The sequence below is a fragment of the Lontra canadensis genome, unplaced genomic scaffold (assembly GCF_010015895.1).
Source record: "Lontra canadensis isolate GAN:19392208 unplaced genomic scaffold, GSC_riverotter_1.0 scaffold188, whole genome shotgun sequence".
Lineage (NCBI taxonomy): Eukaryota > Metazoa > Chordata > Mammalia > Carnivora > Mustelidae > Lontra > Lontra canadensis.
In genome coordinates this window covers 266,966-411,144 of record NW_022631182.1, presented here as the reverse complement: position 1 = coordinate 411,144, position 144,179 = coordinate 266,966, and the positions used below count along the sequence as shown (strand labels likewise).

Below are 144,179 nucleotides of genomic sequence, written 5' to 3'. Positions count from 1 at the left end.
AGTTCTGGTGGAGGATCACTTAACAAATACTTACTGGCTATCAGGTATGTGCCTGGAACTATTACAGACCCTGGGAAGGGAGTGAAAAACCAGGCAAACCAAATGCCCGTCCCTGTGAAGCTAGTGATCTCAGGGAGGAGACAACATCTAGTCGGGGGCGGTGAGCTCTCGAGGACAGGAGAGTAGGGAAGGGCTGGAGACGGCTGGACGGGCTGCTTGCAACCACGGAATCTGGGAAGACCTTGCAGAGGTGATGTTCTGGGAGGGAGAGACCTGAGTGGAGTAAAGGAGCCACAAGGAGAGCTGGTGGCAGCAAGACCCAAGACGAGGAGGCGTGGAGCATCACCACCCTCACCCTTGGTGGGGAGGGCATGGCTGGAGGCTGGACTGGCGCTGGGATAGGGAGGGGGAATAGGAAATGAACCTGGAGAGACCTCGAAGGGCTCCCGCTCTCCCCGTGCCGGCAGAAAGCTTAGAAAGACTGACTGTGAGTCCGGCATCTGTCTTACTCTGTCCTCAGAACCACCCTCTGGGGGCGCCTGGGTGGCTCAGTGGGTTAAGCCTCTGCTTTCAGCTCAGGTCATGATCTCAGGGTCCTGGGATCGAGTCCCACATCGGGCTCTCTGCTCAGCAGGGAGCCTGCTTCCTCCTCTCTTTCTCTCTCTCTCTCTCTCTCTCTCTCTCTGCCTGCCTCTCTGCCTACTTGTGATCTCTCTCTGTCAAATAAATAAAATCTTTAAAAAAAAGAAGAAGAAGAAGAACCACCCTCTGTGCACACACAGAAGTCACCAGATCACAGATTGTTAATGGTGAAACTGGGATTTGAACCCAGGGCCATATGATTTCACACCCCATTCTGTCTCCACTATGACTTGTTGCCTTCTGCAAAACAGGCTTTTTCCTTTTCAAGAACGGAAGCCCTTTCATCTAAGCAGTGACTGAATGGGACCCGATGGCCTATGGTCTGGGCATTGGACAAACCATGGCAAATGCTTGCCCTTTGGGATCAGCCCTGACCAGTGCAGACAACAGAGACCCGCTCTTACCTGTGCACTGATCCCTTGCCTCCGCCGCCTTCTCCCCCAGGCTCCAGAAGGGCTGTGGTGTGAGTAACCATGAGGTACCCAGAGGCTGGAACAGAGAGAAATAGGACTCCTCGACAGGCCTGAACCTCCCTCCTCCAGATTTCTGGGCCCTAGAATCCCCTCTTTTGGAGCCAAAGGAGGACTGAGGAGGCAAATGAAGAGCCTCACAGGGGCAGCGTCAGAGAAACAGAGAGCATGCCGCCATGTTTAGAAGTGCAGAGAGCTCTGCATCTGTTCTGTGGTAATGCTCCGAAAATGTTTGTTTTCTGTACTGAAGATCCTAGAGAATCAAGGTCAGGGAACCACAGAGTACCTGAGATGGGATTAGTCAACCATATCCTTCCTTGTGTCCCCAGGGAAGCCCAGAGGATGGTCAGGCAGAGCCCAGGCCTTGACCTATTCAGTCAGAAAGTTCCAGCGTCATGGGCAGAGAGCACTGGCTAAAGCCAAGTTGCTTTAACTCAGCCAAAATCCCAAAGCACCAGGCCTTATCTTCATCCCATTGGGATGTGGAAAAGGATTTGAAGAGGGTTGTCACTTAATACAAAAATTGTTTTCCCTTCCAATTCTAAAGAGTCAAGGTATATTTTTCTGTTCACTTCATAGGGAAAACCTTTCACCAAGCTTCCATCCAACCTTCTTCATCCCTCCTGTTCTTCCTTCGCTTGTTTTCTTCATCCTCATCAGTGTTTGAGCGCTTGCACTATCTCTTCCTCTCTCTCCCTCACCCCCTCACCTTTTTCTCTCTCCCTCTCTCTTTCTCCCCCCCCCCCCCCCCTCACTCTCTCCCTCTCTCCATCTCCCCCCCATCCCTCTCCCTCTCTCATTTCTTCACAATCTAATTCATTCAATGCAATACTTTTCTTTGGGGCTCAGGGGGGAATTTCTGACATCTAGCGATGTGGCCAAGGTGTATGTCTTTGTCTGAGCTCTATCTCAAGAATGTTTCACGACCCCGTTCCTCCACTGATACCCTAATCCCATGCAAGTGTGGGAGCACCTTCTACTGGGACACTAGCCTTGAGAGAGACAACTAGCAGCTATCAGAGCTTCCTGCCTGGGTGTTCAGTTAGAGGCCACATCACACATCCCCAGGCCCATTTCTGGCCAAGCAAAAATTTTAGAAGAATCATGTTCTGGAAAAATAAAGAGGACACTTTTAAAGACATTGATCATAAAACACGCTCTTAGCCTCTTTGGAAAAAATAAGCACTGGGGTAGATTGATCCGGGGCTCAAGTTTTCAGGTGGGGAAGAAAAGAAACACAGGTAGAATGTTCAGCACTAGCGATGATTTTAAACATGCCTCAGCTTCCGGTGTCCCACTGTTTTTCTGATTCAGTGCATTTATGGGAGCCCTCTGCCCCACCTTAGGATAAACACAGGGAGTCGTGAAAAATGCTTTGTTATCAAGCAACCCCGGTTTCAAACCCTGACTCAGCCACTCACCAGCTGTAGATGTCAAAACACTGTAGAGCTTTGGGTTTATCTACAAAACACAGACAAAAAATATCCAGCTCTTAGGGTTGAAAGGATTCAATGAGATAATGTCTTAAAGCCTTTGCTAAATGCTAATTTCCCTCACTCCCACATCCTTGCTTTGGGTGCAGCAGAGAGATCATTCAAACAGGTATCCCCACATCCTTACAATCAAGATTACAACCCTGTTGAGAAGAGCACACTTAGTAATGTATAATAAACTGCCAAATTGGTGGGAGACTGGAGATAATCAACACGTAATATGTCAGGTCATAAAGGGGCTGGCCCCATTAGGACCGCCTGCCAGAGAAGATGGGCCTCCAAGAATTGGGGGTTGGGAGCAAAGCTAAGGCTGGTGATCAGGCCCAGCTGTGGAGGGAGGAAGAGGGCAGGAAGACAGGACGAGACTGACCAGGGAGGAGAAGCCACGGAGGGGAGCCACACAAAATCCTCCCACAGGGAAGGTGCAGGGCGAGGGGTGGAGACATTGAGAAGCCGGGCAAGGCAGGTGGTCATGAGTTCATCAGAAATGAGCTTAATTGCAGAGTCTGCTATCATGAGATCAGAGTTTTATGGAATGGAATGCTGAAGGCCTCCTCCCTCCCCAGACGTGAGGCTCCGCAGGAGGAGAGAGCAAGCGGATGATCACAAACAAGGGAGGGAAGGGTGAGGTTCTCCAGGGCCTCGGATGTGGGGGACACAAGGGGAGAGGAATCGCGGGTGAGCCCTGGTTTTAGTCAGGATAGAAAGGGATGTTTGCTGCCGATCCAGAGATGGAGATGTCCTCGGACAAGGGGATTGACTGAAGAAGAAAGCCACGTGGTCAGCGTGGGGCAGGTTTGCGGTGAGGTGGGTGGTCTGGTCCCAGGGACTGCACAACCACTGGAGGGTGGGGCCTGCTTCCTTCCAGCATCTACTTCACTCTACCCCTCCTCGCACTTTATTCCAGCATTTTGTTCCCTAAAACTTCAACAGACTTCCTAAGTGGGTCTACCTGGACAAAGGACATTATGCAAGTGTCCAGAGGAAGCCAGAGCGTGTTTCACACCTGTGTTTCCCGAGTCTTAGTTGAGTCCCTGAAATAGTCTGCTAGTGGGCCCATAAAGTGCTCAGACTCCCTCCCTTTTGCAGCAGAAACATAAGAGTTTCTGGAGACTCCACATCAGGGCAAGTCTCATGTCTTATGGAGAGTCAAATGCTATAGAGAATCTTAGAATCCAAAAGTAACTTGGAGATGTTCTTTTCCATGTTCTTGATAATATCCTTCATCAGTTACGTGTACTCCTGATCTCTCCACCCAGCAGGGACTCTGTCATTTCTCTTTCTGTAAGATACCCTTTGATGAGTGATCAGAAGTCCCTGGGAGGCATCCTCTTGCCCGGGCCTTCTCCCCCGGGGTAACCCACCCTTATCTGCTGCTCGACTAGCGATGCTCTGTGGGATTCTGGGCACTGGAACAGCGAGCAGGCCTAGATGCAGCTAGCATTGAGAATCAAGGAAGAGAGTTCCAGATGGAAGCAGCAGAGTGTGAAGATGCTTGACTGCAGGCCAGCCCTGGGGCGGGGGGAGAGGGGCGGGGGCTTGGAATGCCCTAAAAGGTTCCAGACCAGTGGAGAAAGGATGCTAGGAATGGCTGAGAGCATCGACACGCAGACCCAAAGGAACGTCTGGTATTCAGTCCCTATATTAATAAGATCTGAGGAATTATAGGCTCCCCAGGATGGAAATCACCTTCACCCTAAAATTCTCATGTCCACACTCCAGCCTCCTGCCAAGATCACCAAAGCCGTGTCCCACGATCAGAGATGGAAATCTGCCACAACTCTTCCAGGTCATTCATTCAAGACCCCCTCATATTTCCATGACTTTCTAGGCGATGTCAAGAAGAACCCAAAAAAATCAAACTTCAGGCTTTTCTGAAATAGAAGGAAACAGATAAATGCAGGGGAAGTAATGCACATTGATGAAATGAGTAAAAATTAGAGAATAGAAAGCACTTCTCAGGAGTCTGACAAGGTATGACGTATAGACCCTACCCTCCAAAGGGAATCTTGATGTTCTTTCTTTGAAAAGACAATCACACTAGCCTCCTCCCCATCTGTAATATGGGGAAAGCCATTCTCCACCTTGCATTATTGCTATCACAAAGAGTAAAATCCAGTTTAGATGCTAAAGACCTTGACATGTCAAAAGGACCCTTCACCCCTAGGTCATCTTCCAGAAGCCCTAGGTGAGTAAATGGGGCCAGCGCCATCTATAATGCTCGCAGACTGTCCTTATCCTTCCAGCAGCCAACACCCTTACTGCTTTCAGATGATAGCTTATTTCCTTCACCAAAGGAACCATGACTTGACCACTCCCAGAACTGGGTGATCCCAAGTCCTCCAAGACCACTTCCCACCAGCATCCATCAGAGCTCCCAGGTAGCAGGTGCAGACTCCCCAGGAGGCAGGACCAGCCCCATGCTCAAATGGAAGTGAAGAGAGAAAATGGAGGGCCGTATTAGAGCCAGAAAAGCCTGGAACATCATCTTAACTCATGTGTTAGTTTTAACTGCAGCCTAGGGAACTCTGGAGTCCCGATAAGGTATTTTGATGGAGAACAAAGGTAGATCAGGATTAGTTTTGGGTTCCCTACCCTTGCCTCAACCACAGCAGTTCTGATATCACCCGTCTTATCTCCTAGGGTTCCATGTATGATTTTGTTTACAAAAGGGATCCTGGGCTTCTCAAAATGTTTCTAAAACATCTGCCTGGCAATAATATATTTATAGATAAAGAAACCAGAGTTTAGAGAGGAAAAATGAATTGTACTCAAGGCTTCCTTAGAATCAAATGCCAAACCCAGTGGAGGAATTCTGTTGAGAAAAGGGACTATGCTGTTGACCCCAAACTAATGTGATGTGCACTTAAATCCTATGTATCCTTATATTTTTGCTGAGCTCTTCCGCCTTCCAATTCCTAAGCCCTGCTAGGACAGATAGAGGTGCTATTTAGAAATGTCCTCTGTGTATCCTCACTCTGGGGCACTGTAAAGCCTACCTTCAGCTCTGTTTTGTTCACCCTCCATCATTAACACTCTGTGTCACTGGTTGATCTGGACCGTGAACACCTTGAGGGCAGGTACCAGGTCTAATTCCATACATCTGTTCTGTCTCCACATTAAGCACAGTGCCAGTAACTCAGGAGAAGCTTAACAGATGGTTCCCGAATGAACGAATGAAGGAACGAATGAATGAATACTTACCCTGCACAGACATAACTACCCTGGCTTCTCTTCTCTAAGTTAACCTCCTCCATGTTTTTTTTTTTTCCCCCTCATTCTGGGTTACAGAGGGCTAATGCTGTAAATTCTCTCTAAGAGAAAACTGGGCAGATGTACTTGGGAACATTTAAAAAACTAGGCTGGCATTGGAGAGGAAACAGCCAATATATTTAGCTACCCATGACATGCCAAGGCCTTATTGAGACAGAAATAAGCACTGTAGGAGGAATCTCAATTAAATATTTTTCTAAGCCGTCAGTTCTGGGCTTTGCTTGAACATGGCTGTGGAGCTGGGGTGAAGCAGAGGACAGAAATCCAAGAGGACTCTGAGTGGGGTTTCTGAATTATCTTGGAGCTCAGTTGCCCACAACAGAAAGCTGGTGACTCCAGGCGTAGGGGACTGGCCCACCTTCCATAGTCCAAGAACCAGGACACCCTATTCTCAGGTACTTTCTAGCATCTCTTACATTAGAAGGACATATCCTCTCCTCTACACCACTTCGAAGAGGTCCCATAGATCTGAAGTATTCTTCCTGTGAGCTCCACTCAACCATCTCCAATGGTCAACACTCCCGGGGATCCTGCCTCATCGAGAAAGTATTCCAGGAGTGATCTGAGGGGAAACGATGACATTGGGGGCATCGAACTCTGCCACGCATCCCTCTTACCTTTGTTAAAATACATAGCGCTCCAATCCAGAGGCATGAGGATGACACCGCCAAGTGACTGGGGCGTGGGTCCGGGCTCTTGGGCCAGGCAGGGTGGGTGAAGGAGGGCACCTGGTGGGGGCACAGGCCAGATCCGTCTGTCATGTACACACATGTGAGTAATAACAAACATCTTCCTTTCTTCAACTTTGAGATCATACTGTTTTGAAAACAGCTTTTCTCACTTAAAAATGTATCATCAACCTTTTTCCCATGTCACTGAGTGTTCTTTTACAACATGATTTTTAACATCTATATAGCATCGTGCTCTCATTTGGAAATCAGACTTTATTTAGCCAACCTCCAGCTGTTAAGCAGTTAGTGTTTCCTGTTATTATAATACTAAGTGGAACACGCTCAGGGGTGCAATGCGGTGCTCATTCCTCATCTTCTCAAGAAGTAGGATGGCCTGGTGGTTAAGATCAAGGGCTTGCAGCTGTTCACCCCAGACCTCGATCCCTTAGCTCAAATGACATAACCTCTCTTGGCCTCCTTTCCTTTGTTTGTAAAATGACGATTCATCCAAGAAAAGTATGAATAACTACTTACCTTACAGGGTTGTCCTGATCACTAAATTAGTTATTAAATATAAAGGTCTGAAAACAATCCCCTCCTTGACACGGTGTCATGGGTTGAGAAGGTACTCAAGCTTTAATCGTTATGCCTTTGGGGTTATATTCCTTGAAGAAGAATTTCTGGATCAGCAATTTTATACATTTTTAAGGTCCTGGAAACATGTGCCTAATGGGCCTTCTGAAGGATTCTACCAATTTATATCCCCACCAGCAGCTTGTAAAGATGTTGGATTGTCCACGGCCTTCCAAATCTCTTCTTTGGATTTACCTAAGTTGTTTGCTCTCACCAACCTGGACTTCTCTGTAGCTCTAGGATTGAGCACTACTGACCACTCTTTCCTGAAGCCCTCTAGTGCCCAGTTCTGTCTCCAGGCTTGCTGGGTCTTCCTTCAAGGCCTCTGATCTGCCTCCATGTTTGTTGTTATGTGCAGTGCTGGGACCAGGCAGTGCTGGGGGTTTCCTCAGGTCCAGGCCCCCAATCCACTCTCCACATGCTCTTCCTTGGAGGTCTCGTTCCCTCCACCCACGCCCTCAGCGTGATAACTGACACGTCTTGTTCTCACTCATCATGAATGTCCCAATCCCACATCACCATGTGTGTGTCCATCATCTCAAAATCTTCAAGCCCAACACCAAATCCGCCCCATCCTGCTGCCTGTCGTCCCCCTCTGCCAGGCAAGTTCTTGGTTTCCTTCTTCCTGCCTCCAAAGCTTGAAGCTTCAAAGATACCTTGGATTCCTCCTCCTCAAACACCTAACCAGCCATCAGATCAAACCAACGTTTAGTGCTCCTAGAATGTCTCTCCCTCGCCATTTCCAACACTTTCTCTCTCATTCAAACTTTTGTTATAAGGCAGGTCCTCTTGTCAACCAACTCTCTCCTCTCCACACTCCTTCCTTTGCTTTGCCTTGGAATGGATCTCTCTAGATGCCCAGCTACACCCCTGCTCAAACATCCCCTGCAGTCCTCACAGTCTGAATAAAGCCCACACTCCTCCACTTGGCGTTCAAGGACTTCAAAGACCTGACCCTACTGTATACTTCCAGCTGTGTGCTCTACACATTTTCTTTTGCAATTCTCTTTGCCTGAAATGTCCATTTGCTTTAAATCCTATCCATCCTTAAATCATTTTCGGCTTTTCCGTTCAAGCCTACAACGGTAACTCATCTTAGTCAGGACAGCTGAGCTACAGGTAATGGTTTGAGAAACACTCAAACTAGTTTCAACCACAAGGATATTTGCTGGCTCCTGTCAAAGGAAACCTATAGGAAAAGTAGCCAACAGGGTCAACGGTAGCAAACACTCTTGCTAACCAACATCTGTCTCTCCCTCTTTCTCAACAGAACTTAAATTTTGTTCAAATCCCACCTCTGCTTCACACAACCATGTGCTCCAGGGAAGCTGCCCACATTCTCAACTTGAGTAAGTAGTGGTTAGGGACACAAGTGCTGCTCCCTGAGTTCAAAACTTAGCTCTGCTACTTCCTAGCTATGTGGTCCCTGGGGAAATTATCTGAACTCTTTACTTCCATTTCTTCCTATCTAAAATAAGAATATTAATAGTATCTCTTCTAGGGCATTTTGATACAGCACTTAGGAGCGTGCCTGGTACACAGTAAAAGTTATATTGTGGAGAGCTTGCTATTTTTACCCCAACTCATAAGACAGTCATGCCATTCCCAGGGCACTTGTCAAAAAGTCATGAGGGCAGTCTTCTAGGGACCTTCTGGGAGATTATGCTAACCCTTCAGAAGGAAACAAAAAGTTTCTGGACTCTGATTTTCTCCAGTGTGCCATATCCAAAGTCTGATATCTGGGATGTGCAGCCCGAGGCCAGTGGGCCTCAGTGTTGACTGAATGATGTTATCAAGGACCCAGGCTCTCTCCTCTCTTTGCTCATTCCTCTTCCATGTGCTGGCTGCTTCCAAGCAGCAAGTTGGTCCCAGCTATCATGTTACAAGGCATAACAGCAACCAGAGGAATAGAGAGGCTGCCCCTTCCCGTTGTTTGCAGGAGCAAGAGAAGTTTTCCCATAGGTTCCTGGCAGACTCCCATTCCTGCCTCATGAGCTAGAGTCGTGTCACATGACCATCCTTGAAGCCACTAACGGCAAAAGAAAGAGGATTTTCTGTAGCTTGATCAGGGCAAGCATAGAGCTGGGAGTGGAGTCATCGTCCCCTGAGACACCAGCGCAGCTTCCAGAGGTATCTCTACTGGCTCCTTTGTCCACCAGAAGTGGTCCCAAAATAAAGCATTTCCATGTAGTGTTCAAAAGACCCGGGTTCTGGTCTGTGCACTGCTGTTAGCTAGCTGGTGATTCTGAGCAAGTCACTGAACTTCTCTGGGCCAGTGTGTTCATCTTTAAATTGGAAATAGTTACCCTGCCTTGTTGTAAGAATCCAGTGAGAATCTGTGAGAGCGAGCACTTCACGAGCTTGAAGTTCCTCTAGCAATGGGAAGTGAGTGAATTCCAGGGGGCTGTTGTCCTCTTTGACGAATCCACACTCTGAGGCGTGGATTCAGCAGCCAACTCGGGAAGTGAGTCAGGAATCGGTCTCCATCCACACAGCTGCTCTGTTGGGCTCCCTGTCTCATTCCCCCCTCTTGCTCCTGGATCAGTAGCCCCACTGGGGACCCTCCGTCCATTTCTACCTCCGTAGTGGCAGGGCTCTTTGAGGAGTCTTTGTTTTAGTTCTCTTTCTTTTTGAAAGACATGTTTGAGTATCGTTGACACATGGTGACACAATAGTTTTGGGGTACAACAATGTGATTCAGCAAGCCTGTATGTTATGCTGCACTCATGTGTCACCACACAGCACTCTTAATTTTTAATTTTTTTAAATTTTTTAAAAGATTTTATTTATTTATTTGACAGAGATCACAAGTAGGCAGAGAGGCAGGCAGAGAGAGAGAGAGGAGGAAGCAGGCTCCCTGTTGAGCAGAGAGCCCGATGTGGGGCTCAATCCCAGGACACTTGGATCATGACCTGAGCTGAAAGCAGAGGCTTTAACCCACTGAGCCACCCAGGCACCCCACACAGCACTCTTAGACCATTGACTGTGCTCCCCATGCTCAACCTTGTATTCCCATGACTCGTTCATTCCATAACTGGAAGCCTGGGTCTCCCACTCCTCTTCACCCATTTTGCCCATCCCCGACTCCCTTCCCCCTCTAGCAACCATCCATTTTCCTTCTGTATTATAGGTCTGATGTAGCTTTTTATCTGTTGATTTGTTTATTCATTTGTTTTGTTTTTTAAACTCCACATGTAAGTGAACTCATATGAAATCTGTCTTTTCTGACTTATATCACTTAGCATGATACCCTCTAGATCCATCCATGTTGTTGCAAATGGCAAGGTCTCATCCTCTTTATGGCTGCATAATATTCCATTTGGACTGGGGTGTCTTTAGGAAAGACTCTTTCAGATGCCCACGTCTATCCACCTCAAATATCACTGTCAGGAGGGCTGTGATGTTGCATTTTCATCTAGAAGATCTAGGCTAGCTTTCCTTTGACCCAGTCTCTTGGGATCTCTCAGAGTTGGGCGGGGAAGGTTTTAGAGAGTAGCTGTTAAAAGCACACCCTCCAGAATCAAGCAGTCTCTGGGTTAAAACCTGGACTTCGATGCTCAGTAGCTGGTTAATCTAGGCAAATCCCTTGGCCTCTACACCTAGTTTCCCCATCTTTAAAATGGAGCTAATGAATGTCTGTCAGGCTGCTCTGATCAAACATGGTACCCAATTAGGACGATGCCTGGCAGGTAACAAGAGCTCACCAGGCAGAATCGAGGCTTTCTAGTCTATATGTAACAATTATTAGGGGAAACCTGAAGAACCTAATTCCAACTCCTCACCAGCCCTTGAGCAGGTGGGAGTCTTGGAAAGAGAAGGAGGAGATCTGGGTCCCAGTCCTAGCGCTTCTACCCTAAACTGTGTACTCTCGGTCATCCCATTCCTTTCTGAGCTTCCATTTCCTGATCCATATGGCAATGGGGCTGTGCTCTGAGGCCCCTTCTCATGCAGATGTTCGTGAGCTTCTTTGGGGGGGCTCCCAAGTTCTTCCATGAGAAGACTTTCCGTCTCCTCCTATCTATCTGATTTTCAAAATAGGCTCCTGGGACAGTTTGGGCGTCCACACATTTGCTCCAGGGGGGTCCTCCCTGTTTCGGGGCATGGACACTCCATCTCCAGATGGGTGCTGCTGCCACCCCTTCCTTCACTCCCATCTAGGGCTCTCCCTGGGTTTCCTGGAATGCTGTCCCTCCCTTGCCCCCCCCCCCAGATCTCTGTGTCCTCTTACTTTTTATCTCCTGCCAAAATTCCTGGCTCCTTCAGTCAGGTAGAAAAGCGGTTTAGTTCGACCCTATCTGGCACTTTCTTAGAACCTCCCCTGTCTCTGGCACATTCCTTGTGTTTGGGCAGGACCCAGAGAGCTGGAGAATTCCTCTCCCTCCTTAGCGTGGGTCCTCGTGTTGGCATGCCAACAGCCCCAAATATTTAAAGCAATCATGAAAATGAGCTCAGAGTCCCATGCCAGCTCCTTGAAAGGAATTAGGCTAAAAACAGGACAAAGGAAGAGGTGAGGCCAAACAGAAAATGCCATGAAAGGCCCTGCCCAGCGCTGCCAGGGTTCAGAACCCTCCTCACAGGCTCCATTCATCTGCATCCAGGCACCGTGCGGGACACTGGGGCTGCAGAGTCCAATAAATTGTCATGCCTGCCCTCGTGGAGCCGCCGGTCCAGCTGAGGAAGCTGCACAAACAGCCCATCCCAGTACAGGATGGCAAGTATGGCCAAGAAGCCACAAGAGGTCCAGTGGAGCCACCTGGAATGGGGCCTCTGCTCTGCTGGGGAAGGTCAGCGATGCATCTCCAAAGCCTTGGCCTGGGCCTGACTGAAGACAGGCAGCCACCAGGGTACAAGGCAGAGGACGTGCTTCCAGGCAGAGGGGAACCAGCAGAAACTAAAGCACAGGAGCCAGAAGCAGGGTGGAGAGAGGAACAAGTGCTCACGCGTGACTGCTCTGTAAACTGGGGAGACCCTGCCTCCCTAACCAGCATGTCCATGCATGCATGATACCTTGGACAGAGAACGAAATGAGACCCAGCCCTACAATTCAAGATTTAAAAAAAAACATTGAGAGAGATGGACGCTTGGAGGCATGTAAACAGAAAGTCTTGAGCAGAAAGCCTTTCTGAGCAGGGGCTGGGAGTGCAAGCCAAGCCTCGAGTGTGTAGGAGCACCTTTCCTGGGATTGCTCTTGCTGGATTGCTGGAGGGGAGCTGGGATTTCCCAGGTCACTTGAGTGATGGAAGAGAGTCAGCTTGTCAGGCTGGGAGAGCTGGCAGGCCCCCAGGCACCTGGCACAGCTCAGGGGAAGGTGCCAAGGTCAAAAACAGACGCCGGAGTGAGTTGTGGTGCAGGGAACCCCAGGGCCTCCAGGTTACCAGGAAGAGATGGGAGAGCTGGGGCAGGCCTGGTGCCTTCTCCTGCTGGAACACTTCAAGGTCCTCGCAGTAGGAGTGCAGAGTGCCTTGGACCTGAACTTGGGGAGCGGGCAGCCACCGGGCAGCCTCTTTTGGAAAGAAATGAGCAAAATAGGGGCCCCTGGGTGGCTCGGTTGGCTAATCAACTGACTCTTGGTTTCGGCTCAGGTTGGGATCTCAAGGTCATGAGATTGAGCCCCAAGTAGGGCTCCGTGCTCGGGAGGGAGTCTGCTTCTCTCCCTCTCCCTCTGCCTCTCCTCCTGCTTGAGTGTTCTCTCTCTCTCTCAAACAAATAAATAAATCTTTAAAAAAAGAAAAGAAAAGAAAAAAGAAAAAGAAATGAGCGAAATGAGAGTGACCCCTGCCCCCCCCCCCCAGCAAAAATGATTGTAAGGTGCTATAAGAAAGGAAATCTGTTCCAATCAAGACATCCACTAACAATAGTGGCGGTATTAGCATCACCATCACACCCTCGTTTCTAAGCACCTACTGTCTTCCAGCCTCCGGTAAGCCTCCTAGGCACCTAATCTTCACAAGAACTTCAAGATATCAGTATCCTTACTGATCTTTACAGAGGAGAAAATGTTTTTTCAGGAGCCTAAATGAAGGTCCAAGAGGCCCTAAAACCAGGCAGTGGGTATTTAAAAATGGAAAGTGTTAGGGGCTGAATTATGTCCCCCAGATTCGTAAGCTGAAGTTCTAACCCCGGATAGCTCGGAATACGGCCGTATTTGGAGACAGAGTCTGTAAAGAGGGGATTAAGTTACAATGAGGTCATTCGGGTGGGCTTAATCCAACATTCCTGGGTCCTAATAAGAGAAAAATTGGTTGCAGACAGGTGCAGAAGAAGAACCATAGAAAGACTCAGGGAGAAACCCAGGCAAGAATCTTCTAAAGAAGCCAACACTTTAAACTTGGGGTTCCAGCTTCTGGAACTGAAAGCCAAAGATTTCTGTTGCTTGAGCCCCCAGAGCCATGGCACTATTATGATGGCCCGGAGGGACTGACTCGGGGAGCAGTGGCCCAGAAGCGCCTCCGAGAAGCTAGGAGAAGCAAGTCGGGGACAGACATGTGGTGTGTTCACACAGAGGAGCTCACCACTGTTGCCTCATCCTTGGCTGTGGGGAACCTGAGGATCCTTCAGCCTCCCCGGCTCTGGGGGTGACACGGCCCAGATGGTTTGGAGCTGTGCAGAGCAGGGCAGTTGATGGCTTCTCCCTTCCCAAGATGAGGGCTTGGCGTCAATAGGACCCAAAACGGGGATTTAAAGAGATTAAAATAAAACATGAAACCTATAACAAAGCAAAGCCATCATAATCTTTCCACTCTAGAGGCCTTTAAACAGCAAACCTCTGTGAGATGTGGGGTCAAGGAGGCAGATCAGTACTTCGACTGGGGTTGAGAAGGAAAACTGGTGCCCAAAACATGAAATACGCTGGAGCCTGAAGGATGGACCTCATGAGAGACATCTTTAGGATGGGTCAGTAACTAGGTCAGTCGTCAATACATCCGGGCTCCTGGGTTCCTCAAAGCAAGTTCATCATTAAAGGAAAAGGTAGTGGGGCACCTGGCAGGCTCAGTCAGTGGAGCATGTGACCCTTGATCTCAGGGTTGTGGGTTTGAGCCTCATGTTGAGGGTAGAAATTCCTTTTAAAAAAATCTTTAGGGACGCCTGGGTGGCTCAGTTGGTTAAGCAGCTACCTTCGGTTCAGGTTATGGTCCCAGCGTCCTGGGATGGAATCCCACATCGGGCTCCTTGCTCGGCAGGGAGCCTGCTTCTCCCTCTGCCTCAGCCTGCCACTCTGTCTGCCTGTGCTTGCTTTCGCTCGCTCTCTCTCTCTCTGACAAATGAATAAATAAAAGCTTTAAAAAAAAAAATCTTTAGGGTGCCTGGGTGGCTCAGTGGGTTAAGCCTCTGTCTTCAGCTCAGGTCATGATCTCAGGGTCCTGGGATCAAGTCCCACATCGGGTTCTCTGCTCAGCAGGGAGTCTTCTTCCCCCTCTTTCTCTGCCTGCCTCTCTGCCTACTGGTGATCTCTCTCTGTGTGTCAAGTAAATAAATAAAATCTTTTAAAAAGTCTTTAAAGGAAAAGGCAAAAATGGAGTCTGAAGTTGTGGGCAATCAAAACTGGTCTCATCAGAGATTGGAGGGGAAAGAGGGTTTCGAGAGTTCTGGTCAGCCCCTGATGTGGGTCCTATGGAGACCCAAGTCACCCCTAGAATCTGCAGTCCACATGGAAATCACCAGAAGCACAGAGGAGTGTGGGCTCCAGGTTGCCAACAGTGGGGTCTGGAAACGGGGGCACGCAGAGGAGGCATCCTAAAACTTTAAGAAAGTTGGACTTCTGTGTGGAGAGTAGACTTTGAAAAAGGTTCAGTCAACAGGAACAAAGAGAAGGCTAGCCAAAGGCCAAAGACAGGGGTCTGAGACTCTCTGAAGGAGGTGCTGCATAAGCTGGGCCCTGAAGGGGGAAGGAGATGGACCCCAAAGGAGTGAGGAAGCTGCTTTTCCCCATGAAAAGTGTAAGAAAGAAACTCCAGAAGGTTCAGTGGACAGCAGGCAGGAAGTCTTCAATGAAAAGTTTAAAGCTGGGAGGGGAGCCCTAGTGGCAGAAGTGGGGTGTGTGTTCGTATGCACACCTGCGGGCATCATGGGACTTGCATGAGGGGGTTACCTCACCAGATTATCTGTGAGGAGTAGGGCTAATGAATCCAGAGCTAACAACAGCGGGCTTTGGGGAGATCTGGGGCTGGGGGTGTCCCCTGCAAGCACTGGCCATGGGAAGGGGGAGCAGGGACAAAGGGTCAGGAGAGAGGCCTCCTGGATTTTCGATCAGACCTATAGTGTCAAGTTTCAGTTCCAGCGACATCCACATGTCTCGTGTTGCTATTTTTATCATTTCCACACTTAGTTCCAGTAAGGGAGAACACCACCTGCCCAGCATCGGACCAGAGAAAGAAGACCTGAGAGGAAGTTGTTCTGTGGCGCAGCAGGATCGGTCTGATGTGCCTGGGATAAGAGCTGAGACGTGTGTCTTCACTCACCTAAGTATTAACATCCTGACCAGTCCCAGGCTGGAGGTTTCCCGTTTGCTCTGGCCGAGAGGCAGCTCCAATGTGAACCAATCTCCTGGAGCCTCTCCCCCTCTCCCCTTCTCCCCCACCCCCGGCCCCCTCCGGCTCCTAAATCACATTTACCCCCCAGTCACTGCAAATGATTCTCAGGTGTTGACAGGTTGTACAGTTCAAGACAAGACAGCAGCAGGAGTCCAGGTCTGAGCAAAGAACCACACCGTGTAGAGGGAGGCACCCTGAGATGGGTGTTCAGGGAGAGGGGCAGGAGGTGACCTGCCCGCCCTTCCCTGCCGTCTCTTTCTCAGCCCTGCTGACGTGTCCTCTGCTGCCCTGGGGGGCAGAAGCCCATCTTGGGCAAGTCACGTCCTCTTTAGACCTTGGTTCCTTCCTAGGGAAAGTAGACTCAGTAATGCCTCCCTTGTAGGGCTGTAGGGAAGGTGAACATGTCACAGAGGAAAAGCTCCTAACACCCTGCCTGGCACACAATATCCACTCAAGAGATGGTTTAAATAATAATACGAAGAGTAGTGTCACCTGGCCGGCTCCGACGATGGAGCACGCAATGCTCCATCTCAGGGTTGTGAGTTCAAGCCCCATATTGGGCGTAGCGCTTAGTTAAAATAATAATGATCGTGAACACGTAAAGGTTGCCAGGATGATTTTCAGCACCTCGTATGGATGACTAATTTAATCCTTCGCCGCCCCGTAAGGCAAATTCCACAATTATCTTCACAGAGGAGGACACTAAGGCACAGGGAGGTTTTGTAACGCACCCCCTGGTCCGGGAGCTGGCAGATCTGGGATTCCAACTCTGGCTCCAGAGGCTAGTTGTGAATAAATGAACTAATTAAAAAGCTGATGTACTGGTGGACAGATGGATGAAGGACAGGGATATGGAAACCTCCAGAAGTCCAGAAGGAGTGACATGAATTCAGTAGGGGTGGGTTAACTAAGCATCACAGGGACAACACAAAGGCTAGGAGTGCTCCCTGTTGCCCAGGGAGCAGCTGCTGTCAGTCATCTCACGTTGCCCCCCAAAACCCCACCTACACCACCCCAACCCCCAAAGCTACCTCCCTTACTGGTGCAGGGATACTGTGCTGTAATGTGGAAGGTTAGAACTGGAAAGGACCTAGAGATCACCTAACCCCTAATGTCATGTTTGAAGGAATTGAGACAGGAGCAGGCTTGTGACCACCCCCCCAGGGTCACATGGCATCCGCTGAGACACCTGTGTCCAGGCCAGCGCTGGCGTCCCTATGCCCTGTGGCCTCTTCTTCACCCCAGAATAGTTATGTCTGGATGGGGGCAGGGGAACGATGGGTGAAAAAGCAAGTGTGAAGAACTGAATACATTGCATGGCAGATGTTTTACCGTGAGAAGGTCTTCCTTTGTTGCAAGGAAGTTCCTATTTCCCTGAACCCAGGGCAGTCCGCGGACCTTGCCCCTCCCCCAGCACCACTTGAAGGCACAGAGAGATCCATGAGGGGACAGGACCCTTGTACGGAATGCTCTCCCCAGGTTCAACAGGCCACTTGCTGTTCCCCAAACATGCCTAGAGCATTCCACAGTCCCGGCAATGGACATTTGCTCTGTTGTTCTCTCTGCCTGAATCCTTCCCCATCCCCGCCCTTGCTCCCCAGTCAACACCTGGAGAAACCTTCCCAGCTTCTCTCTGTGAAGCCACCTGACCATCACAGCCAGAATGGCTGTCTGGGCTCCCACAGATAAGCCCCGGCTCCCACACCAGTCAGCCTGGCTATAAATCTCCACAGGAGTACCTTAATGGTCTCCCTGTCACCATTCTCCCACTTATCGAATGAGGTTCATCATCACCCTCTCCTTTTGGGGTCATATAAATGAGATTAACATATGGACATTAAGAATTTAGCATAGTACCTGGCACTCCATAAATGGGAGCCCTGATCGATTCCCTGGGAAGGCTTCTTCTGCATGCTGTTTCGATTTGTGGTTATTTGGGTTTGTATCTTACCGCCCCTCCAAAGGAGGTACCTATCTTGTTGGCAGGAACTGGGCCATGTTCATCTTTCCACATCCCTGCACCCCAAGCCCCGCACGAAGTAGGCGCCTCGTGAGCGTGTGTTCAGTTGAAGCAAACTGGACACAAACGGGATTTTGATGCAAGCAGGAGAAGAGGGTTACAGCCTTTGTAAAAGGCCTGTGGTGACTGCCTTTCCCAGTAGATCTCAGAGGCTCGGAGTAGAAATAGAGCGCAAGGAATCACTGTCAGCCCCATTGCAAGTTCTCCCACCGCTAACCAAAACAGCACGAGCCACCTCCATCTCTCAAGGACTTCACATCGCACACGTCAGGTTCTTCCTCTCGCAGTCTCATTTGATGCCTACGAAAACCCTATAAGGTAGACACTGCTATCCCTATTTACAAATGGGGGCACTGAGGCTCAGAGAGCCTGTCTCCCGGCAGAGAGCGGATGTCAAGCGTGCCACTGAGCTGGGCTTCAGACCTCAGGCTGACTGACTCCCAAGTCCGCAGACTCTGAAAACTCCCTCACCGTTTGCCCAGGTGCCTGTTTCTGTACGGGCCATCAAGCTAAGAAGGGTTTTTACACTCTTAAATAGTTGGGGGAAAAACATCAAAGGGAAACTAAGAGTTTGTGACGTGCAAAAATTAGACGAAACTCAAATTTCAGCGTCTATAAATAAAGCTTTACTGGAAGGCAGCTACGTCTGTTTATGTGTGTCTTGTCCAGCTGCGTTTGCACTGTAACAGAAGAGTTGCAATATTTGCAGGAGGGATTGTGTGGCCCTCAAAGCCTAAGATATTTACTACCTGGCTCTTTACAGAAGAAGTTTGCCGAGCCCTGCTCAATGCCATGCTGCCTCTTACAGATAAACTTCCTGCAAAGGAAATGCCCCTTTCGTAAGAGTTGTGCTCCAGAAAGGCACCCATCCCTGCAACAGTCCAGCTTGGTCTCGGATTCTGACTTCCCCTGTGCACGCTGAGCCAGCCGTGGGGTCTCATAGCCATCGCCTGGCTTGGCGTGTGATTTGCAAGGCAGCACTGAGGACAGCCTCCAGACTCCACCAGGCAGGGACAGGTCAGAGCAAGCTTGAAGGAAAGGGAAAGGGATTTAGACCCAGAAGTCAGCTCGACGTCATTAATGCCTTCACACACACCCCCTCCCCTTGATTCATGGTTTCCTGCCACATCTTGTTTGGCGATGAACATGCCTGGGCCCCAAGCAGGGACAGGCAGACTGGAACGCATGAAAGCAAAAGGGCCCCATTCCCCACGATGCTTCATCAGGCTTCCCGCCTGGCCAGCCGTCAGATGCCCATCGGCAGAGCCCTCCCGGGGGGCCTCAGGCAATTCCCTCCTGCCCTGGACCTCAGCCTCCACACCTGTAAGATGACCAGGTATCTGGGCTGCTCTCTTTCCCACCTGCCCCACACACCTGCAGGAAGCAGGCCCTCCCCTTCAGAATGCATAAACAATCCAGAAAATTCTGCGACACCATTTGTCCTTTCGTTTTCCCCTGAGGGATGAGTTCCAAAGAGCAGATTTTGCTATGACATTCCTTCATTCAGCAAGAATTTCTGAGCATCGTGTGTCCAGTTCTGTAGGGCAGAGAGGAAGTAAAGGTAACAGAGAAGCTTTCCATTTGTTTCAGGATACAAAAAGTATTAGATGGGAAGGTACAGAAGAGTCCAGCAAATTCAGACGCCTTGGGCAAATGCTGAGTGCCCGTTATCTCTCTGGCATGTTCCAGGTGCTTTGGTACCCATGCTTTTACTTACACACTCCTGTGGACCAAGCATCCTTAGACGCATTTTCCAGTTAAGGAAACCGAGAGTCTAAGAGGAGGCCTGAGATTAAGCAGCTGTTAAGAGGTGAGGTCAGGCTTTCAGCGCAGGTCTTACTGGTTGTGAAACCTGAGTAGCTTCAAAGGACAGGGCTGCCCCCCTCCACCAGAGGGCAGTTGGCGGTCTCAATGGATGCAGGATGGGGATGTTAGGATGTTAGGACATATTTCTTAGAGAACAAAAATCTTCTCTAGGGGGAAAAGGAAAGGGAAAGCGGGGGGGGGGGGGGATGGGGGGGTAGGGATACAGAACCAGAGACAGCTTCCATGCCCAGCACAGAGCCTGACACAGGACTCGATCTCATGACCCTGAGATCATGACCTGAGCTGAAATCAAGAGTCAGAAGCTTTACCAACTGAGCCACCCAGCCACCCCATGAAGAAAAATCTTGACTGAGCCCATATGCAACAACAGGAAGGTCATTGGACCAGTGATCAAAAATTCTTCTAGACACAGCTCTGCCTTTTAATGAGCTTTATAGCCCTGGGTGAGATTTTTTTCCTCCCTGAGTCTGTTTCCCTGTCTTCCCTGGAGAAGCTGGGGGAAGTGATCTCGAAGCCCCGCTTACCTTCACTGCTTTGGCACCAGTGCTGCACTAGGCATGCGATTCACGGCTCAGCTCAGCCTCTGAATCACAAAATTCAACCCTGATGCCTGTATCAGAACCTCAGAAAGGCAGAGAAACCCAAATAAAGCACAGACAGCTGAGCTATATGGGTACAAACCACAAAACTAAGTTAAACCTGCCTGGGTTCCATGGAATTTGCTTTCCAAGAGTAATTTGGGCTTCTGTTGAATTTGTTTTCTCCAAGCCTCCTGCAACAGGAAACAAGACAGGCATGTCAGAAAGGAAGCTGGGGTGGCCAAGGGAGGACTAAGGCATGAAGGATGGTAAGGATTTAGGCAAAGCATGGGTCACAATTCAAATGAAGAAAGAGGTCCTCCTGGCGGGCTCAGTTAGTAGAGCGTGTGATTCTCGATCTTGGGCTGGTGAGCTTGAGCCACACGTTGGGTGTAGAGATTACTTAAAAATAAATGCTTGGGGTACCTGGGTGGCTCAGTGGGTTAAGCCTCTGCCTTCAGCTCAGGTCATGATCTCAGGGTCCTGGGATCAAGTCCTGCATTGGGCTCTCTGCTCGGCAGGGAGCCTGCTTCCTCCTCTCTCTCTCTCTGCTTGCCTCTCTGCCTACTTGTGATCTCTCTCTGTAAAATAAATAAAATCTTTAAAGAAAAAAATTCTTTAAAAATAAATAAATGAAGAAAGAAAGGGAGGAAAGGAGGAAGGAAAAGAGGGAAGGAAGAGGGAGGAGGAGTCCCCAAGATCTTTCGAGGAAACTGTGAGGTCACCAGTTGTCTTTGATGGGCATTATCAGGGGTTAAGAGGAAGAGAATGAAAATATAGGTGTCCTGAATGCTTTCAGTGAATTAAAAGTGCTTCTTGACACACTAGTGGCCACAAGCACACCTAACACCCAGATCTTGATTTCTAATATCATTCTCCAACACAAGGATCCAGGGCTCCTTGGATAACTGGCTAATTCTAGGACTGCAGCAATACACACACACACACACACACACACACACACACATTATGAACCTGAAACATCTTATAAGGCCAAAAAGTAAGGAAGTATTAAAAATATATTTCTAAAATATTTTTTAACACCTGCATTAATAGGGGTATGTCAAAGGGACACAGGAACCAACTAAAAGAGCTCCCAATGGACAAAGCTGGAAAAATCTGAGCCATGAAGTAAAGCAGTAAGGATTTTTACTCCAAAATGTAAAATCGCCATGAATCCACACAGATATAAATATATATGATATAAATATATGAATAAATACATAAATGGGGAAGAAGAGAAAAATCTCTCTTAAAGAAGAATTCCAAGTGATTTATAGAGACAATCCTCTCTCAAGAAGAGTGGAACATAACCACCCCCCCCACTCTCTAAGTATGGGCTATGCATAGTGACTTCCTTCCAAAGAGCGCAGCAACACAAATAGGGGAAAAGAGTAACTTGACAGGGGCGCCTGGGTGGCTCAATGGGTTAAAGCCTCTGCCTTCAGCTCAGGTCATGATCTCAGGGTCCTGGCATAGAGCCCCCTATCCGGCTTTCTGCTCAGCGGGGAGCCTGCTTCCTCCTCTCTCTGTCTCTGCCTGCCTCTCTGCCTACTTATCTGTCAAATAAATAAATAAAATCTTAAAAAAAAGACTACATTAAAGAAAAAAAAGAGTAACTTGATAGTGGAGAAGCTGACGAAGATGGTGGCCTCATCCCCATGTCCTCGCACGCCTCTTCCTCTTCTTCTAAGGGCAATTGCTCTGCGGGATCAGGATACCATCTCAGTTAACCTCTGTCACCTCTTCACAGGCCCTGTCTCCAACATTTGAACTCTGAGGCCACACAAGCATCCAGTCCGTAACACTTCCGTACAAATCCAACAACATATGTTCAATCTTGTGGGATGAAAGTAAAGTGATACCGGAAGAAAAAACAGCAAGATATGCACAGATTTTTAGTTAGAAATATATTCACGAGGACACTATTGTGATAGCAAAGGATTGGAATAAAACCAAAGATTTATCAATAGGATGTTTAGTTTAAATAAATTCTGGTAAATGCCTACAGTGAAAATTCTTTGCAGCTGTTACCAAGCAGGAATGAGGATGCTCTCTGTGTATTGCTGGGGAAATACCGCCACAGAATATGGCTAAGTAAAACGAGTAGGTGTGTATCTATTTAACTTGCAAAACTTTTGTTTAAAAAACATGGGGGGAGTAAGTATATTTGCATGTTGTCAAATGCGCACAAAATATCTTGGGAAGGTTATACAAGAAACCAACTGGTTGTGGGCAACGAGAAGTGAGTGGAAATGGGGTGATGGGAGCAGTGCAGGGGGAGGAATTCTGTTTTCTGCTTCTGTTGCTTTACTTGTGAAACATGTGAATGTTGTACTTATTCAAAAAATAAATTGGAGAAAAAAACAGAATGGGATGATTTGTGGGAAATTATTGACTTGAATAATAGCAAGGTGCTATGTGACTATGATAAAAGTCATAAAGGTCCTGGACAAATAATTAGTGTAGGAAAACATTGCCAGCCTCATCCAACTGCCTCCCCGCAGTGGAGCCCTAGTCGGGTTCCTATTGTTGATTGATTATTCATCACCCTTTAAATCTTATGGGCTGAAAAATAAACTAATAAGAGAGGAAAAAACAGTAGAACTATTCACAGATTTTTTACATCTAGAAGACACTGAGGGAGCTTCTCACTGGGGGACCTCACCAAGCAAAAAGAAAGAGTCAGGGACGAAAAGTGACTGGTCCAGGCTTGTTGGCAGAGTGGCCTGAGAGCTCGTAGGCCCTGGGCATCTGGACTTTGGGGGGCTCTCCATCACATCTGGCAGGTCCAAATGCACCTGCACTGCAGAAACTTTGTCCACACAATCTCTAAAGCATATTTCTAATTTTGCTTTTGAGATGGTTTGACTACTCAGAACTTACTAAATTTATGGTTGCTTGTGATCCCAGGGTATTTTGATAGTTGTGTTTCCTGGGATTCCTGCAAAGTCCAAAAACCTCAACTAAAAAAATGTTTTCACAGGAAATTTGTAAATGTTATATTTAATAGCTAATGAAGGTGACATAAGGAGAAGTTTTCATTGAACATGTATTAATTTTGATCTTGCAGTTTCATTTTGCTATCTTTTCTTTCCCAAGACTTAGAAGTTTCCTAACTCCCGCAAAGCTCATAAGCAACAGGCATGGCGAGCTAGTGCACAGGAGGTAGAAACCCACACTCTCCTCCTCCCAAATCAATGCATCCCATGACCACGGGTCTCCCCTACTCCAACACCCCCCCACCCTCCCAAGCAGTGCTGCTGTCAGACAGAGGGGTGGTCTCCTGCCCACGTCCACCCAACACAGATGCTGCTCATTGGTGGAGGTGATGGGAGCCCAGAGAGTCCAGCACCCCCCTCCACCCAGCCCCACCCCAGCCAGCATCCTTGAAATAATCTGCCTCTTTCAGTGCCTCCCATCAAGCCTCCCATTGACTCTGTAAATCACTAAGACCCCACAAGTCCCCCTTCCAAGGTTTCCCAGAAAGAATCACTGTTAAGTGAAACCAATGGGCAAGGGTGGTGCTCCCGAGGGGCCGATCCAGGCACAAGTAGAAGGAAATTGAGACTGCGAGCTAGGGACGAGGGCGGCTGCCAGCCAGGCCTTTGTTTTCAGTAACAGCACCACCAGCTCTCCTGCAGCCTCATTTTCATTTCCACTTGAGGCTGGGGTTTGAAGGGGGAGCGCTTTGGAGGGGGTTCAGTGCTGCAGTATACTTGCAGATGAAGGTGCGGGCGTGGCCAGAAGATGAAAAGGATCCCAGACACAGTGTCACAACTTCTTTTTCCCTTTAGGGACCCACGAGAAGACTACAAGGCAAGACAAAGGGTCGGATTCTGTGTCTTACACAGGGTGGGGCAGTGCAGGGACTGCCATGTGACCACTTTTTATCCGGGAGCACATAGGAGACAGAGCACCCAAGCAGATAGACACTGACCCGGTCCTTGGTACGAACAAGTGCCGATGCATTATTCATTTACTGCATCCGGTGTCCACTTAGTTAATTCCTGCACTTGCTCGTTCCTTAGCCCACAGCTCTCAGAAAGCGCTGGTCTTAGCTCACCCCCTGGTCAAATGTAACAGAAATGTTACCAGCTAACACTTTTGTTTTCTCTCTTGTGCTGGGTACTTTGCTAAGCATTCCACTCTTGTCTCATTTAAATTTCTGAGCAACACACTGAGGTGGGGATCATTATTCTATCCATTTCACACACTGGGAAACTGAGGTCAGAGAAGTTAAATATTTCCCCAGCATCACACAGCTGGGAGAGCCAGAACCATTAAAAACCCAGGTAGTGGGGCTGAAGACCATCCTCTGAACCAGTCCCATCTACTGCCTTTTAACAGACTTCTAATTGTTTCCACAGGTTAGCTAATGACCTGTGTTCCTGACCTTTATAGGATAAGAGAAGAATCCTCCAGTGGACTCAGAGTGGTCATTCATAAACACTTGTCCTCAGGGATGCCCCATCTCCATTCTCACTCGACCCCACTACCCTGTGCAGCTGGCATTAACTTATTTTGTACATCCTCTCCTTCGAGTCTCGTGGCCACCCTGTAAGGACAGCAGGGCAGGCCTTTCCATCCTCACTCGACACACAGGGGAGTTGAGCATAACAGGGGATAAGAGACTAGCCAAAGGTCACTTTGAGCATTGGTGGCTTTGGAATTCTAGCCCAGTTTTCTAAAGCCAAAGCCATTAGCTCTTGCTGCTATGTTGAGGTCGTAATGAGGTGGGGAAGGAGACCCTCCAGGGTCCTGGGTTCTATGGCTGGTCCTTCTCTTACCAGAGGTCAGAAAAACAGTTCTCTGGGATTCTCCATAATGACCGAGGGCAGCCATTCCTTCCCAGCTGAGACTCTCGTTAATCATCTGCTCCTTCCGGTCTTGCAGTTCCCACTGTTGGCCTAAGGCTCAAAGCACAAACATGCCCCTGGGGAGAGTCACATCTCAGCCCCCTAATTCTTCCATCTGGAGAAAGTTCACAGTCTCTTTGGGACAGAAAGTGGACCACTGACAGGGGTTAGGGAGACAGCTGAGGGGAGAGGAGGGGTCAACAGGCCATATAAAACTTCTTTATAGTTTTGCCAAGCTTGGTCCAGCATGCTATAGACAGGGTCCTGAATTCAGGCAGTGGGAGAAGGGGGCCTCCATCTTCTGACATTTTCTTTGATCTTCTCTTCTGCTTTCTGTCCCTCACACTAACCTGGGCTACCTCATTCTCGTTGATCTAGCAGTGTGAGAGGATGCCAGGACTCAAGAGGGGGAATCACATGGTCAGGATGGGCTACATGTGGCTTTCTTGATGGAGCGAGCTCTCTGTTAGCGGCAGTCCGGCGGCAAATGAGCCAAACTCTTCACCCAGATCCTTAGAGTCAAAGGAATAATCCCCGAGGCTAAAATCTCAAAGAAGTCCATCAAATTTCGACACAGCTACCTAATGTGAGCTCGGGCAAGTTATCTATCCTCTTCAAATTCAGTATCTTCAACTATGAGAGACCTACATCCACAGTATTGGGTGGAGATCCAATGAGAAGATCTAAGTTCTTTGTGAACTCCAAGCCAACAGAGAGATGTCATTGTTTTTCAGTCATTTATCGCCTGCACCCCTGATCGGCTGTTATGCACAAAATGAATATCAGATTCTGCCATTAAATTGTTTTACTGGAAGAGAGAGAAAGGCAATGCAAACTTAAAAAACAAAACCAAACATTAGCATAGGAGAGCTGCCTTGGAGAGCCAGTGGGTGCACTGAAGCCAGGAGCTGTCTTGACAAAGAAATGCCAAAATCCCTAACCTTTGCACCCCACTTCAAAGGGCATTGGCCCCTGAACCAAGGGTAACACAAATATTTTTTACTTCAAGGTATTTCTTAGTTCAATACTCTCATCCCATTTTCCCCGGGTCCTCTCCACATTTATCAATATTATGGCTGCCTTTTCAGCAGCAGCCCTCAAAGTTGGGGTGTGATCAAAATATCATAGGAATTTGTTTAAAATGCCAGTTTCTCGGATCTATGCCTAGAGACTCTGGCATGGGCCCCACAACTCTGCACCTGTGGGTGACCCTGACCTATTCCTTCAGAACCCCACCTTCGGGTTCGTTGAGTCTCCAAGAGCACAGCCTGTGTCACTTAACTGCCCTCTGTATGCCCACCAATGGCCAACACGCAGAAGATAGTTGCTAATAAATGAGAAATACCGGTAAGGCTGAACAATTACTTCTTGAAGGACAGAATATGTTGTCCCCAATATCATTGCACAAGTTCAACCTGTTGCAATACCTCTGCCCTTGCTTAAGAATAAAATTCCCGGGGCGCCTGGGTGGCTCAGTGGGTTAAGCCTCTGCCTTCGGCTCAGGTCATGATCTCAGGGTCCTGGGATCGAGTCCCACATCGGGCTCTCTGCTCAGCAGGGAGCCTGCTTCCTCCTCTCTCCCTGTCTGCCTCTCTGCCTACTTGTGATCTCTGTCAAATAAATAAATAAAATCTTTAAAAAAAAAAAAAAGAATAAAATTCCCGCAATATCAACCTTCCCATATTAAGTTTTTCTGACACCCCCAGGCTAGGGTAAGTGACCTCTCTTTATGGTTCGACAACTCACAGACCATACAAGCCCTTATCTTCTATTTGTTGGCTTTACTGCTAGTCTTTACCGATTTGGAGGAAGTTGGTCCCTTTTCTGAGGACAAGGGCTGTGTCCTCCCCTCATTTTTGTTTCCATCATCTGGATCAGTGATCCTCACTAAATCAGTGGTGGTTAATGAATGAACCACAAAGGGTATGCAGTGGGATGGGGTGGGTGGCAAACAATTTGTGGCAGGAGAGGACGTGAACCCTCTGTGATACCCTATTACAAGCTCCCTCTCATTCTAGGATGAGCTACATCACCATGTGTGGTTGGTTTTCCAAGGAATGGAGACTTTTTAAAAAGACATTTATTTATTTATTTATAAAGCGCATTTATTTATTTATTTATTTATTTTAGATGGGGGGAAGGGGTAGAGGGAGAGAGAGAATCTCAAGTAGACGCCCTCCCGAGCACAGAGAGTTCCACATGGGGCTCGATCTCAAGACCCTGAGATCATGACCTGAGCCAAAACCACGAGTTGGATGCTTAACTGACTGAGCCACCCAGGTACCCCAAGGAATGGAGATTTTTATCTTGGCCATGGTTTGGGGGTTTTGAGAAATGATTTCAAGGATTAGGCATCAACAGATGTTCCTTTTAATGCTATGTAAAGGGTCTTTTCATTTTTCGTAACAATTTTGACATCTTAGGGCAGGTGTTTCAATGGGCTCATGTCAGATGATCACTTACACTAAGATTATATTTGTTTATGTAGCAGATCATCATAAATTGTATTATTCTACCCCATATCTAGTTACCTCCTATAAGAGGATCATGCTTCCCCACATTGCTGAACTGCCATATGGCTTGCATTGGCCAGAAAAAAACTATGGGCAGAAATGATCAGAGTCACTTCCAGATGGATGCCGTAAGAGTAGGCTTGTGCTCCCAATGCCCAGGCCCAGAACAAGGATGATGATAGGAGCAGAGCCTCCAGCCAACCCACAGTGGACAAAATGTCTGAGCAGGAAGTGAACATTTCTACTGTAAAGCCAGAATTTGGGATTTGTTACTGCATATAACCTGGCCTTGCTTGGCTCAAGTCCAGATGCCCACGTGTCCCCCTTTTTTAAAATCAATGAAAATGTACACAGACCACTAAGCTGGTTTTGTGATTTTTAAGACAAGAAAATGTATTTCTTAAAATATGCTTCTGTGGACCGCAGTTTCTATAAAGTGAGGGGAGGAAATGACATAATATAACAATATAAAAGGTTAATTGAATGCTTATCATGTGTCAGGCTGAGCACTTTAGGAAAAGTATCTCATTTTATCCTACAACAAACCTAAGACGAAGGTATTGGAATGATTATTGTCCTCATTTATGGGCAAGGAAACAGAGCTCTGGAGAGGTTAGGAAGCTGCCCAGGGGAGTAAGGATACTAAGAATAATTAGTGATGTCATACAGATGGTCTAACACAACAGCCCAGTCTCTTGACCTCTGTGCCACATCTGTGGGGTCATTTCTAAGATCCTGTCCATCTGGACCTGCTAAGAGTCTGTGACATCGCCTTATGGGAACAACTGTTCCCCACCCAGGTCTTTGATTTTGAAACCAAGACCCAGTTTCACTACTGCCCAAATCTTGTAGGGTTAAGAAAATCATCTGTGCTGTGCTCTGAACATCTTAGAGGCACTGGAAAAATGGAGCGGGTGTCCCCGTCCATAGAGGAAGATGAACCTCCCCCTAGAAGCAGAAGGTCCATTTCAGACACCCTCCTGTCTGACGCCGCTGCCTAGCTGTGGGAGAAGAGTTCCACCAAAGCACAAAGTATAGAGATGAAAATCAGAGAAGTGGTGGCTGTGGGCGGGGTCTCTCTTGGGGAGGCCGGAGTGGGGTGGGCTGGCCTCACCATGTGACTCTGGACTTGGGTTTGCAGCCTCTCATCCTAGGGAATTTTCCAGATGGATTCGTTCTACCCTACTAATCCTCACAACAGGCACTGCTCAGCCCCCTAGCAAGGGTGCAAGGGATAAGAATTTTCCAAAGAATAGAAACCCTACTATTTTCGGGGTACCTGGGTGGCTCAGTGGGTTAAAGCCTCTGCCTTCGGCTCAGGTCATGCTCTCAGGGTCCTGGGATGGAGCCCTGCATTGGGCTCTCTGCTCAGTGGGGAGCCTGCTCCCCCCTCCCCCGCCTGCCTCTCTGCCTACTTGTGAGCTCTCTCAGTCAAATAAATAAATAAAATCTTAAAAACAAAACAAAACAAAATAAAAAGAAACCCTACTATTTTCATAGAATGGCATTGGTAGAACACATACGGACTTCCCATATCTTGTGCCCAGACCCTCTTCCTGTATGATCTCCCTTCTTGTGTTAGGAAAAAAAGAGACTCTTTTGAGAAGACATTTTTTACTCTTCATGGTGCCTTCTCCTGATGACCTTGCTTTTGAGAATGAAAAAATTTCAAGAGCCCAAGCAACCATTCAGATTGGTCTGCTCAAGACACTAGCTCCTTCAGAGGAACAGAAATGTCAAACGAAGGGCCTCTAGAGTCTCTCAGCCCCTGAGCAGTAATCAATCTCTCATCCACAAATCTGTGTCCAAGGCAATGCTGAACTCCGCCAAGGCCTATTACAGATCTGATCCTGGGTTCTTGTCATGGAAAGAGCTTGGAATTAGGCTTTTAGCATTGTTATTGTCATCTGGCTATATGACTGGCTATATCACTTCCCTTCTCTGGATCTGCATCTCCTACTCTTTAAAGTGATGGGGTTGGAGGAGATGGCCTCTAAGTTCGCGCCCAGGAATGTGATTCCAGGCTACCCTGGAATCTGTGGTTCTGGGGACATTGGTGTAACTGTCATGCCTGAACAAGCAAGAATAGCATCATTGGTTCACCTCTTCCCCTCCACTTGCTCCTCCCTAGGTGTTATTGGAAGACTGATGTCTCTTTAATTTCTGTCCCTCTACTTAGCCACATCCAACTATCCTCCCACCCCCACTACCAGTGTATGGGACCTATCTATGGAAGAGGCAGTACGCAAGGGTGCCACCAAATGTCATCAGCCACTCTGTGTTGACCCTCAGCAGCCCTGACAATAACAAATGGCTGAATTGCCACTGCAGTGTATCTGAGAATTTCACTTGTCTGCTTTTTCCTCATCTTCCATTGGCTGAGAGTTTGGTTCCATTCTGGCATCTCTAAAAGAGTAAAAAAGCAAGAGTGACAAGACTGGGAATTTTTAGGGGCCTAAGCACTATGATTTCGGTGACCTGTGTTTTTCTACGAGAAAGCGATCTGCCAACAGCTGATTGGCATCAGTGACATCAACAGGTCAGCTCCCTGCCCAGGCTCCTCTGACCACAACCCCAGTGGCCTCCATTCACATGCTCCTTGTGATGCCTTCCTTTGGGCCACTAAATTCGTATTCCCTTCCCAGTGTCCTGCAGTGCTCCCTAGTACCCCCAGCTGATCTTGGCCCTGACTCATTGGTGCTGACTCAACAAAGAAAAGCAGACCCCTCAGGCAGCTGGATGGTGGCCCTGGGCCAGAGCCTGCAGGAGTGGGCGGGAGGGCAAGCAGAGGCGGGAAACCCATCCATCAGCCTGTCACCAAGTCTTTGCTGAGTCCCCCCACCCACCCCAGGACTTGGTCCCATGCCGACCTGCACCGTGGGGTCCCAGAAGAGGAAGGGGAGAAGACAGGAGTCTTTATTCTGTTGCAACTGAAGATGCAAAGTTGGAGCTCTTTCCTTTTGGGGGTACCCAAGTAGGCAACCCACCATTGCTCCCAGGAGCAGGGTTTGAGGACAGCCAGCAGAGGCTGCCACAGTGGAGTGTTGGGGAAGGCTGGAAGGGAGCAGCCGGGGTAGGGCTTTGAAGCTGTGTTTGCAAAGCTTTGGATGTAAGCTTAAGATAATGTCAGTTGTTGAGGAGAGAGAGAGAGAAAGTAAATGGAAATAATGGGGGGATTTTAAAGCCTCCAAACCCACACCCTTGGAAAGGCTGTCGCCACCTGCCCACATTTCTCTCCTGTTGGGTGTGGGGCAACTCGAGTTAAAACATTGTTTGTAAACTGTCCCTGCTAAATTGAACCGACTCTGCTATTCTGAGGGACTCTTGAACTCCATTTGTGCCCCAGATGGCATTTACGGAGTGGGGACACAGGCCCATGAGGGAATGAGGGGCACGGAAGAACAACCGTGGAGGAGGAGGCTGCACTTTTGAGTCCCAGAGCCCTATGACCTGGAATCCTGCCTCAACAGCTTACCAGTTGTGTAACTGAACTGGGAGCAGTGATTCAATCCCTCTGGGGCTGGTCTCCCCCTCTAGCCGAGAGGGATAAGGCGGCCCCTCCCCAGGCCTTGCTAGCACTTTACAGGTACTTCCATTAGGGAAATGCTATGTGGCCATTGAGTGGAGACTAGAAAGGGAAGAAACAAGTTCCTGAGGACACTTTCTCATTCTCCTGTCCCCAGACTGGAGCAAAACACTTCAAGGGCTCCCTCTGCTGTCTGTTCTCTACACTCGCCATCCTATAGAAAACAAGACGTGCCCAGACGTCTACCCAGACGTCTCTCAGTCCGGGGTGCAGAATGTGCACGAGCCCTGACTTCATCAACAACATCGTCTCTTTAAAACATTCTTTCCTCTCCTTTCTGTTTTACTTCCCCAAATTGTATGCCTTTGTCTCATGCCTAGGTTGGCCCTCCCATCACCAAAATCCTTTACAGTATGCTACTCTCAAGAAAACCTGTCTCTTTATCTGAAAAAAAAGAATAAACATTCTCTGAAGTTCAAGCCAGTAAAAAACAAAGGGAAAATTGGATAACATAACTTCTGGGTCCAAAGCTCATCCTTCTTCCACATTATCATCCCTCTCTGAAGTGTGTGAACTTAGACATAATATTTAACTTCCCTAAGCTTCTTTTCCCCCATCTATAGGATGGGAGAAACAATCGCTATTGATCCCATGAGTTTGGTGTGAGAAGGGGAGACCAGGCAAGAGGAAAGGAGAATAGAAAGAGCCTGGTCAACACTAACTAGGGTCTTAAAGTGCAGTGTATTCAAGTAACTAGAAGAAGTTCAGCATGGCTGGTGCTGAGAGAGGAAAAGGACCTCACTATCTAGATGGTTGGAAAGGTAACGAGGAGTCAAGTCATGAGGAGCCTCGTAAAAGATGGTCCCACAGTTCTCCAGTGCAGGGCTACTGAGAGGGCTGAGCTTACATGGGTCAAGCCCTTAGAACACAGCCAGGCTCCCGGCAAGGTCTATGATTAGGTATTCCTAATGAAACCTAAATGTTGATGAATAAATGAATAAAACCACTGTTAATCATGACTTAGAAACTAAAGCAGGGAAATTTATGTGCACAACAGCCTTGAGTTGATGAGTTAAAAAACAGGTGCTTGTGGAAAAGGAGTATCAGGAGAGAGAAAATCTTCATGTCACCCATATAATACTGGCCTTTGCATCTCGGCAAATTACACCATCTCTTGTGTATGCATGCACACGTGCACACGTGCGTGCACATACACAAACACACACATCTCCCCCTCCAGAGGAAGTCCCTCTCCTACTGGCTCCCTTCCAAGTCATACTTCTACCGAGCATCCTATTGGCTCTGCCCAGTGGTGGCGCCATTAGGGTGTCTCCCTGCATCAGTGTAACCTTCTGACCCACTTTTTGGGGGGCCGCGCTCTCACTTAGCTTTCCCCATTGGTTCATGTCTTCATTGCTCTGGTTACTCAATTACAAAGCCCAGTGTTTTGTGACAGTGTATTTCATACTTTCCTCCTTTAAAAAGTACTGAACTTTTTAAAGGAAAAAAAATTCTTGAAGACTTTGAAAATGTAGTTAGAGACCTGTACACCCCAGATTGAGAGGTGCTTGATAAATAAAATCCTATTCAATTAAACATATTTCAACGATGCATTACCAATGAAGAAATCTTGTTTTTACAACTTGTAAAAAATAATTTTTAGTATTATTAGCAAAATGAAAATACTAAAATTTTCTCTGCAAACTAACAGGCCCTAGAAAATATTCCCAAGTCCATCTTAATTATGTATTAGTGGGCTGTTTGTCCCAAACAACCTGTAATTATTAACTTCTTTTGGTCTCTCTTTTTTCTTACTTTTCTTTTTAACTTTAGCTGGCTTGGTCACATTATGGCATCCTGGAAATTGAAAAGGTACTTGGTACTTACTAAACTGAAACTTTACACAAGCTCTTAACCATTTTATACATGCCCTCAAGTTCAATCTTCCAAACTTTGCTTACTTGTCAGGGTATGTTCCTTTCTTCTCTACATCGCATCGCCCCCTAGTGTTATATTTGATGCTTTGCAACCCACACGAGTTGACCAAATGCTCTGGGTCTGCTTCTTTGAGGGAAAATATGTTACCTGTAGATGAGTACTTTCCTGATTTATAGATTAGGTTCCCAAAGAATATATGTAAATCCACTGGCTTCTAATGCCCAAGTCCACTATGTAAACTTTCAAAAATACCTAAAGAACTATACCTGACACCTTATGAAGTCTGTTTTCCAGTCAAGACACAAAACACATAGTGAATACAGTGATACACACACCAAATGATTACTGGTTTCCCCCTGTTGACATTTGTAGGGATATATCAGTGTTTAATACCAAACCAGAAAACAAATAGAGCGGCTAAGCTTTTAGTAACAGAACAAACCACAGAGCAAGTGGGTGGCTCTAGTTCAGACTGCTATTTTTTCTGATGATTACCACCTATTATACTTAGAGCAGCTGAAACATTTTTTAAGTTTTCACTTCATAGAAATATCTATTATTTAGAAGTTAGCTAATTCATATGCTTTCTAGCTTATATTGATTCCCACTTGAGGGGTCTCCTTGGTCAACTGGCATTGACTTTATAGAATTTATCAGTTCTCCTTAATTTTCTCTAGTCGGTGTTTCTCTAAGTTCTTCCATTAATTCTTCCATTTGTTCCTCAAGAAATTCAGAGCATCATCACCTAATTATGTAGTGTTTTTTTGTCTTCCTCAATGGCCCAGAAATGCTGAAAAATGCACACATACGTTTCCACATGTGTAACGATACAGTAGTCTCCCCTTACCGGAAGTTTGGCTTCCTAGTTACCCACAGTCCACGGCGGTCTGGAAAAAGATGAGTCTCCTACTGCTATAGGGTCAGAAGGTCAGTAGAAGCCTAATGCTACATCACAACGCCTCCATCCTTCCCCTCACTTTCTCTCGTCAGGTAGACATTGCAGCATCTCACAAGAAGGATGAGTACAGTCACCGCATTCATCTCATTTTTATTACAGTATACTGTTGCAATTGTTCTATTATTGTTGTTAATCTCTTACTGTGTATAATTTAGAAATTAAACTGAATCACAGGTACATATGTGTATGGGAAGCTTACCTAGGGTCGAGGACTATCCACGGTTTCAGGTACCCACTGGGGGTCTCGTAAAGTATCCCTGCGGGTAAAGGAGGACCACTGTATACATGTTCCTCTTTGTCCCTAACAATGCTTTCCTGTCTTAAGGTCCACTTTGTTAAATATTCAAACAGCTTTCAGCTCATGGATTAGTGTTTGTAGGGTATATCTTTTCTCATCCTTTTACTTTAAACCCTTCTGTATCTTTAGGTTGTGTCTGCAACCTTGTATTATGATCTCTTATTCTTTAGATGTCTTTTCCTTAATCTTGGTACTTTATGTATGTAATCCAACTTGACTAACTTTATCTTTCAAGCGGAGCATTTAGTCTATTTGTAAGTAATGCTATTAATGATATATATACAATGTAAACAAATATATGTTGTATATGTGTAAACACTTAAATCTATCCCCTTACTGTGCACTATTTGTCCTACTAGTTCTTTCTTATCCCGAATGCTTTTTAATTGTGTCCACAGTGCTGTTATACATTCTTTTCTATTCTTTTAATGATTACCAGAGGTTACAACATGTATTTGATTTGTAGTTGACCCCTTCCCAAACAATACAAGAGCCTTATGTTTTTAACGCCATTTACCCTCTGTCTTGGCCTATATGCTGTTGCTTTAATACTGTTATACTTTAATACTATTACTCCCTAATTATTGTTATTATATATACACCCTACAGTCACTTGTATTTAAGGTGTTCCTTTTTGTTCACTTTCATTCCTTCCCACATCTTCAAGTCTCCTCCGTATTTATTTTCTGTCCAGTGGGTGGGTCTGCAGTAATAAAAGCTCTGGTTTTTTTGTTTGTTTGACATTTTATCTTCATATTTTAAGGATGTGGATGCTGGATACAGAATCTGACGAACTTTAAAGATATAAATTGTCTTGTAGAGTTTATTGATAAGAAGTCAACTGTCTTAGGGGCACCTGGCTAGCCCAGTTGGTGAGGCACCCAACTCTTGATCTCCGGGTTGTGGGTTCAAGTCCTATGTTGAGTGCAGAGATTTCCTTAAAAAAAAGTTGACAGCCTTAGTGCTTTTTCTCTCCTAGCTTAAGATATTCCTTTTGTCCTTGGTATTCTTAATACTGTGATATCCTTAGGTATGATTTTCTTTGTATTTATCTTGCTTAAGGCTTCTAGGAATTCTTACATCTGTGACTTTCTAATTTTTGGGGGGGTTCTGGAAATTTCTTTGCCATGATCATCTCTCCTTTCTCCTTCTGGGACTCCAGTTACACATGTATTACAACTCTTCATTGTGTCTCCTGTCTCTTATTCTTACTTGTTCCTTTCCTATGTTTTTTGTGCTCCTTTCTGGATATTTTCTTTTGATTTATCTTTCTAGTCACTGATTATCTCTTAAACTGCATCTCATCTGCTGCTAAATCCATCCATGGAGTTCTAATTTTAGTTATTAAATCTTTAAGTACAAGAATAGTCTTTTTTTGTGATGAAATTCTTAGTCTTGTCTTTTACTTCCTTGTCTATTATTAAGCATTTATTTTTAAGTCAGTGTCTAACAGCTCCATTATTTGGATACCCTGTGTATCTTTCTCAGTTTTCTACTGTGTCTCTTGGTTTATTTTCTTTTTCTTTCTTTTTCTTTTTTAAAATCTCTACAGCCAGCATGGGGCTTGAACTCCCAACTGAGATCAAGAGCCACATGCTCTCCCGACTCAGCCAAGCCAGGCGCCTCTTTTGGTTTGTTAAATGAAACTGTCTTGTCTCCTTGGTTATTTTTACTTGGGTGCCAGACATCATATACAAAAACGTATAGAGATAACTTGAAGTTTAGGGTACCTTTCTTCTCCCAGAGAGGATTTACATTTGCTTCTTGTAGGCAGCTAGGGCACTAGTTAATTCTAATTAACTAAATCCAATCATTAAGATGATTTGGAACTCATCTTCAATCCCCAAAAAGTGAGGGCCTGTTTATTTCTTGTTTATTTGCCTGAGAGTGTAGGCTGCTGGGAGTCTTACTCCACAGTGGGATCTCATCAAATCAAAGGAAGAGCCAATACCAAGGCAAGAACCAGGGCAACTTTAGGAAATCTTAGAGGTAGCAATTCATGGTCTGTTTCTTTGGATACTTCCACTAGAAGACACAATTCCAACTAGCCACCTCTGTGTTATGCTGCACAATCTATAAATTCTCAGAAGAAATAATCTGATCAGTTATACCAGTTTGTATCATGTGACCATCCCTTTGTGGCCAAAGGAAAGGATCCTGTTATTGGTAATTCCACTCTAAACAACTGGAATGGAGGAGGTAGTTGCTCAAAAAAAGAGATTTGGGGAAACAAGAACGTGTCTTATTATAGAACGTAAGGGGAAGAAATAATAGATGACACAGGATAGGGAACAAATTTGGGGGAGAGTATGATCTCAGCTCCAGAAATGTCCAAATAGTTTATTGTGAAACATCTGATTTGGTCAGGGTCCTGGCACAAAACAGATGAGATACTCAAATGGGGTAATTGAGGGGAGTTGAATAATGGGACTAAGGTCAACAATGTGGGCAGGGTTAAGGGAAATCAATAATGGATGAAGCCCTCCAGGACCAATAACAATGGGGACCCATTACCACCTTAGGTCTGCAGGAGTAAGGGGAAAAAAGTGGGTACTAAATCTCAGAAAGAGTAGCTAAAGAGAGGAAAGAGCCACCTAACAGAGGTGTATTCTTTATTCTTTTAAGATTGAGAGAGAGATAGAGAGTACAAGCAGGGGTGGGGTGCGTAGAGGGAGAGGGAACAGCAGATTCCCCATTGAACAGGGAGCCTGACACAGGGCTCAATCCCAGCACCCTGGAATCATGATCTGAGCTGAAGGTAGATACTTAATGGATTGAACCACCCAGGCACCCCAAGCTGTAAATGTTAGACCATTACATTTGAAGCAACTCTGCAAGGAGCAGGGGAAATAATATCATGACTCCACTTCTTATCTGCCAAGGCTTCTGCTGGTGCCTCCTGTTTACTGAACCTAACCAGAAGTCAGAAAACAAGGGAACCATTGCTACAGCCCACACAGAGTACAGAATCTCCTGGAGCACAGAGCTGGGTGGTAAAGGTGATATATCAGGAGAGATTCCTTTCTAGCTTATTGGTTCAGTGGCATAAAGAGCCCAAGATGATCAGAAATCAGGTCACAAGATTTCAACTTAAATAGAATTAAGGTTGTGTTCCCTGTAAGAAATATTACCTCCTTAGGCACTAAGCCCTCCAAACTCAAGGTCACAAGCAAAAGAAACAAAAATGCCTTCAGTGCGTCAACTGGCATTAATTCTCAATGGTGGGAGTCCCTCTCCCATCCCTTCATTTCTTGATCCATGCATCCTGATTAGGGGGGAAAGCACCATATACTGTGTCCTTTAGGACAGTATCTAGCTTCATAATGAGTTAACTCACAGACTGTTCTACGGCTAAGCTTTTGGCAAACATAAGTCTATTAAGCAAGCCCTTTCTGGATAATGGGGCACGTGGTAAAAATTATTTCCATAAGTGTGAGCCAGGTGATGTATTTTCTTCACTTCCTTCACTGTCAAGAGACTATACTATATGGGATACAGTGATGGAGAAGGCATTCTGCCAAGTCCACACATCCATCCCTAAGAAGACAAACTGCTTACTTTTGCATAATGAAAGGTATCTAATGTAATCACTTGGCTAAATGGTGCCCCTAAGGAATGGGGCCCAATGAGGGCTGACCACTCGCCTTCCTCGTTGCAGTCTGCCACTCCAGCTGAGGCAATAGCCAAGTCTCCCTTGGAAAGGGGAGGTCCAGCTTTCTGAGCTCAGACACAGGATTGATCTCTGTTACTATGATCTTGTTTCTGTGCTTCATGAACAAGCACCAAGGTAGTGGCTGGGGAAAATAAATGACAGACCTCCAAAGAATGGGTTCTCTTACTTATCTGGCCTAGTGGGAGCAACATCCATAGTGGTTATTTTCCAGTTTTTACATGGGGTGCAAATACTATCAACTCTATTTATTCTAAGAATTCTATCCACCTTAACATCTTGTCACCAATCCTTGATTCTTGTTCTTCCCAACTTTCTAACTAGCTGACCATTGTCCAAGAAAGAAAAGGCTCTGGTTAAGTTGTGGTCCAAGTTGTTCTGCTACTTAGTCTCTATGATCTAGCAAATCTGAAAATTCCATTTTAGAATAGAATGCTGCTGCATGCATCTGATTGCATTACTTTATAAATCAGGTGACATCAAGTTTATAATGGGTAACTTCAGTTGCACAGAAGATCTATGATCTATATCCATGCATTCCACCAGGGTCCAGTAGCAAACAAGGGATACTTTTCAAAAGGTTAACAGATGTTAACAGAAGTCATTATCCCTGAACCTCTAGTCTACTGATTCTTCTTTTGGAGCATCAGAGAACATCTGTCTGCCACTAACCTTTCCAGTATGTTCGAATTTGGCTAAGTCATAGACTAAATAACAAAGTGACTTGGACCACTCCAAAGTCCTTGCTTTCTCCAGTCTCCCCTCAAAATTGATAGCCTGACCCAGTAAATGGGAGAGAGAAGCACATCCAAATGTGCTGTTTTGCTTCCAAAATCCAAACTGATCCAATTTTAGGTCTCTTTCTTAACTGAGGGGTATCTAAGGTGATGAAACTTGTCTATCATTTCATAAAGGATATCCCAAAGATGACCTAAACTACGGTATGCCTGTCTATTAAGGCATATATAAGGTTCACAAGACATCCTAACCTCTCAGTCCAATTATGTCCTCAGGGTAATGACAGAGAATATGTGACCTGACAGCCCTGAAGTGAAACAATTAAAGTATACTGCTGTCCCAGGGCGCCTGCATGGCTCAGTCAGTTAAGCATCTGCCTTGGGCTCAGGTCACAATCCCAGGGTCCTGGGAACAAGCCCCATGTTGGGCTCTCTGCTCAGTGGGGAGCCTACTTCTTCTCCCTCTGCCCCTCCCCCTGCTTGTGCATTCTCTCTCAAATAAAATCTTTAAAAAAATGGCTTTTTAAAAGATTTTGAGAGAGATCACAAGTAGACAAGAGAGGAAAGGCAGAGGGAGAGGGAGAAGCAGGCTCCCTGCCAAGCAGACAGCCCGATGCCAGGCTCAATCCCAGGACCCTGAGATCATGACCTGAGCCAAAGGCAGAGGCTTATTAACCCACTGAGCCACCCAGGTGCACCCCCAATTTTTTTTTTTTTCCAAGATTTTATTTATTCATTTGACAGAGAGAGAGATCACAAGTAGGCAGAGAGGCAGGCAGAGAGAGAGGAGGAAGCAGGCCCTCTGCGGAGCAGAGAGCCCGATGCGGGGCTCAATCACAGGACCCTGGGATCATGACCCGAGCCGAAGGCAGAGGCTTTAAGCCACTGAGCCACCCAGGCACCACCAAATTTTTTTAAAAATATACTACTATCCCTGTAATGTGAAGGCAAGCGAATTTTGATTACATTGCAAATAGGGATGATGGGAAAACATTAGCTAGGTGAACAGCAGTATGTCAGGCAGGGCCAGATGTGTTGATTTCCTCTAATACAGAACTATATTCAGAACCATAACTGGGGCGCCTGGATGGCTCAGTTGGCTAAGCATCTGCCTTAAGATCAGGTCATGATCCCAGAGTCCAGGGAATTGAGCCCTGGATCAGGCTCCCTGCTCAGCAAAGGGTCTGCTTCTCCCTCTGCCCCTCACCCCACTTGTGTTCTCACTCTTTCAAATAAGTCAGTAAAATCCTTAAAAAAAAAATCATAACTGAGATTGGTTACGATCATGAGACCATTGCTCATGACAATTCAGGTGGTACCATTCATCTGTGATTCTCCAAGGATTCCTTCTGTTCTACTATCTTGCTGTATGTGTTGGGAGGCAGAGAGAGAGCATCATTTTTAGAGGTTTGCAGCATTTGATATTTCCAATCTAACAGCCCTCCCTCCAATGGCCAAAGGACAACTGAAGGTACCCCACAGATTACTAAGTCTATCTATCCCACACTATTTCCTGAAGAGGGGGCTAAAAATCACAGGATGGGAGCTGTCATTCTGTACCCCACAGAGACCTGATACATCACACTATCACCTGACTTCCATATATTCCTACTCTGACCATGGTCAGTGGCCTCAGGTTTCCATGGGGAAGAACTGGAGAACAACTTACAGGGTATACCGTGGCCATGTTGTAGTGTTCTTCCATGAGCTACAATTTGCCAGATGGTGAGACAAAACTCCAATGTTACTTTTAAATTAGATGGTTTAGGGTGCCTGGGCCTCTGCCTTCGGCTCAGGTCATGATCTCAGGGTCCTGAGATTGAGTCCTGCATGGGCCCTCTGCTTGGCAGGGAGCCTGCTTCCTCCTCTCTCTCTCTGCCTACTTATGATCTCTCTCTGTTAAATAAATAAAAAAACTCTTTAAAAATAAATAAATAAATAAAATTAGATGGTTTAGTAAGAGCACAATCCAAATGATAATTCAAGTTTTATGTTAAAGACATTTTCCTTCCTCAAATTACTGCCAATCTGATTTCCTTCTGGAGATTTTTCCTCTTGTGTGCAGTCTTGGTGAGACTGTCTACACAGGTGCTAGGGGATGGAAAGGTAGCCCTCATTAGGCCAGTGAGATACTTTCTTCAGCTTTTTCACTCCTAAACAGTGTCAAAGACAAAACATTGATCTGATCCTCCTTCCCCCAGTGGGGATTGTGGGGGGGCAGGGGAACGACTCTAAGCATCTACCAGTGATAACTAGAAAAGCCCTCCCTGGTTTATCCCCCTTACAAACTTGGGTCTTTTTCTTCCAGCCTGTGAAACACTCTATTACCTTCCAGTAAGATCTCTTCTGCTTTAATTAGCCTGAGTTGGCCTGTATTGCACACGACCAAAGAACTCTAGCTGAAATAAGCTAAGAATTGGGGCAGTCCTGTGATCCAACCAGGAGAAACCCATGAGCTTTTCCTGAAGCCTAGCACCCCGCCTTTGTGTAACTCCGCTCCTTTATCATTTGACTGAAATTCTCTGAAGAGAGTTGACTGGTTCCATTTACGCTTTATCAGATGTCCATCCCTTTTTCCACAGTGCTTGGGGCAATCCTTTTAGGGTTCCTGTGCAAATGTAGTTAAACCTGAACTTACTTTCCCTACAGCCTGGAGTAAAATGAAGAGAGATTAATTAAACTAAAATACCTATGTAAAGCACCTGGAAAAGTTATTGCTTGAAACAGCACATACGTGCTTCAACCTGACCCATGATGTACAGGTCTATGTGACAAGTTTGCAGACATCAACAGCACAAGCAGACTGAAGACAAGAGAGCAGAATAATAATACCCCTACAGGGAGTATCACAAGAGCCTTCAAAAATGAGATCCTAACAGTGCTCCACATTGTTAGCACATCACGTGGCCATATACACACATGTGCACGCATGCATACACACACACACACACACACACACAGTGTGACACTGGCTTCCTATTTTCAAAGGTCTTCCTTAACCCTCCTTTCTTTTCGACACAACTGTACTTTTTTTTAGTAATTTTTTAAAAAGATTTTTATTTATTTGCCAGAAAGCACAAGCAGGGGGAGTGGCAGACAGGAGAAGCAGACTCCCTGCAGAGGGAGCCTGATGTGGGACTCCATCCCAGGACCACATGATCAAGACCCCAGACAAAGGAGATGCTCAACCGACCGAGCCACCGAGGCATCCCCCAAAATTGTACTTTATGCGACTCTTCAGCCTGAACCTCAAATCTTTTTTCTTCCTCAACATTACTTCTCCTTCTACCACAGGCAGTCTCCCTTCTATCAGCTGAGACCTAACACCCCCACTGAAATAGTACCAGAATCTTTATTACTTCTCCCCTCCATGATCCAGGGTTCCACTTATCCCGGGTTCCTGTAGCATACTATTAATGAGTGTTCTGGAACCAAAATTATCTAATCTGTTGTTTGAAAGAAACACCATTATATCCATTTTACAGAGGAGGAAACTTAACATCAAAAAACGGGTAAACTTGTCCAAGGTCACTTACTAGAAATCTAAACTACTTCCGACCCTAGTCCATGTTCTTAAATCACTAAGCTACACTGACTTTCTTCTGATCCTTTCTACTTGTTTCCAAATAAATTTTAGAAACATTCTGATGGGCTCTGAAAATTAACATATTGACCAGAATTGCCACACATGTAAGGAGGCACCCACATGTACAAATTATAGATTACTTTTTTTTAAGATTTTGACAGAAAGACAGGGAAAGAGAGACAGAAAGACACAAGCCTCGTGCTGAGCAGAGAGCCTGGGATCCTGACTTGAGCCAAAGGCAGACACTTAACAACAGAGCCACCCAGGCACCCCACATCATGTTCCTTTGAAACACTTACCATACAGTTTTCCAAACCAGGAATTTGTTAAGTGTAATGAAGCATGTTATTTTGCCCCACTACTGAGCTAAGACTGTCAATCTTATCTTGTCCCTATTTCAGGGAGTGGTCAATGTACGCTGATCAAATGAGATCTCTACCCTCTAACCCCTTTCATAGCTAAACCACAAAAATACCTGTGGGTCTTTGCTGTCAGCCATACCACTCACTGTCCTCAAACTACTCTCAAAGGCTCTGGCCTACAGGTTGACCATGGCACGATATCTACTTGACCCTTGACTCATTTTGCTAACTTACCCCAAAACACATAATCCATTTCCCTGTTCTGTTGTTCCATTTTGGCCCAAAGTGCTAACAACAATAAAATGGCTTTTGGTTTTCCTGAGGAAGACAATGAAAGTAAAAAAAATGTTTAATTTCATACAGACTGCTTGGTTCTGGGTGCTACATTTCAAAACTGTTGCTGCGGATATATTATTTCCAATCTTAGCTAGGCCCCTGTAAAATCCCTTCTCAGCCCCAGATCTTTGGTTCCAGGATTTGAACTCTCGTATCTCTAAGCAGTCCCCACCCCTCATCTCCAAGCCCAAAATAAACTTGCAGTTAGGTATGTTTTGGCTTTCTGGCTACCTGTGCATTTATTACAGCACAGACAAAAACACTTAAGATACAATGAGATAGCCTGTCTAATGAGGAACATGTGCCTTATTCACCTTTGTATCCTGACAGTCAGTTAAATGGCTTAAAAACCAAACCAAAAACCTGAAAACAAGCCAGGGGTTGCTTCGTAAAAGTAGGGGATCTTTAGTCTATAAAGAGGCAAATTAAGAAGAAACATACTCTTGAGCTCATAATAAGGCAGCCTAGCAAAGTGGGGAAATCATGGACTAAGGAGTCAGGAACCTACTTTTTAGCCCTACCCTCACCACCTACCATAACCTTGAGAAAGTCATTTCCTATCCACAAAATATTTACTATTTCAACATCCTTCAAAACAGCCTCTATGTTCCCCATCTGTTCTTTAGCTATCATGAAAAACTTGTTAAAAGTAAAAAAAAATTTCTAGTATTATCAATCCTGTAGCCAACAACGTAGAGGTTCAAATCTCAGCTCCATCGTTTACAAGTTGTGTAACTTTCTCATTTGTGTAAATGGGGATATAATCTGCATTTCATAAAGTTGTTTTGGGATTAAATGATACTCTGCGCTTAGACTACTCAGGCTCAAAAATGTTAAATACTACGTCACTGCTTACAAAATTCTAATGGTTCTCTATTACCCACACAATCACATCCAAATTCCTTAACAAAGTAACACAAAAGGCTTTCAAACAAGATTCTCAATTAGTAAACCCTAGCTCCCATTATATACTCCATTCTACCACCAGGCATTGTTCCGGAAACTGAAGCACAGGCTAAGTAACCTGGACCACTTAACTGTGGAGGCAGTTTGGCTAAGCTGGTACCTGCTAGCCCCAAGTTCCTAATGTTTAGTAAACTCCCTATGCTAATGCAAAATCTGGGGATTCTTAAGACCTGTGTCAAACATTTCCAGGAAGTCTGAAAATCCTGACTTGTCAATCCTGACTTACTCCTACTGACTCACAGAACTTACTGGTTTCACAGTACAAAATCTACAGGTACCATTTTGCCACAAAATGAAAGCCACACATTTACTCATCAAATACTTAAGGCTACTATGTGCAAGGAATTATATTACGTACTGGGGATGCATTAATGAACAAAACTGTTGGGGGTAACAATTAACACAAATGTAGAATTATAGCTACGGGTCTAATAAGGGCTTGACACAGAGCATTACCCTGAGGCAATGTTTGTGCCAGAGCCAATATGGAAATAAAGGTAAAAAAATCTGTAAATAGATGTTATAGAGAACTTAAGAGAGCTAATAATGGGCCAAAGAGTTCCGAAAGAGAAGCACAGCCCGTGAAGAGCCACAAAGGTTTTTACTCTATCCTAAGGGCAAAGGAAATCCATGTTTTCATCTTATCAGATTTACATTCCTAAGGAATTAATGTTTTTGGAGTACTGACAGACATACCTGTTAGGAGGTTCCTAAGGACTCCTTACCACAGAGGGTAGCTTAGACAAGGTTGAGAAAAGGCAAACCAGGACAACAGGCAGAGAATTAAGTGACAGACTGAATAAAGGTGAAAAAAGTTAATCATCATCATTAACTATTCATAACTCAAATTCCTCCCTCGATCTTCATGTTTATTAGTATAACTGACCACCTGTATCAGGCTGAGTAATTCAGTCCTGTCCATCATTCTTTGCAAACTGAAAAATGGGAGAATGGCATAGGTATTTGCAAAATTTGTCCTAAAATTCGAATTGTTTCATACTGTTTTCTCAAGATGCTAATAAAACATGTGGTCAGACAAAACACCCATTAAGTTAAGAAGCAGTATATGTCATCCTACCTTTAGAAACAAAAAAATTAACGATGACCTAAAAACAAAAGTCCTCAAAATTTGAACTACTATATCCCATAGAAGTTGAAATGGCAAGGATACACCTACAGAAAGTGAAGACACATACCAAACCTCTAAGACTTATATTCTTATGTCATCTAACATTCGACTACAGGGGGAAAAAAAAGCTCTATTAGGATAACCCAATCTCAGTACGCTTTTCCAACAAAAATTAGAAGGATTTTTAATTTCCAAGTTCTCTGAGAATGCAAAATTAATGCAACATAAATTGAAAGATCTAATCAATAAATTTAACAAGCCAAAATAATTTTGTTACATAAATTAACCCATTTATTATAGGCTAGCAATGTTTCAAACGGTGGCGCTTCTACTGGTCTTTCAACTCCTTCAGTCTTCTGATGGCAGACTTTACTGTGACAGCAGAAGTGGTGCTGGAAAGAAAAAGTTGGATCCAACATAATTAGCTACACTAACATGTGAAATGGCAAATGAGTAAATCCTGCCTCTTTTTTTACATTACAATCTTAATGATGGTATCTTTTAGCAAGTAAGAGTTATGTCTTCAGGGTTTTGCAGAATTAGACAATCTCGTGCATTTAATCATGCAGCATTAAAAAAAAAAATAACAGGGAGGAATGAATGGTTTCAGCAGGCTGACCTAAACTCATAGAAAAGAATGGACAGAACGTCAGAAGAAACTAGTAAATTCTAAGATGGTATCATAAATGAGAGATATCAAGAAAACAGTATCTAAAGAACAGACTCGAGTATAATTTGGGAAGAAAGCTATGAAAAGGACTATAAAAAGTTACACCAAAAGATTCTGGAACTGTACCTGGAAAACCCATAACCATCACATAGGGTGGGTACAGGAATGCTAGTTCATTTTATCATCACGACCAAGAGAAAGCTAGGTTTCATTTGCCTTTTTGACCTCATAAACCCACACAAGACACACATATATAAAAATGATCATTTCAACACTTCCCAATATTTTACACTGCTGCAGTTTTAAATCAACTAAAATTAAAATTTCAACTCAACCACACTAGTCTTATTTTATACATGGGAGGCTAGTGTACCACACACGTCTAGATACTGGCTAAAGGAAGAACACTTCAGCCTTTAAGATCAGCGATGAATTCCAAAACTAGAGATCTTCAAGGTGGCTTTCATTTCCAAAAATGGATTAACTCAAGAGTCCACTCAATCAATAACTAACACAGGTACATTTATCTCAGCACCATCATCTGGCACTTGTCAGGGTCACAAAGCTGCTGAGGTCCAGCCAGTACTGTTTAGAACAGCAAAAGTATAACGGTCCAGGTGGCCTCAAGTTTCCATATACAGTAACAAGCTAATCGACCTCATTTTTATAAAATCAGCTTGCAATACAAATCGAAGTTCAGTACAGATTCAGTCCCACTAAAGGGCATGTACGGTATCATTGTGCTCACAGTGGTGACCCTTTCAATTCTATGAAATTCTCAAGTCCTGTCACACTTTTCTATTTCAGTGGTTTTCTTCTCTTTGAACACTGAACATAAACCATACTCTCAATGAGTCATGAAAAAAAACTAAAGCATTCTTGTTGTCTCAGTCTTGTTGAGTTAAAACTAGCCCGTCCAGCATCAAACCTGGAATTCTGAGGTGATCCACACAATTCAAAGGTCACAAAGAAAAGGGACTCACTTGTAGGTCCAGGCGCCACCAGCGACGGTTTTCATGCAGGAGCCACAATGCCAGATCCCCACAGCCTGTCTTTTCATCTTGGTCTGCAAAAGACAATCAATTTTCCCTATGAATCAATAAAAGCCTTTACCTCAGCAACATCCAGTAGTCTAAACTGCACTAGAAAATGGGTGTATTTTGGGGGCACTTGGGTGGCTCAGGTCATGACCCTAGGGTCCTGGGATGGAGGCTCAGGATCCGGCTCAGCAGGGGGCCTGCGTCTCCCTCTCCCCCTGCTGCTGCTCTAATAAAAAAAAAAAAATCTTAAAAAAAGAAAGAAAATAAATGGGTGTGTTTTATGAGGTTCTAGGTGTTCCTAGTACCCTACGTTTTCTCATGCAAAACCGGCATTCGCCACAATGCTACACTGCCAGCAATGTCAAAGACACCCTCTCCAACCGTATTCCAGCACACCACAGACATACAAACGCTACACGGAACTCTCTAGCAACACCAGGAGACAAAACTGACAAGAGTCATCGCCCACAAAGCGGGCTTGGCTTAGGCTGGGGCTCCTTGTCCAACGTGTGACCCTTCAGTCCCCGAGTGTAAACGGGAAGCAATCCACCAAATCGAGCTACCAACAACCCAGCACACTATCCACAAACTTCCCTCAGGAGCCGGCTCACGGGCCGGAAAGCCTCCCCTCCCTCTGCCCGCCCCCGCCCCCGCCCCCATCTTACTTTGCCACAGAAGGAGCAAGTGTACTTGGCGTGCTGGCTTATCTCAATCTTCTTCACCATCTTCCTGAGGGAGGCACCATAACGGGTCCCGTATTTGCCCACGATTCCGACCTTCTTGGTGCGTTTAGCCTGTTAAGAGCCAAGAGAGAAACCAGCGATACTGGGACCCGCTGACAGAGCCTCTGCCACCCACTCCCCGCCCCAAACGCCATTCCTCCAATCACCCCAGCCGCTGCCGGGTCCTAGGTCCCCCTCATTCCATCCTGGCAAAATGTGAGGCCAGAGCGGGCCCCGGGCTCCGACAGCACCGTTTCACCCGCTCGGATCGGCCGGGCGCCATCAAGCCGCCTCCGTCCTTCCGCCCCGGTCTGTGCCCGAGAGGGGCGGTCACGGCAAGAAGGCTGAGGACGGCGCAAGACAGGGCTGGCGAGCAGACGCCGGGTGGGTGCAAAGATAGCAAGAAAATGTCAGATGCCGGCGGATAGACCTCTAGGCCTCACCGATAGCAACACTCACCATGTCGCCTCAAACTAGGTCTGAGTCCCGAGAGGAAGACACTCAGTGCGCAAGCGCAGTTTTAGGAAAACGGACGGAAGTGGCGAATGGGAAGCCCAGCTAGGAACTGAACTCTATGCTCCGGAGGTCTCTTCCTCCCTGCCGCCTTCCGTGGGGAATGAGGTTGTTTTCTGTGTTGAAAATGTTTATTGTTTAAGCAGGCTAAATAGAAATAAAATGATTTATCACAGGCTTATTGCTAGGTATGGAAGGAGATTAGTTTGTTACTTAATTAACTGGCTTCTGGTAATATTAGACCGGTATTTCTCAAACTCCAGTCCCTCGAACATTGCATTTTCAGTTTTTGCCATACCGGGATTGACTGTTTCATCATTTATTTAAAAACTGAGTCACTTTTTAGAAAATTTAACGAAACGAAGCTTCGTCCTAAGCCAACACTATCTATGGAATCCAGGGCGTATGTCCTATGTGAGTGTTTTTCTGAGTACACATTAAAATTGACACATAAATACTCAAATGAAAAACGTCCAGTGATTAAGCTGTTGATATTAATCCCCACAATACATTTTAAAAACATTACAGAAAATTTCAAATACAGACAAAAGCAGAAAAAGTAGTATAATAAACAAAGGCACATCTTTTAAAACATAACTACATCCCTTCTTTAAAAAATGCTTCATGCACTGACAGGGAGATTATTTTTATGTTCTAATTAAATAAATACACAATTAAATTATATATTGTATTCCTTGGCATTAGCATTCTTGCCTGTACATACTGAAAACATTAACCTTTCGGTAAAATCTACATCAAGAAGAATGATGCCTGGAGACACAGCAAGCACCTTGTTTTACACACCAACTGTGCAAACACATCTACCCGCTGGGGAAACAAGATGTGCTCAAAATCTCCCAGTTCCACCACAGCCTCCAAGTACCCTCTGCTCCTATAGGGTGAAGAATGGCAAGGGGCAGAGGGAGTAAGTATCTCCTCCCTCAGGAGAGAAATACACTGCATATTGGGGATGATTTCTGGACGCCTCGCCAACCAAATTATGTCCTGCTTCTAGAAAACTACAAATAAAAGCAAAATATATTCCTACCGGTGCAAACAAATGGGATTGGTGGAAGAAGAGTTGAGAAACAAGCACTCCAATGGTCCTCCTGTTCCAGTCTGCACGTGCAGGTTGAGCAGAAGTGGGGTTCACCTGCCCTGAGTGAGTGCGTAAGCATGGCCAGCTTGCACTCTCTAAGGTGAGCCCTCCTGGGCTGGCTGCGAGCCCAGTTCAGATCATCATTTAGGAAACTGACCACCTCCTCCCCCTCCCATCTCCTGTGTAGCCTCCTACATCTCTTCCCTCCAGGGGGTCTGAGAGAGAGCAAGAGAAGGTAGAATGCCTGAGTAAGAATGCAGTAGAGTGCCTGAAAATGAGACACTCCATAATAGGAGGAAATTGTTCATGCTCAGAGCAATTTTCTCAAAACTGAACAATTTTCTTTAAATAGCGAGCTTGAGGATGTGCAAATAGCACTCTCATGAAATCAGCTCTAAGTGGCTTCAGAGAACTGTGGACAAAGTCTCAATTTGTCTTATCTGTGGGCTAATAAATCCCCAACCCCATTAGAGGACCATCAGGTGTACAGATGAACTGTAATATGTACCCATAAAATCTTAGTAAAAATCTCTGCTGAGTCACAAAATTCACTTTTGCCCTTAAAAAGATAAGTTACAAGTTGTCTCTAGAGGTGAGTTCTTTTACCTGTTGAGCCAACCAGTTGTCTTTGGGGCATATGGAACATTTGATTCTTGAAGGAAATCTGAGGGGCAAACGTCATCCACAATTGATCTCATGCTGGAAACCAAAAGGGTTTATCCGGGAGCCCCAAGCTCCATGCTGTTCCTTCGCTTTGTGCCCAAAGAATTCTTGCTTGTCCTTCACCCAAGGGCCTGGTGGCCAAGGGCAAGAGTGAAGTCTGCGCACAATGTTAAGAGCACTGTAGGCTACCTCCACAAGGGCAGTAGACTCAGCTAGGGGAGGGAGAGCCCTGCTGAGGCCAACTCCTAAACACCTAGAAATAATCAGGTGTCTGAAAAGAATTCAGTATGTGGATTCATTCCTTCTTCTCTTCTCTCCACAAATTTACTTTAAATTCATCATTCTCTTTGTTTGCTTTTTGTTTTAATGGACATTTCACAGGTAAGGTACCCATCAGAATGGGTGTTACTTGGTAACTCTTAAAAGAGATAAGGTAAATCAATATGAAACAATGACCAAATATATTATGTGAAATGAGCCATTTCTAATATGAAGAGTTTCATTCCATTTTCGAAGAAATAATTCTATGTATATGTATGTATTTATATGCATTGGGAATAAATTACCAATGGCTCCGTCCTAAATTATTTATATTAGCTATTACCTGTAAGAAGCAGGGCTAGGAGTACAAGGGATGAGAATGCAGGGCTTTCATTTTTTTACTTATACATTTTAATTTTTAATTTTTTCATTTTTATTATTTTATTTTATTTATTATTTCATTTATTATTTCATTTCCCATTTTTATTATTGTTTTAAGATTTATTTATTTATATATTTGAGAGAGAGCATGAGCGGGAGGAGGGGCAAAGGGAGAGGGAGCAGGACAAAGGACTCCACCCTGAGCACAGCCTGATGCGGGGCTCCATCCCATGACACTGAGATCATAACCTGAGCCAAAATCAAGAGTCAGACGCTTAACCGCTTAATGGACTCTGCCACCCAGATGTACCAATTAGTTAAATTTTACATCAAATTTATAATAGTGAAAAGAAAGCACTGCAGAGCCCTAGATGAAGGGACAGTTTTTTCAATAAGTGATGCTGAGAAATGGCATATTCACATGGGGAAAAATTAACCTTGACCTTACCTCCATGTACAAAAATAAACTGCAATTGGATTGTAGTTCTAAACATGAAGAGCAAAACAATAAAGCTTCTAGAATCTATATTCACAACTTTGGGGGTTATGATTTACATGACTATTCATTCTGTAATATTTTGTTAAGCTGTAAATTTGTTTTATGAATTATTTTATGTATGATATTTCATCCTAGAAAAGGGGAGTTAAAAACAAAGAGGAGGAGAGCCTGGCACTCCATAAGTCAGATGAATGGGTTGAGGTGGGCGGGGGGCGGGGGGTGGGCAGAGGGTGTTGTAAAATCAAATAACTGTTGGCTGTCATAATATCCCGAACACTGTGACTCACAGGCTTCTCGATGTTTTCTGCTATGATTAAGAATCCATTTCCTTCCCTGGGACCTCATAGGAAAAGACAAAACCACAACTGCAGGTATGAGAGAGGGCTCCAACAAAATCTCTTTAACCTTCCGTGCCATTTTTTTTTTTTTAAAACCTTGTAATCCTACACGTGGTAAGAAGTGAGAGGATACGGCAGGAGATAAGATTGGAATTCTTTTCATCCCTTTTGCAGCTTAAATTTCACTACAAAGAGCTTCAGAAAGCATCAAGGTTCCAGGGTGGCTCAGCTGATTAAGCGGCTGCCTTCTGAGGCTCAGGACCCCAGGGTTTCTGTGCTCAGAGGGGAGTCGGCTTCTCCCTCTGCCCCTCCCCCTTGCTCGTGCTCAGGCACTCTTGTTCTCTTTCTCTCTCTAATAAATAAAATCTTTAAAAAAAAGAAGAAGAAGAAAAAGAAAAGCATCAAGATTCCAGCAGACAAGAATGCAAAGATAAGGCAAAACCCGGGAGTCAGCAGTGAGGGGATGGTGCCTCCAGCTCTGTTTCTTTCCAACCTAGAAAAAGGTTGCTCAGAGCAAGCAAGAAGCCAAGAAGGAAGCCAAGAAGGAAAACACACCATTAATTCGAGTACAAATGGATCAAGGCTTACAGGATCCCTTGCTCCCTCTAGCAGTCTTCCTGATGACAACCCCAGAGGCAGAAATTAACCAGGGTCATTCAGGGAGTAATGACCTTGGTGAGGGTAGGCAGAGCCAGCTCTGGTAGGCCTGGGGGACCTTTCCTAAAACCCTTTAAGAGGCCACCTAATCACAGGGACAGGAAGTGGGATGAGATAGGCCCAGGTTTTCTTCATTAGAACTGACATTTCCAGGAAACACAGTGGATGGTGACAGGTATGTGTCTGGACTGAGCTGTGAAGTAAAGGAGGAAAAAGAATGACTGCGGAAATCCCTACTTAAACCCAAAGGCATTCACTCTCTATAAATAAGTCCAAGTGTCTTTTCTGAATCACACAGAAATGGCTGGATGGTTCTCAATAAATTCTAGAGGTACATTCAGCATGGTATAACTTAGAATATACAGTCTTCATGGTATAAATAAATATGCTTTGGGGGACCTCAAGGACATCTCAGAGATGGCGAGTCTTTCTCTAGAGCAGCTGGGACTGAGGACTAGCTAGAGGCTTCGGACGGAGGCTCAACAGACCGTATTTACAAAGACCGTATTTACAGTGGAATAGTGGTTTCGCACATGGACACCAAGTTGCAAGAACCAAGGGCAGACCCTCCCAAGGGCAGGCATTGATCCAACACCTTGTGGTAGGCCCCAAGGTGAATAAAGCAGAGATTTATTCATTTAACGATGATCACCAATGCTCCCAAGCAACACTAAATATATATGTCTCAAAATCACCTGGACCTTTCACTCTATTTCTGAAGCATACCCATTGCAGACTAACCACGGCTCTAGAGTAAAGAGGAACTCCTAATAAAAATAAGGAATGAGATGTTATGATCTCATTCTCCGAGACTTTAAAGAACTTGACCAAACTCCAGCAGAGCTCATGAGAAAGCTGCACCCAATCTTCTTTGAGTGAGCAGCAGACGAGTCTCTGGAGACATCCACAGACTCACAGAAGAGGGCTTCGTAATACTCCTCAACCCATGTGATGTCAGGACAGAGAGCAGAGGCTGTGGCTAGGCTCTGCGGCAGGCGAGGAAGAAATCCTCCTTCCTGTAACTCAGCATCTGTGATCCAGAATCTTTCTGCTTCCTGGGCCTTAACTCATTCCACAGACTTCTCCCTAATGAGGGGACCATGTTGTTTCCATCAATGAGCCACCAAGGCTGCAAAAAAATCACTGCAAAAACCTCGTGAGCAATGTTGAGGTAGGATGTTAGCATTTCTTCTTTGCAGATTCTGTCCCCATTGGGCCACCGCCCAGCAGGCCACCCAGGGCAGGATCATCTGTATCCTTCCCCAGATCTACACTGACGGCTGTGTCTGTGGCAGATTGATTATGGACTCCAAGGGCAGCAACCGTGAAGTGATGAAGTTGGCTTTCCAGAACACCCGCTCCTAAGGGAACTTAGGACAATCTATTTGGTGACACAGCAGCCATTGCTCTTAATTGCTTTTAGACAAATATTTATTTTAAGGGGCCATTTGGAACAATGTTAGAGTAAACTTTAGAGAGACCCATTACTTGTCCTTTGGAAGCTTCCAACAAGTCATGTCACTAATATAAACAAACTGGTACAGCTTACAAAATTTAAAAACAAAATAGAGAGCTGGAGGTGGTAAGATAGTGTAAGACCACTTTGGGTGGCCGAGGGGAGGACCCAGACAAGTATTCTCTCTCAGGCCCGTGACTCTGGATTTTTTTTTCTAGGTAACACTGGGTCATTCTTGTTTCAGGAGGTGATAGAGGAAATGGAAGGCCTAATTATCTGTGGAGATCTGGTACCATGGCAAAGCTTCTCAGGGCAGGATAAGCTGGTAGTAAGCAGGCTCAGCTGCTAATAATCTCCACAGTCCTTTGCAGAAAGATAGGAGCAGTAACTCATGGTCCTCAGATATAGGTGTTCAGTCTGGATTTCCTGAGGAGCTCTGACCCTGCAGAGAAGCTCCCAGCAGTAGATCAATACAGTGATTAAAAGGAAGTTCTATAAGCAAATGCCTGGTCCGACTGAGGAAGGCAAGAAGCCAACCGGTTATTTGCCAAGGCCAAAGCCTCCCACAGGACATGGCCCGGCAGTCCAGACTGGACAGTACTGACATGTCGGTGTGCCTGACCATCCCTGAGCAGCAATTAAAGGGGGCTGGGTGGCTCTCAAGGATCTCTCTCCATTGGAGCTGTCTAGGAGCCCTGGAAAGGGGACTGAAAGGCACAAGAAAATGGTGCGCTCTAGGGTCTCGTTCTAGTGAGAACAGAGTTAGCTGGGAGCCTACAGAGAGGCTGAGGCCCCTCGGGAAGACAGCGGTGCAGTCAACTGCTCCCAGACCCAGCGAAGCACTGCTGAGCCTCCTGGTGTAGAAAGTGTGCACCCTCCCTCCGGTGGGTTCTGCAGGGAGTGGCCTGGCTGGAGGTCCTGCTCGGCCACTTCCTGGCTGAGACCCCCCCCTTGGCTTGGTTTCTGCATCTGCACCATGAAAATCGAACTACCTTCCTCCAAGGCTGGGCTCACAGTGTCAACACGGGTAAAGTGTCTGGCCTGGTGCCTGGCACACAGCAAACAGTACGAGAGTGAAAACCATCCAAGGCTAACAAACAAATGCACACACAGTCATGCTGGAACAACTTAGACATCTTGCATGGCGGCCAAGAGAACTGGGCTAACTTGGAACGTTCACTTAACCCTGGCCCACCGTCTTTTGACGATACCAAGTAAAGCAGCCAGCTCCTTCCTTTCTGAAACACATTTTTTAAAAGATTTTATTTATTTGTCAGAGAGAGCACATGCGCACAAGCAGGGGGAGAGGCAGGCAGAGCGAGAGGCAGGCTCCCTGCTGAACAAGAAGCCTGATGTGGACGCGATCTCAGGGCCCTGGGATCATGACCCAGCTGAAGGCAGACACTTAACAGCCCGAGCCACCCAGGCACCCCTGAAACACTTTTTAAATATCCCGCTCCCGGACACCCATTTTGGTTTTCTTCCTTTTTCTTTGTTGTTTGCCCTCCTTTTTCTCTTCCCAGACCTAACTGTTGGCACGCTCTGGGATAAGTTAGATCCGCTTTTTCCCCGAAAGCCACTTTACCTGCTCAGTCTCATCCAGTCCCAGACTATAAACACCATTTCTAGCCGGTAAGGGTAGAATTCACAGCTTGAGGGGTGTCCTTTTCCTGCTGGAGACCCAAATCCTACAGCCTACATAACCTAGCCCCTTGGATCTTGCCACAGAAACACAGTGCGGGGTACAAGGTGTTCATCAGAGATCAATGTCTTCGAAGGAAAAGGAGGAAGGAGGGCAGGCGAGGGAGGCAAACTGGAGCCTCAGACAGCCCAGTGGGCAGTAGGCAGCTCTGTCAGTGAATACGGTCCCGGAGAGGTTTCTCGCATCAGGGTTCAAGTGGCCCGGCCTTTGTGCCCTCCTTGTTCAGTCACTGACACAGGCTGCTCCTGGAAGGGTGCAACCCCGGACAAAGTGGCTTTCCCTGGACTGCTGGTTGTGGCCGGGTGGAAGCTATATGCTATTTGTGCTGCCTGAAGCTGGACAGGAAGCTTCTCGAAGGGGAAGCTGGGTGGGGTGTCTCCATCTAATTCAACAAGTCCATAACCAAACCCTTGATTTTGCCTTGCTGCCCAACCTAGCTGTCCTTCCTCATCTTTTTTCTTTTCTTTTTTAAAAAATCTCAGTCAACGGCACTACAGCTTTGCTCAGGCCAAATCCTAGGTCTAGAGACTCCTCCATCTCAAATGCCTCTCGGTCAGTTCATCTCAAATTCGTTCAGCTCCACAATCATGATGTATCCAATCCAAGCACTTCTCACATCCTTCCCACTGCTGCTCAGCTGGGCCCCACCCCAGTGTTGCCCTGCGGTCAGCTGTAGTAGTTCACTAGCCCCTTCTCAAAACTGTTTCCCTGACCATCCTTCCCGATCTATTGTCTGTACACCAATAGGAGGGATCTATCATTCCTTAATTTATTTACGACTTTTTTTTTTAAATTTTAAAAGTGCGTGTGAGGGGGGGGCAGAGGAAGAGGGAGAATCTCAAGCAGACTCCATGCCCAGAGTAGAGCCCGATGATGGGCGTGATCTCACGACCCTGACATCATGGCCTGAGATGAAATCAAGAGTCAGCCGCCTGACTGAGCCACCCAGGCGCCCCTGGAGGGATCTTTTAAAATATAATCAGATTGTCTCCTATCCCTGTTCAAAACCAGTCGGTGGCTTCATGTTCAAAATTAAATCTGCTTCTTTACATGACCTATAATCTCACATGATACCACACCCCTCACTGCTCTCTAAACCTGTGCTGGCCAACACAAGAGCCACCAGCCACAAGTGCACTTGAAACAAGCACTTGACATGGGCTAGTCCACACAGGAAGGTGCTGTTAGCATCAATTACACACCGGGTCTTGAAGATTTAGCATGAAAAAAAAAGTGAGAATGTAACATTAAGTTTTTAAGTTTTTAATAGTGATTATATGTTGAACAGACAATGTTTTGAAGATGAGTTAAAGAAAATACTACTAATTTGATCCTTTATTTTTTAAAATACTCTTAGAAAATTAAAATCAAATCTATGGCTTGTGGTGTATTTCTGCTAGATGGTGCTGCTCTAAACTAGAAGTTACCAAATCATGCTTTGCAGGCCAAGTCCTGCCCACTGCAGGCTTCTGTATGGCCCATGGACAAAGCACAGTTTTTACATTTTTTAATGGTTGGAAATAAATCAAAAAAATAAAAATTCACGACACATGAAAATCGTTATGAATTCGAATTTCAGTGTCCATTACAGAGTTTTATTGGAAAAGAGCCATAATCATTTGTTTCTGTATTACCTATGGTTGTTTCTGCCCTACAGCAGCAGAGTTGTCATTCCAACAGAGACAACCTCGCTCATGAAGCCAAATACATCTACTGTCTAACGACTGACAGAAAAGCATCTCACCTCCTGCTCCAAATCCTTACCTCCTTCACTTTACTTTTCTTTGAAGGATGTATAACTATTACCTTTCCTGCGATAGAACTTCTGCAAAGGTAGGAGGTTGCTCTCTTTTGGGGAATTACTGCCGGCACCTAGAACGCTGCCTGGCACATATCAGGTGCTCTACAAATATTTGTTCAAACAGTACATTTTTTAAAAATCCAGATTTCAGGGGTTTCACAGGAAGCCCCAAGTTACTTCAAGAACATGAATTCCACTACTGCAATGGGCTGTCTCTGTTTCTCAGCCAGAAAAGCTAAGGTTAAGACCCCAGCAGACCCGTACAGAAAGGCCAGAAAGGAAATGCCCCTGTTTCCTTTCCTTATCAGAAAGGGAAAGCCTGGTAACTCGCAAGGCTGGAGACAGACGCCAGCACTGCTGTAACGTCAAGGGGAGCACAAGCTTTATTTCCATGATTTTTAAATGCCTCTTTTTTTTTTTTTTTTTTTTTTTTGCCCCGCCTATAGGGGAAAGGTAAAGCTGTCAAAGTTATCAAAAAACTCAAATCTCCTTTTCTTCACGGGGCTGCTGGTCAACGTGAATTCATCCACTGTGCCTCCTGGGTCCTGAGAATCACTTCCAGGTGCACCAGATGCACTTCCGGGGTCAAAGGATTCTGCCACCTCCAGGAGCTCCAAGTCACTTCCATCTTCCTCAAAGGACTGCTGGAAGAGGTCATAGATCGTCTGCTGCTTTGGGTCCTTCATCAGAGAGAGAAAACAACAAAGTTAGAGCGCAGGCTCCAGCACCGACTCTCCCTGTGCCAGAGGCTGGGGAGGAGACCCAAAGGTGGGGGCTGCCCATTTTATGGCATCAGGTGCCGCATGACAGCCAGTGCAGACCAAAACGGCCTTATGGCCTGACACTGTTTCTTCTCTGCTGCTCGTGGAGTAAAGGAAAAGGGGGTGGTGGTGGAGAAATGGTGTGAGAGCAATAAAGAACCTGCTCTCAAACTAGAATTCATGTTGGAAATGCCTTCTTCTTTCTAGCTTTCCAAACTGGTATTGAAATAGCTCCCAAGCTCTCATTTCCTGCAGAGCCGTTCTCCAGCGAGGGCTTAGGTTGGAATTCAACTGCCAAACCCGTGTGCTCAGCCACGGCTTACACCTAATTTTTGGAGTGGTTGGCAAAACATACCCATACTAGACATACAGAGAAGTAGATTCCCGTTTTGTCGTTTCTATCTAAAATCTGCCAATGATCAAAAAACCCATCAGCCATCTCTGTGTGTTGTCGGCCATGGCGCAGTACTAAAATCATGCTTAGCGGCTGCAACCAGAGCACGTGATGGGCTCACTGTCACCCTTTTGCTGATCTCTCCCAAGTGTGAATTCCCAGCCCTGACTGTCTTTCAAGCCAGCTGTGCTTTCAATGTTTCCACTGACATTGTGGTTTCCTTAAACAAATGGGAGTTTAAAAACCAAAGTCATCTCTCCTCTCAATCCTACATCCTCAAACCAGCAACTCTCTTGGACAAAGCCTAGTTTTGATGGTCTGCCAACTTTTTTTTTTTTTAAACAGGAGAAAATCAATAGGCATACATACGGGGAACCCACACAGACGTGGAAATGCCAAAGATGGTCAGACAAAATGAGGTTATACATGTCAATCTGAACTAAGCAGAAGGAGGTAGGGGTCTGGGACATCAGAGGAAAGGAATGCATTTCACAGAGGGTCTACCAACATTGTTCTCCTCCCCCTGGCTTGCCATCACCAGGGCGTCCCGACAGCCTATCTCACACTTCGAAGGGGCAGCAAGTTTGCCTCTCCTGTCTTGTTTCCTCCGTGATGTTCCACAGGCACACTGTTTCCCTGGGCTTCAACACTTGGCACTTGCACAGATTTGCAGTGGTGCACCCCCATTTCAATCCCTGGCAGGGCTGATTTCTGCCCCTCACTGTCCTTTCACAGGATTTTCTCGTCATGTCTTGGAGGCCCCCTATGTTGACCTCATCATAGGTCAATGCAGAAGCAGCTTCCCTGGCTTTTCAGCCCCTTTACAATCAGGTCTCATTCCAGCTGGTCTCTACTTCTTCACTGTTCCTTAACAGAAGGCCCCCCACTCCCTTCCGCATTGGTGATGGGGGGGCCCTGAAATATGACTGTGGGAGCAGTCCTGTGAGAACTTCAGATTACCCGATATACCTGCACCCAACACTCCCTCACCTTTCAGGATCCCAGCCTTCCTAACGAGGAGTGGTATTAAGGGTCATTAAGGTCAGCCTCCCGTGATCTGCACATCCTCCTCTAAGAACTAACCTCATCAGCCTCTGTCTGAACAACTACAAGGTTAAGGAAACACTGCCCCAAGTAAAATAAGTGTTAACCTGCACTTGAGTATGGCATTTGATTATGGTGGTGGCAATACTGTGCTTTCAGAGCATGCCTGATTAATGGAAGCAAGGTCCAAGATCTGATCGGTATTTCACTTCCCCTCTGGGAAGGCAGGTTGTCTCAGCAAGACATAACCACTTTTGCTTTAATCTCCTCTGAAGAGGCAACATTTTCTTTTTCTAGCAGTTGATGAAATTTCCAGCTCCACTTTAATAAAAAGATAGATATAATTAATAATCAAAATAAGTATTGATAAATGGCATTTATATTATCTTGTACTTGTATTTCAGGCAGAAATTCTTAACTAATTCAGAGTGAGGGTAAGGGCAGTATAAATAAATGAGTTCTAAATAAACTCATTATTGAGTTTGAGAAGGTTGAAAATCCTTTAAAAATAAGGTTCCTTGCTTTCAAAAGAGCACACAATAACCTAGGCTCTGTGAAAATATTTACCATTCAACTGAATTAGAGAGTTCTTTAAAAAGCTTAAAAATAAGGTTGTTTCACAATTAGCTTATTAACTCTTTACATCTAGGATGATAATTTAAATTCTACATTAGAAAATATGATCTCTGGGGGTGCCTGGCTCAGCTGGAGGAACCTGCAACTTTTGATCTGGGGGTCATGAGCTCAAGCCCCACACTGGGTGTAAAGGTTACTTAAATAAGAACTAAAAAAAATAGAATAAAATAAAATAAAAATATGACTTCTGAGTCTTATTTATCTCAATAATTACTTCTGGAAGGAAGCATTTAGTTGCTTCCTCACTGTAAATGAAAGATCAAATCCTCAGACTCTAGTCTTCCTGTCACTCGAAGATTTTGCTGATTTCACTCAGACTCTGATTCTGGGCAGTTCCATGAGAAGACATTTTGGTTTCCAGACGAGCTGCAGTAAAACTGCTTTTCTGCATGAGGCTGAGTGAGATCCATAGGAATGACCCACACCACCTCTCCAGGGACCCAAGGGCTGAGCAGACAACTTAATGCTCCACCCCTCCCACCCCCCAGCCAGGGGGAAGGAGCCATTTGCTGGTGTTACCTTGTAGAAGTAATTAGTAGCTTCTGTCTTTTCTGAAAAATTGGTCTCAGAAAGTCCGGCCTCACCCAGAACTTTAATCTTCTCTTGAATTAGGGGCCTGTTGAGGACAAAGGCGCCACAGTGAATATAAGCTGCACAGAGCCAGGGGGCTGATTAAAAGGAAATCCCCCTCCCTGTGTTTATGGGGCAGAGGCATGCCGTTCCACTTCTTTGCAGCTTTCAAACCGCCAACGCCCAACCTCAAATATTTGCCTCCTCTCGGCTATAAACCAATTTAGGGTTGGAGTCAATCAGGTTCAAAATTCTTTCTACCGGAAGATGTAGAGAAAATAAATGTCTCATTACAACAAAATTCTCAACCTGGGGCCCAGTGAACAAATCCACAAATCCAAAGATACGGGAATAGGAAAAACCAACACATGTGGCAAAGGTAAGACCCCTTAGTCATAAAGCTGGAGATAGGCGAGTAGTGGAAACTAACGAGATAATCAAGAAACTTAGAATCAGGAAGGGGTAAATGGGATTGGGAAGGAGCATTTGGAGATCTTTTTGCTTAGGTACTAGACATGAACCCTATTGTTGAACACTGTACCCCAGGTCTGCTATGGAAGCACTACATGGCCCACAGGGAGCCACTTTCTCCCAAACGTCAGCAGCAGCCCTGTAGGATGGCCTTATGTACCAATACATGGCATAAAGGGGCAGAGGGGGACATCACCGTGTCTCAGCAATGCCTTCATGGGTAGGACAGAGTGTCTTATGAGCAAACCTGCACCTATGTTTCCTCACCATTGGCTCCTCCCACCCCCTTGTGTCAGTCCAGTGGGAAAGGAGCCACATCCCCTTCATCCTCATTCACCCAGCAAGCCATGAGTGAATGCTGTGAAGGGGGCCCGGCATGCTCACAGGTGCAAGGGGAAGGGCATGACTCTGGGCTCCTCAGCACGGGGCTCTGAAGACATTAGCAAGAGCGGAAGCGGTTAGGGAGTGAAGGAAATAGATCACTGGTGTCAACCCCCGCACCACCCCCGTGGCCAGCCATACCAGAGGTAGTCGTCAGCTGTGCCTCTTGCCACAAGGTAGTGGATGCTCACGGAGCTTGACTGTCCGATTCGGTGTACCCGGTCCTCTGCCTGGAGCAGTATCTGCAGGGTCCGGGAATCAGGATGTGTGCGGGCCAAGGCCTGAAAGGGCTCCAGCTAGCACAGCACACAGCCCCCTGCCCCTGAGCCCAGCACACCATCCCTCTCAGAGGACTTCACTCCATGCCCCAAGGCAGCAGGTTGAGAGCCTCTACCTCTGAACAAGCTGCCACTGAACACAAGAGAGGACCAAACCGGACCAAACCCAAGTTCTGGGGGGACTAGAACCTGCAGCCAGCCAGCGGTGGGCACAGCACTAAGTGCTGGGAGGAACGAACAGCCAGCGCTGACTCTGCTAGGAGGCCGTGCTGACGGCGAATGACAGAAGCCCGGCACGCCTCCGCTCTTCTCACTGGAACAGAAACCATGACCTTCTAAAGAACTGAGGGAGACGTCATGGATGATTAGGGGTCAGGTGGCTCTTTAACATGGTAAGCTCTGTAATAAATAACAAGGCCCAAGGGCATTGTTTCTACTATATATGCCTTCAGCCTCAAAGTCCACCCATCACGAAACAGTGGCTTGTGTGGCCAATGACATATCTGCTGTCACAGCTCTCCGCTCAGGAGATAAGGCCAGTGGAACCCCCAGGGCGGGCAGTTGCCCACTGGCCGCATCGGCTAAGCAGCTCACAGTGATGGTTAATACAAACCCCCAGGCTGGAAGGCCAGAGGCCTGGGCTGCGGCTGCCACGGCCACAGGCTTCCCTTCGGGGACAGCTGTGCACTCGAGCTATCACGCCCCCATTTCCTCACAGAGGGATGCCTCCTGAGATTCCTCCTGGTCTTCTAAAACTTCAGTATTCCCTTCATATGATGTAGTCCATAATCTTACTACTTAGGAGACTGCCATGAACATCTAATGACCAGCCAACAGATGTGCGAGTCCTCACTTCTTTGAAGACTGACCCGTGGGAAGTAGAAACACGTTTCTGAGGCCAAGCAGAAATGGATGGAAGACAAAACTGGTGCTGGGGACAGCTCCTGGAAACCCTGTCTGTCCCGACTGACACCCACGCCTTCCGCCCTACAACCACGTGCCTGGGCACCTGGGGCATCCAAGTCCCCTGCGTCCCTTACCCCTGGATTCCAGAACAGCTCGGCGAACACCACCAGGTCAGCTGAGGTGAAGGTGAGGCCCATGTTGGCCGCGGTGATGGACAGCACGGCCACGGCGTGCTTCTCGAACAGCTGGAACTGCTGGCACAGGTCCTCACGGTCAGCGGAGGAAGTCGAGCCATCGATGCGGATGTGCGGCACGTGCTGCGGAGACAAGGAGGGAAGCGAGGTGGGCAGCACCGGGGCGGGGGGCTCGGCAGCTGCGGCTCTGCAGACACAGCCACGCTGCTGTTCTGGCTCTGACCTGCCACAGCATTGAGTCCTCCCCTGACCCTGCTTTAGGAGCTGCTTGTTTTCTCATTTCCGATGGAAATTTGTGTTGAGAGACTTGCAGATTCCCATTAGTTTAAGCAAACATGCAGAGATTCCTTGCACATTGGGCCCACTTTCCCCCAGTGGTAGTATATTGTGAAACTATAGTATATCACAACCACAAAATGGACTTTGATACGATGTACCAGTCTTATTTAGATGTCCTGTTTTACTTAAACTCATATGTGTGTATCCTACCAGTGTTATCACTCATGTGCAAGGAATCTCTGTCACAGTCAAGACACTGAAAAGTTAAGGGGCACCTGGCTGGTTCAGTCAGTAGAGAATGCGACTCCTGATCTTAGGGCTGTGAGCTCAAGCCCAGTGTTGGGCACAGAGCTTACTTAAAAAAAGAAAAGGGGTGCCTGGGTGGCTCAGTCAGTTAAGCATCTACCTTCAGCTCAGGTCATGATCCCAGGGCCCTAAGATCGAGCACTGAATCGCACTGGGCTCCCTGCTCAGCCTGCTTCTCCTTCTCTCTCTGCCTCTCTCCTTGCTCTGCTTGTGCTCATTCTCTCTGTCAAATAAATACATAAAATCTTAAAAAAAAAAAAAAAGAAAGAAAGAAAGAAAGAAAGAAAGAAAGAAAGAAAAGAAAAGAGACACTGAACAGTTCTAACACCAAAAGGATTCTTCTGTGGCCCTTTTACAATCTGAGTTGAAGGCAAATGCTTAACCCACCGAGCCACGCAGGCGCCCCTATCACCAATCTATTTCTGCCAGGCGCCCTCTTCTCAATGTGTGTGATAATCTTTTAAACACAAAGTTTTATATCCTGCTTTTCTCCAATAAACACTATATTGTAAGGGCGCCTGGGTGGCTCAGTGGGTTAAAGCTTCTGCCTTCGGCTCAGGTAGTGATCCCAGGGTCCTGGGATCGAACCCCACGTCGAGCTGTCTGCTCAGCGGGGAGCCTGCTTCCTCCTCTCTCTCTGCCTGCTTCTCTGCCTACTTGTGAACTCTGTCTGTCAAATACATAAATAAAATCTTTAAAAAACAAAACACTATATTGTAAATAAACTAAATTATTAAGGTTTTCTAAAACATATTTATTAACGTCAGTATATTTAATTATGTGGCAACAGTATAATTTATCCATTTGTGTATTTCTTCATATTTGGGAGATTTTTTTTGTTTGTTTGTTTCTTAAAGATTTATTTATTTGAGAGAGTGAGAGAGAGAGAGAGAATATGAGTGGGGGGAAGGGCAGAAGGTGAGAATCTGAAGCAGATGTCCTGCTGATCACAGAGACTGACTGGGGGCTCGATCTCACAACCCTGAGATCATGACCTGAGCTGAAACCAAGAGTCAGAAGCTTAACCAACTGAGCCACCCAGGTGCTTCATTTTCACTAAAAAAAGATGGGCTGGCGAACACCCATCAACAGGTGAATGGATAAAAATCATGGTATATGCATACAACAGAATATGACTCAGCAATAAGAAGGAATGAACTGATGACATGTGCAATAACAAATATGAATCTCAAAGTATGTTAAGAGAAATCATATTTAAAAAAGAGTACGCACTGAATCATTCCACATTTATATAGAGCCCTAAAAATGCAAATTAGTTTAGAGTGACACAGCAGATCTGTGATGGCCTGGAGATGGGAGGGCATGGAGAAACGGGAGGGATTTCAAAGGGCACAAGGAAACTCCTGGGGCCAACAGACACATTCACTATGGGCTTGAACTCACAAGTCTGAGATCAATATCTGAGCTGAGATCAAGAGTCAGATGTATAACCAACTGAGCCACCCAGATGCTCCTTCACTGTCTTGATTCTTACCAAACTATACTCCACATGCAGTTCATTGCCTGCCAAGTATATCTCTATAAAGCTATTAGAATTAAAATATGTTTAAAGGATGGATTAAAATAAACGTGCTCATGGTTCTTTGCCCATATTTGGTTATTTCCTTAGACTACACTACTAAAAATCAAAGTACTTTAACAAAGGGAGAGACTTAATTTAAGGATCCTGATATTATCGCCAAATTGCTTTCCGATAAGTAATGTCTGAGCATGTCCAGCTTGCTGCATTGTTATCAATGGTAAGGGCTGCACATTTTTTTCCAAATCTTCTAGAAAGATTTATTTTTATTTTTTATTATGTTATGTTAATCACCATATAGCACGTCATTAGTTTTTGATACAGAATTCCACGATTTATTGTTTGTTTATAACACCCAGTGCTCCATGCAATACGTGCCCTCCTTAATACCTATCACCAGGCTAACCCATCCCCCCACTCACCTCCCCTCTGAAACCCTCAGTTCATTTCCTGGAGTCCATAGTCTCTCATGGTTCATCTCTCCCTCTGATTATTCCCACTTCATTTTTCCCTTCCTTCTCTTAATGTTCTCCATGCTATTCCTTATGCTCCACATATAAGTGAAACCATACAATAATTGTCTTTCTCTGCTTATTTCACTCAACACCCCAAAAATAGATAATCAAGTCAAAAAATGGGCAGAAGACATGAACGGACACTTCTCCAAAGAAGACATACGAATGGCTAACAGACACATGAAAAATGCTCAACATCATTAGCCATAAGGGAAATTCAAATCAAAACCACACTGAGATACCACCTTACACCAGTTAGAATGGCAAAGACTGACAAGGCAAGAAACAAATGTTGGGGAGGATGTGGAGAAAGGGGAACCCCTTACACTGTTGGTGGAAATGCAAGTTGGTGCAGCCATTTTGAAAACAGTGTTGAGGTTCCTCAAAAAGTTAAAAATAGAGCTGCTCTATGACCCAGCGATTGCACTAATGGGTATTTACCCCAACGATACAGATGTAGTGAAAAGAAGGGCCATCTGTACCCCAATGTTCATAGCAGCAATGTCCACAATACCCAAACTGTGGAAAAAGCCGGGATGCCCTTCAACAGGCGAATGGATAAAGAAGATGTGGTCCATATATACAATGGAGTATTACTCAGCCGTCGGAAAGGATGAATACCCACCATTTGCATCAACATGGATGGAACCAGAGGGGATTATGCTAAGCTCTGCACATTTATAAAACCTCTGCTGATGTGATAGGTTAATTTTCATTTATTTGATTTTCAGTGGAGTTGAATTTTTTCATCTCAGGTTCTTAAAGGCTCCTGTGATCTCCACGAAGTTAAGAATGATGGATCTACATTATTATGTTTTATGGCTGAACAGGCTCTTATTTAACAGAATACCTATTGACAAACACTTAGGTTTATAATTATTTGCTATTATAAATAATAACATCACTAATCTTATAAATAAATCTTTGGTCTCATTATTTCCTTAGGATAAGTTCCTAGAAGAGGAGCTTGGAAAAATTTGAGTGTGCCTTAAGTTACTGCCAAATTGCCAAGAAAAGGTACCAAATGTATGAAAACCCCCCATGGTCTAGCACTGTGTATATGTGTGAAAGAACAGATCCATAGTTCTAGGTAATTTAAGTCAATTTTCTCCTTTGTGATTTCTTTCAGTTTTTATGTGTAGAAAGTCATTCCCCACCCAGTGATCAGCTATACATTCATCTATAGTTTCTTCTAACACTTTATGGTCTTAATGAGCTTTGGTTTGTCTGAAATTTAATAAACAGTGAAGCTGAGTTTCATTTAAGTATTCCAACCAATTACTTAGTCAATTACCCAAACTTTATTTGTTGAATAAATTAAGCCTAATTTTTGATGACTCCTTGATTATACTTTTTCTTAATACTACAGGGCTATTCAACTAAAGAGTTATTAATACTGAAGAGGGCTGTCCATTCTATTCCACCCTTCTGACCACCATTTCTTGGAATAGCATGGCTGAGTTTTATAACAGATTTTAATATCTGGAGGCACAAGTCTATCAACATTTTTCTTGTTTTTCGAAGTTGTCTTAGATAGCTCTCCTCCTTATTTTTGAGACTCCTTTAGCATAATAATATAAGGTTCCTTCCCTTAAAATACCCAATTGACATTTTTATTTGAATTGAGTTAGACCTACAAATTCATTTGGGAAGGACCAGTATTTTACAGTGTTTGTACTGGAGCATGGCCCAAGTCCCTCCAATTCATCAGTCTCTACACTCTTTTTGGTGAGGTTATTACTAGGTGCTTTATATGTTTTTGTTACTCTGAATTTGATCTTGTTTCCCACTGTATTTACTAATTAGTTATAGCTGGTACATTAAAAAAGGCTATTTATTTTAGTATATTTATTTGGAATCTAGGCACCATATTAAACTCCTACGCATTTTGATAGTTTTCTAATTAACTGTCTTGAGTTGCTTGAATATTGTGACAGCTCTGATTTTTCCTTTCCAGGGATCATAGCTTTTAATTCCATTGGCTGGCTTCCTGGATCACAGCATATACAAAATTCAAACCCAGGTGTATTAATGAACCACCTCTAAAATTCTCAGGGAAAAAAAAAATCACAGGAGAAAATCTTTATGACCTTAAGTAAGGAAAGATTTCTTAACTCACTCATAAAAATTAAAAACCATATAGGAAAAACTAATAAACCTGAAATGTATTTCATTTATAACAACTAAAGCAAAAATTAAACTTTGCTCAATAAAACTTCAACAAAACGAAAAACAAATATTGTTAACTGATAGACACCCAAAACTTAAAAAGAATATTTCTAAATCAGTAAGAGAAAGATCATCTAACAGGAAAACAGGCAGAATATTTATAGAAGACACCCTGAAATCACCACTAAACATACAAAAAGACACAACTGTGAGTGGGAGTCAGGGAAATGCAAATGAAAATAAGAATGAGCTGAGATTTCATTTCACTGGCTTGGCAAAAGTAAAAAGCCTGATAATACTAAGTGTTAGTGAGCACTCAGAACAGCAGGAATTTCCAAATGCTGCTGGTGCGATTACAAATGTGAATTACCACGCCTTGCAGAGAAATCTGACAATACCCAGGAAAGCTGAAGACAAGCCTATCCAACGGTTATGCAACATCACGCCTGGACATGCCCACATGCATACACATCGTGTACATGTGCATGTACACACATGTATGTGACAGTATTCATATAACAGCAAAAACTGTAAGTAGAATTCCATGTCTCTCACCAGGAGAATGGATAAACTGTGCTACAGTTACCCAATGAGATCCTATTCCGCAGTTATGGCGGATGACCTATAGCTATAATACTACACGGAAAAATCTCAAAAATAACATTGAGCAAAAAGGCAAATTTCAGGATACTCACACTATGCTGCCATTTACCTATGTTAAATACATAGAGGAGACTATATATTAAGAATACATACTTTTGGAATAAAATATGACAACATGGAGAAAAGGACTGGGGACAGTGGTTACATCCGGTGGGGAGGACAGAGAATGAGTTAGAGGGCTGCAGAGGGGCTTAAGTATGTTATTACTTAACATACACACTTTGAAATAAATATAGCAAAACACTTAATTTATTAAATCTGGGTGGAGAACATGTAAGTGCCTGCTGTATGTTTCTCTGTACTCTTCTCTATGTTTGAAACATTACAGGGGTACCCAGGCGGCTCAGTAGGCGAAGCTACCAGTTCTTGATTTTGGCTTGGGTCATGACCTCAGGGTCATGGGATCGAGCCCCGTCTCAGGCTCTGCATTCAGATTCTTTCTCTTCCTCTCCCTCCCCTACTGCACACATGCACATACATGCTCTCTCTGAAAGCAATAAGTTAAGAAAGAAAGAAAGATTGATTACATAAAATGTAGTAAAAGATGAAGGAAGTCAAAAAAGCAATTTATGGGGCACCTGGGTGGCTCAGTGGGTTAAAGCCTCTGCCTTCAGCTCAGGTTATGCTCTCAGGGTCCTGGGATCGAGCCCCACATTGGGCTCTCTGCTCAGCAGGGAGCCTGCATCCTCCTCTCTCTCTGCCTGCCTCTCTGCCTACTTGTGACCTCTCTCTCTGTCGAATAAATAAATGAAAAACCTTAAAAGAAAAAAAAAGCAATTTATGGTCCTAAATTTAACTGAAAATGAAAAGGGAGGTAAAAATACAATGTGTTTAAACTGTCCTGATTTAATTCTACATGCAGAAACTGATGAAGATCGGGCAACATTTCCATAACTGTTAAAACTTCACAAGTTTTGTTTATTTGATGTGTTTCGTTTTAATGAACATCCTTGGAAATCTTTCTGGATATTTTTCATTCAATGTAGTAAGGACCACAAACTCTGTACTGAAGTCTGCATGTAGCCCATGTAGAATTAATGAAGCCACTTTGATGGTGCTAAGGAAGAACAAGAGGAAGAGAGGAGGGTATTCAAGCAAATACTTGTTTCCACACAAGAGAATTTCTGCTACCTCCTTTCTTGACAATCTTATACTTATTTACAGAGTCATGAAAGAGCTCCTGGTCCCAGTGGATCCTTGTTTTTTTTTTTTGTTGTTGTTGTTTTTTTTTAAGATTTTACTTATTTATTTGACAGACAGAGATCACAAGTAGGCAGAGAGGCAGGCAGAGAGAGAGGAGGAAGCAGGCTCCCCACTGAGCAGAGAGCCCGATGTGGGGCTCGATCCCAGAACGCTGGGATCATGACCTGAGCCGAAAGCAGAGGCTTTAACCCACTGAGCCACCCAGGTGCCCTGCAGTGGATCCTTGTTCTTAAAGCAAGGCTCCAGCGCTATCTGTAGAGGGCAGGGAAAACGTTCAAGGACACTGCTAGGAAGTATTGACCCTAGTGTTGTTCTACAAGCAAGAATTCTTCGGAAAGTCTTCGGCAATGTTTCTGGAAACATCACCTCACTTCTTTGGTTCAGACCTGCCCTCAACCTGCTCAGAACAACTCAGCAGCCGACACACAAACAACAGAAGCATCCTGTGTTGAATTTCGAAGGGAGCTTACCTTTCTCTCAAGCTCTGTTGTAATTGCACTCAGGACTACCTTGTGGTGTGCGAACACTAGAAACTTCTCTCTCCCACTTTCCAGCAGGTCCAGGATATATTCACTGCATTGGACAATGGAGCACAATAAATTTAACATATACTTGTCCAGCTGAAATCATTCCACTGCATCTTTACCAGACACCTTCGAGGTAGCTGCTCTCCCCTGCCCTTTCCCTCTTTCTCTGAGAGCTGACCTTTCACCCCTTTCCCCTCAGGCCAAGTCACCTGAGTAGCAGCAGCCAAATTAGGAGCTGCTCTATGCAGAAAGAGTTCTTCCCTGCTTTTAAGTCGTCTCCCATACGCTGATTAATCAAAGTATCGTTCGTTTTTATGTGTCTCTGATATATTACTGAAAATTTCTTACTATCTGGGATCACGGAAGATACATACCAGTTTTCACTTTCGCTGTTACTATCAATATAATGTGTTTTCAATACAAATTGAAATGTCGCCTAAGAACTGAAAATGTCTAGGCAGGGAATTAGGGGACTTTAGACAGTAATCAAATTTCTGGAAGTGTAATATTGAAACATAAGTAATAGTACTGAAGAGATAGTCCGGGAAAGCTCCCAGCTCCCTCACACAGTGGACGGCAAGCTACAGGGCCACCAGCTTAATCAGTGGTAAGGGAATTTTTTTCTGAGGCAAAGGAAGATGGAGTGAAGAACCTTATTTGCTTGCTCTTTATTCTCCCCTTGATTTACTTCTCTCCTGCATCACTGTTTTTTCTTGATTCCCCCCGCCCCCCATCTTTAGCCATGGCCTTGAAGGAGGACAGCTATGCCAGGCTCTGGAAGGGGTGGGGATCACCCAGTCAGCAGACTCTGATGGCTTCCCTGGGATTAAGACCCTACAGGAGGTTCACAATCCCAGGACAGGTCACTGTTCCCACACAGGCAACGGGCAGGTAAGCCTCCTTGGACACAAACAGTAGGTCCAGGATATAGTCACTGCATTTGACAAGAAGGACTCACTTGGCCCGAGGTGATCCTCACACGTGGGTGTGTCTGGGCACAGAACAGACACTACCCTCCTTGGAGAAGGACAAAATCTCAAAGGTTTCCTGTCAGGCAGGTGGTGACCCGTCCTCTAAGCATCTAAGAGTTATTTTCAAGCAACACTATGGTCAACCAAGGAATGGATTTGAGTTCAATCTGTGAATAGTTGTACTAATAGAATCTACTTTAATTAGTTTGAGAGACATAAAATTTGCCATGATATAAGCAAGAAAGTTTATTGCTACAGCATCAAAAAGTCACGAGGCCATAAAATCAAGTTGGACAGCTCATTAACAACTACAGGTCCCAGTCTTCCTAGTTCCTCTCTCCCCTCTACATCTCAGATGTAGCTTTTTATTCCTATCCTTCCCGAGTCCCTAAGTTACCAGGCTGGAAATATCTGCCTACCACAATACCACTGGCTTTTATATCAAAAGATGCCCATTAAAATGAAAACAAAGGAAGACAGCAAAAAGAGGAAGAAAAACAATTAGCAAAGGAAATTGGGGTTTTAAGATTTATAATCTAATTTCCACTTAAGAGTTATGTGACTCTGAGGCCCAGAGATATACATGAAATTTACTTGGGTCTCTGCATTTTTTAAAAATGGGGCCAGTTCGACTTACTTGACTGATCTCATAAAGAGGCTATAAGTGTGAAATGAGTTAGCAGATGTCACAACTGGTTGGAAATTAGAAAGCACTATACTATTTAACACGGAATTTTGAAGAAGTATGTGCAAAGTATGTTATAGATGGAATTTTACACCCCCCCCCACCGCATATCTTATTGAAATAATAAGGTTATTATAAGATGAGACCTTTGGGAAGGGGTAAGGTCACACAGGCAGAGCCCTCATGAATGAAATCAGTGTCCTTATCAGAGACCCCTCCACAGCCCAAAGAGCACCCTCGCCCCTTCTGTCAAGGAGGACAGGGCAAAGATGGCTGTCTGCAAGCCAGGAAGAGGATCCCCACCAGATACCACATCTGCTGCTGCCTTAACCTTGGATTTCTCAGGCTCTAGAAGCGTGAGAAAAAAGTTCTGTTGCTCAAGCCACTCAGTGTATGGTATTTTTGTTACAGCAGCCTATACACACTAAAACCAGGTAGCACCCAAGTTTATTTATGAGGTGGCGGAATGGCCAGATTTAAAATTTCTAAGAGAAATGGGTGGTTCTGGGCCCAGCACTCAGTAGACCCTGAATTTTGTAGGTCATGAGCAGAGAGGGCGAGGGAAAAGGATCACACCCTTGCCATCTGTTTTTCAGCAGCTCGTGAAAAATGGGTTGGTGGGGGCAATTCTGATGAGTTTTGGAGAGAGAAGTTTCCAGGTTGTAAAACCACATCTGGAGTTCATTAGTCTCCTAACTGTCTCATAAATGAAAAGGGCAGTGGCCCGAGGGTGAAGGAGAGCTGGCCAACATTCAGCAGTCTTTTTGGGGTGTGGGGATCTGAGATTTGAATCATGTGGTGAGCGCACTCTCTTACTGTATTTAGGGGTGCAGAGGGAGAGGCCGGAGAGGCTGGGGGATCTGGAGGCTGAGTGAGAGGGTGAGATAGGCTGTGTGTGTCTCAATTTATCCACATATCTTGGTCCCCACAGCCAAGCTGGCACCGCTCAACCCACGCTAAATTCATTTTCATTGTAATTAAATCACTTGGACCATTATCCTGCCAGAGTCTCACATGAATGTTAAACAATAAAAAATCAGGCAAATGCACGTCATGAGAATTGCCTCAAGTTTCTACCACAGTGAATATTTGAACATGAGTGGGTTTTTCCTTTCTTTGAGAAAGGCAGATAATTTTTCAAATCAGTGAATACATTTAAGAAGAGGAATTATGACTTCAGCTTTAGTTTAGAAGGCAGAAGGAAAACTTCAGTGTGACAATGGCCCCTTGCCCGTATCTTTTGAACAAACTTTGACAGTTGCCTTTTTATGTAGGTAAATAATGGCTGAGACATGAAGTCTTTGGAGAATACCAGAGACTCCCCATAAGGCAGCCTTCTTGGTCTTCCATGAAATTCCTCACTTGTGTCTCCAGGCAAATGACCACAGGTTTCCAACTAAGGGGAAAAGCTCACTTTAGTGTTCGGCCAGCACTACCCTCCTTGTAAGTGGCGGCAGCTCTAGACTACTGGTTAAGACAGGAGCTCTCAGGGACCCCAAACTTGACTGGCAGTGCTCCCGTGACAGGCCTTGCTCTGTGGCTGAGGAGGCTACCCTGTCCTGAACTTTATACCAAAGGCAGCTAGAATTCTAGGCTCTGATCCTTTCTTGCAGAGCAGCAAAACCATTCTGGCAGATTAAGGTAAGAGGTATTTCTTTTTAAAGACGAGAGAGAGACAGAGTGTGGGAGGGAGAAGTCGACACTTGGTGGCCACTTACATGACAGATGGGATTTTAGCTTCAGCTGTTCTGTTGAAGAAGAGAAGGAGGGCTTCTTTCTGCTGCCGTTTCTGTAGAAAGAGAAGTCTCGGGTTGAAAGTCTCCCAGTCTGTGAACCCTGGGGTGAGCTAATGTAACTATCACCGCCTGGAGCTTTACAAATCCTAATGCCAGGTATCAGAGCTGGGAAACCCTGACTTATCCACTCAGTTGAGTCAAGCTACAGGAGCTGTAGAGACTCTAGTGTGTCACTGGAGACATGGCGATGCAGGTACTCTGTCAACTCCCAGCAACTGCTGAGGACAGCCAGTGAGACCAGCAACATGAGAGCCCTTGGGAAAGGCGTCTCAGCCATGCTCCGCCATCCACACAGGCCCAGAGGATCAGCTGAAATGCTGTGAACCACTTCCTACAGCCGGCTGACAGCTTACGCACGACACTGGCCCAAGCTGCTTTCTGCCTCCCCTTTGTCTTCTGCCACTTTGTGTCCATACCCAACTGACGAAGCTTCCTTCTGTCCAAGACTTACTGAATCAGTTCCAACTGACCCCAACTAGTCTCTTCTAGTAACATCTCAAAACCATTATTCACGTGTCTTTAGGCCTGGCTCCCATGTTAGGTCATTGACCTTCCAGGAGAAGAAACCATGTTTTCTTTACAGTTGGCATCTAAATAAATACTAGTTAAGGACGCTAACACAGGAGACAGACAGTTTCATAATACTATGAGAAAACATTTACTATCACTCTGGGCCCCCAGAGATGACTGACACCCTTACCATCACTGGTAGCGTGGCTCTCTCCTTCCACTAGCAAGTGTGGATTACAGATGCCCTTGGGGCCCGGTGAGGCCACTGACTGACATGATAGCACCTTCATGTAACACAGAAGGGAGCCCACAGCTATAAGATCCATGGCTCTGAAGCCAGGTTGCACCTTAAACAACAGACACCACAGGTGGTGGGACAGGCTGCTTGGTCCAAATGGCTTCCCGTCTCCCACCAGTGTCTTTCCTCGAGGACCTGACAAGAGACAAGGAAGATAACCTGCAACCACAGAAAGCTGGGGGGCCACCTCCAGGCTAGTGGGGCTATGTCATTGTTGTAGCGGTGGTGGTGCCTTGTGACAGAGGTCCAGCTGAACTCTCCTGAGAACTCTTGTTGGAGATGCGACCCCCTGACAGTGTGTCTTAAACTCTTTCTCGGCTACAGACCCAGTATAGACTCTGATGAAGCTCTGGACACACACGACTCTTCCCTTCTGCACGAAGGGCTCACAGACATCCTGAGGTGCATTCACGTCTCCTTTAAGGGTCCTTCACAGCAGGCCAGGCCCCCTAACATAATGTGCTCCCTGGTAGGATACACCAAAGGGACAGAGCCAGGCTCCCCGGCGCTGACCTCACCCGCACTGGGCATGCCTCAAGGAGTCTCGTCCTGTCTTCACACTGACTCCCGTGCCCTTTGGAGATGGCCCCTGCTCCCGTGAGGTCTTTCCCTCTCGCCCTCACTCGCTCCCGCCGCACCTGCTAAGCAGAGGAGAGGGCGGAACAAACAGATGGGCGAGCGGCATAAAGAATGCTGAGAAACCTCTCCTGTTTGAGATTTGCCACTGAGCGCGGATGAGGTGTGGGGAGCAAACCCCCTATCACACTTGGCTGCGGGGTCGGTCTGGGGGGCACCTGTGGGATGCTTCCAAGTGTGCCCAGCCCTGGGGCACAGCAACTCACTCCTTCACGTCTGCCCTCACCATACAGTCCATCTTCATAAATTCCTATGGAAGCTGCCTTCGCAGTGTCTGGTTACTTCGAATAGGGAGCTGATAACCCAAATGTCCAACTCAAAATTACTGGCATAATTCTAATATGGCCATGGGAGAAAAACACATATTGTGCTTAAAAGGAACATTTAACAACACAGAGAAGTGCTCAGGATGGAGTTTTGTAAACCGTTTTCCTCCCCACCTGATAGATGTTTATAGGGTATCAATTCTGCTTTTAAAAATGTTACTTATTATATACGTAAATTATATCTATATCTATGTATAAGTGCATACATAAATAATGCATAGTTTAAAGCAAAATATACATACATTTTATAGAAAAACTATCCAAATGACAGATGCCAAAATTATATGATATAAAAGACAGGTGACTCTTGTTCACAGAACAGCAATAAGAAACACTTAATCAATGTTTCTTTTAAGTACTTCTCTTCATCTTTCAGATTTTATGCAATAGACAGCTATTTTAATGTAGGAGAGATCAATAGTTTTATCTTAAAAAAAAAAAAAAAAAAAACGCAAACCTCCCCAAAACTGAGTAGACACAATACTACTGCATTAATGATCTCACTTCTTTTGCCAGCCACGGGCCAGGAAATTTCAAATAACCTGTGTTCTTTGTTCCTAGGCTTTTACTAAATTAGATCCACTGGGGTTTTGAATTTATTTTTTCTGCTGGAATTTGAATGCATTGTCGAACGGCAGAAGGGGGAACTGATACTGTGACCAGAAGTCTGTGCGGACTTGTTCTATTTTTCTGTTCCTGGTCTTGCTGATCAAAAAATTACTATAGACAAAAGAGGATTAGAGTCAGCTTTTCTTAGCCTGTGAAGCTATTATTTTGGCTGAAAATAAGAAAGAGCTTTCATTGTACATTATATTTTATAAATGGGCCGCTTCACCTTGGCTTCTGTGATTAAAAGCTTTTGAAAAAATGTCTTCCTCCAGATGGGAAGGTGTGAGGGAAGGAAGAATCGCCCATTTCAGCAGTGCTGCACTGGGACCACCACCAAGGGCAACTCAGCAGGGAAACTTGGGGCTACAAAGTAACTTAAAAGTGGGAGGGGCAACTTTCTGTAGATTCACAGGCTTTCCTGACTTGCCTAAAACCATAAAACCACCAACCCCCATTTTCGCTTTTTCAACTCAGGACTTCACAGCCAGTCCCCAGTGGAAGGGGTGACACCCACTGGAAGGGGTGTCAAGGGCTACCTGGCTGGACTCCCAGCTGACACCGGCTCCCCATCCTGAATTCAGGGAGGGTGTTGCCTCCGATCAGATCCACAGCAGACAGATGTACTACATCAGCGGCTTTGGAGGAAGAAAAGTTCTGGCGGTCCAAAGGGCAAAGCTCCGAAATTCATTTTCTACTTGGATGTTGGATCATAAAAATGAACTGACATTAACAAACACAAAAGGGAACCAATTTATTAAGGACTTATCGGAAAGAATCTAGTATCTGTCTTCAGCATCACACCGCAGGTCATCCGTACTGACTCAGTTTCTCTCTTTTAGGAACCAACTCCTAATTTTCCCAAGATGCCAAGAAAACGACAACTCCCAAGAACTGGGCTGAGAAGAGCTCAAGACCCTTTCTTTGCTGGAGTCTTAAATTCCACTGCAATCGAGGTTTTTCATAATCTGCACAACAGTGTACAACTCTGGGGTGAAGAAGCAGAGAGAACAACCACCCAGCAGGAGGGACTCAGAGTGACTTACGCTGCCCTTGGGGACTTCTCCAGCGCCACGCCGATGAGGCACATTATGGCTCCCCTTTTTAGGTTAGGAAAATATCAAAATATCCCAAAGAATTTAGGGGATTTACATAGCTACTAGAAGTTATAAAAATACCCAACATTCCTGATTTCCATGGCTTAGCCTAATAAATTTCACATTATTGCCTATAAACTCAGCAATCAAACTCCAGGTTGCATCTGAAATCCATCTTTAAAAAGAGCCCCTTAACCTAAGGGAAGGAAATATATAAACTGGCAAAAAATTTTAAAAATGCTTTCAAACCTTGCTGCACTAAGTTAAAAATTTCCACACCTTTTGAGCTACATTGCACAATTTGAAGCTGCCCCCTGGCCACTCGATACACTGTTCCTCTTCAGTTTAAATGCCCACTGACCCCTTTTTCTGTGGTCTACACTGGCTGGCCTCTGCCTAGTTTGGGAGGGAGACCAGGGATAGGTGAGAGGGGGTCCTCTGGGGAATTCCACAAAATATCGATAGGCTTACTTCCACCACACACACAAGCGACTAAAGTGTAAAATAATTATAAACATTCAGATCTTTGCACCTAAAAATATCCCACATCTGAATTTTTCCCATTAATATTATATTTGCTATACTTGTTCACTGGTTTTCCTGATGGCAGAGTTCACTCGTGGGTAAGTTAGTAGACATAACAGATTTAAGAGAATTATAAGGAAAAGCTTAAAACTGAGAAAAAGGATTTCCATTCAGGGGTAGGGGTGGCTCAGTCGGTTGAGCGGCCGACCCTTGATTTCAGCTCAGGTCCTGATCTCAGAGTTGTGAGATCAAGCCCCAAGCTTGGGATTCTCATTCTCCCTCCCCCGCTGTCCCTCTCCCCAGCCCTCACTCTCTAATAATAAGTAAATCTAAAAAAAAAAAAAAAAAAAAAAAAAGAATTTCCATTCATTGAATTTTTATCTCTAGAAATTAGAAAAAGATGGTACACCAGCAGTGATTTTGGCAACAGAATACCTGCTTCTCCTCGGGTTCTCCTGAAATACAGTTTGAGAACCACTGGTCCATGTCTCCACATCAGTACTGGGGAATATTGTTAGAAAACCCCACAGCAAAGTGATTATGCCTGCTCACTTCCTCCAGACTACCCAGATTATTATATGTAACACACCATAAACTACATACAGCTTGACAACTTACCAGTGCATCTTCTACCCTACACTCTTGTTTCTTAAAAGTTACCCAGTGGTCTTGCTCATAACATGGTAAAATATCATAAAAAACCCCACGCATTCTGTCTCTTGTCATTCTTATTTATTTTGTGCTCTCCCAGAAGGCTGGGATCTCATCTTGATGTAACTGTCTTTATACAGGGTAAGAACAAGCCCAGATAATGCTTTATGATAATGTCAAAAACTGTCAATGACTGTTATTTTCTTGGCAATGAAAACGGCAAGGTTTTATCCCAAAAGGACAGAAATGGAGCTGGTGTAAATTACTTTACCGCACTTAGCACAGTGTGATACTAAATACAGATACAAAAGTGTTTTGAAAAGATAAAACCACCATAGTGTTAAGACCTTAAAGCGGAGGGTAACAGGCTTGGTTACAGCCTCAGTTCTGCCATGGAGCAGCTGTAAGACTTGGAGGAAATCACATTCTCTGTGGGCCTTAGCTTCCCTTTTCTGTGAAATGGGGATACCAGCTCCTTGCCAACCATAAACGACTATAATAAGGATTAAGGGCTAAGAGGATTTGAAAACCCTACTTTTGTTATTTAAGTGTCGATTTGTTATTTTGATTTAAAGAAGGTTAGGGGTGCCTGGGTGGCTCAGTGGGTTAAAGCCTCTGCCTTCGGCTCAGGTCATGATGCCAGAGTCCTGGGATCGAGCACCATATCGGGCTCTCTGCTCCGTGGGGAGCCTGCTTCCCCCTCTCTCTCTGCCTGCCTCTCTGCCTGCTTGTGATCTCTGTCTGTCAAATAAATAAATAAAATCTTTTAAAAAAATGTTAAAAGAAGGTTAACATATGTAACAAATATTCCTAGAACTAATTTCTAACCGTTACTAGACTGAGTAACAGTTACTAGACTTTAAGGCATTCTCAAAAAACACCACACATAAATTCTAGTTGTCCTTGGGACATTCTGAATATACATCACCATTCTGCAGTTGCCATGGGGTTTACTTTTATGACCATCTGTCAAAAGTGATCTACACACATACAAAACCACAAACGAGGAAGAGATTTTGGAAGCAGACTAGGTCGGCTGAGAGATGACATGGGCTCACTATCCTTGCCCAGGAGCGTGGGGAGAGGCCCGGGAATGCCAAGTTCAGAGAACTCTGGGTAACCCCTGTAGACCCCCTCCCAGGAAGGAACAGCTATGGACACATGGACTTTCAAATCCCCACCTCAAGCCCCAGACTCACAGTTTTGTCCGTGGTGGTCATCTCCTTGGCCGCGGCATCCAGGGCAGCCCTGGCCCTGGTGCTGATCCGGCCGGGGGCAACGACTACCATCTTGCGCTGCTTAGGCGGGAGCTGGGCAAGGACGTCGCTCTTGAGGCGTCGTAGCATGACTGCCTCCTCTAGCAAGAGCTTCAGCTCGCCGAGGTTGGAGGAGCCTGAGTAATCCCATCCCCAGGGATGCTGTGAAGGGAGAACCAAGACACACAGCCAGTTAGGTTCTCCTAGGGCCAAGTTAACCGGGCTGCAACTGCGGCGGGCTGCAACTGCGGCAGGCCAAGTTAACTGGGCTGCAACTGCGACAGGAGAGGACCTCTCCTTGTGGCTTTGCTCAGAGAATTTCAGGTGGCTCTAAAGGATGAATGAAACCTTATATAATACAGATGGGAATGAGGAAGAAAAAGAGAAAGTCTGGAATAAAATGAACTAAAAACATCCATCTTGGTGTTCTACACGCTGAATTTTCCAGCAGCAAATTCAAGACGCTGAGAGCTCCAGTGTCCATTACATTTAAAAACAAACAAGATGCTTTGCTTGTCAGACTACTCCTGTATTCTAAATAAGGAAATCGTCTTCCCCAAGGCTTATCCTGAAGTCCACTGCATGTGGTAATAAATCACGTTTTTTCAGTAACAGCCTTCTTTGAGGAGATGTATTGAGATTTACGAAGCTGCTATTCCTCAGCACAAGCTAGCCCAGCACAACCAAGCTGAGCTTGGTTGTTCAAGTGAGATGAACACAGCGTGTTGCTGCTGGTGGTGGGGATTGAAGGGAGGAACCACGAGCACAGGCTTTGGCCAGTCTGCCTGAGACCAGAGGTGGGTTTAAGGGTACCCAGGCAGTCCTTCATAAAAACGGTTTCTTCACTTAGTAGCTCATGGGAGGCAATGAGCAAGAATATCTATTCCGTCACACAGCTAGAGAAGATGTTAAAATGAAAACCGTGTCTTGCGCTAACAATCTTATTCAAAATAGAACCGACATCTACAGTCCTGCAGAAAATGAGGTGATGTATGTTCTGCTGCTTTATGTTTCCAGCTGTTGTCTCCCTTCCTGTCTCCACCTCCCGTGACCATAAACCGCCTCAGGCAGAAGCTAGGCTTGTTCAATTTCAATGGTCAGTGGACCTAGTCTCCAATGGTGAAGACATGGCAGGTGTCCTTTGCTAAACAGAGAACAGAAAGAGATGGTCAAAGGTGAAGATGTAAAATGATCAAAAACTGCTTCTTCTTTAAGAAAACACTCTGAAATCAACTAGAAGTTCTCAGCAACTGTCTTCAAGCAATGGGGTCAAAAATGAGCTCAGCAGGGGGCATTCTCTTCAGTGGCTTCTCTCAATGCAAGAAGCTAGTCACAGTGAAAAAAAAAAAGGCAGCCCTGCTATATGGGCTGCATTAAATAAAAATCTTACTGGGAACAAGCAGATACCATAATTAATTTGGATAGCTTGCTCCTATGTCAGCTTTTAATCTTGTAGGTTAAAACCCCATATTACCAAAGATTTAAAATTTAGAATATTCACAATCCAACAAGCTTTTATCGGAAATTTACCCTGTAGCAGGGACTGGGCTACGTGGAAGGAGAGGAAGGCACTGTCTGTGTTTGTTTTCTTGGTTGTTAGTGGTGGGGAGGGGGACACAGTGAGACGGAGAGAAAGGATGAATTTAATAAGGGTGGCATGAAGACTGGAGGGATGGTGGGCAGAGACTGGGGACATGGGAAGGGACCGTCTGGGGGTAAAGGCAACAAATTCTGCCTTTGGCCCCTACCATCACTAGCTGATCATTATACCATGAGCCTAGATAGCCAAGGAAGAAAAGATCTTTTTCAGAAAGTGGGTCACTTGCAAATAGGACGGAGGTCCGAATCACTCATGACGAGTTTTGCGGGACCATGACAACCATGTGGAATCTAATCTGGACTGATTCACGGGGAAAGTGCATTACGGATTTTGTTAAAGAAGTGTATGGCTTTAAATACATTTAATAACAGAAATTTCCTGCCTCAATAAGCGGCTAAAAATGGTTTGCAATTAACTTTGCAAAGCACTACAATTTACATTATAAGTACTTTGTTTGAATGTAAGTGGGTATTTTTAAAGTACTTGAAAAGTTTTTTGAAAAAAGTACTTAAAAAATAAGGCAGACAATCTTATTTACATCACAAACTTGCATAGCAAGGCTTTTTCCTCAAGATGGCATGCGTCATGGGTAAGCAACAGCCATTTCTCCAAAGTGTCAGCATCTTCGATGCAAATAGTGGCTCAGTATGTTTGTCATTTGATCACAAAACAGGAATCCTGAAGGCCTGAACTAATGGGAGTCTTCAAGTCGGGTCGGAGCCTCTGCAGCAGGGGCTATGGCCACAAGAAAGAAGGAAGGCATAGCTTGGGTTGTAGTGTCGAGGTTTATGAAGTTACAGCAGGACAACTGAGGAGAAGGAGAAGTGATCTACACTTGAGAGAGGGGCTGGAGTCTGCCATTCTAATTCATGGCCATACGGACCCCCGTGGGAACAGAGTTTGGGAGTTCGAAAAGCTGGACCTTGCAAGATGAAGGTCAGCCGCTGAAGGATAAATTCACTGCCCTGGCCACTTTCAAAAACAGAGATGAGAAAGAAAAATCAGTGAATCTTTCCTTGGGTTTTCCGATTGTGGAAGTTCCAGAGCCTGGGTCAGAGAGAGCTACCAGGGTCCCAGGAAGCAATGCCAGCCAGCCTGGCCCACAACCCAACCATCCGCATCTGCGAGGTCATCAAGCAGGAGTTGGGCTTCCACCTCCCACAGCCACGCCAGACCCTGGCAGCCCAGCAAACAGATGAGCTGTATCCCACTGGCAGGTCTGGAGAGAGTGCAGAAGGCACTAGCAGCCAAGAAGGAGGAGCCCCCTCCCGAAGAGAAAGTGGCCCAGTCCCAGAAGAAAACAGCTCAGCTGAGTAAGGAAAAAAAATGAACACCTCGTCAAACAAGCAGCTGATTCTCCATGTCATCCTTTCTCGAGTTGTTTTTGGGGAAGAACACTGGAAACGTGCACAGGCTCTGGCCAAGCCGGTTATGGCTGCCTGAAACTGAGAGGCACCCCCAGCTCAGGAGACACGCTGGGGCCACCATGAACACACTGCTGACACGGAGGGAGGCATGGCCGCAGACAAGGAGAGAAGAAATCGTGGGGACTCTGGTGAGGAGCCTCTCTGCTGAGAAGGACAGTGTCCCATGCTCAGCTGGCTTGACCAGACTGATGAACACTGACTGACACAATGGCCCATCAGGAGGAATGGAGAATCGGTGAACAATGTCATTTAAACATTAAAATGTTCATTTTCGGGCTTACAAAAGTAATCCGCTTTGGTGTACATTATTTTCCAATCATATATGAAAGAGAGGTGAGGGGAGGAGAAGGAGGGTTTGGGAAGGAGAGGGAGACGGAGAAAGAGAAGGAATGAATGAATGAATGATGGGAAAAATCTCGCATCCTACTTTTTCCCCCCCTCTTGTATTTCCCCAAGTCATTAAGTACTTTTTTTCAGTTAAAAGAAATCGAGGTTTTGGAAATCAAGGGTGTGATTCCAACGGCATTCACTGTTACAAGCTCCCTCTGCCATTCTTGAAGACTGAAGCTACGGAGACCAGAGCCCCAGAGGCACCTGCCCCATTGGCACTGTGTTCCTACAGGTAATCTGTAGGTCAGGGGCACCTGCCCTGCTGGCACTATGTTCTCACAGGTAATCTGTAGGTCCAGGGCTTCTGGCTGTCGAGCAGGCACAATTCACTGTGATAAGTCCATGTTTTGGCTGATGAGAGCCCACTGAGGCAGCTCCAGATCACTCCCCATCTACCTGTTGCAAGGCCTCTGCTGTGTCTTCTGTGCAGAGGGTACAGGCCCCTGCCACACGCCTAGCTCACCTCTGGGCACTTCTCAGAGCTCTGGGCACCTATAAAAAAGCCACTGGGCCCCTTATTGGGAAACACTACCCTAGAATCATAAGCGTTAAAGCTAGGAGGGACTGTTCTTATTCTCAAGGACACAGGAAGGTCAGAGTTAGGGGCAAAGCAGGACGAAAATGTGGGTCTGGCTCCCTGGCCAGTGTGCTTCTGATCAACCATGGCCAAAGAGAAGGAGCAAAAGGTAAGTATCAAAATCAGGGAGAGGGACAGGGTGGTGGGGGAGAGGGGTAGAGAGGGAGAAGGGAGAATAAATACCCGCTTGGCATCACAGTAGCGAAGTCCAAAAGCATGAAACTGAGGGAAGAAAGTTGGCCTGACCCCGATGATCTGGGTGTAGAGCTCTGCGGGCCGGGACATGGCCGGTGTGCCAGACAGCAGAATCACCCTCTTCGCAACCTAGAAGACAAAGAGCCAAAGGTGCTGAGAGTGCACAGAGGAGCACCTAGGGACTATCCCAAATGCCCCACTAGGATTGCAGCTGGATGTCCCAGGAAGAACAAAATCCCCTGGAATGCAATGAGTACCCCTCCCTTCCCGGGCACCCTGACTGCTGGCAGTTCTGCAGTTTGCTCCTCTTGGAAACCAGGCAGGTCTACATCCCAACGCCTCCACAGGCTGGCCTCACTCCAGATCCTAGTGTGGCCCAAACCTGGAGACTCTAAGCAAAGGTACTGTGGCCAGAGAAGAGGATCACACATGTTCTGAGACCCTCATGGTGTGACCCATGTAAGCAGCGGGATGCCGCACCCTAGGCTGGCTTTGTCACAAGTCCCTCCATCAGGACTGAGCATGTGATATTGAATTCCTCCATCTCCCTCACTGTGAGCGTCTTGAGATCAGGGCTGTGGTCACCTCTATCTTCTGAAGCACTTAAAAATGTTTGCTGTATGCTGAGAAATATTCCGCTACCCAATGTCCCTGGGGAAGATAGATAAACTCCAAGAATCCAGCATTGGAAGAGGAAGTGGAAGTGGCGGGGAAAGGAGGTCTGACCAGCCTCCAGAGCGGATCTCTGATGTCGGGGTTGAACTTCCGGTCAGATCCTGACACAGAGGAGCCAGCCTTTCTCACCGCCAGGAGGCAGAGTCGGGGTGGCCTGTGCACCAGCCTCTCCCTGATTTTCTTCAGAGGAAAAAAAGGCTGTCGCTAACTCAGCTGCCCAATTTCACTCATTTTGCAGGTAATAAGGACTTTCAAAAGGGGGATGCAGGTCCATTTACCCTAAACTCAGCCTGTGTGTGCAGCAGTCTGCTCAGCAGTGGGCAGGATGGAAATAAATGGTCGATTCCAATGATGAACTCCAGATTCCTCACTTAGCTAGACCCCAACCTGACCCGAGGAGATCAGACCTAAATACCGCACCTCTTCCTAAGATGGGAAGGAGGGTGAGAATAAAGAAGACACCCCCCACTGTATTAGGACACAGAACGGCCAAAAATTCTTGGAAATAAAATCCATTTCAGCCCTGTTGTCTACAAACACCTTGTTAACCACTGTAACCTTGAGTTAATGAGGAGAGTATAAGGCAATGGCAAGCAGTAAATCACCTAGGGGAGAAAATGAAGTTTTCAAATGGATATGCTGCCTCATAAAATAAATAAAGGTGCAACAGAGGGAAGAAAAATGTTTCTTTATAAATATACAATATATACAACTCCCAAGACCCACTTTGCCCTCACAGTGACTGGCAATACCTAATTCCATTATGACAGGAGAGCTCTGAATTTCTCCAGCTATAATTTTCCACAGTTCAATTACCGAGCTTCTAATTTCCTGCACGGTTTAATGCAGGCTCATTAAAATAACAATGAGCTTCTCGAATGACGTCTGTAGCATCCCTTGCCATGGCTCAAGACTGCTTCAATGAAACGGGGAAAATGAGAAGTCTTATCAATAAGAGAAAATCGGCCTATCATCCCAAACCAATTCCCCACATCGCTGCTGCTGTCTGGGGATGGAGCCTGGGTGGAGACAGCTCCCCGATCAGGTGATGGAAAATAACTCCCAGGTTCTTGGCTGGTACTTACAGGACAGAGTTAATTCTGAGCCCATTCTCCCATACACTGCCCAGACTAGGGGTGATGCGACCATTGAAGACAGACATTTGTGGATGCTTAAAAAGCAGAGGCATCATTACGGAAAAAGAAAAAGGCAAGCCTTGAAAAGAAACCAGAACAGCGTCTTTTTTATTCTGGAATGATTTAGCCTGCTCCCCAAGCAGCCCCAAGAAGTTGGTACTGTCATCACTGTCGTCCAAACGGTCTTTAATCCTGCCCAGCTGCCCATGATTTGTGGGCACCCTCCACCTGGAGAACCTCCAGTTTTGGAAAACAGAAATGCATAAAACTATGTAAGTCAACACAGAACGGAACACTTTACAGTCAATTCCTCTGGCTAACAAAAGAGCAGCACTCAGGAAACCCATCATGGAGCGATGCAAAACAGTCATTTCTGTGTGATGTCTGAGAGAAATGGTGTGATTCACAGGAGCAGACACCACTGGGGGCAGATGACCCTCGAAGACAGGTTCAGTCTCCTCAGAGATTAAGGTCATCAGTTCAGCCCTGAGGAACAAGTTGCTAGCAGGACAAGTTAGTGGATGTAATTTGCCAAGGAGAATCCAATCCAACTCAGAGTAAATAAACTACACACAGATCTTGGATCAGCCAAGAGAATGTTCTGTTGCAAAGAAGAGCTGAAATTGTTACATTCATATGAGAAACAGCCTGGGAATTCTTCATCACTTTCTGTTGTTACATCTTTTTTTCCAACTTAGCCGATAACTTGCTTTACCAAATTATTCTGATTGGGTATAACACACCTCAGCAAGACTCAAGACTGGGGAAAGTCATGCTCCCCAAAGCGGCACCCCATTCTTACCCCCATGTTATTCCTAATGGTACTCTAAATGAAGTCTGGTCTATAGGTGGAGTCCCCTGTGATTCAAAAGTACTGCTTGAGAAGGCTGGGGACATCAAAGAGAAGGTCACGCCCATGCCACCCAAGTGTCCTGATACACACAAGCCCTGTGTCACAGGGATGCTGGAGCTACGCTGTCACGAGTTCAGCAGTCATCATAAAATCTTCAAAAACAAGGAAAGTGGCAAACACAGGTTGGGGGCATGGGACCAAAAGTACACAGATCAAGAAGAAAGGCAGGATCACAGGCACAAGCCAAGAAGCAACAGAAGAGTCAACACCGGTGGTTAAATCTAAACCCTGAGAACAAGAGGGAAAACTCACTCTTCAAGAGACATCCAGTGACTGGAATCTGGGAGATCGAAGTTCTTCCCTCTCTCCAGGACACGCAAGGCCAAACAAGGACGAATGGCATCATTTACGGCCCCTGTTAACCAGAAGCCACTCCAGGGATCTGCAGAGGGCCACCCACGGCCCAGTGATACCTCATAAATGGCCTTTCTGACTCCGGTTGGGTCAGCATATTTCACATAAAACGGTTCCTTCTAGGATCCAGCCTTCTCCCAAAAGGAGACAAAGCTCCAGTCACAAGTCTGAGTGCTACTGCCAGCACCAAACTGATTTGCACGGGAACTGGAGTGCTTTCAAGGCAAGCAAGCGTCATTGCTTTGACATTAGCGAAATACTGACGCTACGTAAAAGGTAACGAGTTCTGAGGGAAGAACAGAAAGAAGGATGTGACTATAAGTGTTCTGGTTCAAAAATACCAAAATGTACGAGAACACGTCCAATGGCATAATTACAGCTAATGAAAGTTAAGTTATTTCAAGGCATGCATGGGCATAGCTATTATTAATCTAACAGAGAGGCTCAAATTAAATATTAAGTACATTTTTTTCCTCTGGAAAAAACAGTCTATTTCCCTTAAGTGTGAGACTCCAGTAATTTCCTTCCTGATTCTGTGATAAAATGGAGGAAATTCACCAGAACAGCAGGACCACAAGGGACTCCTCCTGCAGCCTCGTCACACTGGGAGAGCGGACCCTGCCAATGACACCACTTTCCCTTAGGGCTGAGAGGGGCCAAGAGCATCTCTTCTAGACACGGGGACACTGGGTTTTCTACCACGTGCTTGCATATGATGTGAAAAGATGGTCATCACAGTACTGTATGTAATGGCTGAAGATTGGTTACAAATCCATAAAAAGGTAGCAGATGATATGTATTATGATATATTTACACAATATAATACTATCAGCAAGAATGAGGTTGAGTCATCCGAAATGAGGTGGGATGATATCCAAGATACACTATTCACAGAAAAAAGGCTGGAGCAAAGCAGTGGTTGAAGAATACGATAAGGAGGGAGGAAGGAAAGACGCATGCACATGCTTAGCTGGGCACAGATTAAATTTTAGAAGTGAAAGTGAGAATCTGGTAACGCTGACCGCCTTCCGGGACAGAAATCAAGCCATGAGGGGCCCAGAGGTGGAAGAAAGAGTTATTTTTCACGGTACACCCTTTTGAATATATCATCTACTTAAACTTCTCTAATGAGAAAGGACAAAAGAAAAAGCCCGTACATTTCAGGCCGCTCCTCTTGTTTCATTTCACCAATCAATAGAGATGTAAAAAGGACTCTTCCCACAAAAAGAGAAACAGCTGTTTAGTAGGAAAGGACGGTGGGATTCTGAGGGCTTTTTCCCTCTAGAGAAATAATCGAACACTGGTCTAGCAAGAAAAAGCACTATAAATCAAAGAAAAACTCAAACACATACCTCACTGCTCTAAAATAAGAGACTGACAGCCTTCAGGTTGCAGTCTTATGGAGAAGACTGGGTGATTCGGGCTGAGGGGGAGTGAAGATGGTTATACCTGGTCACACTGGACTTCAGAGGCATCGATCAAAAAGTGAACTCCTGGCCCAGCAATTCTGTACATAAGAATCTGTCCCACTAGGTCAAAGTGTGCAAGCTACAAATATGCTGATGACGTTCACTTGCAGAATTATTTATAAAATAGGAAAGAGATGTCCAACACTAAGGGTTAAATTATGGGATGCATCCATCCAGCAGAAGGCTCTGGAGCCATTAACAATGATGACCTTGTCCTGCAATGGACATGGTAATGGTGGTTTCCTCTGTCGGAGGGAATTAAGGTGATTTGAATTTTGTTCCTCATAGCTTCCTGTTGCCTACTTCCACACATGTGTACATAAAAAACAGAACTACCTTGCTTAGTAGCCCAAACGAATAGTGCTGTGGGGGAAAAAGACGTCACATTCCCCAGGGGACCACGACACCAGTTTCCTACAACCTAAGCCACGTGTGCCCCACATGCACCTTTACGAGACCCCCCCCTTGCGGGACACAATCTGGCCTGGCTAGCTCACACACTGTAGGATATCACCAAGTTACCTCATCACACACATTTGCTGAACATGGCTTGAAACATTAACTCTGAGAGAACAGTTCTAGGAGATGCACAAGTCAGAGGATCAAGAGGTACTAAATTAAGCCCTTATGTGGCTTTTCAAAGGCATATTTTACTTCTCCCAAGTCTCCTCTTGTTCAAAACCATTTAGGTCCATGTCTTTAGAGTATCCAGATCAGTGGTTCTCAACAGAGAGGGAGAGGAGTGATCTGCCCCTCCCAGCGCATGTCTGGCAGTATCGGAAGACAATTCTGGTTGTCATCACGGCTGTGGGGGTGGGGGGGCCACTGGCGATTAGTGCGTGGAGGCCAGGCACCTGCGAAACACCCTACGGGGCACAGGACAGCTCTGCACGGCAAAGAAAGTGTCCACGTGTCACAGCAAAGAAAGTGTCCACGTGTCCCAGCCCAAAGTGTCCACGTTGCCAAGCTGAAGAAACTGATCCAGATGAAAATGCAGCAGAGAAATGAAAGGTCTGGTTAGCAGAGTGGCTCATAATGCCTCAGCCCTGCCTCCACTCAATCCCACCAGCAGCCTGGAATCCTGTGAAGTCAACATCTCAGACGAGAGGGGCTTCGGGACACCTCCATAAACAGTAGGCTATGTTCACGGTCCTATCCTTCAGCATGTTAACTCATCCAAGTTCTGTAGTAAGTGCAGAATCATCTAAATTAGGTAACAGCTAAAAGATTGGTCTTAAAATGTATCCATTTGAAATATACCCACAATATTAAAGATGTAAAAGGTCTGGCCTAGAAGTGTTATGTTTCAGAAAAAAGTATGTACTCCAGCTTGCCCAGCCAGCGACTGGTTGGGTCAGTCGGTTAAGTGTCTGCCTTCGGCTTAGGTCATGATCCCAGGATCCTGGGATCGAGCCCCATGTCGGGCCCCGCATCCGGCTCTCTGCTCAGTGGACAGCCTGCTTCTCTCTTTCCTTCTGCCCCTCCCCCTACCTGTGCTCCCTTGCTCTCTCTCTCTCTCAAATAGATAAAATCTTTTAAAGAAAAGCTTTCCTCTGCACCTGTAGTGATATACCCTACTTACTGCACAGCTGCTTCTGAGCAATCAGGGGCACAGATTTAATTCTAGGTATGGCTGTAATACTAGAACCACGGTAAGAAGATCTGTTAATATTTCTTTTTTTTCTTTTTTTTTTTTTTTTGAAGATTTTATTATTTATGTGACAGAGAGAGACCCAGAGAGAAAGGGAACACAAGCAGGGGGAGTGGGAGAGGAAGAAGCAGGCTTACCAAGCAGGGAGCCTGACATCGGGCTCGATCCCAAGACCCCAGGATCACAACCTGAGCCAAAGACAGATGCCCAATGACTGAACTACCCAGGCGCCCCCTTTTTCATTTTTTAAATATTTTTAAAATTTATTAGACAGAGAGAGAGAGCACAAGCAGGGGGAGAGGCAGACGGAGAGGGAGAGAGAGAAGCAGACCCTCCGCTGAGCAGAGAGCCCGATGTGGGACTTGATCCCAGGATCCTAGGATCATGACCCAAGCCAAAGGCAGATACCCAACTAACTGAGCCACCCAGGCGCCCTGAACATTAACATTTTTCAAAAGGAAACATATTGAAGCCTCTTAAAAGGACCGCCACTCTGAGAAAAACATTTCATTTCAGTGTGTCCATAAATATTTATAGGTAATGTGAGCAGAGAATCAAGGATTTTAAGTAAAGGACTTTTAAATCTGGAGCACAGAACGTAATCCTGCTTTGGAAGACGTATCATGTTACTTGTTATTCCTAAAACAAAAGAAAACAAAACCTGAAATGAGTAGACAATTGTGCTTTACAGGGGAGTTGGAAAAATTAATTTTCAGATGTTAATAAGCTTCACCAACACTTAGCATATTTGTTTTCCCTAGTTGATGTACAACGTAGAGCTTCTTTCAAGCAACAAAAGGTGCAGTTTGAAAGTGTGGCACAACACAAAGGCTGCTTTAAGAAAGCACACGATAAACACGGACTTTTGTTTGCTCAGTCTACATAAACCAAAGTAGATTCTCCCGAAGGCATCTGTGAGAGGTTTCTATCTGGCTCTGAGAAAAAGCGACTTTCCTAATTGTACTAGTGTTCCCCGATATTAAGAAAAAGCTCACCATAAAAAGACGGAAGGCAGTCTGGGGGCCTTCGCACTGTCTGGGGTGGGATGTGGGAAAAGAACACTCAGATACAGATGAGAAGCTAGGCGAGGTCCACGCCGCTGCCTGCTCTGAAGGCTCGACCCACCGAAGCACTTAGGCCCCAACTGAGCCCACCAGAGGAAGGGCTGTGGGTGGCTGAGCCTCTCAATGACCAAACAGGCTTAGGGAGCCCCAGGAAAAGCATCAGCTTACGAGGTATGCCTCAGCTTTGTGGGGCTTCTTTCTGCTTCCTGACGGCCTGGTTCCAAGTCTGTAGGACTCACCTCCCTTGGTTCTCAGCACCATGAGAACTCTGCCCCCACAGAGACTGAGAAGACAGTTCCTTAGCAGGAAGTTAGGAAGAAAAACAAGTCTGGCGCTGAAGCCCGACACAATGACAGCTGGAGTCCACGCTAAGTCATGTCCATGGCCCGCAGCCCCTCACCTCGGATGGAAGCCCTTGCTCTCCTTGACCCCCTTGCCAGCCTGAGCAAGATACGGTGAGCCCTCAATGCTGAGTGGCCTCAAGCTCCACACCTGTTCTCCACAGGACTCACCTTGAGGAGGGGCATAGCTGCACGACAGCGGGCGGTCTTAATGTTCTTGAGGAAGTGAGACTCATCCTGGAAAGAAAGGGTCACACAGGTGAACAAGGCCAAATCCCGAGCGGATGATGGAGCCGGAGCCCACATTAACCTTGACCCTGACACGGCACCACACTGGGGACAGCTCCCTTGGTTCCTCATTCAAGGAGAGCGTTGTGGGCCTCAGTTAAGGACCCAGGTTCTGGTGCCGCTTCCCCACTTTATTCCGGGCAAGTCGCTCCATCTCTGGGGCCTCTGGCCAAGTGGGAAGCGGGGTTAGTGACTCTGCCCAGCCCACCTCGCAGGCAGCGCTCAACGGGAACTGCTGAGAGATGGTTTGCTGCTTAGTTAAGAAACGCCTCGCGTCTGCACAGCACGACGCCAGAGTGGGCCCACTGCGTGCCTCGCCCTGCTGTGCGGCAGTGGCGCCCAGCTCCTGCCCCCCGGAGCTCACCAGACGCCACAACCGAGCAGACAGCGTTGTAAGTGCCTGTCACTGAGGAAGTGTGAAAAAGTACTGTGGGAACTTGAGGAGGGGGAGGAAACACAACGCCCATCCTTAAGGCACTGTCAGGTTTACCACACGGAGCTTGATTATAAGCAAACTAGAATACAGCATTTTCTCTTTTTTAAAGACTTTTTTTTTTTTTTTTAAGGATTTACTCATTTATTTAGGAAAGAGAGAGAAAGTACATAAGCGGAGGGGAGGGGCTATAGGAGAGGGAGAGAGAAACTCAAGGAGACACCACACTGAGCGTGGAGCCCAATGCGGGGCTCAATCTTGGGACCCTAAGAGCAGACCTGAGCCAAAACCAAGAGTCTGGTGCTTTACCTGTGTCACCCAGATTCCCCAGATACTTTACCTTTTAGTAATCTCTACACCCAACATGGGATGCAAACTCACAATCCTGAGGTAAGACTCATGTGCTCTACCGACTAAGACAGTCAGCCACCCCTGTCATATTTTCCAAAGCCAAATGAGTAATTAACACATTCTTAGTATTTGGGGAAGAAATTTCTATTTTGGTACACATTCAGATTACCTGCTATGGACCTGTGTGTGCTCAGGTACATATGGACCTCTCTACAGTGCCAATTTCTCCATGGATAAAATGGTAAGACACCGCTACCTGACTTACCAGGCTGCCGTAAGTCATAAGGGCTAACACACATAAAGCCCTTAGAACAGTCCTACCACCGAGCCCAGTAAGCACTCAGAGGTATGGGCCACCCTTTGATGGGGACATAGAGGGGATCCTGGCTCTATCTCGAGAGGTGATCTGCAAGAAACCTGCTGTTCCATTTCAGCTATGATGAACCAATATGGTTCTCAAAAGCACAACAGAGAGGAGCGCAAGATGAACCCGCAAATGTCAGAACATCTGTTCCTAGAAACCTGGGGTGTAACATTCGTACTCCTGTCTAACGATGAGCCTGCAAGACAGCCAAGAAGGAAACGGTTTATAGCGAGAAAGAGCAGGAAAGACAGAGGATGGGGAAGGGAATGGACCCTTTTAACCAACGGGCTAAAATGTTGCACTATTATGACTAACCACCGGGAGTGGCTTCCATCTGAATTCTCTTCTAAGAAGTATGACATCTTAGAGCTGACACTTTATTCCTTCCTGTAACATTTCTCTGAAATCAGAAGAGGACAGGGCTCTTAAATAACTGAAGACAAACTAACACGGGTGGTGAGTGGCTTGCCAAAAATCTTCTGGCAGACTGAAGTGTTGAGCCAGACACACATGATGCAGTCCAGCTCTGATCAGTGATGCCCCATCTTGCTGGCCTCACCCCTGTGGGCACATCACGTGAGCGCTCTCACTGTCAGTTCCATCAGTGGTGAAAAGGACACAGTGTCTGCCTCAGGAGCCTCGGGGAAGAGGGGCAATTACGCGTCAAGTACCTGACACAGAAGAACACGCAAGAAATGAAGGCACTGGGGCACCCGGGTGGCTCAGTGGGTAAAGACCCCTGCCTTCGGCTCAGGTCATGATCTCAGGGTCCTGGGATCGAGCCCCACATCGGGCTCTCTGCTCTCCAGGGAGTCTGCTTCCCTCTCTCTCTGCCTGCCTCTCAGCCTACTTGTGATCTCTCTCTGTCAAATAAATAAATAAAATCTTAAAAAAAAAAAAAAGAAATGAGGGCATGATTCTTCCCACACACTCGAGAACCATCACTGCCATCCCGGGATACTGCTTTAAAGGTCTGCATTTCATGTGTATGCGGACATACTCTCAGAGCCACACCTGAATTTATGCCAAACCAGAAACAACTTCCCCAAAGACTCATTACCTTACAGCTGTGAAAACACACAGACATTTAAGTTTGCTTAGGCTAGGAACATAGTGTGGCTCTCACGTCCAAATGACAGCAGATCCCCGAGGACAGCAACTGTGCCTTCTTCCCTCCTCTAAGCTCCCGCAAGACTTGGGCACTAAAATGTATCCTAATGCTCTGCACGCGAGTCAGTCTGTCTACTGGACTGTGGTATCTTGGAGAATGGGGCCCACTCTCCTCCCTCCACACCCTCAGTGCGAAGCTGGTGTTTAGTGTTGGCCGAACCCACGGATGAACGAGCCTCCCGAGAGCCAGCCCCGTGCTGAGAAACCCACAGGCTCTACCGCAATCTTGTTGACTTTTCTGGGCCTCCTAAAAACGCATTCCTTTCCCTCCTTCTAGATAAGACATGCACTACACGTTCTGAGCCTCAGGATTTGGGAAGCCACTGTCAGCAGAGAATTCTATTTTTAAGAGAAGGAAAATACCACGGGCTTTTAAAATTCACAGGTCTGAATAAAGAAGCACCTTACATATTGTCTGGAGGCAGTGGATTCCCGTTTTGCCGAGAGGAAAAACAAAAGTAAACTTCTGAAAATCCTCCACTGGGCTCTGTGGCCCAGAACGTCCGTCAACGGTTAGCTGCTCTGGAGGTGGCAGCTGCACGCCTTTTCCTCATCTTTATTTGTGAGCCCCGTGAATACACTGAGATCTGCCACGTGGCTGGCTCCAGGCCTTTCTGGGCTTTCCTCAGAGAGGACTTGAGGAATGAAAAGCAGGAAAACCAGCTGACTGAAAGAGACGCAATCTCATGTGAGAGCAGAACTTGAGTAAAGCCTACTTAAGAAAAAAACAGACCAAAAACCTGTGGAAAGTTCAGCTGGCCCTTGGACAGCGCAGGGGTTAGGGCTGCTAACCCCCGCCTCCTGCAGTCGAAAGTCAGCATGTATTTCCGACTCCCCCAAAACGTAACTTCTCATCCAGAAGCCTTACTGATAACATGCACAATTAGCACGTATTTTGTATGTTATATGATTACTTACTGTGTTTTTCCAATAAAGCTAGAGAAAAAAGTATTTTCAAAAAACCTAAGAGAAAACACATTTACCGTACTGTGCTGTATTTATTGAAAAAAATTTGCCTATGAGCAGACCCACGCAGTTCAAACCCATGTTGTTCAAGGGTCAGCTGTACTTTTTTTGGCGGGGGAGGGAGGGAGTATCTTTATATTGGCTGGAAAAAAACTTACTGTTTGATCTGAGACACTTGGACAAGAGAGGCCACCGGATGAAGGCAGACGCCCCTAATGTTCAGGCCGGGGCCCAGGGCCCCCAAGTTGACCTCTATCCATGACCTCCTGGCAGGGAGATGGGCTGCAACCCCCCAGCTCAGGCCTAGTAAATATTTGACACTTTCAAAGCGCTCCCCAGGAGATTCTAATATGTAGCCAGGGTTGAGAACTGCTATTTGAGATGAGTAAAATGCCAGTTTCCCACAAAATAAAGACAGTGATTTCTATTCTCCTAGAAACAGAGAGAAGCTCCAGGAGAACACAGACATGAAAGTTCTCGGAGCTTTTAAGAAGAAAGTTTCCCCAGAGATAAAGTACTTAAAGACTGCCAAGTCACTTACAATGATGACAACTTTAAAGGGGGTTTTTAGCTGTTTTTCTAACTTGCTCAGAAGGTCGAAACTGACAATGTTGACCAAGCCAGCCGTCAGGCGATCCTTGCCAGTCACCACGACATTGATGCTGTCCGGGCTCAGAGACGGCAGCCACTGAAGGAAGGCCTGGGGATGACAGGGGAGAAGGAAACTCGGGGATCTGGCCGGCAGCTGCCAGCTGGGACCCCAGCCCACCCATCAGCAGCCCTCTCAGTAGACAATGTTAACGCTTCCCGAAAAACAAACTCAGCACCTTTCTCTCCACACGCCCCTGTATTTGCTGGCACCCTTAGGCCCATAAATTTAACAATCACTTCCACTGCTCTCCCACTCATCCACTCCTTCACGTTCCACTAACACCACACAGCCTGCCTTTGTAAGGAAGCACTTGTTAGCAGTCACTGTGCTGTCTGTGGATTTCAGACCTCGAATATCTAACTAGATGGCAAGTTTCTGCAGCACAAGAATGGACTCTTTCTAGGAGGAATTTTATTTTTTTAAATTATTTTTTAATTAACATATAATGTATTATTAGCCCCAGGGATAGAGGTCTGTGAATCATCAGGCTTACACATTTCATAGCACTCACCATAGCACATACACTCCCCAATGTCCATAACCCAACCACCATATCCCTATCCCCCTGTCCCTAGCAACCCTCAGTTTATTTCATGTAATTAAGAGTCTCTTATGGTTTGTCTCCCTCTCAATCCCATTTTGTTTCATTTGTTCCCTCCATAACCCCCCATGACTCTCCCAACCCTGCCTCCCAAATTCCTCATATCAGAGAGATCACATGATAACTGTCTTTCTCTGATTGACTTACTTCACTCAGCATAATACCCTCTAGTTCCATCCACATTGCTGCAAATGGCAAGATTTTTTGATGGCTGCATAATATTCCATTGTGTATATATACCACATCTTCTTTAACCACTCATCTGTTGATGGATATCTAGGTTCTTTCCATAGTTTGGCTGTTGTAGACACTGCTGCTATAAACATTCAGGTGCATGTGCCCCTTCAGATCACTATGTTTGTATCTTTAGGGTAAATACCCAGTAGTGTGATTACTGGGTCGTAGGGTGGCTCTGTTTTGAACTTTCTGAGAAGCTCCATACTATCTTCCAGAGAGGCTAAGTGGCTGCACCAGCTTTAGGAGGAATTTTATAAAGGAATTTTTAACAGATGCTGGTATATACCAAAGACACTGATAATAACAAAAATATTTATCACCTGCTCTCCTGCAGTCTTGCCATCCCTAGCCCAAGCCAGTGCCTGGAGACAATGGAAGGCCACCAGGTACCTGCATGTCAGTGGCTAGGTCCCTGGGCTGACACTATGGTAATGTTAAGGGCTAGTTCTTCCTCCAGTTTTGGTCCTGCTCTAAGTGACTGCCTGATTCTTTTTTCTTTTTTTTTTGGAGAATTTTTGAGGGTGCTGTGGGAACCTAACCACATCAAATAAATATGTGTTGAACTATTCGTTTCTAGACGCAGTGGTGGAATTCAGGTCACAAGAACAGAAAAAAAAAAAGAGGTATTGCTGTGATGCACATTTTTAAAGTTTTGCTTTCTCTTCAGCTGGAAGGGCATGTCTGGCATTTGGCTGACCAGCAAGAGGCAGAGCTCCCTCTTCTCCACGAGTGGCTCACGGAGGGGAGCTTAGGAAGAAGCCAACGAGTGAGGAAGTGGACGGCTGCCACAAAGAACAGAGAGCTGGGAAAAGCTACGGACGATGAATTAGGTCTCCTCCTTTCTCCACCAGGTTTGCTTCTCTGGGTGTTCATTTCATGGAAGCCCTCTGATCCCTGGATTCATGGAAGACAAAGCTCACAGCCGAGTGCTAACGCAGTGCCCACATCGGGTTCTCCAGCTCTAACGGCACCCGGCTGACAGCGACCATCCTGCCCACGCCACCTTCTCCAGGTGCACAAAACCTAGGCCAACAGCTCAGGAGATGCCCCTTCAAGGTCCGACTACCAGTGAGCCTGCTGCTTCACCTCGGTGAGACTCAGTTTTGTCATCTATAAACGGGGTTGATACCGACTGTATGCAAGCGCACACAGCTGCTATGGGATCCAGGGAGAGACGTAAAGGAGGCAGCCATTTTAAAACCTCTGTGTGGTACTGGCAAGCAGGGGGAGCAGCAGGGACCTGAGAGGTGCTCAGGAAGCATCTGCTGCCAGACGGAGGCAAGTCTGAGCTCCTAACCCCTCTGCTTTCTTCCCTAAGGGTATAACCTGATTCTAGTTCAGAAAACCAAGAGTCTGGCCTCTGAAGGCCACCTCCTCTCCCTTCCTCCTTCAGCTGACACAGGATCTTCTAAAGCTCCCCCAGGCCCTGTCCCCAAATTGTTAGTTGACTGCTTCAACACTGAGGACACTTCCTGGTTAAAATCACAACACAAGGAGGACTGACCTGCTCCCAAGTGAAGCGCACAGATGACGGGACCACCACCAGGAGCGGCCACTCCTTCTGGTAAAAGGCTGCAATACAGATGGCTTGGATGGTCTTCCCCAGGCCCATGTCATCAGCCAGCAGCAGGCGGCCTCTCTTCGCTATGGCAAAACTGAAAGCAGAAGAGGGAAGGACAGGGGCATGGTGCATCTGTCAGGGGTTAACCCGCCATCATGCCACCACGTAAAGCAATAGCACTTGGTGTGGGCCACCGCAGTCCGCAGCACGGGCCCTGCTCCCCGGGAAAGGGAAGACAGGAGCCAGCAGGGGACAGCATGACAGTAAAAAAAAAAAAAATTAAAGAGTCAAAATAGGAACAACGTGGAACAGCGGTCAAAAGGTAGATAGAGGCTCTAGAGGCAAATGGGTCAAGCAAGCCAAGGGAGGGAGCTTCTGAGAGGTGGGCCCCTCAGCCCAGTGCAGGCAAGACCTGGGGGAGTGAGAGAGGAGGAGATTCGGAAGCAGCCCCTAAACAGGGGCCAGGAGAGGTGGCCTTGTTCGCATGAGAGGTATGCCTAGAAAGGAAGGTGGCATCAAAAGCAGGCTTTCTCAAGGTCAGAGAGGACATTTATGCACAGAGGCAAAGGGAAGGAGCTGGCAAAGACAGAGGACACTGCAGAAGAGGACAGGCTGAGGGGAGGACAGCACCAGGGTGTCTGTCTACCAGAGAACACCAGCCTCAGCAGCTTCTCCTCCACCAGCAGCCGCTGGGGCCCCTCCAGCGTGACAGCCCTTGCAGACGCTTTGTGAAGAAGGGCACCTTTTTCCACTCTCTGGGAGCCCGAGTGGCCTGGGGGGGGCATTCCAGCTCCACTGCTTCACAGCTGGGTACCTTCCCACAGGTTACCTCAGCTCCTGGTGCCTCAGTGCCTCAGCCATGAGATGGGAATAAAAGGGCCTGCCCCAGAGACCATGGTCAGGGTTTAACAGAGTTAATGTTTAGGACGCCAACTACAGGGCCTGGCATCATCGTACATGCTGAGAAGTGTTTCTCTTCTAACTACTACCCCACAGAAAGAAAAACAATCAAGATGAACGCTAAAAAGGACTTGCTTGACTCACGAATGAATCAGTGAAAAGGGAAAAGGATCCCAAGTGCCAGATGTCTGGTCTCCTGCTCCAAACACCAGCCCTCTTCCATCTCAATTTCTGAAAAACTGATCATTCGCCCAGAAACCTGAGAATAAGCCAGTCAATGAGCCCTTTTTCTTTCCTCCTCACACAGCCAAGGCAGCAAGTGTAGCCCCTTCTGATCAGCAGAAGCACGGTTGAGAGGAGCTGCAGGGGCCTCTCTGAGCTGTCCGCCCTCTGAAAGCCAGCGCCTGCTCAGCAGAGGCAGCAAAATGAGCAGTGTGTCTGCAGATGGCAGGAGCCAGCCTCCTGGGCTTGGCGGATGACACCCACCACGTCACAGCGCTGCTCTGTCCCCCCAGTGACCACGATGGCCCACCAGGACAGGTAGCAGCCCCTCTGCACCCCCGGCCATGACCACCACATGCCTTCAGTGGCAAGGAAGGGAGCCCAGAGTGGGGCCACCTCGCCTCTCAGACGGGCCCAGCCTCTTCTTGGCGCATGTGCCTTGGTTAAATCTTCTCGACTATATCCAGGATTGACTCGCCACACAGATGGGGGAGCAAGTGTGGAAAGATTCATTTTTTACCCCACTCTTTAGTTTACAGAACTGACGGCCAGGGCGGAGGGGGGCACCTAGGCAACACACCTGAGTACCCTCTGCTTCGGCCATTGGCCGCGTCCCTGTGGTTTGTCCATCCAGGCATTCTCAAAGCAGAACAGACCCTTGAATTTTGTGGTCTTTCTTTTTCCCTGCTTTGAAGTAGCCCAACTAAGAAACAAAGTAGACAAAAAAGAACAAAGGAAATTCCCGCCTCACAGAGAAATAAGCTGAACGCCATTTCCGACAGGGCAGTTGGAGGACCACAGGGGCTATGCTCATCATTAAAAAACGAGGTTTTCAGCTCTAGTTCCACTCTTGGAAGCTCAGTGACTCTGGGCACATGACTGTCATGCTGGGTCTCACCTCACTCATTTGCTCAAAGGGACGTTTTAGACGTTACAGGAACCTGACCTAGATCTTAGAGACTTTACTACATAAATTTAAGGGTGTTTTCCTTATAGCTCTTACAAGACCAACTTGGAACTGCCAGACCTTGTTCTTTAACACCCAAATCCTCCTCTTCAGAGGATGACAGTTAATATCTGGATCTAACTGGAAGTTTCAAAGAAAGGCTGTAAGTACCACAAGGGAAAAGACGGAAGCTGCTGGCCAGGCTCTGGTTCGGGCTCACATCAGGCCTGGGGGCTCCACACAAAGCCTCTTGGAGATGACGGCTTAACTGGCAAGGCAGCACATACACACAGGCCCAGGATCTCTAATGGGGCCCAGAGGAGCTTGGGCACCGGAGACAGAGGCTGCCCATGGGTGGGGGTGGGCAACCTCTCAAGCAAGATGAAGTTGTGCAAAGCGTGTTATCTGAGAAAGATGGAATTGGGAGGGAAAACAAGGGAAAGGGTGTGAACAGAGCTGGGACCACGGGAATGCAGGTATGACTGCCCAAATCTCAGAACAAAACCCTAAGACAGTGGTCAAGATCTTACCAAAACCTAATGAGCAGGCTGCCTGTGGGCAGGCTGTCTTTGTTCACCAGGTCCACAAGGACTTGCTTTCCTTATCCTGGCTTACATCCCCAGCTACACTGCTGAATGACAGATGCTCTTACCATCTCTTTCCTCTCCTTGACCTCCAATGTTTTCACTAGAAGGCAAGTTCAAACCTGTCATTTGGCTTCTCCCGAGAAACTCTGGAAAACGGGACGGGACATGATGTGGGCTTATCTTCTTTTCTGTCTGTAATAAGAACACCCTGACTTTCTTTTGGAAAACCAACACCTTCCACTCTCAGTCCAAGTAACTTGGGGACTGGGGCCCTACCAGCTGGCTCCAGGGATGGGCCTGTCATCCAGTCTCACCAGTAAGACTCCCCAGTCCCCAGGCCACAGTGACTGGTCCTGGCATGGCCACCGGATTCCAGGCCCTTCAGTGTCAGGCCATCAGGAAAGAGAGCTTCCACTGGGTTGCTGTGCCCTAGCCGCCACATCTGAGGAGCACCTGGCTGAGAACAAAGCAAACAAAGGAGAGAGCCAAACTGAGAGTGGGACAGAGAGTTCTGATGAGATCTCTGGAGACCCTTGGTTTTCTACTACGCACACTGAAAAATCTCTTTTCTTGAACCCGTCTTGAGTTGGGTTTCTGCACACCTGCGATCTAGAGTCCTGATTAACTCATGGAATTTGAAATCAATGGTTGTAATCAGGCTTTGCTTACAGCACACCTGGTTGTGCAGTGCCTAGATGCTTCCAGATGTGCATGCAAGATGAGTGTTCTTAAAAGAGAGAGGAGCAGCTGAACCCAGTTTGTGTGAGTCACGAAGTCCAGGAGAGAGGAAGACCCGAGAACCTACTTGACTCCCGCTCTCTGGAAGGGCAGCAGATTGGACACGAGCTTGGGGTCCACTCCAGAAAGGTCTGCCTCAGGGATGGGTTCTGTGAGGCAGGGAGACGTCTTCTCTAGCTGCGATGCGAATGCCAGGGTGAGTGTCTTGGGCAGAGGGTCCAGCTGAACTTGCGGAAGGCAGCGCACGCTCTGGACTAGGAAGGAGGACAGAGGTGTGTGACTTGGAGGTTAATGCCCATGAGAGCGAAGGACCATGAAGGGGCTCTGAGATAGAGCTCAGTGACTGGAATTCTGCTGTGTGTCACCTTCTCAAAACTGTAACTGGAGAAAAAACCGAGGGCTGAGAGTCATATCCTGAGCAAGTACATAATCCTAGAGACCTAATGCTCCCTCTCTACTCCTAGCTCCTGCAAATAAGAGGGCAATCATGAATGTCAGACTGATTTCCTACACTACATGGATGCTGGGAAGTATTGCAAAATGTTTCTGTGACTGATTCTTCTTTGACCTAAAGTAACTTAAAAGATATTATATTAGTATTTCCATTCAAATAAATAAGGTCCCACATTCTTAAAAATCAGTCCTGAAAGACCCATTTAAAAAAAGGCAAGGTATAGAATGAATAAATCTTGTCTTGCTCCCATTCTCTTCATGTTTTCTTTGGGTCTTGATGTTTGAGAATATGAGAACTCGAAGTTACCTGCTGCCAGTGCGCTGTGCTCTGTTCAGAGCAGCTGTTAGGTTTCCAACAAAGATCAGGAGGATAGGAGGGCTATTTACAGACAACAGTAGCAATGTCAAAGCTTACCAAGTGATAAAAATACAAGTGGCCTTGCACCCTGGTGACCCTTTCCCTAAGAGAATGCGGATCTCCCCTTGAGAGAGGGGAGTGTGAGCAGTGACATCAGCGGTGAAGCAGCCGGCAAGTCCCTTGGTCTGGAGATAACCTGACAGCACCCCACCCGTCCTCAAAAACAGGTGTTGGCAAGCTAAGACCTGTGGGCCAAACTGGCCCACTGCCTGCTTTTGTAAAAAAAGTGTGGCGGGAACACAGCCATGACGATTGGATTATGGAACATCCATGGCTGCGGGCTTGCTGCAGTGGCTGACTTGAGCAGGTGGGAGACCACAGAGCCTACAAAGCCTCAAGTCTTTATTATCTTCACAGAAATAACTCACCAAGCCCTGCTAAGCTCAGAGTCTCAACTATTACTAGGAGTGATCATTACTCTGATTCTTTCAATTAAAGCTTGTATTTAGGGGTTTTTACCTCCCTTCCAAGTGAGTGGTTCCAGACCCCTCTGTATAATGGATGGGGAACTCTCTCCTTCCAGTCGGACCCATTACCCCAAGTGGGAAAAATTACTTGGGATCTCCATGAAATGAAAACAAATTAATTACAATGATTTTGTTTTTTGAAGGAATTTAGCCTCATTTGATTTTAAAATTAAGAAGGGAAAAAAAGCCCCTTTATTTAATAGAGAAACAGAAGAAGAATAAACCAGAGATAGAAATAAAGCAGGTAATTCTGGGGGTAGGAGAGAGGTAAGTTAAAAATTAAAGATGACAGGCCTAGACATCCCGGTGGAGAATTACTACCCATCTACTACAGCCCACTGTCTTATGGGTGGTAGCTTTCGAGATGCCCTTCCCTTCCCTTTTACCACTGCCCTTTGAAAAATCTACCTGGGAGAGTAACTACTGTCTGCAGATCTTCGACTCTCTTTATCCTTTCCCTTTAAGTGGGCACCCTGGGAGTCACTGTCATCCTCCAAGAGGCTGTTTCCAGGAACTTGATAAAAGGAACCAAGTAAGAAACTGGGTATATTTCACTCTTCCCCAGTATTATTCGAAATTCTACGGTTGTTGGTTCTGCACTCCATACAGTTATGTGTGTTCCTAATATGCTCACAACATATTCCAAGTTCTCTGCCACACCATCAGCTGGCTACCATAGCAAATACTGATCTGAACATGGAGGGCCGAGCCATCCACCACTACCTTAAGTTTCTTTGTATTCTCAATATATTTAAATCCACTTTCATTTTTCGCTAAATGTATATACCAGCTATTTCTGGAAATGCTTTGGGTGAACACAATCATCACGATAAGAAATTAGGTGAGGCTGGTGGCTTTCATAGTAAAAAGACTTCCCATACTGATGGAGAAATACATTTTATGCCTCCAAATTCAATCTGAACATGCTGACTTCTGCACACTTCAGGAGACCGAGCACCGCATGTGCTTTCAGAAACCATTTTCATTTTAATCCTGCTGATCGCCAGCACTCGCACACCTGATGGAAGCTTAGAAAAAGCCTGACGATCCGGCTGGTGCGAGACGTGGAGCTCGGCGAGCATTATGTTCTTCCAGCCGTTCAGGAGGAAAAAGCAACCTCCGCTCTGTCTCCCGCCAGCTACTGCCTCCCTAACCCTGTGCCGCCAGTTCAGCTGCGCGGCTGTGTTTCTGAGACAGCCCCCCAGTCAACGGATGTCCTTTCCAGGTGCTGGAAGATGACAGGAGTGTGCTGTCTGGCTTCATGAGTCATCTAGAAATCGTTTCTGTGAAACAGCTCTTTGGCAGAATGCTAGGGAGCCACACAGCAGAGAGATGCTAATGTTTTCAAATAGCAGCTGACAAGACCAGATCAGTGAGGGGGACGCAGAGCCCTTCTGGACTGTGACAGCCCGGGGAAAACAAAAGGCCGTTTGCCAATCTCACTGTGGGCAAATGGCCTCAAGTCAGTGAGAAAAGAGGGAGGAGGGAAACTCTTCGATTCGCCTTATCTGGAGGAAATAATCATCACCACGTCATTCATATGCTCAGGAGGTCTTACTGTCATTTCTTAATGAGTTTCGGATGCCCACGTTCACTAGCTCAGGGTCAGGAACAAGACCTAGGGTGAGGGGAGGCTCGTGGGGCCCCCGAGGTTTACAGTCTGTGAGCAGTGGAATAGGGACTAGGCTGGGTCACTGGGCAGTGCCTCATCTCCTTAGCCTCTTGTTCACAGGTCTGGCTTCTATGTTTCCAAATGGGTCACATTACAAAGTCAAGATCACCTATGTGACCTGATCTCCATCACGGACTTTATTGTGACCCTGCAATGCTCCTGGAAGGGAAAACAACTCAGGCTTCTCTGAGTTCAAGATTTTCACACTCTACGAAGTGGGGAGAATCCGTCTTCTTTTCTATAAAACACTATATTGACAGGCCAACACATAAAACAGCAATCTGAGCCCTAATTCTAGAACTCCTAACTCCAGACCCATGGAGTCCTTAATATAAAAGGCAAAATTTTGTGTGTGGCCATTATGTGCATATTTCTGGGTGAAGAATCCATCGTTTCCCTCAGACCTTCCAAAGTCTATGGCCCACACAAGATGTGGACCCATCATTATATAATGTCATGTGAGTCGCAAGCCACGGTTTTTCATTACAATCCTCTGCTAACACTGTCCATATCCTGCTTCACATGTTGGTCCACAAAAGTCAGTCTTTATGGCTCACATATTTATATGTCTTTCTGTGGTTGAAAAACAAGGGGTCAAGAAGGAAACACTCAGGCCCACTGCTCATCAATAATTCAGCTCTGGACAAACAGTTCGCTGCAAATCACAAGTTCCAAACAGCAGGGCCACGGGGTCTCTGCGCATCAGGCATCGTCTCTGCCTCCGCTAGCCTTTGCTGATACTAAATAAGGATCTCATCGCATTCAGTCTGAACCTTGAGTCTGCAGCAAGTCTCTCTGCAAGGAGTCAAAGGCGCTTCCCTTATACTGAATTTCTGTCCGTAGGGCAGATACGGATTGGAGACCCCTTCTTTCACGGGAAGGACGAGGGAACCCAGAATGTTCAATCATCTGCCCGATTTCACCTTGTAAATCACACGAGGAGACCGAAGGAAGAAACCCAGCTCTTCCCTCTTGCTGAGAGCCCTGGCCTGCTGGGCAAGATGGGCAATGACTTGGAGCTCCTCGGCTAGAGCTTGTGTCTCCTCGCCTGACTGGGACCAGCACTGCCTGGGAGGCCCAACGAGTCCTCAGGGGGCCAAGCAGGAGGAACATAAGTTGTGCCAGCTGCAGACCCATTGTGGGCATGTGACAGCTTGGTAGATGGGTGACAGATGGGTGTTCCGGGACAGGCAGAGCCATGCCCACGTTCCCCTTTCTCAGGCACACTAGAATTTACGGCCCCGCCCGTGCAGAGCACAGAGATGAACGGTGAGCCCAAACTGGCTTCTGCTTCCTATACTGACACCCGTACACACACCCCTTCCTTGGTCAGTCTCCAAAGTGCTCATTAAATGCGTGTGCACCCAGGCCTATTCCGAAGCCCATAACCATGCAGACTCTCTGACCCTCGCTGGTCATCCAGTTCTAAAGTAAACTGAGAGGCTGTTCTTAGGGGGAATCTACAGTGGCTCCCATCTACACTAGCAAACTAAGTTCACATCTGATGCCCAAGGTCCCCAACTAATACTTGTCTCACGGGCCTTAGGAATTTGATGCGCACCGCCACACTCTGATGGAAGAGGGGGTCCTGAGTCTGTGGGCGGCTGGAAAGCCACCCTCTCAGCTGCCTGGGAACATCTTCCCCCTCACTTGTCCTGCGCACAAGCATGTGAAATTACCACAGGTGCAGAGTCGGGGCCAGGGCGGGGGGTCTTCCTCTAAAATACGTTAAATTTAAGGCAGATAATGAAAGCTTAACACAGCATGATATAAAATAAGCAAGGTAGGCAACTCACTTAGTTTGTTGTGCTCTTCCAAGAGAAAGTTCCACTTCCTGGTCTTGACATCTGCAATGACAGGAAACAAGCAAGCGTGACACCCTGTACCCTCCTGATGTGTCGTCACGTTACTCATTCATTCCCCGGTTCCAGAAATCTCCAGTAAGCTAGGACACTGTGGCTAGTCCTACGCCTGGCATTGGGGATACAGAAACAGAGAGTATCTTCCCTCAAGGCTGCCACAGAATTAGGGGAGAAAAGACAAGCAGACACACCAACAATACTGTGCTGTTAAGGGAGTGACAGAGGGTCCTACAGGGACCTACGGGGATCCGTGACCAGGGATGGCCCGGAAAGTCAGAAATGCCCTCCATTTCCAAGATGGGGGTAATAATAGTAGCTTACACTTATTCAGTGCTTACTTTAAGCTAGGCATGGTGCCAAAAGAGACTCACACATGTCATTCCCCTGCTCCTCACGACCCTAAGAGCTGGGCACCATTATTAGCTTCCTTTTACACAGAAACAAGCAGCACATTGTCAGAAAGGACAAACAGCCAACATTCAAATCTCAGTTCTGCCATTTCCTAGCTGTGTGACCTTGGGCAAATTATGTACCTTCTCTGGGCCTCAGTGCCCACACCTGAAAAATCAGGACATTAGAGCCCCTGCCTCAAAATGTTTATGATGGGGGCGCCTGGGTGGCTCAGTGGGTTAAGCCTCTGCCTTTCATTCAGGTCATGATCTCAGGGTCCTGGGATCGAGCCCCGCATCGGGCTCTCTGCTCAGCAGGGAGCCTGCTTCCCCCCCCTCTCTGTCAGCTTCTCTGCCTGCTTGTGATCTCTCTGTGTCAAATAAATAAAATCTTAAAAAAAAAAATGTTTATGATGGGGCACCTGGGTGGCTCAGTAGGTTAAGATTCTCTATCTCCCTCTACACTTCCCCTTCAAAAAATAAACAATAACACGCTTATGAACATGTATCTGGTAAACAGTGAGCCCTCAAAAGCAAGCTGGCCATTATAAATTATTATTGTTGTTATTAGTAGGAAACCCTCTGCTGATGCGTATCATGTACACACACTACATCCGATACTGACCAAGACCGGCAAGCATCTCAGTCCCCAACAACGGCTAAGTTCTTCTAGAGTTTTCTCATTGATCTACCTCCTGAGAAAATCATGACAGCTTCTACCAGATAAAGGCCTTCTGGACAGCAGACGTTCAGTCTTCTCTGCATGACCACTGAGAGGACAAGGTGGTGAGGGACCAAGCAGCACAAACACAGCGAGTTGGTGTCAGGGAAAAAAGCAAGGCAGCCAGGATATAATCTGACAGATCAAAGGCACACAGATGACTCCTGATGTGGGAACTGCATGGGAGGCTCCTCCTGACAACAGCCCAATCCTGACCCGGGGCAGAAGAGGAAACGGGAAAGTCTTTAAAGAGTAGCTATGGCAAAGAAAAAAAAAAAAAATCCAGTCACGGTTTCTGCATATCTGAGGTGGGGGGGGGGGGGACTGGGGGTAGATATTTTAGTCATTCACATTCCCAGCACAGCAGGCCACATTAGAAGTGTGACTTCAAAGGTCCCACTTGCAGAATGCACACAGGCCATCTGCACTGGCCTGTAACGGCGACCCCACACTGAAGCCAAAATCCCAAGGGAGCAGGGGAGGCAGAGAACGCTGGCTCTCGTGCATGTGGCCCCTCTCATGACTCAGGCCAGGCCCCGGCCCCTCTCCCTTAAATCCTATCAGCAGGCTGACCTTGGGAGTTAATACAAACCTAATAGCTGGCATCACCCGCCTCCTGAAAGAGCCCCAAACCCCGAGGACAGCTCACCGAGCAAGTAATTCTAGAGAGGCTGCCCCGCCAACACCGCTTGAACATGAGGTTTCCGAAACAGGAGGTGTTAAGGGTCTGTTTCCTATTTACCTAAGGAAAAGACTAAAACCACCTCAAGGATGGAAGATCAGCGATCCATACAAGCCACGTGGTTTTGTAGTGACACAGCCCAAGCTGAGGAGACCCAGCAGCTCCAAATCCCAAAAGAACTTCAGATCCTGATTCTGACCGGGCACTTTCTAAAGAGTCACACAAAAAATAAAGCAGAACTGCTCTGCTTGGGCCAGTGGTGTTCGATTCTGGCCATGTAAACGAATTCAGTCAGCATCTCTGGGTGGGCACCAGGCACCAGCAATGGGGCTGAGAGTGGCTCTCAGCCATTTGCTTTAACAAGCCCTCCAGGCAGTCTGGATACACGCTCAAATCTGACAACCATGGACTCAGTCTACTCAAGGGCATTTATTTTTATGGCATATGCCTGTGTTTCAAGCTCTCTTAAGGGGCAATAGTCATTTCTGAACATTCAAACAGAGAGAGAAATAACCTGCTCAGAGATCACAGACCATCATGCAGCCTAGGAACCAGGCAAGAGCCAATTACTTGCCGTAATTTCTGGACTCCATCTGCTTAAACAGTGCGATCAGGTCTTCGGAGTAGCCGATGTCTGCCTCAAAGCGGACCCGGGAGATGAGCACGCATTGACCTTTGACAAAGGCCAGCGAGGGAGCTAAAGGCAGGCAGGTCTGGGCTACGCCAGAAGTGGAGGGTGACTCCCTGTTGTCCTCGGCCCCTTCCAAAGGCTGCAGGGTGACCGTGGGGAGGCTCTGGGCTGCTTTCACTGCAGAAGAAAAGGAGAGATGTGACAAGGTGGTTGACTTCCACACAGGGAGGGAAGAAACACGGTTCGATCAGGAAGGCCTGCAAGTGAGATTTCACTGGGGCATCGGGACGTCCAATCTTTACTGAATGTAACATCTGCTCCTCAAGTGTTCAAGTTACAAAACCTGCAACTCAGAAATGATGGGGGAAGGAGGGGCCTCACCAAGATGTGCGAATTCAATGGGTAATTGCTGCTGCTGGGTCAGAGAAGCCACTGAAGCCAACGGCCCAGGAATCGGCCCCCGAAGCCAACCCCCAGGTCACTGCTGCTCTTACTTGGAGAACCAGGGAAAGAGACACAGAACCATCAGCCCATAAATGAAGTTTTGAGCCCGATTCTATCTGTTATGGATGCACTGTCAGATTAGCCAATTTGACGATGTAAAACTAAACTGTCTAAACCAACAAAGAAATGGAATTGAAATGCAAAACTACTGAATCGAGACTTCTGCAAGAAATCTGAGTAGAGCCAGCACTTGAGAAAATACTAAGACCACAAAATGCAAGAAGACAGAGATGTCACGAACTCAGAAGAGGGGGGCAAATGAGCAACAAACACCGGGAAAAATGTTCAACTTCACAAATAATCAGAGAGATAAAAAGTCATTTTTACTCATCAAATTTGCAAGATTAAACAACAACAACAACAACCAGTTCTCTGCATTGCTAGCTGGGAATAAAACCTTTGAAGACAATTTGGTAATCTAGAACAAGAGTCCTAAACAGTGATCATAATGATTCCACTTCCAGGAATCTGCCCAAACAACTGAAAATACAGAGATTTATGGAGAAAGTTACTCCTTGCAACTTTAATCCTACGCAAACCGGGAGCAAAGGTAAGTGAAGCAAAAAGGAAATGATTGAAGCCATTTATGACACATTTATACCATGGAATGTTATATAGCTGTTAATTTTTTTTAGCAAGAAGTTTTGGAAAAGACAAAAATACAAAAACCAGTATTAGTTCAACAGTATGAAATCATTTTCTTAGGGCTCAAAGTATCCGATAGGGGATATCTGTATTGCGATTACTTGGAATTAGCAGCTAACACTCACCATTAAAATAAAAATGCTTCTGCTGGAACACTAAGTAAAAAACGGCAAGATAAAAATCATATCATGTAGATAAAGTGTGTATATTATAACACAAAGAAAAAAGGCTAGAAGGAGAAAATCAAATAATAATAGTGGTTAACTGAGTAAGGAGATTATGGGGGAATAGTCGTTGTTCTTTGCAAGACGATATACTTTCCACATGTTCTGCAATGTATGTATAGGAGGGTTAAAAAGGCAAAATCCACAGGTATGCCGAAAGCAAAATGACAGAAAGACTGACAGTCTTTACACATCACACTGATTACCCGGATAAAAAAGATAACCTACTAGGAAGGCACACCATAAACCTATCTGAAAATTAAACAAGGACAGAGGGGAGCTACCTTTGGGCTGATCACAGACCAACACAGTGTTGTGGAATCCCCATGTTGTACACCTGCAACAAATGTAACACCGTGTGTCAGCTGTACTTCAACAGAGGGTAAAAAAGAACAGGGATAAATGCAGAACCCACAACCATCGCACCAGTGTTTAAGGGACATCTCTGTAGACAGCAAGTCAAGTGTGCAAAATGCTGATAAGGACACAAATGAGCTAACTAATTCATAAACTAATTCGTAACATTCATCTGAAAGCCATACAGAGAATTTTGTGCCCAATAACCAGTTTTCAAAAAAGATGTAGGGCATTATGAAAAGCAACCACACCACAAGGAAAACCAAAATCAATCTGTAAAACCAGAAGTTATCCAAGTCCCCATGCAATGTGAGTACAGGAGTAGAAAGACGGTAATACAAACAAAAACCACAGTGGTGGAAATCACTAGTTTAAAATGAGCAAAAATGAGAAACGCAGGTGTTGAAACCTGCAGCAGTCTTAATCGGGAGTACAGGCCCTCCCTCTCCCAACATCTAACACAGGGATTAAAATAACAGTGAGTGTCACCCCCACTCCCCCGCAAAAGGTCACAGCAACTACCAAAGCAAGGGACACCACCCGATGCCACACATTTAAAGCAGCGGATGCCACAGAGAGACACAGGGAATTGTGCAGGGGGCTGCCCCTCCCCTGCCCCCAGAAGCTGTGCTGGTGACTCCAGAGAATCCCACCCAAGGCCCCACACCTTCAAAGAAGTGACCTCCCCGTCATGCATCTTCACCTTTCCCCTGTCTGAACTGGGTGGGGAAAGAGAGAGGAGTGAAATGGCTGCGGGAGGAGAGGAGGAAAACGGGAGGCCAGAACACGCAGGGCTGACGTGCTGGCAGAGGAAGAGGCTCCAGGCTCCAAGGGCTGACGGAAACCTTCGCTTAAGAGTCAACAAAATCTGGGAAGACGGAGGGGTGCCCCTCGAGAGCTCCGACGACGGACCGCACTGGGTTAAAGGGGTCCATTAGCACCTGCCCGGGCAACCCCTTCTCCCTACCCTGCAGGTGAGCTGACTGTGCGGAGAGATGTGAGGACGTGGCTGTCCGCTGAGCAGTCCTGTCAGGGTGGTCATGGCTGGAGCCAGGAGCCCCGTGGGAATGTGCGCTCTGAGGTCAGGCAGTCTGGATCTGTATCCCAGGTGTATGCCTAACTGGCTGTGTGATCCCATTTTAGCTACCTACCCTCTCCGGGCCTCCGTTTCCCCAACTGTAAAACGGGTGTTGTGAGAGGCGAGAGTTAGTGTATATGGCCATGCCTTATTTTACTGCTCTGTGCCGTGTCGCGTGTTGCAGATAAAGAGTTATCTTTACCCGCTGAAGGTCCGTGGAGACCCTGCACACGGAGCAGGGCTATTGGCGCCATCTGCCCAAAAGCATTTGCTCCCTTCCTGTCTCGATGTCACATTTTAGTAATTCTTGTGGTCTTTCAAACTCTTGCATTATTATTCCATTTGCTATGGTGATCTGGGATGAGTGATTACAACTTGCCGAAGGCTCAGGTGATGGTTGTAACATTTGAGCAACCAATTTCTAAATTAAGGTTTGTACACTGTTTTTTCAGACATAATGCTATTGCACACTTCACAGACTACAGTATAATGTAAACATAACTTTTATATGCACTGAGAAACCAAAAGTCATCTGAGTCACTCTGCTGTGCTACCTGCTTTGTTGTGGCGGTCTATAAACAAACCCACCATGTCTCCGAGGTATGCCTGTATGAGGGGCTTAGAACAACTCAGCAGAGTGGCTCCAGTAAGTGCTGGCTTTGGTTAATACAGTGACCTTCACCCAGGGAGTTGCCTCAGTAGGCTGGCCGTGAGTGAGAAAGGAGAAGGGCACTGGGGTGGTGCCCTAAACGCCATCTAAACCAGAAGCTAGACCACATCTGCTGCTCTAGGGGCCTCCCAATACCAGGATTTCCCTGCATGCAGGGCAAGGACATGCCTACTTACTTAGGGCACCATAGTCGGTCATGCTGAAGTTCCACGTCTTGGTGGCAGGATCTGAAATGAAACAGAAGTACTTAGTTGCCCATAATGGGGTTGGTGACTGTCATTCTGAGTTGTACTGAGACATTCAGTAAAAGCTTGTTTAATGAATGAACGAGTGCTCCGTTCGAAAAACAGTCAGTGGAGAGCCACTAAGGATGTACAGATTCCCTGTGGGGGACAAAGGGCAAATACAAATAAGGACGGTGCTATTACTCCATATAGTGCAACTCATCATGCCCTGGAACCTTATGGCCTCGCCTAAGGGGGCAGAGGACAGAGGTGGGACTAGAATCCAAGTTCTCTGGGACCCAGTGTAGCCCCGCACACCGAACAAAGAGCAGGCCCTCTGGGCTGTTGTAGAGATAGCACAGCCTGGCTCTGCCCTTCCAACAGGAACCAACTCAAGCATCTTATTTCACCTTACTGAGCCAGCCCTATTGCCTTGAAAATGGAATTAACATTTACTTATCTCAAAAAACTGTTGTTACGCTTAAGTGCTACAACACAAACAAAGCACCCGGCGGGGGAACTGGCCTCCCAGTAAATATTCATCCCTTCTCCATCTGGCCATGTGGCAGCCCCCAAGTTTGGCAGCTGTTGGAAAGAACATGTATTACAAAAGGAAACATGAGCTAAAACAAAAATTTCAACAACTGGACGGACAGAATGTGCCAATGCACTCTCTTCATATTTATGAGAAACTGTTAGATTAAAAGAGACTCTAAAAATAGAAGAAAAAAAAAAAAACATGTGAAGAACAAGGAGGAAGCCTCATTACCGTAACTTCTGCTGGGGAGACGCTTAAAAACTGTGATGAGCTCGGCATTGTACCCAATCTTCACCTGGAAACGATCTCCGCTTCTTATGCACCTTCCCTCCTGGGAGCTTCCTGCTTTGTGGTGTGAGGTCCCCAATTTTTGTGGGTGCCTTCCTTCTGTCCCAGGTGTCATGCTCCCTGAACCACAGTTGGTGTCAGAAATGTTTTGCCCCGAGGTAGAGGGCCTCACTGCCTTGGCCTCTACTCCGGGATCCCTGGGTGGCTGTCCAAAGAAAGAAGCTAGTGTCTTCTGGAAACTCTTGGCTTTGGACAAAGGCTCCTGAGTTGTGTTAGCAACGGGTGTGGATTTGATCTCCTGTGAAGCCTGAGGATGACCTTTACCTAACGGACCACCCAACATTTGTTGGCTGGGGCCCTCTGGAGGACTTTGTGCAGAGGGAGGAGAGATGCCAGTGTGAGTCATTTGACCTGATGGGCTGTGGCTCGGGCAGGCTGTGGGCACATCTTGCCTCTTCCAGATCCCCTTTGCCTGCTCTGGAGCACTTAGATGAAAACTATGGGAATTAGGAGGTCTTTGGTCACCATTAGATGAACTGTTGAGATTCTGTTGCCTGAAAATGACACCATGGTTCGCTGACTTAGAAGGATCCCTGGGGAAGTTTGGGAGAGGGCCCTGCTTGGACTGGGGAGAGTTGGTGGCAATGGAGGAGCCAGAGCCTGCACTCTGATGCTTTTCTGCTAATAATTTCTCAGCTCTCCGGGCCAGAGCCTTTTGCCGGTTCTCTTCAATTTTTTTCCTCTGCTCCTCTGTAAGAGGCAGAGACATTTTAACAGGGAAATGCTTATGCGGGGACGTCAGTCTTTAATCAGAAACTTGGCAGAAGCTGAGAAAGGAAAAACAATATTGAAATAAACATTAAATATATTTATTTTTCATGCTCCTACCTTGATTTTAAAAAGCTTTCCTCCAGGAAATGCACAATTTGTACAATCAAGGGATATGTGAAAGGTTTCTTTTATAATTGAACACACACACACACACCATACACACACACACACACAGGGACAGTAGGTAGCATATACTAAAACAAAGACCCTGACAAAAAGCAAAGAGCAAGGTGAGATGGAATCCAAAACTAAGCAGGTATTTTAGCTGTAGTATTATTCTCTCTCTCATCCCCCAGCCAATGTGAGTGAGCAGACCCAAGGAAGTTAGGCAGTGAAACCTCATCTATCAGATAATGAGAAGGATGACATCTGAAACCAGAAGCAGTAATAGATTAGACTGACACAGACCCAAACAGCCACATACCATGGTGAGACACTTGCTATCAGACTCCTGCCAAGCTGGAAGAAGGAAGGAAACATTAGCTTCATGTAGACTGCACACTAAATTCACCCTTTTAATTCAATCCTGTTATCATTCCTGGCAAACCAAGCTGTAGGTGGCAGGTGCAAGCCACAAAGCAGTGAGCCTGCCTTTCAAAATGCACCATTGTGAAGCAACCGTGACTTTTTGGAAAAATGAGGAAAAAAAAAAAAGTAGTGCATGCTCATTGTAGAAACTCAGATGCTACAAAAAGATGTACAGAAAAGAGTTAAATTAATCTGTAATCTCACCACCCATCAAGAAGCACTGTTGGTGGTTTATTCTTTTTTTCTATTCATATCCATAGATACATGCCCCATATTTAGGAGATGTGTATTTATCACAAAAAAGGATCATTATGTACATTATATGTATATTATATATGTATATATATAAATATAAATGTACATTATCTATGTATATGTATGTGTGTGTGTGTATATATATATATATATATATATATATATGCATATGCATACATACACACACATTGTTTTGTATCCTGATTTTTTTTTTCAATTAATTTACTCCGGACATTTCTCTATGAACCATACAATCTTTTACAATATTCTAGAACCAAGGAGCTGGACCCCAATTTCTCTGGCTTGGTTCAAACTGAGCCTCCATCCAACCTACTGCCATGTAATGCTTACAGTGATGACATGGGGATGACTCCAGCAGCACTGTTGAGACCGAGAGCGTTCAAAGCTATTCTTGCTGCTGAAGACTCCCTTTGGGAAGAGCTCCAAAACATATGGGGTGTCCATGGTACCTCTCTGGGGTACCTCCAGAGACCTCTCACTTCCTCCAACCACCCATAAGGAAGGATCTGGGAAAGGCTTTGTTCCCGGGGCAGAGCTGAAGCACTTGGGCTCCCTGGATAACACACTCCTAACTTTCCAACCAGGGCTCCCCTACACCCCCAAACTCCCCAGACCCAAGACCGGATGTGCCGCCTCCAGGAGCCAGGGGAGGTGAGGCCCTGAAGATGAAGAAATCTCACTAGTCAGCCCCAAACCCTAAAGACAGCCCCCCACCCAGACTCCCCACCGTCTCTCTGCCCGTACCCCTGCTCCACCGGATTGGGCGCGCGCGCGCGCCTCGCACAGGCCAAGCCAGGCAATAAGGGAGTGCCACGTCCCACTCCCACCCCCATTATCTCCACTTGGATTCACCCGTCCCCTTGCCCCACTCCCTCTTCCTGGCTGGCATTTGGTCTCGTCCGCCTTCTCACCCGTACAGGCGTGGAACTCGAATCACGTTGCCGGCCACCCCGACCCCGGGAGCGTCTCCAGAGCCCTCCCCAGCCAGGTTACCCTTCCGGGTGGGCGGTTAAGGGCAGGTATTCCAGCGCCGCCAGCTCGTCCGCCTTACTGCGGCGCCTGGGCCCGGAGGGGGAGGGGCCCGGTCACCGCAGAACTACGCTTCCCAATGAGCAACGCGGCCGCAATTACGCTTCGCAAAGTGGGAGTGACGAGCCGGGAGAGCGGGACCGATGCTGCAAGGTCTTCTGGGATCTGTAGTTCCGGCCAAGAGCCTGACGATGATTAGGAATACGCAACGACGTGAGCGGGGCGGGGCGGGGCGGGGCTGTAGTGATGCAGCCTGGGAATTGTAGTCTTTGTTTCCACAAAGGTTTGGCCAAACACCGTATCTTGGAAGCCTGGAAAGTTGAGGTTTCCAAAGCTGACGTCTCGGGGTCACAACTGTACCAAGGGGCATCCCAGACATTGATTTGGTAGCTCTTAAAAAAAATAGAAAAAGTCTGCTGGAGCATCAGTTCTAGGTATTGATCACCTCGCCGTTTAAGCCCGATCCGTTGTCCAACTCCAACCTGACCTTCCCGGACAAGGAGTTTTGGCGTCGTAAATCATCATTGTTTTCGTCGGTTGTTGTGCTGACCATTTAATGTAAATTTTCTTTCTTAATCCTCACGATGACCTTATGGAACGTGTGTTATTAATATCCCATTTTATAGTTGGGAAAACTAAGACAACTCTTCGCTAACTTTTTTCAAGGCTCCGTTAGGCTAGCTGTGATTGTGATTCTGAAGTCCCCACTCTTCAGGGGAAATTACTAAACTGACATTGTTAGAGTCAGTTTACCCCATTTCTGAGCATCAATACCCCTTTTCTTACAATCAACTCAGTTATTACGTATTGGTGGTAAATATAATATTTCTCTGTCGTCAGTGTACATGAATGTTGCTATTCAGTTTTCCAAACGTGGCTCATTTAAAAACAAAGAGGTAGATCTCTGTTTAAGGATTTGGAAAAATGGCCAAGACATAATTTTAAGAAAAACAAAGTACAGCAATGTGTATATATTGAGCTATTCAAAAGAAAGGAGGGAAGGGGGCACCTGGCTCAGTGGGTTAAGCCACTGCCTTCCGCTCAGGTCATGATCTCAGGGTTCTAGGATCCAGTCCCACATTGGGCTCTCTGCCTGCCTCCCCCCCCCCCCCCCCCCCGCCCCCCGCCTATTTGTGATCTCTGTCTGTCAAATAAATAAATAAAATCTTAGAAAAAAAAAAGCAGGGGAGGGAGGGAGGAAAGGAGGCTGTTTTAACTATAAAAGCATGTAAACTCATAGAAAAATGTCTGGAAAGGAAACATCAAAACTCACTCTTCTTTTTAACCTATATTTTCCTGAATGATTTGGATTTTCTTATAATACTCATATAGAATTTGTCTGACTTTTGAAACACAAAATCGTTTTTGGAACATGTAAAAAATTTTTTTTTGAACTTATAAAGACATTGGCCTGTCTTAGCCCACTTGAGTGGCGCTAAGTACTAGAAAGTGGGCCGGTCTCACTCTACCTCTTCTGTGGCCACATAAGCATGGTGACTGTGTCTTCATTTTCTCCTCTGCAAAGTTAAGGTAGAAAACACCACCACCTTGCCAAATCTTGTGCTGGGGATCAAAGCAAGACAAGAGAAATGCTTAGTGAACTGCAAAATCCCAAAACAGATGCCAAATGGATGTTGCTAATATTTGAGGTAAATCTTCCTGGTCTTTCATTTCTCTACACCCGGCATGAACTTTCTATTATACAGATGAACAGAAACTAATGAACACTTTTCCCTGCCCTTCCAGCCCCCCAACAGAGTCCATTAATTTGCTAAGAAGGTTGGGTGTTATACTTTTCACCCGTGTCTGCCCCCATTTATATAACAGTGACTTCACTCTATTGTGCTCAGTCTTCTCTCCTGGAAAATGACAGATTGCCCTTTAATACCTACCAAGAGGGCATGTGGACCAGGGGAACTCGGGTCCCAGATTTTATGGATCTTATCGCTCAAAGTCCCCAGTTCAGTAGGTCTGGCATTGGGAGTTCCGATTACATTTCTAGCTCCTAACTTTCTAAAATTCTAAGAATGGGAAGTTAAAATAAGAATTCAGGGGGCACCTGGGTGGCTCAGTGGGTTAAGCCGCTGCCTTCGGCTCAGGTCATGATCTCAGGGTCCTGGGATCGAGTCCCGCATCGGGCTCTCTGCTCAGCAGGGAGCCTGCTTCCCTCTCTCTCTCTCTGCCTGCCTCTCCGTCTACTTGTGATCTCTCTCTGTCAAATAAATAAATAAAAGTATTTAAAAAAAAAATAAGAATTCAGTAAAAAAGGGGCGCCTGGGTGGCTCAGTGGGTTGAAGCCTCTGCCTTTGGCTCAGGTCATGATCCCAGGGTCCCGGGATCGAGCCCCGCATCGGGGGGGTCTCTGCTCAGCAGGGAGCCTGCTTCCCCCTCTTTCTCTCTGCCTGCCTCTCTGCCTACTTGTGATCTCTGTCAAATAAATAAATAAAATCTTAAAAAAAATAATTCAATAAAAAAAAGAAAGAAAGAAAGAGAAAAATCATCTTCAGAAAGTGGTATAATCAGGTACCACTTAATATTTACATCTGCTTTGCCAACAGCATTATTTGTTGAGGCCTTACTATAGGCAAGGGTTCCCCCCCCCCATACTTCTGAGGTTTTGAAGCCAACTTAGAGTGAAAATTCCCTCCTTAAAAGTTTGAAGGCCTGGAGGACAGCACATGAGTCAAGGGATGGAGGGAGAAGAGAGGATAGCTGAGACAGTTGAGCTCTAACTGAACTCACCCTCCCAGGCAGCTGAAGTAGAAAAGTCAAAAGTGATGCCCAGCCTTCGGGCAAACACCACACAGCTGAAGTTCCCAAACACGGGGCAGCTGGGCAGCGCCAAACTGCCAGGAAGCATCGCCTGGTTGCCTTAGAAACGCACGTACAGGGGCGCCTGGGTGGCTCAGTGGGTTAAAGCCTCCGCCTTCAGCTCAGGTCATGATCCCAGGGTCCTGGGATCCAGCCCTGCATCCAGCCCCGCATCCAGCCCCGCATCATCGCATCATCGGGCTCTCTGCTCAGCAGGGAGCCTGCTTCCCCCTCTCTCTCTGCCTGCCTCTCTGCCTACTTGTGATCTCTGTCTGTCAAATAAATAAAATCTTTAAAAAAAAAAAGAAAAGAAACGCACGTACACACGCACACACACACACACACAAAAGGACAATGTAATGAGTATTTTGTAAAGTTAAGTTTTTTAAATGATTTATATAATTACATATAAGTACATAATTATATGTAATTGTATAAAATGATTTGAGAGTTTATGTCAGACCTTTTCATGTTTACCTGGTTTTCTTGAGTAAAACCATGATAGTTATAAATACTTTTACTTACCAAAATAAAAAATTGTTTTCCCCTGAAAGAAAATCCTATCATGTTTCGTCTGTGAAATCCAAAAATCTGGCAGACACCATTGTAAGGGATTCCAAAGACGAGTAAGATCTATTACCATCTCTCCAAAAGTTTACAACATCTGGAGGATAGAAGATAAAGTAAATAAATTAAATTATTAATTGAATAAATTAAAATTGTCAGATTTAGCCAAGGTCCTAAATGTTTGTCTCAAATATTGCATGGGCCTACTTATACTAAAAAAGTATTTTTGGGGGCACCTGGGTGGCTCAGTGGGTTAAAGCCTCTGCCTTCGGCTCGGGTCATGATCCCAGGGTCCTGGGATCAAGTCCTGCATCAGGCTCTCTGCTCAATGGGGAGCCTGCTTCCTCCTCCTCTCTCTTTCTCTGCCTGCCTCTCCACCTACTTGTGATCTCTCTCTCTGTGTGAAATAAATAAATAAAATCTTTAAAAAATTTTGTTGTTTATCTGAAATTGAAATTTAACTGGGTGTCTTGTATTTTATCTGACAACCATAAGAGCCGTCCACTTATGTTATCAGTCAGGCTTAGCTGAGCTACAGACAGAGACACATTGATACATGGATGATTTACAGCAATACTGATACACCAAATTTTAAAGCTAGAAGGGACTAGAGAACCTATATAGTTTCCTAGGGGAGGAAATAGAGGTCAGATCAGCCTTTGTGTGTTGTAAAAATGCACGGGAGAAGTTAGCTTGCATGTCACAGACTAGGCAGAGACCAGCATAGAAAGGGAACCTCGGTCCCAGTGTGGGGCTCTTTCTAGACACTAATTACACAGCTGTTGCATGCTTGCCCTTGCCTGATAGTATGTGTGGGAACCTACAACAGGTTAAGGTCCCTCTCCCTGGAGCTTACATGCTAGTGACATAAGTGGTGGGCTTCCCACTTCCCTCTGTTTCTGACCCCCCCCCCCTGCCCCCCAAGAGAGCCTGACAGCTCTTTGGGGAGAGACCTTTGACAGCCTCCTCAAGGGCATGTCATCGCTCAAGTTAATTACACCAGATAAAATTCTGGAGCAGATGCAAGACTTTGGGTGGATAAGGAGGCTGTTCCCTCCTCCGGTGCTGCCAGTTGGCAAAGGCATTTACATATCCAAAGCACAGAGGAGCAATGTGAAGGTTTATAAGCCAAGAAATTCACCTTCCTTAGCGGTTGTTCCATTCTGATGGACTTAATTGCTCTGAGTCTGACAGTTCAGTTTTTCTCTCTCATGGGTCTGCCTTTCCCTAGCTCTCCTCTCCCCAAAAACTTGAAATGTATGATGAAGACAGAAACTCCAGGATTATTTCTATGCTGTGCATTCCATATTTTGGTGTGAGTATTCTCCAAGCATCTTAATTTCTCTAACTGTTTGGTCTTGGTGGCTGTGATTACTTCACAAGCTTCTCTCTCAAATCTGGCACATTTTCTGCCTAGGATGGCTTTGTATATCCTTTGCCAAAAGCATCCCCCTCAACACCCTCATACACTTTTTTTAGACCTGTAAAATTTCACTTTTCCCGCTTCTCCAAAATCCCAAACTCTGCTTTATTTATCCATCCATTCATATATTCATTTAACAACAATTCAAGGACCTATTAGGGGCCACATACAGTGCAAAGGCACTGGGGTTGGAACAGTGAAAAAGAACCTGAATATGTCACCCTTTCTCCATAAAGCCTATGGTCTGTTTGGTGAGGCAGAAAGAAAGAAAGAAAGAAAGAAAGAAAGAAAGAAAGAAAGAAAGGAAGGAAAGAAAGAGGAAGAAAGAAAGAATTAAAAAAAAAATAAGGGCCTGAAGGACCTAAACAGAGAATTCAAGCAGAGACTAAAGAGGGAACCATTTCAGAGTGGTTAGAAAAGGCCTCCTGGGGATGGGGGGTGGGCAGGCATTAACCTTGAGACTGAAGGAGAGGAGCAGCTTTGTAAATATTGGAGCAAGGAGGATTCTGAACCAGAGCAATGGCCAGTACCAGTCCACCCAGACAAGAGAGCTGGGTACGTTTGCAGAGCTGAATGAAGGCCAATGTGGCTGCGGACAGTGTGAGAGCAGAGGGCTGGAGAGGCGAGTAGGACAGAGAATTTCAGGGTCCTGCAGGCCACGCTGAGTAGTTTGGATTTTGCTGGGGTAACAGTAGGGAGACACCGAAGGATCCATACTGCAATGGTGTGATCTGATGTGTGTCTTGAGACGATCGCTCCTGCCTCTGAGTGGAGCGTGCCCTGGAGGAGGGCAAGAGTGCCAACAGGAAGGCCTTTTCAGAAGCCATGGCAGGGGTCCAGGGAAGAGATGATGCTGGCCTGGCTGGATGCTCATTTTGGAAAGCTGCCTGGAGGGAGGCTCCAGCACCGTCTCTCCTTCTCCAGGAGCCTGAATGTCTGAGGCCAGCACACACCCACACTCAGGGCTCCATTGCTCACCTCCCACTGGCTGCAAGAGACGTGAAAGTGGCTTAGAAAATCAGGGTAGTATATGGAACTCTCTTAGGAACTGTTGTTTTTTTCTGAAACTTCATTGCCAAAGTACGAATTGGAACCTTTCCTTTTTTTCATGATTATTGATGGAAAATGGGGTCAAAGAGAAGCAAAATAGCTTCTTCAAGGACACAAGTAACACTGAGGTGAGCACTGTCTCAGATGCCCTACTTCCTACCCTTCGTTCACTATGCTGCTCCTCCTTGGATCCTACAACGAGGGGGACATCCACCAGACCCTGCTCAGTATTCTACTCTGGATATAGTCTGACCTCTCTCACGGGAAATTGCTCACGTGATGACACCCCATTTGCTTCTACGGGGAGTGTAAATTTAACATTGGATTGTCATTGGCTTGGCGCACTATCCCTGAAGGCCACAAGGGGGCGAGTAAGAGTCCATGAAAACTGGCCAGCCCTATCATGTTAACCTGTCCCTCTGGGCACACCTGTCCCTCTGTCTGGGTCTCTTTTTACATCTTGTGTCTCCTTGTGTATGTTCCTCTCTTCCTAATTCTTTTTCATTTTCTGTTCCATTTATTTACTTCTTATTCTTCTCTTTTTATTTCTGCTCCTCTCACCGTGTGTCCAGTCTGCCCACAGCATGAACCAAAGCTTATTTTCCGTATTTCCGTGTATGGGTTGAATTGCTTCCCGGTTTTCAGTTCTCAGAGAGTATAAGCGAAACACTTCATAGTCCTTTCCCCTAGTCTCCACTCTCATTTGTTTGTTTTACTTCCATGGTCATATCTATTGCCTCCTCGGCTTCAATAGAAAAGGAAAGGTGACCCACTCCTGACCCAAATAAAACATCATACAAAACGTCATTCGACTGTTGAGGAAGTTCAAGAGTAGGGGGAAATTTAACAGGCCTTGGCGGCTGTATCCTGTCTCCACAGTAACCAAGAAGACATCTAAATAACTACCCAGCGTGTGGCGTGCCTATGGATTGGGGGGAAAGCCTTCCTTCCCTTATCCCAGTATTTCAGTTCTTACTGTCAGAAGACTATCCTGGGCAACCACTCCGAATTCTCTGCAAGTTCAGATTTGTTCTGCCCACAGGAGAAAGGTAAATGGAAAGAACTGCTAGCTACCTTATGTTCTGTTGACCGGAGGGGCTTCCTACCCTTCCCTTCCGCGGAGCATGCGCGCAACTGCGGGTTCAGGCATCGGGATGGGGAGGACGCAGGGTCGGCTCTCTGCTGCAGACAGAACCATCTGTCTTTGCACTCGATGAGGGCCTGCACAGACTAAATCAGAGAGAACGAGCGGTGCCATTCATCATGAAGGTGAATTATCCTAATTGAGTGGTTAAGAGAACGAGTGCTTTCTACGTGGTGTACGGTAAGGACCTCCTACTCCCAGATGCAGTCATAGAAAACCACGGCCTCTCAGATCCATTTGGGAAAGAGCTTTAGCATCCAGGCCACTCACTTCCTTGGTCCTCCAGCACTTGTTTTCGGAAAATCAGCTCTTAGCCATCAGTTCAATATTATTCTAGTTTTTATTTTATTTTTCCCGTCAGCTTCTGAAAGATCAGGACTCTCTTCTGGGTCCTACTTGTACAGCAAGTGATGTGTCGTCCAGTGTGTGTTACACACTCAAGGATTTTAGGCTTCCGGACAAGCCTTTACTTCTTAAACGATGAGAGCAAATGCCTGTCTTCCGCTACCCCACTTGCATTCAACAGCTCCAGAACTCCTTCTCAGCACCCCCTCCAGCTTGCTGCAAACACATCCTTCTCTGCTTGTAAATAAATGAAACAGTTATTTGCTTTTTGAAAAATTTAAAGGGCCCGTTTCACGCTGTCAGTTGGAGAGATGGCATTTTAAAATATTATATAATATTTTATATAATATATATAATATATAATAATTTATTATTATATTATATATAATATATTTATATTTATATAATTTATATAATATATATATAATATATAATAAAATAACTATATACTTTTTGGATAGGCAGTACAGTCACATGATTCAAAGTCCAACATGCAAAAGGCCATACAGGGAAAGGTTCTCTTCTGGCTGGAGGATTGAACATGAAGCTATAGAAGCTTTGGCTTCAGGGACCCCTGTTTGCATAGACCCCTTCTGAGATCTGCACCAATGTTTCTATATTCATCACCCTGCATTATTTTTTCTTTAAAAGCTTCCCTTGCCCAAATTGTATCCACTTCGGTGCCTCCAAAACTTGACTCTGCTTCTGCCCCCATCCCTGTCTCAACCACCCCATTCCCTTCCCAGCCAGCAAAAAACATTGGCCATATCTTGCATATTTTTCTGGGTATGTTTTGTGCACACTTGAGGAAAAAAATCATTAGCCCTCCTTCCTTTTATATATAAGTGGTAATAGGCTCTACACAGTTCTGTGCTTTGCTTGTTGCATTTGTTTTGAAGCGAGTTAATTTCTTTGTAGTTCAGTTTCTTCCTATGTGAAATGGAGATCATTGTACCTATCTGAGAGACTGCCTATCACCATTAAATGAGGTAATGTAAAGCCTTTAGCCCGTTGCAGAGAACATAGTAAATGATCAATGGATGTAAGTTACTATTCCATTGTTACTAATTGCAATACACAATGAAGCTACAGTAATGGAAATAGTATGGTACTGATAACATAGAAGCTCGTGAATGAAATGAAACCTGCAACTCTGTTTTATTTGTGTCTGTAGGTGGAATGCAAACACTGAAAAGAAAAAGGTTGTCTCAAGGAGCTTAAAGTCTAGCGGAAGAAAGAAGAGGCATGTCAGAAACATGATATAGAAAGAGCCTCTCCCCTAGACCCCTGGGGGCGGCAGAGCCAGGGCAGGACCAAGAAGGCAAAGTGGATGCAGTGCTGTCTGAACTGGCCTTTGAAGAATAAGTAGGGCTTTGACCTCCAAAAATAAAGGGGGAAAAGGCTAGTTACAAGCATGATCCAATCTGACAAAATGACATATGCTGAGGAAAATGTGGTTAACTAGGGGCACCTGCCTGGCTCAGTCATTAAGTGTCTGCCTTCAGCTCCGGTCATGATTCTAGGGTCTTGGGATCAGCCCTGCATTGGGCTCCTTGCTCAGCAGGGAGTCTGCTTCTCTGTCTCCAACTCCCTCTGCTTGTGTTCCTCTCTTGCTGTCTCTCTCCGTTAAATAAATAAGTAAATATTTTTTTAAAAGAAAATGTGGTTAATTAAATATGTTTTGTTTTTTTTTAAAATATGAGCTGGGGTAGGGGGCAGAGGGAGAGGGAGAAGCAGACTCCCTGCTGGGCAGGGAGCCCGACGTGGGGCTCGATCCCAGGACCCTGAGATTATAAGCCGAGCCGAAAGCAGACAATTAACCGACTGAGCCACCCAGGTGCCCCTAAATTAAATATGTTTTAAAAGAGTTCCAGTGTGACAGGCTAGTTTCTGGAATAGCATGATCTTTGGGGTCCTTTGAACAAATCTAAAGCAGTCAGTGATGGCCAGTCTCTTGGTCATGGGTGTTATGTGGGCTTCCATTTAATCTGACATCTCAGTTTCTTAACTACAGTTTAAGTTGGGGGGAGGGCAGTATCAATATTAACTACACCAATCCCTCACGAGCAAACTCAAAGTCTAAATCTTTAGCTAACAGTTTATCAATACCATGTTCTAATTACATACGAGGCTTTGAAAGCACACAGCTGAACAGTAATTGCTGTAAAGCAGATTTTAGTCACCGGGACTTATAGGTTATAATTGTACAGAGGAAATAGGGGGCTTATTAAACAATGTCATCTGATTGCAACTGAAGATGTAGACAGTGCTTGGAACGATGGCACCCCAACTCCTCCCGGCACTGCCCCGTAGAGCAAGGGTGTAAGAAACACTACATACACAAAATTGGCCATAGGTCATCTGACCAACCCCCAAGGTCAGAAAGGGCTTTGGGGAACCTGAGTGCCAAGGTATATGTTAGATAAAATATTTGGCTCTAGAAATTAAAAAACCCTATGACTAAGTCAGCTTCCAGGCCAGTCCAGACCACAAAGAAGAATTCGTTCTTCTAATCACTGCTCTGTGATTAGACGGAATATGTTTGAGACCTGATGAGGGAGGGAGCCCCCAAAGCTGGCCCACCAGCTCCTTCTCTCAGTCTAGATTTCCCGTGGCCCCCCCCCAGACCTCACCCAAGCAGCGTATGCTCTTGGGTGATCAGCACGTCATTTAGGGAAAAGCCTTTTAATTAAGAGGAGAGCAGCAGATTATTAAATCAGAGTCATTTATTACCCTGCCATCTGGCCAGAACTCCTCCCAGCCCCTCTTTTCCTCCAAGCCTGCCCAGGCATAAAAAGGGACAAAGGCAATGAACAGAGAGAAGAACTGTTTCTGCCTGCACTTGAAAAGGACCACCCAGCCCTTCCTGAAAGGAGGTGAGGGTTCTTGGAGAATTTTTCAGGGTCTTTTCCACATTGTGGAAACCGGGTCTCAGTTTCCTCACCTGTGAAATGGGGACATTAATGCCTGCATCAATGCTCCTGAGATGCCAGGCCCAATGACAGGCAGAGTGGAAGCGCCTGGAGAGATGTAAGTTGACCCTGGAGCCAGTGCAGTGGAGTTTTGTTCTGAAGGTAGGTGGAGATGATGGGGGGGTTGGGGGCAGCTGTGGTGATGGCAGGTGTCAGGGGGTGGCAGGGAGGGTGGGAGGAAGGCAACTAAATGTTTCTTCCTAGGTAAGCCCCAGCTGGTTCTGCTTCTGTTGTGACCCACAGGGACATTCCTTGCCCCCTGAATGAATGTCAGGGAGCTTGGGAAATGCATGCTCACCTCTTGTCCTCACCCCTTCCAAACCTGGAGGGAAATGCAGCTGGAGACATCTGTGTCCGGTTTGGCCATAATGAGGGGCTGGCAGACACTTACAGAGAGGCCAGCACCGGAAGACAATGAAACAGACCCTACGAGTAAAATCACCGCATCAGGACTGCTACGGATGGAGGCTAGTGCAGGCAGACATGTCGGAGACTCAGTTACCACAAGCACATGGCTGTCAGTAATGTGACTTAGCAAAACACTGGACAACTCCTGGAAAAGCACTGAGCCCAATGAAGTCCAATCTTCCTGTAATCTGCCTAGCAGTTCCATTCTTAGTGTACACTGAATGTATACGAAAAACCATTTTAAAAAGCCCTTCTGTTTACATGTAAAACATTACACTTTATTTATTTATTTTTAATTTAAAAAATTTCTTTCCAGTGTTCCAGAATTCAATGTTTATGTACCATGACCAGTGCTCCATGCAATATGTGCCCTCCATAATACCCACCACCAGGCTCACCCAACCTCCCACCCTCTGCCCCTTCAAAACCCTCAGATTGTTTTTCAGATTCCATAGTCTCTCACGGTTCATCTCCCCCTCCGATTTCCCCCAACTCCCTTCTCCTCTCCATCTCCTCATGTCCTCCATGTTATTTCTTATGCTCCACAAGTAAGTGAAACCATATGATAATTGACTCTCTCCGCTTGACTTATTTCACTCAGCATAATCTCTTCCAGTCCCATCCATGTTGCTACAAAAGTTGGGTATTCATCCTTTTTGATGTAGGCATAATACTCCATAGTGTATATGGACCACATCTTCCTTATCCATTCGTCCATTGAAGGGCATCTTGGTTCTTTCCACAGTTTGGCGACCATGGCCATTGCTGCTATGAACATTGGGGTACAGATGGCCCTTCTTTTCACTACATCTGTATCTTTGGGGTAAATACCCAGTAGTGTAATTGCAGGGTCATAGGGAAGCTCTATTTTTAATTTCTTGAGGAATCTCCACACTGTTCTCCAAAGTGGCTGCACCAACTTGCATTCCCACCAACAGTGTAAGAGGGTTCCCCTTTCTCCACATCCTCTCCAACACACATTGTTTACTGTCTTGTTAATTTTGGCCATTCTAACTGGTGTAAGGTGGTATCTCAATGTGGTTTTGATTTGAATCTCCCTGATGGCTAGTGATGATGAACATTTTTTCATGTGTTTGATAGCCATTTGTATGTCTTCATTGGAGAAGTGTCTGTTCATGTCTTCTGCCCATTTTTTGACATGATTATCTGTTTTGTGTGTACAACATTATATTTTAAAGATCAGAGGAGGGGCTGAGCCTGGGTGGCTCAGTGGGTTAAGCATCTGCCTTTGGCTCAGGTCATGATCCCAGGGGTCCTGGAATGGAGCCCTACACTGGGCTCCTTGCTCAGTGGGGAGTCTACTTCCCCCTCTCCCTCCACCTGCTGCTCCCCTTGCTGTGCTCTCTCTGTCAAATAAATAAATAAAATCTCTTAAAAAATTAAAAAAAAAAAGATCAGATGATTTTAAGTTTCCAGCTCTATAAAAGTGTGGTGGGACTTTGGAAAGTTGTGCAGAGCGTGGGGTCTGGCATGTGCAGGACTGTCCCACAGATTACAAAAGATCAAGCTATACCTGTGTACCCACACCCTACCCAGTCCTGAGCCAGCCCCAAACAAGCCACACCCTTCCAAAGTGACCCCTGGAGGGGTCATCCTGTGCTAGGCTAAAAATTAGAGTGTGAGTAAAATTAATTAAATGCAAAATGTAAGTCAAGGTAAATAAAAGGTTAAAATAAAAAAAGAAATGAAAACGAAGATGTTTTAAATGTAAAAAAAAAAAACCCACCTTGAGACAATCGAGAAACTTTCGAACTGGATACTAGGATGATATGAAAGATTGGCTATTGATTTTGTTCAGTGTAACAATGAAACAATTACTCATTATTGAATAATGCAATAATGAAGTTGAATATTGAAATATTGAAAAATGAAATAATTTCATGTCAGAATACCGACAAACGTGCATACAATAATACAAAAAAGCAAATCAATCTCACATTACAATCTCAGTAGTGACCATCAGAGTACAGTATGTCTGTGAGCTTTATAGAAAATATTTTTGGGGTGTCGTGCTTCTCTGGGAATTGCCTCCATATAACACAAAGGTAAGTCCTCACTTGTGGAGTTTGTATCACGTACCTCCACTTCTCCCCACGCCAACCCCTGCGTGATTGGTCTAGGTTGGGGTGGGACCCACCTGACCCAGTTCAAGCCCATCAGAGCCCTTTCACAGGAACTTGGCATTTTGAACTGAGAGATGGGAAGTCTTGGATGTGGGAGATGAATTACATTAAAAGCAACTCCTAGTGAAAAGTCATATCCTTTCCCAAAATTCCATTTCTTTGTGCTCAAGCTGGCTACCTTGATGTCTGTTAAAGATTCTTTGATTCTGGGGACAAATGACAATTGGGAGTAGATTAGCAGATTGAAGACTGACTACCATAGATTAGGTCCCTTGGAAGTCACAACTAGAGAATTACCAGCTTCTTCAAATTAGTTATATTTCGATAAACCCTATAAAGTGTGTTGGGTTGAACTTGGCAAATCATCAGTCTTTGCATGTGTTTGAAATTATCATTTAAATAGAATAGCTGTGGTAGCCAGCCTCCAAAAGGGCTGCTTGGTATTCACATTCTTGTTTTAGTCTCCTCCCTTGTTGAATAGGGCTGATCTGTGTGGCCGATACAATATGGCAAATGCTGGGTGTGGAATATGGCTTCTTAGGCCAGGTCAGAAAAGACATTGAGACTTTCACCTTGTCTGTCTTGGGTCACTCACTGGGGTTGTGGAGGTCTGTGCTCCGCAGTCTCCTGGCATGTTGCTGCCCCAGACACTGCATTTGTGGGTTTCACCCCGGAATCACTCTTCTCCCAGATACGCAGTGACCTGCTCTCTCACCTCTTTCAAGGTTTGGTTCAAGACTTGCCTTCTCAGTGAGACCTTCCCTGATCACTGTATTTAAAATTAAAAGTCTTTCCCTCACCTGGCAATTTCTTCTCCCTCCCCTGCCTTGTTTTTTCCATAACCCTTATCACCAGTTATATTTTATTGACTCATCTTCCTTATCTTTAGCTCCACAAGAATACGGATTTTTGTGGGTTTGTTCATTGCATCCTTAAGGTCTAGAAGTTTTTCAATAACTACATCAAGTGAATGAATAAATGAATTAATCTAGTTAATTTAAAAATGAAACACATGATATGGGTTCCTTGTAGAAAAATAAGAAACTATAATAAGACTCAAGAATGAAATAAGAACCATCATCTGGAAATACCCAGTGCTGACATTTACTATGGATCCATCCTGACTGTTCATTTCAATGCCTCCGAGTTGTAAGCAATGGAAATCCACTTCAGCTGGCCCCAACACAAGAATATTGATCAAAGGCTGCCATGGACTCCAGAGAAACCTACAGGACACACAGTCTTGGGGCCTCAAGGGCACTAAACTCCAAAAGACACCAAAGCTGCCCTCCCTGGCTCCAAGGGGGCCTGAAGACCTCCCTCCCAGGGCATCTCTGCTTTATTGGTCCACCTGCTTCAATCTTCTGTCTCCGAAGACCACTTTCCTTTGCTCACTCATTAGTTCTCATGTGATCCTCATGTCTGCTCTGGGGCCTCTATGATTTTTCAGTCTCACTGGCTCCATCTTTCATTGTTCCAATTCCAAGTCCAGGAAGACCACCAGCTTAGGACAGGAAGCTTCATCTGGTAGTGAGGGTCACAAATCTATTCGTTTGTGAAGGCAGGCATAACAAAGTACCATAAACCAAGGGTGCGACCAACAGAAATCAAATCCCTTGTCTCATAGTTCTGCAAGCCTAAAGTCCAAGATCAAGATGACAGTAGGGTTGGTTCCTTCTGTGGGCTTGGGTGGAGGATTTATACCATGCATGCCTCTTCCCTAACTTCTCATGGTTTGCCGGGATCTTTGGCATTCCTTGGTTTCTGCGGTTAGCACCAACATCTCTGCTGGGTTTTCTCATGGCACTCCCCTTGTAGGTATATGGTTGTATCCAAGTTTCCCCTTTCCATAAGGGCACAGTCATGCTGGATTGTGGTCCACCTTAATGACCTCAACTTAACTTGGCAATCTACAAAGATTCTATTTCCAAATAAGGTCACATTCACATATACTGGAGGCTAGGACCTGAATATTTTTTATGGAAACACAGTTCAACCCATGACCATCACATTGAAAGAGTAGATTTATACCTTTAAGTGGCCATAGTAGAAGCAATGACAGTTGTCTGGTACCAAAGTTGTCTTCTATGTAAATATATATTTTTTTCTTGCAAAAATAGAATCATACTGCAAGTTTTTCCTTCAACAATGTATTTTGAAAATGTCCTTGTGTCACTAGCATATTTTACATTGTTTTCAATGGCAGCATTGTATTACACTATGCAAACATACCATAATTTATTTAAGCAATCTCATGTTAGATTTCTTCCCATTTTTTTCTTAGTTTGTACAATATTACAGTGAATATTTTTGCCTCTAAGTGTGTGTGCACATTGATAATTATTTCCTTAGGATAAATTGCTGTAAACAGAATTAGTGGTTCAAAGGATATGACATTTTAAGAGCTTTTGATATATTTTATCAAGTTGATTTCCAGGAAGAATATCTGTCTCCCCATCATCTTTGCCAGGATCCAGCAGAGTATTTTTGGTCATCCAAAGTCAAAAAGATTGTAAAATATATTATAATGGTTTTAATTTCTATTTTTGGACTGAGGTGGATGTGTTTCCACAGGTTTCTTGGTCATGTGCATTTCTTGTTTGGGAAAATTGTCTATTCATTTATTTTGCCTGATTTTCTATTGGCTTTATTTGTTTTTATTTATTTCTATTAATTTTCTACCTTAGAAACATTAACCTATGTTGTAGCAGTTTTTTTTTTTTTTATGGCTTGAGTTTTATTTTCTGTCTTGTTTATAATGCTTTTGAAATACAAAAGTTTGAACTCTATCAAAATTGGCGTCACTGGTTTCTTTCAATTCTCTTATGCTTAGAGTTTCCCTATCCATGGTGGGGGAGGGAGAACAATCATATATATTTCCTTTTATTTTTCCCCCAGTGGTTTCTATTTTTACATTAAAAAGGTTGATCTGTAGGCTCTCATTACCTCTGGTAGATTGAATATGGCTGCAAATGCTTTGTTACTCTTATCTCTGAGAAGTGGAGTCTAATTCTTCTTCTCTTGAATCTGGCTTCAGTGATTTGATTGACCCATTGAATATAGTAGAACTGATGTCCTGGGAATTCTGAAGCAAGGTTATACCCTTGTTCCACTGGCTCGTACAGTCCCCGGTCTCCAGGTAAGAAGTCTGACTACCTTGGGGCGCCTGGGTGGCTCAGTGGGTTAAAGCCTCTGCCTTTGGCTCGGGTCATGATCCCAGAGTCCTGGGATCGAGCCCCGCATCAGGCTCTCTGCTCACCAGGGAGCCTGCTTCCTCCTCTCTCTCTCTCTGCCTGCCTCTCTACTTGTGATCTCTGTCTGTCAAATAAATAAATAAAATCTTAAAAAAAAAAAAAAAAAGAAGAAGTCTGTCTACCCTAAAAGCCACCTTGATGGATAGCTTAAGTGTAAGCAGTTGGCCATCCCAGCTGAGCCCAGAATTCTAGCCATTTGCACCAGGGAAAACTCAGTATCACCAAATAACCTCTGTCAACACTAAATGGAGCAAAAGAACCACCCAGCCAAGCCCTGCTCAAGTTCTGGACCCATAAACTCATGAGACAGAACATAGAGAGTTGCGTTTTAAGCTGTGGTTACATTAGAGTAGCTAACCGGAACATCACATCTTACCTGCAGTAGTGTTACAGAAGCTGTGAGATGCAGGAGAAAGCACTAGAGTTTCAGGGAAATGAGAGTAAAGAGCTTCAGCAAGGGTCTATTCATCCATTGGTAATGACTGATGATATCAAAAGTAGCAAGGTTTATAGCTGACACGTACTTTGAGGCAGAAAGAAAGGCCAATCAATCCCAACTCGAGCATACTTTGAGAAAAAGCTTTTCTTAAATAATTAAAACCCATGGAGCATTTTAATGTACTGTACAGAGTGCTAAGTTCTTGACACAGATTTTTTTTTTCATTTAATCCCCAGTGGACGCCCGTGAATCGTTGCTGTTATTGTCCCCATTTCATAGACAAGGAAATGAGGCTTCGAGGGTTTCAGCAATTGTCTGTGGTCACAGAGCTGGAACTAGGATTTGAATCCTTGCGTGTGAGCCTGCACACTTGGCCACAAACGTTAATGTACCCTCACTTCTAGGGTAAGGCTCTGCTATCAACTTCCAGAAAAAGCCCCTTTGGTAAGGGCAGGTCTGGACACCACGTCCTATCAGATCCTTCCCCCCACCCCACCCACCGGATCCTACTATATAGATGTTCCTAAGTCTGCAAAATCAGAGGGTTGGATAGGATACTCTCCAGCCTTGTCCCCAGATCTTACAAACTGGTGGTTCCTAAAATTAAGCCACAGGCCCGGCAACGTGAACAATGTAAAGGGAATCGAATGCGGGTACTCCCTCTGAGCCTGGGATTCCGAGTGCCTTTTCCTACCATGGCCCTCAGTTTCCAGACACCTAGAGGGACGTGGTAAAGTCACTTAGTCAGGAAGGGCCCTTAGGGAAGGGATCATGTCCATTTCATCCCCATACCCTTAGAGCCTAACACAATGCCGGGGCCCCTCAGGATGTGTTTGATATTATAAAAGAAAGTGCTTCAGATTACAGTGGCCTGAGCTGAGATCCTAGTTCTCTCTGACCATTCTGAGGGCTTCCCAGAATGCTGCCTTACCCATTATTCAGGAACGAGTCTATGAGGTTATTTATTTATTTGCAAAATAAAATAGTAAGATTTAATATGATAGCTGTTACTAGTAATATTATCAATTGGTGAGGAAGAGTATACCAAAAAGAAGAATTTCAGTAAAGCCATGAACAATCCTCTGGCCTATTTCTCTCCTTTTCTCCTCCTCCTTCTTCTTTTTTTTTTTTTCACCTTTGCACATTAAAAAAAAAATCAACATAAAATGTATTATTTGTTTCAGGGGTACAGGTCTGAGATTCATCAGGCTTACACAACACCCAGTGCTCTCCACAACACATACCCTCCCCAGTGCCCATCACCCAGCCACCCCACCCCTCCTACGTCCTCCACTCCAGCAACCCTCAGTTTGTTTCCTGAGATTGAGTCTCTTATGGTCTGTTTCCCTCTCTGGTTTCATTTTGTTTCATTTTTTAATGAGGTTATTTCATTCTGCCTTATCTGCAAGCCACCGCCTCAGCCCCTGACTTCCATGGCATTCCTACTGTGTACAAGGGCCCTGTGACTGCCACTATTTCTACTTCTCCAGCCTCAAGGAAGTGGGGCCGCTGCTCACTGCTCTGCGTCTGGGTCCCCAACAGGTGCCAGCTGCTGTGTCAGCCACGACAGCGTCACTGAAACCAGGTATATCTTAAGAAGAACTTTCTCTAAGTCTGGGATTAATGAGAGGAAATTGTGAAAACTGAGAATGGTCAAAAACTCTTGCACCATATCAAGAACATCCTTTAAATCTGTTTCTTTGCTTGGTCCCTTGGCTGACCTCCATGGACAAAGGGCAACTCTCCCCCTGCCGGAACATGTGCTCACACCAGAAAGATCCTGGGGCTGCTCTTGGCCTTGGCCCACCAGCTGAAGGTGTACTCTCAAGAGAATAAATACGCTTTTTTTCTTCCCAATGGAAGTCTCTCCTTACATTCTTACAGCCAACAACTGATTAAAGTCCCGCCAGGACCATCAACAATGGGAGGATCCATCCGCTTCCAGGGCAAGCCATCCCCCTCGCTCCATCTTCCCCACCCCCTGCCACCAGGGTGTGTCTGGCCCAGATAAGATCATCTTGCCAGTTGGTCTGACATTAATCCATTTATTCAACTGGGTTCTCCTGTCTTATCCACCAGCACCTAGTAAATGTATGCGTGCATCATCTGACCAAACCCAAGGCATCCACTCGGATCCCAACCAATCAGCCCTACACCAAGCGTCTTCTTAAGTATTCAGAGAGCCTCCCCTTCACACCAGAGCTTATAAATTCTTAGCACAACTCCCAACCCCATCAACACTACCCTCCCTTCCTGTGGCCCTTGTCTGTTCCCCAAGCCCAAAACCATTAATCACTCTGCGGCCTGCCAGGCCCTTTCTGTCAGCAACCGTTCCCTCTGACCCTCCCTGTCCATCTTTCTCCCTCGCCCCAGCCTCTCACAGAGCAGAGTGGAGGCTCACACCTGTCTGAATGGGATGGACAAAATCAATCAACAGGGTTCCGAACCTCTCCCCCTGCCCCTCCCTACCCTTCACCATTTCATCCCTCTACTTCTCAGGAGCATGCCAGGATTTTCAATTTCTTTCTGGGATTGGTCCAAGGGAAGTGACGACAAAAGGAAATGGGAAAGGATTTAGGGGAAAACGGGAGCAACAATGATTGGAGCACCCTGCAGAGCTCTGGACGGTTTCTGGTTGGCGCATGGGAAAGTTCCCCAACTTGGACCCCGATTCCCACGGGGGAAGAAACCTAGATAGGAATGCGAGGGAGAGGCAGAATCTTCCCCGCCTGTCGGCATCTTCACCTTAGTTTTGTTAAAGCCTGCTGCCTAATTTCTTCAAAGCCCTGGTCATATGGCATGAATGAATGGAGTGACTGGCGTCTCAGTAGGAGCCAAAACTCGAAAGTAGGCCAGTCTCGTCTTCTCTGAGCTCCTGGCAGTATTAGCTCTTTGTGCTAAAAGGAGCAGACACAAGGGCCTCCCTTCCACTCCCAGGAAACCTGCTTTCACCGTGACCTGCTGGGAAACATGCTCCATCCTTTGTCGTCTAAAACCTTCGAGACTCTAATGGCAGGAATCACAGGCCCGATAAGAAGGGAGGGTGTCATAGGCAGGTGGGTAGAGAAGATATTTTTAGGCAGCCAGAACCTCAGAGAACCCATCAAATCACAGAGGCCCGCCCACTCCACCTGTGTCAGCTTTAAACTTGGATGGAATTTTCAGTGGCACAAAAGATGCTGTGCCTCCTGCCGCTGGGAGGGCCCGTTCTCTCACTCTGCTGTCTCCAGCTAAGCCCCCTCCAACATCCAGCTGGCTCTGGCTCAGCCTAAGGGAGGGCAGGCAGCTGAACTAGCTTCACCAGAAGGGCCTTTCATCCCAGCTGAGGAGGACGGTCCCGGCTGTCCCAGAGCTTCCCAGGGCTTCGGACACAGCTGCTCCAGATACCAAAGCACGTGTTTTCATGGGCGCCACTGACTGAGAATATTTGGATGCTGGGACAGTGGTTCCTAGCACTTCAGGAAATCCTGGCCAAGTCCCCAGTCTCTGCAGGGACTGTTCCAGAAAACGAGACGCGATATCTGGTAGCTGAAGCGAGGGAGGATGAACAGGAGTGGTAAGAGCCCAGGACACGTGGCTTCTGGTCCGGGCTCTGCCACTTGGGAACTGTGTGATCTTGCTCATCATTCCCCCTCCCTGATCCCAGGTTTCCTCCTGGGCAAAAATGAAAAAGTCAGATACGATGTATCTAAGTTTACGTTTTACTCTTTCCTTTTAGGGATCCAAAAGCCTTCAATTCGATCAAATAGCTACAGGGAGCATCTAGACAAAATCTAGCATGAGTCAGTGGAATTCAAAACTGGGAGAAGTTGTCCATATTTGAGGGCCACGCTTTGCTTAATGTTATTAATATTTTGGGCAGGAATATTTTGTATACTTGGGGAGGTAGGCTGGGGAGGTTGCGAAGTGCCTTATTCTACTTTACTCACTGGTATATACACATCCGAAAGGTTCAGATTAATTTGGGTGAACTGGTATCTTAAGTACTCACATCTCTTGCTTATTCTGAGGTGACTTTCTGATGTTAGAGGCTCTATTCTTCTTTTATCTGTATCAGTTAGATCATTTTTTTATTGCAAGGGACAGAAGACCCAACTCTAATGGACTAAACCCAAGCGAGGAAAATGTATTGTCTCATATGTATGAACCATCGTTACTAAAATACATTTCTTCTCTCCTCTCAGCTCTGCATCATCTGTATTTTCTCAACTCTTAGGTAGGATCTTCCTTTTGATCACAAAAGAACATCTAGAAACTCTCAGGGTCACATTCATCCACATTAAAGTCTTCATTGGCTGGGATAATTTGGGCAGCAGACAACAGAAAATCTGATTCAAGTTAGCTTAATCAATGAGGGAAATCTTCCCCTTACTCAACAAAAAATCCAAAGATGTAGCACAATCCAGATTGGTTAATTAAGTGCCTCGATAACGTCATCGAGGAGCCAAGTTTTCCTACTCCTTTATTTTCAGTATCAATTTTTCTCATAGAATGGTCCCTCCCCCATATGGTCACACATGGCTGTTGGAATTCCAACTGTCATGTCTAGACATTGCAATATGCAGCAAAAGAAGTAAAACTTCCTCTTCCTCCTGCTTTTTCTTGAGAAAAAGGAAATGTTCCCAGAATCTTCTAGAAGACTTTTCATGTCTCAAGGGACAGAATGGTTCCACTTGTCCATTTTTCAACCAACAACTGACAAGTGGAATGCAATTATCATGTTAGCTTAGACCAATGATTTTTGACCAGGGAAGATGTTGTCTCACAACATATCACAAAAGACACTTTTGGGCATGGACTGGGCATCAAGTTGGTAGAGGTCAGGGATGATACTAAGCATCCCACAGAGCACAGGAAACAGCCCTCAGAACAAAAACTATCTAGTTCAACATGTCAGTAGTGCTGAGACTGAAAACCGTTGGCTTAGACAATTACCTAGAATGGAGTAGTTAGTGAAGAGTCAACCACGATGTCTTCCACAGTGTTCTATCCGGAAAACAACAGTTTTCATCCCAGCATTTCTAAGAAAATCTCACTATCATGTCCACCCCTGACCCCATTGTTTTGTATGGGAGGATGAGGTACAATGATTGGCTTAAGCCTAGGTCACATGTTCTACCTCTGAGTCAGGACGAGTCAACCCCACCTGAAGGTGAGAGTGGGGGGAAGAAAGCATGATACTGCAGAGAGAGCTGGGGATGGTAATCAAGACGAGGTGAATAGATGCTGGGCAGAAAAACAACAGATGCCCACCACCCACCCTCCTCTCATCAAGAGGCTACGGAGGCAAGAACTGTGTTTGCACTTGGACTCAAAATAGCAGCAGCAGCAGTGGGAGGTCAATGGGACTGTCTAGGAAGACTCTGGACTGGTGCCAGTGAATTCTTCATTGCACACGGTAGGTAGACGTCCTGTGGCTTTAATTACCTCCATCTAGGCAGCTTCTTTCACCCAAGGAGATGCTCAGTCAGCCTGGCACAGTGAAAGCAGGAGAGGCAGAGAAGAGGGAAGAAGTGAAAGAGGTGGTGGCTAAGAAGTGTTCAGAGAGAGGGAGAGCTGAGGCACAAGTGTGCTGTGCGTCCCCAGCCTCAGATGACTACTCCTCACTGGAACTGAGCTCTATGCACTGCATCACCCAGACCCCTTTGTCCTCTGGCTTATGGCTGGGCTACAGTTGACAACACCAGGAGGTGAAAGGGAAGGAGGAGAGATTCAGATATTTATTTCTCCGGATTCTTTCTTGCTGTCACTGTTCTTACAGTGGCTACGTTCCATTATGACCAGTGCTTCTGTTGAGTCATTCTTCTTTCATGATGTTTCTTTCATTTAGACTCCATCATACCACTCCCTCCCTTTGATCCTTCAGAACTAAAGGGGCCATTAACCCCTGGAAGTCACCTTCTTGAGTGGCTTAACACTCCCTATTGCTTCCCTTAACTACGCATTTGTATATCATAGCTTCAGTAGAAAGTCTCAGAGTGTGTTGTCTGGTTCCTCTAAGAATCCTGACTCATGCAATAGGCAGGTGGCAGAAAATATGGATGAATGGAAAAGGAGATGTGGTATATACATATATACAATGGACTATTACTTAGCCATCACAAAGAATGAAATCTTGCCATTTGCAATGACACGGATGGAACTAGAGGGTATTATGTGAAGCAAAGTAAGTCAGTAGAGAAAGACAAATACCATATGATTTCACTCATAGGTAGAATTTAAGAAACAAAACAGATGAACATAGGGGAAGGGAAGGACAAATCAAATAAGATAAAAATTGAGAGGGAGGCAAACCATAAGAGATGCTGAATATAAAAAACAAACTGAAGGTCACTAGAGGGGAGGTGGCTGAGGGGGGCAGGAATAACTGGGGTTGCGCATTAAGGAGGGCTCTTGATGTAATGAGAAACTGTGTCTTATATGCAACTGATGAATCACTACATTCTACCTCTGAAACTAATAAAAAAATAGGCAGGTGACAGGTCCAGGATCCACTGAGCCACACTGTCATACCCGGTGTTACATGCCTCGATCACACCCAGTGTTCTATAAGTCTAAAGGATAGTCATTCACACTTGTTCTTTAGTACCTAGCCTTCTTGGGAAGCCTACTAGATAAAATTATGGATTTGAGGGTTATTATCCCTCTCCACTTCCAGTCACTGCCAACATATTACCCTATTGTCTAAGTAAGTAGAAAGTATGCTGACGATGTTGTATTTGATAATACTATCTACCATTTCTTGAACACTTATAAGATGCCAGATACTGTGCCAAACACCTTATATGCTTCACCTCATTTAATTTGCACAACAAACTTATGGGTTAAATACTATTCTTTTTCCTGTTTCATAGCTGAGAGAACTGAGACTCAGACAGTTAAGTAACAAAATGAAACAGCTGGTAACTATGGTTATTAATGCTAGTGGTCACCAATATTTCTGATTCTCTTCCCCTTCCTAAATAATGAAATATATAGAAATAGACACACACACACACAAACACACACACGCACACACACACATATAGAAAGCTATATTTCTCATCTTTCTTTGCAATTGGGGAAGGTCTTGTGACTAGCATTCTCAGTGGTTTATGACTTCAAGTAACAAGGTGCTTCTGGGCTGACATATTTCAGAGCCAGCATGTCACCTGCAATTCTGATTCCTCTGCCTCTGCAGTCATGATAGCATGTGTTGAGATGGGATGCCATTAGATCAAAGCAGCCTGCCCTGCCAAGCACTACATGAAAAGAGCTGCTCTGCAGAGTTACTCAGACCTGCACTGACTTGGTGGAAAGGCAAAATAAACTTTTATTGTGTTAATAAACTGGAAATGCGGTGCTGTTTGTTACTGCAACATAACCTAACCTGTGCTGACTGAGAGAGTGGAGAAGCTGGGATCAAATACAAGTCTTTCTGAGCCAAAAGGCAGTGTCCTTAACCACTAAGCAATATTGCTTCTCTCTGCCTCTTTCTCCAAGAAGCCTTCTTAGAAGTTGTCAATATGGAAAGATGAGAGAAAGGGAGCATGCAAAAGGAATGTGATACTTGTAAACCCTCTTACTAGAGGAATAAAAGAGTTAGGAAAGAGATCAGGAGAACATCATGCCTGTCTTTCTTTTGGTCATTATATCAACAAAAAAATAGTAAAGAAAAAAAAAAGAATTCCTTGGGAAAATTTTTATAACTGGGGCCTCTGGCATTTTTGCATATGGCCAGGGAATTAATTGCAGCTGCTCCTCATTGGAAATAATTTTGCAGCTCATCTTTAGGGAAGCATAGATGGGAATGCTCTCTACTTTGGAAGAGAAGTTCCAAGCTATAACGCTTCTGCCTGAAAGCAGGATAGAACCTCCATTCTGGGTACTATCTCCTGTGTGGTTTTTCTCCTTCTTAGTTCAATAAAGACAACTTGTTGGTTTAAGAAAGTTTATTAACCTCAACCATTTTCTCTTTTCAGCCTTCTTTGACCTGCCATTCCCGAATTCCAGGATTGACAGGCCACGTCTTTGTTTTGGAAAGAACCCAGGTATTGAGGCCAGTATCCCCATATCTAAAGGCACTTTGTGTAATAAATCACAGCTCCATAAGGTTACTAGAAAACCCGAGTTTAAAGGGATTACTTTGGAAACCAAGATGCTAAGATGACTTTGTTTTCTCCACTGAAGAAGATAATTCTATTGTGGGTGAAAAAGGTTTGACAAGGAAGGTGGCACCAATTGCCCATATATTCATATACCTATGGATGTGACCATAGGTATATGGTCACATGGACCATCCAGTCTTACCCATGTTCCCAAGCATATGTATATGGGCCCCCGAACTGGAAACAGCTATGGGAGGATTTGCTAATTAGCATCACGTTTACACATTTATTGTCAACTATAATTACTTGTTTATTAGAACAGAGGCTTCCCTGTTTATTACAGTCATTATGGTTTGTCAGTAAGGGATAATGTGCTTAAATTTCACAAGTATGTATGAATTGCACAAATCTTGCCAGTCTTCGCTAGGACCAACTCTCAATGAAAATGCTCAGAGAAGATAATTCTCAAGGAGGCACACAATTTTATTTCACCTAATAAAAAGTTATCCTGTCCAACAGAACTGCAAACTGTCTCCTCAGCAAGGAATGTGCATCATGCTCCATCCGACTTAGCAGTAACCTATGTTTCTGGTCAGTGGTGTTAATGCTAGGCATTGTGCTCGGCACTTACTTGATATGTGTGTTCTTATCCGTTCTCACCACACCCTCTAAGATGGGGATCCATGTTGCCATTTTCTAGATAAGGAAACTAAGGCTCAGAGAGGTCACATGACATGCCCTGAGCGACATGCCTAGGAGGAGCATCCAGGCCTTTCTTACTACAAAGCCCATGTCTTTGTTCATTCTATACATACACACTGCTCACACACGTTCCCCACCTAAGTAAATTGGAAGAGAATGTTTTGGCTGAGCTAATTTTTCTGGGACATCAGAACTGTAGGGGTGTATATAAAAGGGAATTGCTGGGTGACAGGACTGTGAGGTAGAGTCTCAAGATTAGAAAACCAGAGCTGAGGTGTGACAGCACGTTAGTGTAGGGGAGTTGGTGGGGGCAGGGGGGATGTTGTGTTGTTTGCTGAAGATGTTAGAAAAAACATGATGCTCAGCTGGAAATTTGGAAGACCAAAATTTATTCATTTGGCTGTTATGGATGGGGTTGGACAATCAGGACCTTAAAAAAGTCATTCATTAGGTTTCTGATCATATTTAAACCTTTTTGTTTTTGCAGATGATTTTGGTGGTGGTGGTGGTGGTGGTGGAGGTGGGGGGCAGAAGTTGCAGCATGTGAAGAGTGCCATGCATTGAGTTGTCTCTGGCTGTGTCAGCACAAGGAGTTAGGGGTCCCTGCATCATAAGGGGAATAGCCGACTGTTATTGAGAGTTCGCTATGTGCCAGAAGCCATGTTAAGTGTTTTACATTAATTTTCTCATTTAATCTTTATATCATGCTGCAAGATTGTTTCTATTTTGTGTACAGATAAGGAAATAGGCATGGAAGGGTTGAGTGAGGTGGCCAAGGTCACACAACCAGGAACTATCAGATTCAAGACTCTGTCCCACTTTATCTGCACTAACCGAATTCTGAGACATGCCCATATACTATACCCTTTATTAAATTGACTCCAGTTTATGAGAATGCATCCTGGACGTCTCGAGGCAAATTTGTGTTTTCTTACTTTCTTATAAAGAGTTATTTACTCATACACAGTAAAGTGCACAAATATTTAGTGGATAGCTTAATGGATTTTTGCACAATTAAATAGTCATGTAGCACTCCCTATATTCATAGCTATATCCAATCTGAAAAGTTAGAGATGATAAATATCACAGGAAGTGAAGGTACAGTTTAAAAATTTCCAGTTAATATTGTTTAGAATATAGTGATATAGCCTGCACAGGGATGGTATTATGTATATCTTCTTGGTATTGGTTATAGAGCTCAGGTCTTCCTTATTTTGGAGGGAATCCAGACACTTAGGATGTATGAGGTGCAAGTTAGCATAAATCAGGATACTAAGGGGCTTTTTTCAGTTTTTATTAACTCTTTTCACATCTCATGCACAAATAAACTTTTGTGCTCTCCACATAGGAGAGACGACATGTTCTGCGAATTCCCCAGGACAAGGAGGGTATATAAATTCAAGGTTTTATTATTGCTATGTATGTATCTAAAAATCAATATTTCTATCTGTCTGGCTATCGATCTACATGTGCACATCAGACAGCCATTTAAAATAGGCTCTTTTTAAAGCCAACATTGCATTAAGTGAGTTTTCTGTTAAAATGGGTTATATATAGCACATGGCTGAAGTTTGCCGGGTGTGGGTATCATTGTACATGTGTGAACCAGGGGGAGTTCATGGTATAAATACAGATTATATTTCTGTTTAGGATTACATATGTATGTGTACATCTCAGGTGCCTATAATTCCATGCATAGTCACATGTCACTGTTCCCAAAGAGAGCTGGTTGGTGAAGGGTTTGGTCCCCAAAAAGGACAAAAGCCCGCATGCTCTGGAACCAGGTGTAGGATAGACCATCAAAGGTACATCCAGTGGAGCCTGGGGACTCTTCAGCTGAGACCACTTATTTCTTTGTCCAAGGATGACTCTGAGCAGGCAACTGCCCTTTCAGCACAATTGAGAACCAGATTCTGTCTTTCATGTTCACTGTGTCATTGCAGGCTTTTTGAATATTTAATAATATGATTTGCCTTCCCAGGAACAGAACTTGGAGAAGCTTGAGCAGACACTGGTACAGTAGGTGTGCAGGAGGTCTGTGATGATATGGAGCAGGCTGGCAAGTCATTCCCCTCCAGGAGCATCCCCAAACTGAAAACCCCAACAGATGGCTCTGAGCTAAGAATGTGGCATGGAAAGGAGGCCATGCAAGAGGTTTCAGGCACCAGTCAGGAGGCTTACAGAGGCAAAGGAAGTGCTGAGCTGGTATCAAGTGACCATAGCATGTGGTGAGAGGGAAACCAGAGACTTATTTTCCACTAACATATAAGAGCTCGGCTCAAATTCAGGCTAACACAGTGTATTTCACTCAGTGGCACAGCTGGAATGAACCACATCACTCTTCTGATCCCAAGCTAACATTTTACAGACTGGAAAACTGAGACCCAGAGGACAACTGATCTCTGAAGTTGCTCAGCTGATTAGAGGGCAAACTGTTCATATAACACAAGAGTCTATTTCCATTCTTGAAATGGTTAAGTTGTGCTGCGGTAACAAACAGCACCACATTTCCAGTTTCTTAACACAATAAAAGTTTATTTTGCCTTTCCACCAAGTCAGTGCAGGTCTGAGTAACTCTGCAGGGCAGCTCCCTTCATGTAGTGCTCAGCAGGGCAGGCTGCTTTAATCTAATGGCATCCCATCTCAACACATGCTACCATGACTGCACAGGCAGAGGAATCAGGATTGCAGATCACATGCTAGCTCTGAAATGTGTCAGCCTGGGAGTACTTTTCCCCTTGAAGTCACAACCCATTGACAACACTAGTCACAAAACCCTCCCCACTTGCAGAGAGAGGTGAGAAATAACAGTTTTCCATGTATCCAGGAAAGGGAAGAGAATCGGAAATATTGGTGACCACTGAAATTAATGACCATAGTCATTTATCAGCTGTTTGATCTCAGGCAAGTTGCTTAATACTCTGAGCTCAGTTTCCTCTTCTATAAAATGGGGAAAGTGATAATATCTAACCGATACATACGTTTTTTGGTGCAGACTAAATGAGAAAAAGCATATAAAGTGCTTGACACAGTGTCTGGCATCTTGTAAGCGTTCAAGAAATGGTTGGACCTCTCATTCTTTCCCTACTAAGCAACCAGAGTGACCTTTTAAAAACAGAAATCTATTACCTAAAATTCCCTAGTGGCTTCCCAGTTCACATAGAATTAAATGCAATCTCTCTCACCATTTTTACAGTCTCTACATGATATAATTCTTGTTCTCCTCTTCAGTTTCATCTCCCATCACCTCTTCTCATTCCTTAGTCTCCCATTACTTTGGCCTTTTTGCTGTTCCCTTAACAAGTTACATCATTCCTGCCTTGAGCTCTGTGCTTGCTGCTTCTCTAACTGGAATGCTGCCTCATATCTCCACATCATTAGTTCCTCTTCACATCTTAGGTCTAAATTCAAGAAGCCTTCCCTATCCTCACCATCTATTACCCTCCAGTCTACACACTGGCTACTGGGTCATTCCCTATCACACATTACCCTGTTTAGTTTCTTTATTATTATTGTTGTTGTTGCT

At 45.6% G+C, this 144,179-nt stretch overlaps 2 protein-coding genes across 3 annotated transcripts; both read right to left on the bottom strand.

Moving 5' to 3' along the window:
- Window positions 1-45,174: 45,174 nt before the first annotated feature.
- On the bottom strand, window positions 45,175-47,978 carry RPL37A (ribosomal protein L37a). Its single transcript, XM_032847457.1, has 4 exons — window positions 47,908-47,978; window positions 47,392-47,520; window positions 46,670-46,752; window positions 45,175-45,408 (listed from the first exon to the last, which is right to left on the bottom strand). The coding sequence occupies exons 1-4, from the start codon at window positions 47,908-47,910 to the stop codon at window positions 45,345-45,347; spliced, it is 279 nt and encodes a 92-aa protein (XP_032703348.1). The 5' UTR covers window positions 47,911-47,978; the 3' UTR covers window positions 45,175-45,344.
- An 8,606-nt stretch (window positions 47,979-56,584) lies between these two features.
- On the bottom strand, window positions 56,585-115,376 carry SMARCAL1 (SWI/SNF related, matrix associated, actin dependent regulator of chromatin, subfamily a like 1). Of its 2 annotated transcripts, none has more exons than XM_032847442.1 (18): window positions 115,272-115,376; window positions 113,899-113,933; window positions 112,587-113,470; window positions 111,770-111,820; window positions 108,059-108,292; window positions 105,627-105,677; window positions 100,888-101,074; window positions 97,371-97,521; window positions 94,918-95,076; window positions 90,976-91,041; window positions 83,190-83,330; window positions 78,956-79,174; window positions 73,030-73,100; window positions 69,599-69,701; window positions 62,394-62,576; window positions 61,217-61,317; window positions 60,173-60,269; window positions 56,585-57,498 (listed from the first exon to the last, which is right to left on the bottom strand). In XM_032847442.1, the coding sequence occupies exons 3-18, from the start codon at window positions 113,410-113,412 to the stop codon at window positions 57,259-57,261; spliced, it is 2,880 nt and encodes a 959-aa protein (XP_032703333.1). In that variant the 5' UTR covers window positions 113,413-113,470; window positions 113,899-113,933; window positions 115,272-115,376; the 3' UTR covers window positions 56,585-57,258. The 2 variants fall into 2 exon arrangements, with proteins under 2 accessions (XP_032703333.1, XP_032703334.1); XM_032847443.1 differs by having other exon boundaries at window positions 115,190-115,365.
- Window positions 115,377-144,179: the final 28,803 nt, after the last annotated feature.

Coding starts and splice junctions, on each gene's coding strand:
- SMARCAL1 (XM_032847442.1), bottom strand. CDS start 113,412: ATGTCTCTGCCTCTTACAGAGGAGCAGAGGAAAAAAATTGAAGAGAAC. Junction 95,077..97,370: donor TGCGCTTCACTTGGGAGCAG/GTCAGTCCTCCT, acceptor TGTCATCCCCAG/GCCTTCCTTCAGTGGCTGCC. Junction 62,577..69,598: donor CAACAGAGCTTGAGAGAAAG/GTAAGCTCCCTT, acceptor TTGTCTCCGCAG/CACGTGCCGCACATCCGCAT.
- RPL37A (XM_032847457.1), bottom strand. Junction 46,753..47,391: donor CTTGCTCCTTCTGTGGCAAA/GTAAGATGGGGG, acceptor TGTCTTTTGCAG/ACCAAGATGAAAAGACAGGC. Junction 45,409..46,669: donor GGTGGCGCCTGGACCTACAA/GTGAGTCCCTTT, acceptor TTTTCTTTCCAG/CACCACTTCTGCTGTCACAG.